This window comes from Ambystoma mexicanum, chromosome 3q (genome assembly GCF_040938575.1).
Source record: "Ambystoma mexicanum isolate Mex_15411 chromosome 3q, UKY_AmexF1_1, whole genome shotgun sequence".
Classification (NCBI taxonomy): Eukaryota; Metazoa; Chordata; class Amphibia; order Caudata; family Ambystomatidae; genus Ambystoma; species Ambystoma mexicanum.
In genome coordinates, this window is record NC_090926.1 from 312,791,312 (window position 1) to 312,900,432 (window position 109,121).

The 109,121-nt window shown below is 45.3% G+C and overlaps 1 protein-coding gene across 1 annotated transcript; it reads right to left on the bottom strand.

The window, feature by feature from the left end:
* Nucleotides 1–2,873: 2,873 nt before the first annotated feature.
* On the bottom strand, nucleotides 2,874–67,781 carry SPMIP11 (sperm microtubule inner protein 11). Its single transcript, XM_069653858.1, has 4 exons — nucleotides 66,735–67,781; nucleotides 29,556–29,759; nucleotides 29,048–29,192; nucleotides 2,874–3,040 (listed from the first exon to the last, which is right to left on the bottom strand). The coding sequence occupies exons 1-4, from the start codon at nucleotides 66,817–66,819 to the stop codon at nucleotides 2,992–2,994; spliced, it is 483 nt and encodes a 160-aa protein (XP_069509959.1). The 5' UTR covers nucleotides 66,820–67,781; the 3' UTR covers nucleotides 2,874–2,991.
* Between the last annotated feature and the right edge of the window lie 41,340 nt (nucleotides 67,782–109,121).

A 109,121-nucleotide genomic window follows, 5' to 3' on the forward strand; every position in this document is an offset into this window, starting at 1 on the left:
GCCGGACAGGTCTGACCCTGCCGGGCACAGCAGTCACGGAAGCAACGGTGCCGGTGCTTCTGTGTCCCCAACTCCAATAGAGTCCTATGGGAATGGGGACTTATATTTTACCGGTGCCTGACTTTCTGGGCCCCTGGGGTTGTAATCTCCCAGAGGCACCGGGAGGTCAGGCACCAGTAAATATTTACGGGTCTGGCAGCAACCCGCCGGTAGCACCGGCAGGGTTACCGCCGGACCCGCAATGGGGCCCATTCATTGTGTGTGTGACAAACTGAAATGTTGTAGTTCTGCTTAAATTACTGTTGCACATAATGTGACTAGCTGTTCTGTCATTAAAACCTGCATTGCTGCTGCCCATCATGTGCCTGTTCTGGGTGAGAGAGAAATGTGCCCTGATGCCCTACAAAACCCACTGTGGTGACTGTAACATACCTTGAAAGAATGTTCAAAACCGCTTTAAGTGTGAATTGGACAGCCAAGCCCGCCACTCCTTTAAAATGACCTTCTCTATGAGGGAGGATTATTTAAAAGCTTGCACTGATGCCGGACGAGTTCTACATGTGTGAGAAGCCTGGATTGCTGAGGCCCATGCTGGCCCTGTTATATGAAGATTGATCTGCTCCACCTGCCACTTTACCAGTTATGTGTGTAACAAGCTCGTGCTGGATGAGTTCTACATGTGAGAAACCTGGATTGCTGAGGCCAATGTGTTCTATGAAGATTGATCTGCTGCACCTGCAACGTTACCTGTTATTTGTGAAGGAAACTTGCATTGATGTTGGATGTGTTCCACATGTGTGAGAAACCTTGATTGCGGAGGCACATGCAGTGCCTATTCTATACTTCACACTGGAAGATTGAGCTGCTCCGCCTGCAACTTTATCTGTCATTTGTGATGGAAGCTTGCTCTGCTTACCATACCGTAACTGTTCTGTGTGTAAGGGACCCTTTTCTATGATAACCCGTTCTCTACAAAGGAGGTTGCACTTACATAGCTTGTTTTATGTTCCATTCGTAAGTGTCCGTAAAACGTATACCCACTTAGCCAATTGTTATACAATTATACCATGAAATCAACCATTATGCCCATTATTTTCATACATTTTCATGGATCTGAAACCCATCAAAAGCTCTGGGAAGAAGCGAGTCGAGTCTTGCTCACTCACTCATTCGATTTACACCTCCATCTTTTTACAAGTCCACAAGTTGTCACTTCCTTTCCTATGATAAAAATGGTTATCCTTATTTCAAATATCCACAAGTTTCCTTGCGAGTAGGGCCGTATAACGCACCAGTGGCTGACAAAGAAAAATATTGAGCCCCAGCACTTCTAACTGTACAAATTAAGCACTTCAGGAAATACAACTTTCAACACGATAAAAGAAGTGGTACTTAGAACTGGAACTAACAAGGCTCATCTTTGCTAGGTAAATGCTTCAGATTGCTGCTAGCACAGATAAGCTCTTATAATGGCTGCACTGAAAACAATCCAAACAAAGGAGGAGGGCCTGGCTCGACTGACGGCAGCATAGGAGGGGGAACTCAAGAAGCCTTTATCACAAACAGAATGGAAGGTAACACTGAGAAAAACATCGAAAGAGGGTTGAGTGACCCTAATGTGAGGCTTACGCAGCAAAAACCATCTTCAAGATATAATGGACTCTATATGAGATGTATAAAGTAGGCACTAGTCCCAAGAACTACTGCTGGTACTGTGCGTGTCATTCTTCACCCAACGATTCCCCTAAAGTAAGACTTCTGCACGTTCTGTGGAACTGCAATATCAGAGAATATTGGTTTCGCAGAGAATCAACCGAGTTGCTCAATCAGAACTGCTGTTACATTGGCAACACTTGAATCTACATCCTCCTTTTGTACAGAGGAACACAAGTCTGAAATAGACATTGAGGCCCATGACCTATGCTTAACAGGTATTTTTGGGACATTGGAAAACTCGGCATAAAGTGTAGAGAATTATAATTGGTTATAACGTGGTTAATACCAAAGAGGTTTCTAAGCACAGACCCGGTATTCGAACCTGTGTTGCTTTGCGTCGTCTTGCTTCCAAGACGAGCATGTTGTCACTGAGCTTTACTACCGGAGCCAATTGAGCCATTTTTTTAAAAAATATATATTTAAATGCCTCTCTTGGAAAAGCGATCAGTACTAAGGGAGAATTAAAAGGAAAATTGGATTAGACTGTCCCGCTTGCTGTAGCACTACAGAGAATTATATTTTGCATACATGATACTACTAAGTTACAAAAGGTGTGTGGTTGCTTCCTTCATGCTATTTTTCACTTTCTTTTTCATGCCAGCCTCTTAGCCCCACCCACTTTTTTGTCCAGCGAGTTCACATCTGTCTGCCTGTCTTGCGTGTCCTGCAACCCCATATTTCTGTCTCGGGTATTGCAGTTATACAATTATTTTGATCATATGGCTATTGGGTGATTAATGTTGGCTCTAGTGATAACAGGCATAGTTTACACTGACTGCTTCCCTATGTTGAGGTTTGTATAACACAATGTTAATAAGAACACAAACATGGTTTCGTTCATCTCTCTCTCTGTCTCTCTCTGTCTCTCTCTCTATATATATATATTTTTTTTATTTATTTCTTGTAAAACATTTTTTAGAAGTGTTGCAGTTGGGTATCCTGCTTCATCATCTGAAAAAGAACTAAATATGATCAAGCGACCCACGGTTGGGAACAATCATTACAGGTATTTCACATTTCCATGAGCCCTCCAGCAATGACACCAGGTACTGTGCTTATTGCGAGCGTCACTCCTTGACTAGTCTATGAACACGCTTTCTTGCAGGGGCATATTATAACCCCTATAGCACTGTGGAAGGCAGCAGGCAGCTTTCACATTTTGTTTGTGGTAAAACCGGAGATGATTTTATTAAGCAAAATCTGAAGCTATAGAGCTAGGAACGGAATGCGAAAGCCATCAAACACTGATCTCGGGTATGCGGGCCAGGAGAGCAGTCAGAACAGGCTGAAGGTTCGGTCAACCTTCGTCATCTGATCCACGAACCTGCAAGAAAAAGAATGGGTTACAAGGTGTTGAAAACTTGCGCCATCAAGCACCATCTCTACCCTCCCTCCTTGCTCTGCACCCTTCCATTGTTCAGACCGTGCTCAGAGTACAACAATGCGAGGTTCACTGGCACATCTTACATTTATACGATGTTTATTTATGTGTCTGCCTTCTATTGGTTATGAAGTAAGAAAAAGAATAGCAAGCTGTACAGATCTATACATACACACACACACAAGGATGCATGTAAACCCCAATTTGGGTACAGCTTGGACAAATAAAACTTGTTTCAATTCAAAATATAGCTATATCATTTCAATTTAGAGGTACATGTATTAGCTTACTATTTTATACTAGAACATTTTTATACATCTTTGCTATTGAATTTAGCATATTCTATTAATACCTCTGTTACAAAGGCAATTGATTCACTCTATAATAGAGTTAATGTTTAGTTAATATATTGCAAACCAACTGCTAAACTCCTGAAAGTCTTAACGACAAGCAGGCACGTGGCAATTATCACTGCAATATGCTGTTCGGCATAGAGGCGAAACAGTTGATAATGTCATCTTTAATTCATATCACAATCTTGTGTGTGAAGTAAAGTGCAACCACACAAGTGGTAAATAACTCAACGAAATCCATCTTTAAATGACAGCAAAATGAAATGTTTCGCTACTCCTGCAGCTTTCTCATGGTTACAAAGATCTCCATCAAACAAAAGAAAAGGGATTGCCTTATATACAATGTTGCATACATCCTACTCAAATACTACAATTACCATAATGACTGTCTTTTTATAGAGCCAGTAAAATAAAAAGTGCAAATAAATGCAAACATAAAGTGGCAATATAACCCATCGTAAATACAGTATTAAAAGTACCATTTGAAATGGAACATTAAAAAAAATAAAGTCAATATTCTTCACAAACAATTGACTATGAGCATACAGTCTATGCCTTGGTGGAACTTATGTTACAAACCACATAATTCGTATAACATACTGCTAACCGATATTCCCCCGGGTCGGTGGTGCTGAGCGTGGGGTTGGAGGATCTCCTGGGGAGGGAAGACCCCATTGACAGTAGTGACCAGCTTGGGAGAACAAATATCCCTTTCCCCCTCCCACAAAACCCATCCTTCTCTACATTATCTGAAATCCCCATGTACTGGTTTAATAGATCCCAGGTAAACAACTGGGATATTGAAGAGGCCACAAGTAATGATTACGAACACGAATGACAGTATGCGCTCTAGCCTTTAAAAGGACCCAATTGGCTCGCTGTCATTCAAAGGCAGAGAAGGAACTGCAGGATGACGTATTCGCTCTTGGTCTGGTGCAGACCACGAGAGGCTTCAGGTACGCAGAGGGCAGCCAGAGGGAGAACAACATGATGTCCCAGAGAGAATGGCACTCGCAGAAGGCTTGCAGCATGTCAAGCAAACTGGAGTGAAGGAAGGCTGTTTGCCGGTAACTGGAACTGCGAGAGTGTAGGGAGACTGACGCCAAACAGCAGAAGAAGCACACAGAAGGTTGCCAAAGACCCTGGGCGTCCCACAAGCAACCAGAAAGGGACAGCCCAGACCCTACAGGTACCAGGGTGGCTTATACCAGGTTTGGGGAGATCCAGAGGAGGCTGGAGGCAAGACATACAAGAACCCAAAGAGGCACAATAATTACACAAAAGGGTTCTGGGACACATGGTGGGAACTTTGCACATTTAAGCAGCACCCACAGACCTTGGCAGGAGAGTGAACGAAAGGCTGTGGCTTGAAGAAAGAGAGAGATCTGGGAAGCTAACCAAGTATAGGGGATCTGGGACCCATATGAAGTACAAATACCCAAAACCATAATACCAATGAATGTGAAGCTTGCATATTCAAGGAACACTCCGAGACCTTGGCAGGAAAGTAAACCAGGGCTGTGGGTGAATGAGAAGGTTGTGTACTCTACTTGGCAGGAGAGTAGACCATGGAGAAAAGGAGCCAAGCCCTTGGGTTTTGTGGAACTTTCACTTGTTTTCATATACTGGAAAGACTCTGGGGAAAGGGAATCTACCCCTCGAGTCTTGTGGAACCTTTGCTTTATTTTACTACACCTTTTGTAACTTTTATCTTTGAGCTACAAGGTCAGGCTGCGGGTCAGCGGTCAAAGGACATTTACCCTTGCACATTATATTGAGTTTAGCCTGTGAAGGATAGGTTAGGATTTGAACACAGGGCGGCAAAGTTTACTTTGGACATTCTGACAAAGACAGTTTCATTAGCTAGTTTTGTTGACGCTGGGAAACCCCTCTAAGAGATAGGGCTAGTTAGGTTATCCTCAAATTTCCCCCATTTTTGGTTGTTAATAAAATTGTTTGCCAATCAACATGCCACCATTGTGTCCGTCTCTTACTCCTCGACAGTCACAGGGTACGTTTGTTTTCCAGCTGTCACATAATTAATTCTCGATTACCCTTACGACAGAGTTGCACAACCTTACTGAGTCCCACCCATGTTATAATGTTGCTATTCCTATCATGAGATTCAAAAATATTGAGTGCTCTGTGCGGTGTCTCCCTAGCTAGTCCCTGGGAATCTGTCATCCAGGTGGCCAGGACACAGCCATCGCTATTGCACCCAGTTCCTGGGGGTGGACCAGTGAGGGAGGATCACCTGGAGGAGCCAGGGGGTCCTGTGGCGTGGGACACTGACAGGTGAGACTGGGTATCCCCCTTCTTTCAACACCTTTTTCCCCATCCTACCACATAGGATATTCCAAAACACTGCCTCCTCCCCTTTCCGACACCAACACTTTTGCACAACACGAAAGACATTGGACTAACACCAGAGCCGTTTACCTGACATGTCCCAATACACGGGTCAGGCAAAGTTAGGCAATTGACTAGAATTACACACACTTGACAGCCCTTTCCCTTCCCCACGGGGATAAAAGGTGGAGCACAATAGCATAGGGCAAGCAAGGCAGACTGCACGACGTGAGAGCTAACTCAGCAATGCAGTTCAAGAGGAGGAGGAGAAAGATGGCGCATACCGAGAGGGTGACAAGAAGAAGTGACCTTGCCCTCTCCGACCAAGGATCCTGAAACCTCAGCAGAAGGAATCATAAGGCCGCGAACAATAGCCAGCGTGTGTTGCAGCAGATGTCAACGGTACACAAGACCCTCCTCTGCTGATTACCAAGCCTGGGAGAGACGCTTGCCTATGTGGTACCAACCTTGACGCCAAAGAGAAAGAAAGCCAAGCGGTTCATCACAGCTGGTGAGTTGAGGGGAGAGTCGATAAGAAACAGAACTGTGTTGAATGAAAAGTAGCCAACAGCTCATTTGAACTTTCAAAGGCTTAAAGAAGCTATTGATGAAAAAGGGGGGGGAACCAGCAACAGAGGACTCCGGCACTATGTGGGTGCTCACACTGGAAACTGTGGGCAATTACCCAATGGTAGAAACTACTGTAACCAGAGGGCCTTGCGAAAAGGTCAAAGTGTTCATACAGGGGTCTTGTAAAATCCTTTGTACAGTCGAAAGTCTTTGACCAACAGATGATTGTGAAGCTAAGGGAAATTAATCGCGCTTGGTGAAATTAGCACATGAGCAGTGTGTTGCAAAGGTTGGCAAGAGTGAACTTGGCGGAGGGATGCTAACAAGAAGGGGCGAAGCCTGAAGTCCCATGAACAGTGTGTTGACAGGAGTGAACCCGACCGAGGGATGACCACAGTGAATTGTTTGAAAAGACATTAAGATTTGTGAATGCAAGAAGTATTCTAAGACCAGGGGAAGTGAATTATCCTCCTTGTCATTTGGGTCCAAGCCCGACCTAGGGAGATCCAAGGGGTGAAAAGTCATCACCCAAAGTCCATTTGGAAAGGAACTCTTTGTTGTTGAAAACATTTAGCCCTCGAAAGCAAGAGACTTTTTATTGAAAAGATACTTAACCATCGAATAACCTGATAGCTGGTACAGAACTGTCAGCTTGTGCTGGGAAAGCGCATTCCGTGCTCAAAACATGGGGGTGGGAGACCCCTGGCAATAACATCCTGACTTATTATTTGTGAACACTTCTTTTTTTATTGAAACCCCTATCCCACACTCTTTCTGTAAGTAGGTGTAAGGATTTGGTAATAGGTTTTTGCCAAATCCTTTTTTTTTTGTATAGGCCTTTTACTCTGACAAGCTGCCACTAAAAGTGCATTATTTTTCATTTGATGGTCGAAGCTTGCTCCAATCTTAGATTTAGGTTAGGCATTTTCCACCCTGCATTTAAAGTTTAATAAATGTTAGGTTATGTTATTGGAATTTATAGAGAGCACAGTCACCCGAAGGTATCATGGCGCTGGAAAAGAGAGAATCGGAGATCCATAAGCCACCAGGCTGCAAATCTAAAACAGATGGGTTTTCAAAGCCTTTTTAAATGCTAGATGGTTTGACAGGTTTTTCAGTGTCCAAGGGAGGTCATTACATAGCTGGGCAGCAGCCAATGAAAAGGCCCGGTCTCCAATGAGAGAGCGGCAGAATGAGGGAATGCACAGCAAGCCCGCCGAGGAGGATTGTAGTGACCGAGCAGGGAGATAGCGGGTGAATTTAGCAAGCAGGTATTCAGCCCCTTGATTGTGCAAAGCACGATGCACCAAGCAAAGTGCCTTAAACCTAATACGCTGTGAAACAGGACACCAATGCAGAAATCGCAAAACAGGTGAAATATGCGCCCCATACGGAAAGCCCGTGGCCACCCGGGCGGCCCGATTCAGCAGGCGCTGAAGCCGCTGGGCTATACCCTTAGGCTGAGCCAGGTATAATGCATTGCAATAGTCCAGACGACTCAGCACCAAGGCTGCCACCACTGGTGAATGCATGTTCAGAGTAACAAAAAGGTAGCACCCTTCTTAGAAGCTTGAGATGGAAACGGCTCGCTTGAAAGACCGCCAATACCTGTCCCTCCATAAAAAGGGGAAGCAGAAATGAGCACAACCAAATCCTTTACCTTGATCACTGGGACCGGGAGAGGACCACGTGAAGACGGCTAAAAAGAAGAAACCCAAAGTGAGGGGTCAGGAGGAGACCCCACTACCAACAACTCTGTCTTGTCTCCATTAAGCTTCAGCCAATTATGGTTCATCCAGACTCCCAAGGCAGACACGCACCGATGCAAGCACAACGACAACTCAGCCCGATCCTGATCCAAGCAGATGAGGATCTGAGTGTCGTTGGCATAAGAGTAGCACCTGTTGCCGAAGGAGCGGATGAGACACACAAGAGGCCAAATGAAGATGTTAAAAAGAATAGGAGACAAGGCGGAGCCCTGCGGAACCCCACATCACAGAACAGATACAACACCGAGAGGAAAAGGAGAGAGTGACAGAAATTGAGTTTGATCGGCCAGGAAAGAAGTGAACCAGGTGAGCACTTGACCTGAAAGGCCAAGCGGGCTAGCAGAGTGGGGTGGTCAACAGTGGCAAAAGCTGCCGAAAGGTCCAATAGGATCAGGGCACCAACCCCACCTGCATCGACCAACCTAGCCATATCATCCTGGACCGAGACTAACACACTTTCTGTACCCCGGCCAGGCCTAAAGCCTGACTGAGCAGGGTCAAACAGTGTAAAGATCCCATAAAAAGAGGACAGCAGTGGGGAAACCAGAGCCTCCAGAAGCTTCAGTAAAAACAAAAAAACCCCAAAAAAAGGTATTAGTGAAATAGGACGGTAACTGGATGGCAGAGTGGGATCCAGAGAAGGTTTCTTCAAAAGTGGAATCACAGTAGCGACATTGAGCTCCGGAGGAAAACAACCCATCTAACAAGAAGCATTAACTGCTGCCGTGATCTCACTCAATAACTCAAAGGAGATCTCCTTCATTGCAGCAAGAGGGATGACATCAGGTGGAGCCCCTGACTTGATGTGTTGAATAGCCGTAGATCTCTGTTTTGATAAATCAAGGAAAGGAAGACCAACCCTCAAACAATCAAGTCTCTGAGAACAGGTGTTTCAGGGGCAGAGGAAGATGTAGTAGCCAATGCAATGTTAGCGCGAATAGTCTCAATTTTCGAGAAAAAAACAGAGACAATGAGTCACAGAGTGCCTGGGAAGGGCTCACAGAGGGCACCGATTTAGCTGATGATGAAAGATTTCACCATGGCAAAAAGAGCTTTAGGCTGACATAACGATGACTCAATTTTGTGGACAAAATAGGTTTTCTTTGCAGCAACAATAGCCACAGCATAGGCTGTGGCACAAAGTTTTTACTGATTTCTGAGGCCAGGGTCATAGGCTATCCGCCACTTGTGCTCCTCTTGTCTGAGATTGAGGAGGGTCAGTTTGAGATGGGAAGAAGACTTGGAAGGGCACAGCTACGCTACACCATGGTGCAAGTGGTAGCATGGAGAGCAGACGAAAAGCTTACAAGGCGCAGGAAGGCTGGCCTCCTGACCCTCAAGGAGGCCTATGTCAAGATGGGTATGGTAAATAACCAGTCTCGCCGGATGGCGTGACTACACGGAAACCACTGTGGGCATGGGGCCCATTAACTGATGCCAAGACCAGATGTACTGGTACTTGTACTTTTACGGATGGTGCAATTGTGAAGGGCGCAGTGACCCCTGCAACTGCCCCAAATGTATGTCTGCCATGTTAGGTGTTCAGTTGGGTCCAGACACTATGGGAAAGAGGGTATCTGCAATATCAGCCAATGTGATTGTCCATATCTGTGAATCTGCCCTTTTCAGACATGAACTTCCTGAAATCATAACTTTGATCCCATCCAGCAGCATCTGAGTTTCAAGCTACACACCAGATTACTGTGCTCTGGTGGATAGCATGCAATGTCAGCCTTCAACCTGAATGCCCCGATTGGTTTCCTACATTGATAGGATTGACCAGTTTTGAGGAGACTGCTACTAATAAAAAATAATTAACTAAAGATGTTTTTGAAGTTATTAATATCATGGTTAATGCAGATCTGATTCCTCGTTTATAAAAAGAGCAAATAAACTGCCGAAAAATAATTGGTACAAATTCTCATACTCCTGGACAGCACCACCCCAGTAGCTCTTGCATATTGGCCATGAATTACAATTAGGTCTTGCTAATGTAAAGGTTGGAGACCCCTGCTCTAAAAAAATGACAGGTGTTAGTTTCGGAAAAAAGTTGTGGTCAAGTATTTAGGCCACGATTTGACGAGCGAGGGTGTCGGCCCAAAGAAAAGAACCTTTAGATAGAATGAAGTGTGTGGAGGAGCCCAAAAACATAATAGAGTTGAGGTCATTTATGGGACTGATTGAGTTTTATCAGGAATTTTGCACACACATTGTATGGGATGAGAGGACCTTCAAAGAACGGAGCGGAAAGTGGAATGACCAGGGTGCGGATGAGTTTAAAAGGATAAGGAAAGAGATTTATCTCACAATTCCCTTGGGGCAGTTTGACACTAAGAAAAGATCCATAATCGCATTAGATGCAAGTGACATAGGGCTGGGAGCGGTGTTGTCACAGAGAGGGATTGATGGGGAAGAGGTAATAATTGCTCATACTTCCAGGCTACTAAAGGGAGCTTACCTTGAGAAAAGATCAAACCATTCGAGGTGTAAATCACGTAAAATAGTGGGGTAGTTGGCAAAAATGCAGCACCACCGTTTCAACATTGTAGTGGTGTCAGTGAAAGGAAATACATTGCCTGGTTGTCTGTTGAGGCTAGTGGAGAATAAGGAACCAGAGGAAGAAAATAGTGAACAGGTGTTTGTCACATATGATGGTGTCATTGGAAGGCGAGAGTGGTTAGAGGCAATGGGGATGTGGAAATGCTAGTAGTTTTGGGAGGATGGCCTACGAAAGGGGTGCTAGTCAGGGAGCAGAGAAGTATGTTAGAGATTCAAGGAGAGCCAAGTGGATTTTGTATTGAGCGGGGTGAGTAATCGTACCACACAGCATTAGGTCAACATTAATAGATATTGCACATTGTGATGAATCGCAGAATTTTGTCATTTCCTTGTGATGCTAGGGAGGTGAGCCCGCTACGCGATACCCTGCCTAAGAATAGAGGCCAGCGGGACATCACCGGGAAACACTCCCTTTATGATAAGGTCTAACTCACGCAAAATCCTGACTTAATCAATCCTGTTAACAGAAGACGGGAAGAAACACTACATCTGCTACTGTGAAGTGCCATATGAGAAAAAGTACCTGTCGGGTACTGTTACGGAGAAAATAAATGAAAAAATAATGAGCACCAGTCCAACACAGCAGAAAGACTGACGCTACACAGGTGAAGCCCCAGCGCAACATCATAAGCATTGAAGGAGGAGTCTCTGGGGAAAGAAGCCTGTGAAGTTCAAAGCCGCGGTGGCAGCGGAACAAGCAAAGCTGAGAATGCAACACAGCTTCCTGTGAGCAAGGAAGGTTTACACCTAATGGTGCCCAAACTGCACCAAAGGGGAGCAAGGCCAGGGGAAACCAATCAAGCAAGTTCGTGCCAGCCATTAAGAAGAGACGTCCAGACTGAACAAGCTGAAAGAGCATTGGGGAACGCTCCTCAGGCAAAAAAGCCAAACACGAGCTGACGCCACCGAGAGCATCAAGGAGAGAGGAAGAGCATACCGAAATTGATGTCGTGGCCCAGAGAGAAGTCTGTGAGATGGACTACTGACCCAGTGAAGCAGTCCCAAGACGACTGGGAAGAGCAGGAGACCGGGAGGGCGAGGTATCGAGTAGGATACTCATACTCGTCTCAGTAAGATGCGAAGTAACCAGGAGAGCGAGATTCACTACTGGGCCCATCGTATTCAAAAAGCCAATAAAACTAATTGTGCTTTCCAAGTCGTCTCTTGCGCACTTGTGTTGTGCTAAAAGACACATGCTCTACCGCCTTGGTTTTTGCATGCGTTAGCTGCCATCCAGATGAAAGTAAACGTTAATTTTAATAGGTTTTCTTTGAGTGGGCAGGTGCAGGTTTGGGTTGTTAAAACAGTGAAGAACTTTCTTCAATCGATGTTCTCTCTGGAGGTAGTACACCTCAAACAGGAAGGGCCCCTAGATACTTAGGCAGGGGGTCTTTAATCAGAACGAGAATAGCCTGTGCGGTTCATACTGTGCACTAGGTTTGGTCGTTCTCTAGCCGACCGGTTTCTGTGGGACAAAATTGGTGGGCCACATTTATCAGGGCTTTGCAAGGCATCTGAGTGTGTGCTTGCTGTGAATCATGTCTGGCAGCACTGTCTGCATATCTTCGAAGCCTCTCCCTGTGAGGGTGACAGGAGGGAGGGGAGAGAGATGGAGCAGTGGTAAATATCTATTGCAAAACCTAAGGGTTATCTCAGAACACTGCATTACTATATCAAGACAGAGGGGAGAAGGCTTACCCGCTCCGTGTGGTCTGGTAACTCTGCACGGGGGGTGAGACGGCCCGGAACCTGGGGGCCAAAAGACAATAATTACTGTCAGTTGTGATGCATGAGTGCATCATATCGGAAAAGCGACAAGCAGCAAAACATTTGCTATATATTTTAACCAAATTGGGTGTTTCTCCTGTATGGAGCTGCACGCACGCGGCGTTACCGCTGGAGGTTTAGCAATTGTACACCAAAGGGCACCCTAAGTCTACACGCTGAGCCGTGTGTCTGCCTCTTGGACACCAGGCTATGGGGGAGTGGCTGTCCCAGGTAATGCAAAAGGTGGTCGCTTACCTTGGAGCGGTTGTCTCTGACTGCATTACGGGCTGTGCGCGAGAGGTCTGCTTCTCAGCGGGCCGCGTTCGCAAACTGTTTACGTTTCCATGGTGTGCCGCGCGGTCACGTGGGCCTGACTCCAACATGGCCGGCCCATATGGAGGAGGCGGCGGCCATCGCGGAGTCAGGCACCGCGCGCCGCGGGTCCCAGGAAGATAGGGTGACCACGACAATGAGTCAATGGGTCGGGTGGGTACATTGTCAGTACTATGGGTGGGGTGGATGTTAAAATAACCGAAACTGCATGGAATTACATTGCATTAATGCACACTCACAATGAAAGGCGAATTTTGATGCACTGTGGAAGTGAGGTTGAAGGAGGGTGTGGAATGCAAACAGTGGGGCAAGGGACGGAAGATTAGAAGTAGGACAACAATTGTATCCCAGACACCGAAGGGAGTGTGGTAAGATCTTGCCTTGGATATCCTTGGTCCTGTGGATGGGAGATTTGTGTTGGTCGTTCTATTTTTCTAGATATGTGAAGGTAGTGAGAGGTAACGACACAATGGGCGATACAGTTCATGGAGGAAGGGTTTCATTGAGAGGGGTATTCAGGGAGGGTTTTGATGGATAATGGACACCAGTTTGGGAGTCAAGAGATGTTGGGGTTTGGGAAAGTGTGGCATTAAACACAAGAGAACTGCCCTCTATCATCCAGAGGCAAATGATGTATTGGAACGTGTGAACCGTTTGATGGATGCTGCGAGAGTGGCGGGTGCATGTGTAGTAGGGAGGAAAGAGGCTGTTTTGGGATGAGTGTGGGCGTTAAGATAGTCGCACCATGCTGTTCCATTTGGGTTGATGAGGGGGGTGGAAGGCATATATTAGGGTATGTTCACCATTGATGGGGAGATCATCGTAAAGAATGCATGATGGGGGAAAGGTGAAGAGGGAAACGGAGAAGAGAAAAATTAAGGCGAAAGAAAGGAAGGATGAGGGGAAGGCTGTGGAAGGTTTGGTTGCGATGGAAGGGGTTGTGAAAAGGGAAGGGTGGCACTATTCAGGGAACCAGTGAGGGTTTAGGTTGGTGTCCAGAGGGTTGGTAGAAAGGGGGAATTGTGGAACATGAATAGAATTGTGAAGATTAATATAACAAATGGTGTGTGGCAGTGAAAGAGGGGAGGTGCGTTGGGATGTTAACTGTGAAATACTATACAGACTGTGGAAGCTTGGCTGAGGATTCCAATCTTGGTGGTTGATGGAGAAGGAGAAGGCAATTAGAAAGGCTGCCATTTATAGTGCATTAACTCTTGTGAAGAAGCAATAAACTTAACAATATTCAACGTATACCTTGCAGTGTCTTCACTACAGAAGGCTTTTTAAGACCCAGTTTGATTAACATGGGCAGTTATTATTTCAATCTTAGGATCAGGACTTTGATTAACATGCACTGTAAATTCGTTCCCAAAGATGACTAATTGTGCCCCAATGCGTGAACCCGCACTTGACCGTTTCCAATACAAAATAGGTGCAAACTAGCATTTTATTTGGGCACTCTTCTTTCAAGGACTGGTAGAGGGGGTGGGGTGGAGCCTAGCAGACAGAAGATAGACAGTCTTCCCAGTGCAACTGTAGTACCTGGGGAAGTCGAGGGGCAGCTGCTGCGGGCTTTTGCAGAATTATGTGGTTCCTGCACAAGGGCTCTCTAGATCTCGCAGAATCCTTAGATTGCCTGGAGGAACTGTTTTTGCAGGGGAATCTGTACCGGGTGCTGCTGCAGCACAGACTTTACCATGGAAATGAAACATAGTGGCTCGATGGGCAATCAGCCCAAAAGGCACAACAGAGGCGAGAAGGGAAGAGCTCTTCACCTCAGAGCCTGTACGGAGGTGAGAGTATCCCATAGTGCTTGTAATTATGTTGAAACGTTGGTAGAATGACAGGCGCTCGGAGACCAAACTTCTATGTTGGTGATGGGGCAGCTTCTGGAACCTTATTTTGCCCAGTAGGAGACTGAAGCCTGGCTGCTCCAGGAAAGGTAGCCATACCCTGGACAGAGTGCAGGGCAGATAAGGAGTGGCAAGATCCCCCAAATGACATCATTTGGCTGTGTACTATTGGGCAATGATCATGTTGGAACAAAAGGGGAAAATCATTTTTAAAAGTGCTTTTATTACCCCTGGTACTTGCTCCACAAGGCGCACAACTAATGAGTTGCAATCACCGACTCCTGAAGAAGGCATGCAGGAGATCTTGTCTGGCATTGGATCTTTGCACCAGAAGGTAAAGAGGAACTATCAACTACAGCTATAGAAACCCACTTACAGTATACAAAAGGCATTGCAGAGTGATACTGGGCAACTAGGGACCACCTATTAAGTGCAGAGATACAAAAGGTGCCTCGCAAGGCTAGTTTGCAGGATCTGGTGGGGATGAGGTATAGCATGGAGGATACAGTGGAGAGGATTGACAATCTTTGGCATGCCATAAGATCTGAGTCCTGGGGTCCTTATGCCAACCCCTAGGGCAAGCTGCATATTGCTCACCACACCTTGTTTTACTATGAAGTGGTGTAATTGTCAGGCAGCACTCTGGTTGACATGAAGCAAGTAACCCATCTGAAAATCAGGGTGGGTGCTTTCTCCGGCGGTCCACAGGTAATTCAGTGAGAACAATCCTTCAAATACCCAGCGATTGAGAGGTGCTTCCGACTCGTGAATCAAGCTATTGGAACTGGAAACATGGTGGATACTCTTGAAGTGGCTTGCAGAGATGGAGAAGAAGGCATCAAAGTAGAGTCTACCTAATCCTGAGTGGTCTATCAGATCAAAACGATTCCTTCTCCGACCCAGATGTGGCTGGTGGCATTCTGATGAGACAGAGAGCTTGAAGCTTCGGAAAGGAATGATCCACCATAAGGCCCATGTACAAGTAAATAATGTTCTCCTGGATGTAGAATCGAATTGCTGATCAGTAATAAAGTGGGGAGAAGGTTGTTTTCCCCCAGAGATGGCTGGGATAGTGTTATTACTGTTCTAGGAGTGGATTTTTTTTGTTTTTGGGGCTTTTTCTCCTCTCCCTTCCTCCCTCCCACCTTTAGGTTCATTTATTTATTTATTACATTTATAAAGCGCACAAGCAGCCCAAAGGCATCATGGCACCGTTACAAGTAGGCTTACTTGGCTGCATGAGAAAAGAAAAAAAAGAAATGGTGGGGAAGAAAGCAGGGCAACAGACATGGAGACAGCCTGACTGAAGTATGTGGTTACAGTAAACCTGCTAACAGTAAGGTAACACAGTGTTAAAGACAATGGGGTAGCGAAGTGGGATGGAGGGAAACTAGTAGGTGCCGATGTCTCAGAAGGCAGGATGGAGAGAGTCTGTAAGGGAGGAGGCTAGGCCGAAGATTAGTGTGGGAAGGAATGGGTTTAATTGAACAGCATGATATGATATGATATATGATATGGCTTTTATAACGTGCCCATACACAAGTGTTTCAGGGCGCGACGAGGCAAGGGAGGGCAGAAAGTGGGAAACAGACAACGATCCTACTAGGCCAGGTGTCATTCAGATCGCGCAAGTGCATGGGTAGGGAGAAAGGGCAAGTGCCAGGGAGAAGGGAGAAGGGAAAAAATGCAATGTAAGGGATAGAAGAATAAATAGATAAATAAAAGCGGCCAGATAGTGGCAAGTGCAGGGTAAGAGCAGAATAAGTGCTGGTGGGGGACTGTAGGGATACAGAAAACAGTCCCCAGGTGCAATGGGTTGCCAGGGGGGCAGGGCAGGTGTGCAAAAGCAGGGCCTGGCCTGAACCCAAGATCAGAAAGGGTGGCCAGATGACCAGTGCAGTTTCAGCCAGGAGTTTCAGCAGGGGAGAGAGGCAGAGAAAGCAGAAGCAAAGAGGAAGGTTTTGATGTGTTTCCGGAACAGGAGATGGTTCTCCTCAAGTTTCAAGTAGGCAAGAAGGCTGTTCCAGAGGGAGGCCCCTGCTGAAGAGAGAGCTTGACCACCCACTCGTTGCTTAGAGAAGCGACTGACCCTGAGGGAGTTGGAGGCAGATGAGCGAAGAGCCCGAGAAGGAAGGTATTTGGGAAGAGAGAGTTGAAGGTATTGCGACCCCTAGTTTATAGTGTTCTCCGAAAGGTCATCTGTGAGGACTCATCCCTGAGGGTGTTTGGTAAGGCATTCCATAGTTTTGGAGCGATGTACGGAAAAAGCTGGCGCCGCCTGCTTTGGCCCTTTTTATTGTGGGGATGCACAGCTGGTTGGTGTGACAAGCTTGCTTAGGTCTGGAGGAGGTAACTCTGACAATTTTCTCAGCCAGGTAAGGGGGGCTGTGAGCACCAGGCACTTATGAGTTAAGGCTAGCGTCTTAAAGGTAATCCTTTCTTTGATAGGGAGCCAATGGGCCGTGCGCCCGGCATGCGAGATGTGATCTCTTTTTGGGATGTTTAATGCGGCTCTGAGAGCATTGTTTAGAATGACTTGAAGGTTGTTTAAATGTTTTGCACCCAACTCCTCTCTTGGCTTTGTTCTTCCTCTTTAGCCTGAGGCTTTCTCCCCTTCCTTTCCTCCTTTACTCTTACATCCCTGTATCATTAATGATGCACAGCGGGTGGACGGGTTCTTATTGAAGTGGAGAGTTTTACTTTGAAATTGTGCACAAGCGATGCTGGTTGTGAAGGAGTTTACAAGTTTACTTATTGCACAATGAACAGATTTTTTTTTTAAAAGGGCGTTTGAAAAGAATTCTATGAGAAGGTTGTCCAGGGCGGCAGAATGCTTCATTTTTCTTTAAGCAACAAAAAGGTGTCCAGATTACACAAGGAAATAAGATGTACACGTGCTGTATATCACTTCCAATTATATACTCTCTTCTTCCCTTCGAACATACATTATTTCCCCTTCCTCCCCACTTTAACAAGGCTCATGTCAATGTTTTATGAGATGTACTAATTTAATTAACTATGGGTGCCCTAAATTCGCAAAGATCTTGCTCTAATACTTACCTGTTGACATCCATGCGCTTCCAACTTTGGAGTCCATCCATTAATGAACCACAAATAGGTCTGATTTCATATTGGACTTTTGTGCCTACAATGTAAATGTTTGCAAATGTTGAAGAAGAGTTCCACCATTTTGTGGTAGCATTGTTCGGTCCTTCAGATTCTGCGGCATCTGCCTTGCCCTTTTGTCAATCCAGGTTTCCCAGAAGAACATTTGTCCCTCTATTGTAAAGTTAAAATTCTTCCCAAATGTCAAACGTATCAGCCGCCAGGAAGCCTCCTGCTCTTTTACATACTTTGCACCACACTGCCACTCTTACTCTGCAGATGTAGCTGCTCGGAACACTTAACACAGTTCAATGTCAAGTAAGGTTTGAAGGGAAGGTTTTCATATACTGTCCTGATCGGTCTCGTCTACCTCGCTGTGGAATCTCCCAAGAGTAGCCACTCTTGCGGATGACACATAAATGCCATGTTGGGCACTATAGGCCTTGTGAGCACACCAGAGTGTTGCCCTTTTGCAAGGTTTCAAAGTGTTTTGATTTCCTTTTGCAAGATGAAGCCCATCAAAAGGTTATTTTCCGGTACAATCTTTGCCGAAATGGTTAACGCATCATGCACAGCAGATGATGTAATTGTTGGAGTGAGATTAGAGTCTCTTTCACATCTTGCTCAATGTTACCAAATATCTCCCCCAATTGGAACTACAAAAATGGTACTACGTTGCATTTGGGGTTGATTTTTAATTTATATTTTCTCCCTTTGTAATACTCGGATCTCAGTTTTATTTCAAAAGACCCCTGAATAGGCCAGTTTGTTGTATTTCAGAATTGTGGATTATTATTTGGTTGCTGTGTTACTCAAAATTATATATGCTATGAAGGAAGGCAAAAACAACCAGGATGTTTTCCACTCACAAGTTTCCGGTGTCGTCCTAGAAAATAGGGGCGGGGGGGGGGGGGGGAGAAGGTTTGAGTTGACAGTTCTGTCACCGAGAACCCAGAGGCCAAAAACACACCCTTGTCTTATAACCCATCTGGCTGCTCATGCATCCCTTTCCACACCAAGCTGCACACCCTGGACCAGCTGAGCACTGCATTGGACTACTGCAATTGCAGCAAAATTACATTTCTTTGATAAAGGAGACCAATTGGAACATTCTATTTAACAGTATTTACTTTTGCCTATTAGGTGGCGGTGTACGCACCACCTAGCTGAAACTATTGCCATGGGAAATGTAGATAGGGAAGAGTTGGGATGTGAGGAGTGAAACAGCCCGTGGGCTTTGTTTAATGCTTTAATCAGCCCACTGACTTCCCATGTCCATCCCTATGGGCATTCCAACCCACTACTGAGTGTTAAGACACCGCACCGTTAAAGAGGCCCTTTTAATTACTTGAACCTCTTGAAAACAGTTAGTAGGGTATGAACAAAGCCCATTGGTACAACTGTGTAGGCCAAAAATGTACTAACCTAGAATGAACGCAATTGTGCATTATGTATATTGAATTGTGTATATGTTTTTTTATATGTTTTATGAAATAATGTGGGTAGGCAACTTGAAAAATTATAATTTTTTTCAATTAAACATGTCTTTTGAATAAGTAACAGGTTTGATCCTTAATCGGAGTGTTCTGGCTATCTGGAGTGACAATAACTAGTACTCTGTTGGTATGTGTTTTGCGTGGATCTGACTATTAGTCATATAAAGAAACAGGAGCAGGAGGTAGCCTCTGGTTCACTCTTTTTGTTTAATAGACAAGTATGTTATATACCACAGGTCCCTCGGAAACAAAAGATTTACAAGGTACGACCTATATTCATAAGTTGTAGAATCTGTACATTACATCCCCTAGAAAAAAATCATCACCAGCAGAATATAAACATTTAATGCCATCATCGCCAGTCCTATGCAAGAAGGTTATGTAGTATGTATAATAAAGAAATACACAACTTTGGCTACATTCACCATGGTTATGAGAGTACGCCCGAGGTTTCATTTGGAAAGGGCAGAGCACAGGCCTCCTGATGCGTCCCTGCACCCTCTTACATGCACGTCGGCTGCCATTAAACTTGCTGTATTTAGCAAGTACTCCTGGGCTCCACACCAGCATCTCCTCCGCCACCATTCATCCTTCTTCACCATCCACAACTCACCTCCCTCCACTCCAAATCACAGCTTCCCTTCCTACCTTTTTTCCTGCTTCTCATCCTCCCAAAAATGCTCTGTGGTGTATTAGGGAAATTGTGAGGGCCAAGGGAGCACAATCTGCAGCCCGGGTGCAGTGCCTCTCATAACCCACTTCTGAACCCCACCCTCTTCCCCTACAGTGGCATCCAGCAATGCAGCCAATGTCCCCACTCTCAGGAGGGGAGAGGAGCAGCAGCAAGGTGCATCCCCCAGTGACAGGGTAATGGGTATGACCCAGTTAACAGCGATGGGGAACTTTAAAGGCAATGTGACTGGAGCCATGCATGCATATTGGTGCCACTCTCTGAAACAAAACCCATCAACCACTGTCCTAGCCAGGTCCCTCTTCTTTTTCTGAGAATACGAAGACCAGCAAGCGTCCAAGCCATCTGAATCCTGGCATGAATCACAGATTACCAGATGCTGTACCAAGTGGAAGAAAACACAAACTACAATTGGCACAAAGCACTGGAGCCCAACTGACGGAATTCAGCCGGGAGCAGGATTAAAGGATTTGGTACCAAAACGAGATTTCCCATTCCCAAGATATATAAAAGCACCAAATAACCACCCCACCCACCCCCAAAAGGACCACAAGGGAGAAGTGGGACAGAAGAAGAACAGAAATGGCATGCAGGGAGACAAGGGAGATCCAGAACACTACCCCCAAACCCATTTTAAAGAAAATAAAAATCACCCAGGAGAAGAGAAAATCCCAGAACAAGCAATCCGGCTGAGCACATGGTTGGCTACATTTGAGAAAATAAATAATGAAGAAAGGTACAGATAAGATACCTGCTCTGGTTCTGGGATAAATATGTGATTGCTTAGCAGCTATTGCGATGCAGCATGCAATGCACCGAAGACTAATGTGGAAATGAGTTGAACACTATTGCATACCAATGCGCATAGGATATGTAGAACCTTTAAACAGAAATTTCAAATGAAACAAAATGCAAGTAGTTTAAAATGATAACTGCTTAAACCTTGTATTTTAAATTTCTGTTTAAAGGTTAAACATATGCTAATCACATTGGTATGCAATTGTGTTTAACCGTACGTTAAAATGGAGACTGAAAAAGGGGCACGGCTAAAAGGCTTGTTGAATACTTCACGGAGAGGTCCCATCCCCAAAGGGTGCATCTCAGCTGTAGATTGGACAAGGGGAACAGCTGATGCGGGGAACCAATGGGAGTCGAGGGGAACTCATAAACAGAAAAGGCAGGGCTATAAAAAGCCAACAGTTCCAGTTGAGAGCGAAAGGTGTATGGGTGAGGTCGGGAGCATACCAGGTGGACCAAAAGCCCAGCGAGGAGAAGGTATTGAAGGAGACTGTTGGGAGTGCTTTGTGAGAGTGAAGGTAAGGGGGTGGGTTGAGAGGGTGGTACCAATTGAGTTGTTAGTGACTGATTTGAAGGCTGAGAGTAGAAAGGGGGAATGTTAAGAGTAGGTGTGAGAAAGGTTTTTTTTGTGAGAGATGCAAGATAAGAGGGTAGGGTAGAGTAGAGTAGAGGCAGGAGAGGAGTAAGATCAGAAGAGAAAAAAGATGAGAAAGAAAAGAGAAAACAGTAAGAGAAGATAAGTGAGAGAGACAACTGCACTAACCAGTTCCGTCCCTAGGAGGTCCTTGAAGGAGAGAGCCAGAAGAGGCTACAACTTTTAGGCCACACTCAGGTAAGGGAGAGGCCTAGATAGTAGGGGTACCCTGGCTGTAATCAACCAATTGTGTGATACCACCGTGGTAGAACAGTGGATCTGGGTTACAGAGGTGGGAGCCCACTACAAGGTTTAGGAAAGAGTGCAGGGAACACCCCTAGTCTGACAGCCCCAATTGCCTTGAGTACAAAGTTCCTTAATAGTAAAAATCAGTTGTTGCGAGGGTCATGGAGTGCTTTGTCACACCACACACAGGCAAACACTCAAAAGAAATACACACACACAGTACACCCACAAGCACTCAAATCAGCAGCATTAAAAACAGATACGTTTCTGCAAAAAAGACACAAAAACAACAATCCAAACAAGTATCTAATACTACTTCACGGGCAAACAAAACCCCAGATACTTTGTCAAAGTCTAGATAGATAGACATATGTTCACAGCAAAGCACAGGACACAGTCAAACTTTAGCCCTTGGCCACAGGGCAAATGTGGTTAAATGTTGTCCAGTTCTAGAGGTGGGGGGCGGGGGGGAGAAAGGGCAATCCATGGGCTAGAAAAGGGGAGAAACCCATGAAAAGAGAACAAGACCATATTTTGTCTCGGGAGGATAGCTCAGTGGCAACATGCTCGCCTTGGAATAAAGACGACATGCAGCAACACAGGTTCGATCCCCGGGTCTGCGCTTAGAAACCCCTGGGTATTAAGTGCGTTATAAATAACCTATAATATCATAAGTCAACGAGTGAGGGACACCAAAGTAGATCGAAAAAGTGAGCTCAAGGTCCAGGTGATGGAGAGCTTCTACACCAGCCTTTGGATGAAGGTCTGCAGGCAAAGCCCCCAGAAAACAAAAATAGTGCCAGCAATTAAATAGGAGATCAAAGACACAAAGTGAAGACATGCCAGAGGCCAATGGAAAGGATTAAGGGACATAGAGGCCCACTGAAGCCAAGAAATCAGCTACTCTGCAGGTCACGGTCAATGCCCATGTGTTAGGGCCACGTACATAATCCCAAGCAACGGAAAATACCTTGTGCGTGCCACCCTCCACCACCTCACTTATGTTGCCCCATAAAAAAAACCTTGAAAGTACCAGACTTTTGGCCACCCTGGGTCTGGGAGCAGTGTCACTGCTGACAGCGAGCTTGTCATGGTGGTAACTCGAATGCCTAAAAAGATCTGTAACTTGCAGTGGAAATATGTACCAGAAATGATATTTATTTTTTCCATAGTAAAATCAATGGTAAAGGTGCTGCTGTCCATTGCTCAGCATCTCCTTGCATGTTAGCCCTTTTATATCTGGGCATGACACAACTAAACTCAGATGGCGTCCTGGCAAGCTTCAAATCAAAAGATGTTGGGTCTGCCAGATTTCATTCAGGACCCCCCCTCCCAATCAGGTGCTTGAAGAGTTCCATACTACTCCATTAAGCCAAGCCAGCCTTAGCTGGGGCAAAGGGACAGGGCAGCCCGAGGAATGAGCCTCGGGCTGTCAGAGGTGCATTGCTTTGGAAAACAATGGATGCATTGGGGGGGGGCAGAGCCTGAGGCCTCGCATGTGCATTGGATTGGATTTATTTTCTCATGTATATGCTTTGCTCTGCAAAATAATGTTCTGGTGTAGCCCTAAGAACAGTACATCCAATACCTGTGTTTGTACAAGGGCACAAAGGACTACAAGGACAGGTTTCAGTATAGCACATAACGTTTGGTGGCATAACCCATTCACTACAAGATGCTGCCCTACAAGAGATGGCCTCACACTTCCATTTGTTTATGAGGGTACATGCTTGGGAAGAAAAATATGAATCTACCAGAGTTCTTTTTCACTTTTTAGACTCTTTCTAAGGGGGCGCTGGGGGAGGGCATGCTTCACGTTTGTTTAACCGTTTCACTTCAGAATATGTATCCAGGTCTGTATATTGTAGCAATTGTAAGACATAGAATTGTGTCATGTAGCTTCCTTGCACAACTGGTAGGCAATAACAATCGGATCAGTTTAAAGAGAAATGTGCTGCCACTTTGCAAAGGATCCTTCAGACAGAAAATGTAAAATCAGTAAATTATTACGATCTTCTTCCCTGCATTTGCCACGATTGTCACAGGACAGACACAGGGGAGCAAGAGCATGCGTTCCTGCCACCAGGCTGCTTCTGCAGCATGAAGGGGGTCAACCTAGTTGGTAACAATCAGTGCTGATAAGATTTAAGTGGGAGCATTTTACGCCTTTTTTTTTTAAAGTTGGGAGTAAAGTGATTTTTTAGGGGGTAAAAATGTTAGTCAAACTCCCAATAGGAGTATTTTTATAAAAAATGTTACCTGAAAAACGGAAATGTTTTTGTAATAATTATTCCTTTACACCTAGTTATTCATACACATTAAAAGATACAGGTGATTCCAAGATGGCCGCCGACATCAGATAGACATGTCAGCAGCCGCTCCTGAGCCCACATCCAAATGATAGCAGAACCGCCACCCCCGGAACTCTGAAAGTTGGTGCGGAGACGAGAGGAAAGGAGAGCAGGGCCCCCAGTGAGCAAAAGGCGGCGAGACGGCAGTATACTGCGGTGGAGGACAATAGGAGAGGACACTACGCGACCCAGGCGGAAGATCACGGGCAAGGTTTATAGTGATAATATCGAAAACAAAAATGTCAAAAGTCATAATCGAGAAAAAAAAAATTCGAAAACAAAAATGTCGAATTTTTTTTTATTACGTTTTTTATTCGAAATGGGGGGGGGGGTCCCCCCAACCCCCCCCCCCCCTTTTTTTATTCCCGGACCCCCAAAAAAATATATAAATAAAAAAATTAAAAAGTCAACTTTTTTTGAGACATTATTGACTCGATATTTTGACTGCACACCCACGGGCAAGCTAAGGCAATACAATATCACAACTCACAGTGGGGAAGGAAGGATCCAGCCTGAGGTCTGTCGGCGCAAAGGGCACGTCACAGCTGGACCGGAGCGAGATCCAACCAGGGGACAGCAAGAACACTGCGCCAAGTGGCTGAAGGCAGAGGAAGTTCCTGGCCGGCACCACCAAGGCCGCAGCTGAGCGGGAGGCAGCAACATGAGTTGAACAGACCCGGCAAAAGGGGACGGCGCCCAGGCCTGACTCAGCATTAGAGGTAGGAGCCAGGCAGCATTTCCCCCCCCCCCCCCGCTCGCCCTCAGGGAAGGACTGAAGGAGACAGTCCGGGTGCACAACCCCACCCAAACTAGCACAGGCAACACCCGAGGGCAGTGGACGTGGCGGGGGGGGGGGTGGTCGACCTGGGGCTAGGAGTCAACAGCAGAGGCTTCTATCATGCCCTGATGCCCCCTGTCGGCCCACGCCACAGGCACTTTAGTTGGACTGGAAGCAGCCCGGACAGAGGAACCAGGGAATGTGGCCTGTGCAAGGAGGCAACGAGGAAGGACTAAATCATAGGAAGGCGGTGAGGGAGTGCAACCGGATATCTCCTGGGAGCAAGGCAGTACCAGGGCGGCCCCATAGGCTGTTTAAAAAACAAAGCTGCGGCCGGAAAGGCAGGAAGCGGGGCTCCTAAGGGCATAATAGACCCTGGCATCAGAGGCAACCCACCAACACAGTGCAAGGATAAAGCGGACAGCCCTAGATCCCACAGAAGGGGCAACAGGACGAAACCTAGGGAGTGACCCCCACCGTCAGAAACCAGAAGCACCCCTCAGAAAAGTGGTGGGGGGCAATAAATAATAAGGGCTGCGAAAGGTGAGACGCAGACTTCAGTGCCCTGCCCAAAATAGCAACAGCAAGGTGAGCACATGACAAGAACGACTGACAAAGATGGCGTCCACATCAAAAGTAAAGGTCTCCAAGCAGACTAACAGCGGGGGACACCACAGGAACTCTACCCACCCCGTGGGCCCCAATGGAAGCAAGGGACTCTGCTAGGAACACCCCAGCGCCACTGGACTCCAGACAGGTCTTCCACAATTACATGTCACTCCAGACGACCCTCACTAAGGCATTTCACAAACAGTTCCAGTTAATTCACACGGGCCTCAATACGGCCCTGGTGGAGCCTCCAGGAGGTAGGAAGAGACACAACAGCAAATACGGAGGCGAGTGAAAAACTGAGTGTTGCAACTCAAAACTTAGAAATGCAAATGGAAGACATGGAAAACAGACCGAGAAGGATCAATATAAGGATCAAACTGCTGCCGGAAATCAGTTGAGGACAGAGACCTGAAGGGGGTGGTACAAAAGATCTGCAAACTTGCTAGAGAGAGCTGATGCTGAAACAATTGAGTTGGACCGGATTCACAGGGCAGACAGGCTAGTGCGGGGTCCCAACACAAGACCGTGGGACATACTGGCAGCATTTAATAGATACGGTCAAAAAGAAGCAGTCTTACGAGCGGCAAGGGAGCAGAAACCAATACTGCACAACGGCCATCAGATTTCCCTATACCAAGACTTTGCAGCTAACGCCCTCCACAAGAGGTGGCTTATGGGCCCCATAGTTAAAGACCTGGCTAAGCAGGGCATAAAGGTACAAATGGACCTTCCCGTTCGGGCTAGTGTTTGAATGGGAGGGGGGGCACAAAGGCAGATCTTGTCTCCACAGGAGGGGGCTGACATTCTACACCTGGATATGGACAACCAAGAGGGGCAGGGAGCTTACACCTCCCAACCGGAGATTCGCGCAAGGCTCAGGCCATGGGAATGGGCAACAGCAGGACAGAGGCACAGAAGGAGGGCAACATTGCAAGGCCCCCACCCGAAGCAAGGAGGGAAGACCAAAGGAGGAGCTGCAGTGGATGGATACAGGGGCAAGGCAAGCCAGCAAGAAGCATCAAAGAAAGTGGGTGGTGGACAAAGGAGTGAACGCAGACAGAGGACCACAGTAGGACAATTCATCTTGGAGTCAATAAGGGCGGGTCAGTGAGATTGAGCCCAATGCTGGGTGGCAGGGGGGGCATCCCAAAGTTGGGGGATGGGATGGAGGGGAGGGGCGAGGAAGAGGGGGGTAAGGGATAGAGAGGGTTTAGAGAATTAAAGGGGAAGGATCCTTGGGTAGGGCGGAGGAGGTCGACAGTGTGGGATGGGGGAGTATGCGATAAGGGAATACCAAAAAGGACTGGATGGGGAGAAATACAGTTTACCATACAGGAGGGGAGGCAGGAGAAAGGAAGATTTACGAAAGCTAGCTCATTTTCAAATGGTCTACACATAATGTGAGAGGGCTGAATACCCCTCTCAAGAGAAATGTATTAGAACGTCAGGGCCAAATGTTCTGGCAATACAGGAGACCCACCTCCTGAAATAGGATCAGACTAGGCTAAAATTGCAGGGTTTTTCCCCAGATATTTTACGCATCTGGAACATCAAAGTCAAGGGGGGGTCGCCATGGTGATTAGGAATAGTGTAGAGTTCCTAAATGTGCTGGAAGGATTTGCAAAGGGACAAATTGCCCTGATGGGGGATCTCAACCTAGCATGGCAAAGGGAACAGGACAAATCGGGGAGAGGGGGCATAAGCAGATGGAGCAGTAGCATCCGCCGCCCTACAGGAAATGTTTCAGAGTCTGGGGCTACGGGACATATGGAGGGTCCTGAAAGGGGAAGAGGAGGGCTTCACGTTCTTGTCAAGCATTCATGGAACACAACACAGTCTCGAATAGATTATATATGGTTAACGGCTGGGCTGCTGGGGGTAGTAGTGGAGGTAGAAGTGGGACCCCTGGGAATAGCCGACCACAAGGTGGTTAACGATGTCAATGCATCTACGAGGCCACTCACCGGGGGTGTGGCAAGGGAGGGTCCCGGGGGAATTGATGCGAGACCCGGCCATAAGGAAGGACCTGGAGGGGAAGATACAGGCCTTTTTTTAGCATAAGAACCGACACAAGGGAAAACACCCGGTGGGACGCATTTAAGGCCACGCTAAGGGGGGGGAACTTATAGCAGCAAAAGCACAGAGGGAAAGACAACTGAAAGCCCTCGAGACTCGACGAGGAGGTGGAGGAAGCGAGAAGACAGGCAGGGGAGGCCACCTCTAAGAAGGTGTTAAGGACGAGCAGCGGGACAATTAGGTGTCCTTAGAACCAAGAGAGCTAAAGGAGCATTATTGTTTGTCCGACAAAGGTTCTACACAAAGGCCAATAAGGTATCTATGATAAGTGCCCTGTAAATAATAACCATGCCCGACCAGTGGCCCCCCCACGCCTCGCATACACACAATCACATGGATTGTGTACATTTGAGGCACTGGGGTGCATGACATTTCTTTAATGGGCATCTATGATAGATGCCTGGTAACAAATAACATGCCTGCACCCTGTGCCCCGCAATGCTCAATCTCATGGATTGTGTGCGTGTGAGGTGCTGGGGGACCCAGGGTAGAGCCATGGAATTTTTTTATTGGGCATCTATGCCCAGTAAAAGAAAATCTATGGCTGTCCTCTGGGACCCTATGGCCCTGTACACCATCTGCCCCCCGCCCCCAGGCCCACCAGTGACTCACACCCACAAAATGACATTCATAATGAATGTAATTATGTGTGAGTGTGAGGGGCTGGCACAATAGGGGGCAAGCATTGAAATGTAGGGGCACAGCCAGGATGCAAATGTTTTTATACTAGCACATATTATGGACAAGGGCATCATGAAACCGTTTGAGAAATGTTCCTGTGCACTGTTGGTAACTTGCATCTATTGGAATTTTACATTAGTTATCTGACAAAACCAATTGCAAACGGTTTGGCTTTTTAGCCATTTTTTCAAAAAAGTGTTCTGTAAACCCATTTTTTAAAGTTTTTCTCCTCCGATCGGCCCTTGAGAGGTTTGGGCTCCCTCACTACGCTCGGTCGATAGGGCATATATTGGGGAAATATTTACGCCCCTCCACTTAAACAATTCACCAGCCACAACTGCCGAGATGTTTCCTAACTTTACATTTATGTGTGGGGAGAAGAGTATTTTCTCAGGCTCCTTCCTTTGCCCTTGTCTCTCTGCCATGAAGCCACTGTGTTTAGGAATTCAACAATAGTATCCTTAATTTCGAGGGCTTGCATTCGGTTCGGTCTCCATCGCTCATCCCAATTGTATAAACCTTAAAACATCCTCTTTGCAAATTCCTGTTCCTGTTTTCATCATCTAGAACAGAGGTCTGCAACCCGCGTCTCGCCAGATATGCTGGACAGGCCTCTCATGATACTGCACGATTGCCTATTCTGGCTACGATCGATAGGAGTTGCAGTCCAAATCATATAAAGAGCCAATGATTGCATACAACCTGGTTACAACATCCATTTGTCTCTGCATTCTATCCATTGCCTGTCGCGCACCAAAAACGCCTCAACTTGCAGACCCTCCTAAATCAGACCATGCATCTTTGCCGTGGGGTTTTATTTATTCATTTATTAAACACACCCCTTATTTTAGCCCAGAACGATGTGATTTGGAGAGATGGGGCCATTCCAAGCATCTGAGCCCAACCTTCGCAATTCAACTCAGACTCACTTGGTCATGGGGCTGCTGATCATCGGATGGTGTGGGGTTCTGATCCAGGGGTCGACCATCTCTGCCCGGACACCAGGCTCCTGAGGCATCCACCACCCGAAGCCCTGACTTGCAGTCAGTGGTACTCTATATAATTGGTTTGGTGCTGGAAAATAAAGAGCATTTTATGGTGTCAGTTTCAATCGCTGCCAAAGTGGCAAACATACAAAAACGTGGGTCTCACTGTGGCTTTTTAAGAAATCTTTTAATACCAACGTATTCATTTTCATATTTCTCCTTCTAAAAGTATCCATTTTCGAATGTACATTTAATGCAAAATCAACAGGTTGTCACATCTATGTAGGCTTCAGAACAGTCACTGAGATGTGACAACGTGTTGATTTTGCATTATATGTACATTCGAAAATGGATGCTTTTAGAGGGGGAAATATGAAACGAAATACATCTGGGAGGATGGTCATTCTGCACAATACCAATAACTTTGCTTGCATGCATTGCTTGTACATACAGTGCTTAATCCAACCGCGCATCTTTGCCTCCTGGAACTTCTCGAAGCTGCCGTGTGCCGGGGCGCGGTGTATCCATGGCCCTGGCTCAGGAAGCATAAGGCACATTTCACGGCATTCTTGACGCTCAGGGGGGTCTAACACACTCGGCCGTTTACAGATTGGTGGCAGGTACGAGGGACTTGCAGCTTTCCTTTCACACATTTCTAAAAGAAAAGATGCAGTTAGACCAAGCCTGACTGGACAAAGACAGTTTAGCAAGAAAAAAGTGCATTTGTCTCCAAGGGCGAGTTTCTATGACGCTGTGGAACCAGCAAGCCAACTGTGGAAGAAAAATGCAGATACCTACAAATGGTTGCCTCAAAGAATGTTGATGGGAAATGTAACTCAAAGCGGTTCTAAATGGAAGTGAAGTATACGGATTTGAGAAATACTAGGCCTCTATATTCAGTACTAGGCCCCATTTAGCTTAGAGAAAGACAATTTTTATTTATATCCGTCCAGTAAGAATGGAGAGATGAATTTGGCAACTAATATGGCTTTCATGACCTGCTGGGACATGGCCTTTAACGGACCACCAGCCCGAGCTAAAACAGGCTCAAGCAAAGCGAGGGTCTCAGTTCCGGCTTGGGCCATTCATTAAAGGCCATATTCAACTGATTGGCAGGGCATGAAAGCCATTCACACCCCAGGGTTCGTCCGGGGTGCAAATGGCTTTCACAATTTTTCATCTGGAGATCCACACTGCCTGCGCAGCCAAACTCCTGATGACATTTTTTTTTAAAAGATGTCCGCTGCCATATGGAAAAGGGATGTAGTCCCACGTCTATGTTGGTAGCCAGACGGGAGGAGCGCTGGGACCAGAGCGCAATGCTCCGGTGCCGCACATAAGTGGAGAGGAGCAACAGGCAGAGGCTGTTGCCTCCCCACACTAAAAAAAAAAAAAAACCAGGCACCACCCGGGGAAGGGCCATGGGTGGCTGGGACAGGGGGCAGGGATTGATTGTGTACTCTTGCCCACTGTTCCAACCACCTGATTGGCTGAGTGCCCTTCCTTGGATATGAATGCTGTATTCACTGATACTGCTTGTATTTTCCTGGCTTAGCGAAGTGCCACTGCCAAACATATACTCGTGTCTCAAACGAAAATTATATATATATATATATATATATATATATATATATATATATATATATATTTTTTTTTTTTTTTTTTTTTTTTACTTTTGTTTATTGGCAGGAAGGTAAGACAGGTACAGTATATATTCCACAGAAATATACAGGAGCCTCACAATCACATTTAGGCATTGTATCATACATTTTGAACAGTGCAACCTGGGAGGTCGGGGGGGAGGACCAATTACCCGTAGGAGCATGCAGAGCTCGGTGTCTATAGTGCGTCAGGCGAATCTGGTGGGAGAGTGGAGCTCCACTCGACTCCATCCCGGTTTAGATAGCTACAGAATTCAGTCCACACGTTCCTGGGGCGAGATGCCACGGGGAGGGAACAGATGAATTCTTCTTCACACATCTGTACCCAAGTAAGGGATTTCAGCCACATCTGGAGGGTGGGGGGGAGAGCGGCGCTTCCAGCATTGTAATATACATCTTTTAGCAACAATGGTACTCACATTTAAAAATGTAGACTTTTTTTTGTATTTCCATCGGACCATATTCCGAACAACAGGGCTAGTGGGTCAAGGTCCACAGGGGACCCAATTATGTCTGAGAGCGCCTTCGTCACTTGCATCCAAAACACACTTAGTGCAGCGCAAGACCAGAACATATGTATGTGATCTGCTTCTTCAGATTTACACTTTGGGCAAATGTGTATCGAGGTACGTGTGAATTTCGTTACTCTACAAGATGTGTAATAAAGTCTATTGAGGAGTTTATATTGTATGCACCGGAATTTAGCGTTAAGTGAAACTTTGCGCGTATGTGCGCACATTTTATTCAAGATCCCTTCTATGATTTCCAGTTCCAGCTCCTTAGCCCATACCTCCCGTGGTTTGGGGGATGCAACACCCGATTTCCCCACCTGTATATATACAAAAAGGATATTATGCCCCTGCTACCAGCAGAATTTGCTATGTACTGGAGTTCGGGTGAGTCTGGGGGCTTGTCTGGGTAGGAGGGCCACATTTCACGGATGCCGCTCTTAGCCTAAAGTATTGCAATAACTCTATCCGTGAGTTAGAATGATCGGGCTGCCAAGTCTGGGGGGGAGGGGGTGAAATAAATTTACCATCCGGGTATAGATCCGTCAGTGCACGAGAGCCCAGGTTCTACCAGTGTCAGGATATGTTGGTCGTATGTGGGGGAGAGCCCGGGGAAGCGCCATATGGGGAGCCATTTGTAGTATGGACGTTACTCATGTTGCGGGTCCAACTTGCTGTTCCATGCCCCGATCATAGCAGCTACTGGGTCTGCAGGGGCGTCCGTTTGGAACGTACGGTGTAGTAATAGGGTCATATTAGTCCCATCACCTGCCAATTTCTCAAGTTTGACGTGTGGGGGTGGATTCGAGTGTGCGTACCAGTGAGTGGCATGTTGGGCCTGCACCGCGATCCAGTATAGTGTTAGGTCTAGGGCTGTAAAACCCCCTTTTTCGTAGGGTAGGGTCATGTGTTGCCACCTCTTGCGGACTGCCTCGGAATGCCAGAGGAATTGGGCACATGCCACATGGAGCCTCTTAAAATATTGTCTCCCGGGCCACACTGGTACGTTAGCAAAGATATAAAGGAGCTTGGGGACTGCAATCATTTTTATTAGGGACAGTCTGCCCGCAAGAGACAGTGGAAGGTTGCGCCATCTAGTGATTTTGGATTCGATAAGCTGTGCCTTTGCCTCGTAGTTCTCTGCCAGTAGGGAGGACTTGGTGAGTGACACTTGGACCCAGAGGTACCTGATCCCACCCGGGGACCAGCGTAGGGGAAATTCGCATGACGGTTGCTTAGTTGCTGCAGTAAGCGGAAATATTTCTGATTTGGAATAGTTGATGGTGAAGCCAGAGAATGTGCCAAGGGTTTCTGACATATAACAATACATCATCCGCCTACAGTGAAATAATTTCCGGCATGTCATGTGGGCGGACGCCCTTGCGGGTGTGTCGGTCCCTGACGTGGTCCGCCATGGGTTCAATGGCAAGAGCAAAAAGAATGGGGGAAAATGGACATCCCTGCCGGGTGCCCCTGTGTAGTGAAAAGGGAGAAGACATAAGGGAGTTAACTAGCACCCTGGCCATTGGTCCTCAAACGAAAATTCTTTCAAACTAATGATGTTAAAGCATGCGAGTCTTATTTGTTTGAAGGTTGAACATTGGTATGGGTCATTTCTTCAACACCGGGGAAGCGAGTATGGCTGTCTAGGTGTGCGTGGCTCCAAATAGAAGACGATTGTGCTAATTGGGAGGGCTGAAATCCTGCTTCGTGAAGTCACAGAATCTGCCATTCATTGTATTAAACTCAATGTACTGAAAACCTATAAAAGTTGCAGATAAAAGCTGCAGGGTAACAGTCTTGGATTGCTTGGGGATGGTGTGCAGTCTGTTCATTTCTAAATTCACCCCCAAAGTGCTCCTATCAAAGATTTACTGAACTAACCTCATCTGTGATTAGATTCCTGTGTCTTCTGCGCCACAGCTAAAGTTTCCGTTCCCAAAATGTTGCATCTTTTAGTCTGTCTCCGATTTGTAGAACAATTCATCAAAGAAGAGTATGCATTGCAAGGTTAAGGTTAAACACCCCATAAACGACATTACCGGAATCTCAGTAGTTTTTTGCACTCCAACCTGGAAGATTTCGATAGCAAACACAGAGGCATATTACTGCTATCTGCAAGTTGGGAAAGTGAAAGAGACACTGTTGGGCAGCTCTCTGGAATGAATGAAAAGATCGGATAGGGTCAGTCACATTAGATTAATGCTTGCGAGAGGCCCGTACATCTGGATCTGGGGCAGAGAAAGCTGCACATCTGCATCAACTCTTAATCTGCTTCATGTTGTGCCAGTTTAGCCTGTACTAGAAACAGAGCGAGTTACGGGTTTGTCACATCTCTAAAAGGCCAGTTTAGTGATGGCAGACTCAGTCCAACGTACGTTGGTGTCTTTGGAAGGCTAATGGAGGTGGGCCATGAGCAATCTCATGTTAAGGTCTTGCCCTGGAGAGGGTGGTATGGTGGGGACATTTTTAGAAACATATCAAGAGGATGTCTATAAACGGGCAGGGAGTCGTGGGCAATTTTATTTCCCCAATCAAAGCTTGCAAGGGCAGGCTATTAGCAAAATTTCAGGCAGAGCAGTCACAGGCCATGCCAACGTCTATGGAAGGTGTGTGGAGCTGTATCAGGCTTTCACAAGACATTCTATTTGGGAGGTTGTTGAGGGCAAGTTGCCATCAGCTACAGGTCCAGTGGTCTCTAAAAGGCTGGTCACATTAAAAAGACTGGTGCTGCCAAAAGGCTGGTGGGTAACAGAGTAATGTCAGTCATTTGTATTTATTTTAATTGTAAAGCGCTCCTGGCCCTGAGGCATCTGGGCGCATGTCATACAGCATATAAAGTTACACAGGGTATACACACAGTATACAATCATTTACATAGGTTACAGCACAAAGTCAGGCAATACATAGTATTGAATAAGGCACGTACAAGAATAACAGTAGCAGCAAGTGGCAAAGCCAAGGGAGAAAAGTAGGATTGCGTTATAAGCAGGAGATAAGAAGAAGGGAGTGTGGAAAGAAGAGTCCTCTAGTGAACCCCGACAGGGATAGCTAAACTTATGAGTACTGTCCAGCAAGATCAAGTTCCTGAAGCCAACGTTTAGTGTTGCTCTTAAATAGTTGGAAGGACGGTTCAGATCTTAGGGAGGAAGGAAGCGCGTTCCAGAGCTTGGCCGCCAGAACAGGGAAGCTGGAGCCTCCGGATTTTTGGAGCTTAAATCTCGGGATGGACCTGGTGGGAGCTCGAGCTGCTCTTAGTGGCCTTGTGGAAGTGTGTGGAGAGAGTCTATTGGTGAGGTATGCTGGTGCAAGATTCGCCCATGCTTTGTGTGTTAAAGCAAGTGTTTTAAGGGAGATTCTGTGTTCGACGAGCAACCAATGAAGGTTAAGTCTTGTGTCCGATATGTGGAGCTTCTTCGGAATGTTGAGTGCCACCCTGATGGCATTGTTTTGTGTTACTTGGAGTTTATTGATATTCTGTGGCTGGTCCCTAGATAGAGGGCATTGCAATAATCAATTTTAGCCATGACTAGGGTTCTAGCAAGAGTAATGCAGTTGGATGCCATAAGGAAGGGCCTGCAAGCAGTGATTAGTTTACAAGTGTATGCCGACGCTGCTACCACCGAGTTAGTTTGTCTGATGAAAGAATGTGGCATCAAGGTAGATACCAAGGTTTTTCGTATTATTAGTGACCTTGATAGTGTATTGTGCCCTTGACTCTTGGAGGCCTAGGTACACTAGGGTTGGGGGGGGGGGGGGTCAAACCCACTTCAGGATGGTTTTTCTTCGCGGCTGATGGGGCTAGGACAGAATCGGTCACAAGGCCGAGTCAGTTCAGGGAAACACCCCTCAAAAGCTTGCGAAACTAATGCCATTAATGGGGTGATAGGGCTAGGCCTGAATGCGCCAGGCATTAGAACTGCGTTTCCAAGAGTCCAGGGGGCTCTATGCACTTTAAGAGATTATGTGTTATAGTAAGGTTATTAATCTCATAAAAATCATTTTTTTTTTAAAACTTAGATTTTATTGGTTTTGCAAGGTACAACAAGTACATACTTTGAAGATTATATGAATAAACATACAGCAGAAAAAAACAGAACATTGATGTATAAGTGATTTGAAAATATAATACCTGTTCCGCTTAACCCCAAGTTTCCCACCCCCCTCTCAAAAATATTGTCACTGGTAGTCAGCACTTTCAACATTCGTTAGTCAGAGCGCTACACAAGAAGATCTATTGCAGTTCAGGCAGGCACAAGGTAATAGCAAATTTAGTCCAAACAACAGCGTCGATGTGGATGCGGTAGGTTTGCTGCTGTTAAGTGACTCGAGCCTCCCCCACGTCTTAAGGTAAATCAACATATTTGAGGCGGAATTCAGTCCAGGCTATATCTATTGACGAACGGTCTCCATGAAGGGAGGCTGTCAAGCTGTCCATGCGGTATATATTTCTGGCTACGGCGATCCACTCAGGTTTTTTCAGGAGGGATTCTCTCTTCCAGGAGGTGGCTAGACAAGCTTATGCCGCCAAAAGTAGGCCATTGACCATTTTCGGAAGTTGGAAGATCTCGTCTTCTCGTTCCTCCATACCAAACACCACCATTAAAGGGGTCCTCTCTCTGGGTACACCATCTAGTTCCTTAATCCAACTAAGGACTTCATCCCAGAATGCTTGGGCGGCAGTACAGTCCCACCACATATGCCAGTAATTGGCCTTCACCCCACATCTACAGCAACATTTGGGTCCGCACCCTGGTACATTTTTGCAAGCCTGACGAGGTCATACTGACACCTGTTGAGTAATTTGATACCGTGAAATTTGTATTGGCACGCAATGGATACCTTTGCGGTCCTGCTGCACATCCATGACCAGATTTTGGGAGGTAGGCTTCATCGTATGTCAGTCTCCGACTTGTTTTTCAAGGTTTCTGCAGAGGAGTTGTTAACTTCTAATAAAGCAATGTACATGGTTCCTATTACGCCGCTACTGGCCGTCCCTGTGTCCAATATCTTCTCAAACAGGGCAAGTTCTCTTTGTAGCTTATCTTTCCATCTCGTCTGTCATAATTCCCTTCAGTTGCAAATACGGGAGAACTGGGAGAGGGCTCAGGCCTAGTGCCTCTTCAAGCTCTTGTATGGTCAAAAAGTTCCCTTCTTTCCATAATTGACCAGCCCTCTCCAACCCTGCTTCATACCATGTCTGAAAGCGCTCTGGTTCTGGGATGGCACCGCGTATGCCTGGGCCCCATATGTGCCCCAATGGTGATGGCCACGTTCTAATCCCTTCCATCCCCTTACCTTTTCTCCATACATTCCATAGCGTTCCCAATATGGAATGTTCCCGTATCCTTCGGAGGAGCTTGGGTCTGGGTGCCCAAAGCCACTCTCCTATAGTCGTGGGTCGCAGATGATGATTATCTAAGTCCACCCAGTGCAGATCTTTCCTTTTGTCTGAAGTGCATGATTAGGATTCGCAGTTGAGTGGCCTTGTAGTATAGTTGTATGTTCGGAAGTGCAACACCCCCAACATCCTTGCACAGCCAGAGAGGAGCGTAGGGAATTCTAGGTTTTTTTATTCAACCATAGAAATGTCAGCATCGATTTTTTAAATTGCTGTGAAGAACAAGTTCAGAATGGAAATAGGGAGCTTCTGGAATAAATACAGGAGTTCGGGGAGGACCACCATCTTGAAGGTGTTGAGTCGGCCCAACCACGAAATTGTAAGCTTGTCCCATCTTTTGAGGGCGAGGTCAATCGTAGTGAGTAGGGGGGGGGGATTAGCATTGTATAGATCTCCAAGGTTGCGTGTGACATTGATGCCCAGGTATCGGAGAGTTGTCAGTCTAATTTTCATACCTAGGGGCCTAAACCTCGTTACTGTAGCGTCCTTGCTTTTGTCTAAGGGAAGAATAGTCGATTTCTCTGTTTATTTTAAGACCTGCTAGCCGAACGTAAGCTTTTATCGTTTCCATTACTGCTGGGATTGACGTTAAGGGACCCGTAACATGCAAGAGTATGTTATCTGCATAAAAGCCTAGTTTGTACATTTGTTCTCCAATCGTGATTCCTTGTACCGACTCGTTCCGTCTCAGCTTCTGAGCAAGTGGTTCTAGCGAGAGGGCAAAGAGTATGGAGGACAGCAGGCAGCCCTTGTCCGGCCCCCCTCTTCAGCTCAAACCATCTTGAATAGCCTCTGTTGACTGCTACTCTGGTTTTGGGAGCGGTGTATATTGATTTGATTCCCCGACGAAGTTTCGGGCCAAGACCTATGTTCACCAAGACTGTCCAAAAAGTTCCATGCTACCCTTTCAAATGCTTTCTCCGCATCCAGCAAGAGGACTGCCGGGTCTCCGTCCTTGGTCTGTGCTTGGTGAATCAGGTGGAGTGTCTTCCTCATTGTGTCAGCGCCTTGTCGGCCCATAATGAAACCCACCTGGTCGGGTTGGATCAATTTGGGTAGGTGTTTCTCCAGCCTTTCAGCAATGACTCTGGTGTAGATCTTAGTGTCAATATTCAGGAGTGATATTGGACGGTAAGAACTGCATTTTTTGGGGTTTCTGCCCAATTTCGGTATGACTGTCAGCAAAGCTTGAGCAAACTAGGGGGAGGTGCCACACCCGTTTCCAGTATGTTGTTGAATAGTGATGTTAGAAGTGGAGCAAGGAGTGTGGAGAAGGTCTTGTAAAATTCTGGGGTATAGCTGTCGTCTCCAGGAGCCTTACCCAATTTTAGACACTGAATGGCATGCTTTACTTCATCTGCTGTGATTGGGGCCATTAGGGCTTCAGACTCCGTGACGGAAAGTGACAGGATGAGTGATTCCATAATGTATGCATCTATGTTTTGGGTGGATGACTTCTGTGTGTTCGAGTAGAGGTCCTCATAAAAAGGTGGCAAATGCCTTTTATCTCTTGAGGGGTGTTGACTGTTTCTGAATCATGATCAGGTCCCGATCTCTATTTCTTTGACCCATCTGTCAGCTCTCTGCTTGCGTAGTCGTGCTGCTAGGATGGTGTCAGCTTGGTTTCCCTTTTCGTAGAATTTCTGTTTGAGAAATTGCAGATTGCGCACTATCTTCCCTTCCTCAAGTTCCTTCAACTCGTCCCTAAAGCTTCTCGCCTCTGCAAGGTAGTTCTGTCTCTGTGTGGGTGTTGATTAAGAGAGTTCCTCTGCTTTCTTTATCTTGTGCCTGAGGTTTGTTTTAATCAGGGATCTTTCCCTTTTCTTACAAGCTCCTTCTCTGATGAGGAATAAAAATAATTTCAAAAAAATACATTTTAAAAAAGGAATTGTAACAGTGCGCTACTTGGAAAAACAGAAAAATGCAGGAGTGTGAATTTCTGAGTAGAATTGACAGGGTGCTGGATGGAAAAAGAGGAAGAAATAGCCCACTTCAAAGAGGCCGGGCGGTGAGTATGTAGCTGGGAGCTTGCCCACTCAGCCGCAGGGGGCCATAAGGGAACAGCACTTTTAGATGGGGGTCCTCTTCCAGCAGAAACTAGAGTAGAGATCTGTGGGTCCTATTTCAGCTGAATAGGAAATTTGTCTGTCACAGGACCGCCTACTGGGGGTTGGCTTACAAGTATACATACCTGAGCATGTGGGAACTCCACCCTCACTGCTGTTTTCTAAGAGCAGGGGGTTGTTTCATGAGTCACAATTTGCAGAAATGACATTCTTCACCGAGATGTAGCACTGTTTGAGAACATACAACTACAACTGTACTCTGATGTCAGTCCAGGCATACAGAGGCAGCATAAACAATTTCAAACGGTTAAAAACATCTTTGAGGAAATCTATTTACTTTTCAATGGCGCATCCCTTGAAATTACCAAGAGTTACCAATGGAAAGTCTTTGTTCTATAATCAGCAATACAATATGTGGAGTCACTCCCTAAACCCTGGACCTCTCCTTAAGAATCATCACAGATGGAAAGCAGAGATCAAACCCAATTCGGTTATATTTTATTATTCTCCAATTAAGATGATCTACATCTCCTTGCTTAGGATTTGTGAACGGATACATTACTTGACGTTTGTTCTCATGTCTAGGTCGTAGTACATAATGCAAAGATGTAAAAGCTTGTTCGATACACGCCAAAGATGGTTTTCAATTCTTACAAGTGTATTAATGTATGGTTGGGTCCAGCAGTTGTAACCCATAACGAATGTCCACTGACAGTTTCAATAGGATTATTTTACACAAACAGTTTGAGTGGGTTAGTATGGGTGGGGGAAGGTACTTAAAGTTACAACATTATGAACGGCACAGTGGCCTTATATATGCAGTGTGTTCAGAAGGGTAGCACCTTATCGTGGTCAGCACAGGAATGCGTGCACTCGCCTGAAAATTAAAGTACCATTTTTTTTTAATGGATTTAATAGTTAGATGTTGCTTCTCAAAAAATGTGTCAACCTTGAAAGGAAGGGGATAGAGCCATTTTAAGAAAATGAGGAATGTTTTATCCTCCCCCCGGGCCCCATCACCACAACAATGCTAATGGGTTGCGCCTACAGAAAAAATGAATGCTTTCAAGAAAACCATTTGATGCCTTCTTCTCAGGGTAACACCGCCAAGACTTGGGGTTAAAATATGCTCCATTCTATGCCCTTGGGGAAGCCATACAATATGTTGCAATTTACTCCAATAGGAGTGTTTTTGTGGATCCCGAAAGGCAATTTATTTATTTATTTGAATTTATAAAGCGCCCAGTGGCCCTCGGGCATCGTGGCACTGTTATAGAATATGCAACTAATACAAGATGGCAGATATGACAGAAGCAGTGATACAAAATAACAAGGATAATACATAGGCAGTAATATATGTTACTGACAGTTGATGTTCCCTGGTTACAGAGGAACAGTGTAGGATACTGTACATTTTGGGAGTGGTCTAGTTTAATAGCTTTGTTTTTAGCACCTTTCTGAAAACTGTGGGATTCTTCGTTTCTTAAACTGAGTGGAAGCGCGTTCCAGGCTTTTGGGGCTAGTACTTCAAAGCTGGTGCCGCCCGCTTTGGCTCCGTTGAATGCTGGTACTGAGAGTAGGTGAGAGTATTGGTCACGTTTTGGTCAGTAGGCCCGGAGCCTGGTGTATTCTTTCTGCTAGGTATGCTGGGGCGGTCTGGGCGAGGCATTTGTGTGCGATCGTGAGAGCCTTGAATGTTCTTTGATAGGGAGCCAGTGGGCCTCTTTTCTCGCATGGGAGATGTGCTCTCTCCCGGGGATGCTGAGGGCGGCTCTCAGGGCGCCGTTTTGTGCAATTTGCAATATGTTAATGTTATTTGATGAAGTGCCTACGAGCAGGATGTTACAGTAATCAAGTTTTGCGCCAATTGTGACTCTAGCGATGTTAAGACAGTTATTTGATGATAGGTGAGGTTTGACTGCGTTTATGATTTTTGTTTAAGTGCAGCTGAAGATGAGATGGCGCTGACTTGCCTGTCCATTGATAAGGTGGAGTCCAGATATACAACAAGGTGGATCGAGGTCCTCTATAATTCCCCAATGGTGAGAGTGAAAACGGGAAGAACGGTATCAGCAGCCTGGGAAATACAAAGGGGAACGAGACAGGGGTGTCCGCTATCGCCCATGCTGTACATACTGGGCCTGGAACTGATTGCATTGTACTTCAGGCAGCAGCTTTTCGACGCTGGTATCAAGGTGGGCACTGTACACCACATAATATCTCTATACGCAGACGATGTCCTCCTTTACCTAAGCACTCCGAGGTTAACGCACCGACGGCACTGGAGGTACTAGATAATTACGCGAAGTACTCGGGGATCCGATTCAGCAGAAGGAAGTCCTCTGCCTTCTCCCTGGCGGGCCTTCGCAACATTCCAGAAAGCAAACTTCCAGTGATAGGAATAGGTTGGCAACTGGTCAAGTTCCGTTATCTGGGGATCAACGTAAGCCATAACCCGCTACTCACGCACGAACACAACACTGAGGTCGCCATCATGAGTCTTCGACGCTCTATAAAATTCTGGTCCAAGCTCCCATTGGCCATGGTGGGCAGGGCAGCGATAGTCAAGATGATCGTACTCCCCCGATTCCTATATTTCTTCGTGAACATTTGCCATTACGTTCGACCGCCCTTCTTCAAGAAGCTGGAGGCTATCATCAGGGATTTCCTTTGGGGCCCCCACAGGCACAAACTGTCACTATCTGTTCTCTCACTGCCACATAAAGAGGGTGGAATAAAGCTGCCGGATCTCCAGTTATACTACCTGGCCGCCCAGCTGAGTCACATAACGAAATGGCTCTCAGACGAATCTTCGGCTGAGACGGAACTACTGAGGCAATCCTCGAACAATGTGATCCCCAAGGAGACCCTGTGGCATCCTACACGGCAATCCCTGGTCACCTCACAACTGATTGACCTGGGAAGGAAGATATGGGCCAGGTCCTGCTACATCAGGAGAGTACAACACCCATATTCTCCGGATAACCCCATCTTAGCAGACACCTGCCGAACGGATGCAGACCTCTCCACGGCAAGGAGGTGGGAAGAAGCCGGCATATACACGTGGGGCGACATGTACGATGAAGGGGAATTCAGGGACTTTGAATCTCTTAAGGCCGCCGAAGGAATACCCCCGGGCCAGTTCCTCTGGTACCACCGCCTTAAACAGACTGCCAAGAAACAGTGGACCGGCTGGCCGGAGGAACCCTCCCCTGACCCTCTACTTCAAGAAATGCATGACCTCTCGGATGGCTGGAGACCAGTCTCCAGGCTCTACAGCAGACTATGCGACAAACCTAACCCTAAAGGCAAAGATCTGAGAGCGAAATGGGAAGCAGACTTTGGGACCCCGATCACGGATAAAGAATGGGAGAGAGCGCTAGTAGTTCCCAAAAAAGTGTCCAGGAATACCAGATTCGGTCAGATTCAACTGAACGTCCTGTACAGGACATACATGACCCCTCATAGGGTCGCCTCCTTCAATAAGACATCCTCCCCTGCATGCCCATGGTGTGGGAACGATAAAGCGGACATGATCCACATGTTCTGGACTTGCACTAAGGCGATGACACTATGGTCCAAAGCCAAACAGACTTGCATGGACGCTGGAATGACGAGGTACAAATGGACCCCCGGCGAGTGCCTCCTGGGGAATTACCCCAGACCTAGCAAGTCCAAGCATGCTGTCAGACTAATGGACATCTCATGCATCCTGGCTAAGAGAACAATTGCAATGGCCTGGAAGTTGCCGTCGGGCCCCAGGCATGAACGGTGGCTCAAAGAACTCGAGAGATGGACAGTAGCAGAAACCAGGGCCTGGCAAGAAGGAATCACGTCAAGCGGCGAAGCCGAATGCGGCACCCTGGAATCATGGAAGGCCCTCCTCAGAGACATACGCTTCAGCGCCGACTACAAACCCCCCTGAAATCTCGCAGCATCATACTGACACTATCCCCTGATGCCAGCACTGGAGGGACAGCCCTCATATGCGACCCCCCCTGCATCCTGAAACTCTGGGTCGCAGGCCCTAACCCATCCATCCACTGTAAGTTCGCTGTAGCATGAAGACTATTGTTGATTTGTTTGTTCCCTCCCCCTCCCCTGTTCCCCTTGCACCGCCCCCTCCTTTGTTTGAACCACCGTTTGATTTCTCGTTGTATTGCACGTTTTTTTTTCCACCAAAATCAATAAAATACGTTTTAAAAAAAAAAAAAAAAAAAAAAAAAGGGTTTTCACTGCAGTAGAGGCTGTGATAACAGTGTTCTCAATACTGAAGGAATTGTATTTGATGTCTATTTTTTTTAGGGATTCTTTTAGGCCAGTAGAATTTCTGTTTTTTCTCCATTCAGGCAGCGGCCATCGGCTGCCATCCAGGCCTGGATGCGTGCATATGCCTTCTGGAGGGTGTTGAGGTCCTGTTCGTAGTTCCTCGGTAGGGGGGGAAGAATGTGTGTGTCATCGGCATAGTTAATAAACGCTATGCCGAATTCTTCTAGGTCGCTGAACAGGGGGGAATGGTGAAAAGATTGTAGAGAGTAGGGGAGGTACATGATCCTTGTGGCAATCCGCACTCAATGGGGCAAGGGGAAGCCAAGGCCTGGTCTGAGAAGACCCTCATAGCTCGGCCCTCCAGGAAGGAGGTGATCCAGGTGGTAGCTTCTTGGGAGAAGTGAGCCGTGTCAGTGAGATGTTTACACAGGATCTTGTGGTCAACCAAATCAAAGGCCGCCAAGAGATTCAAGAGTAGGAGGAGTGAGGATTTGCCTTTGTCCATGGCTTCAAGTAATTGGTTCTTGAGGTCCAGTAGGGCTGATTCTGTGCCGTGACGAGGGCGGAAACCAGATTGTCTTTTGCCTAGGATGGTGTGCGTTTGCAGGTAGGATTGAATTTGTAAGTAGGCGGCCTTGTCCAGAATTTTCAACAGGAATGGCACAGTGGTAATTGGGCGGTAGTTGTTAGGGGAGTCAGGGTCAAGGGTGGGTTTCTTTAAGAGTGGCCGAACCAAAGCTTCCTTAAGGGCGAGCGGGACAGTGATGTTGGCGAAGGAGGCATTGATGAAGCTAGTGACAAATGGGGCCTGGGCTGTTGCACATTCCTTGACTAGGTTGGCTGGGCATATGTCCCCTTTACATAGCGATGGTTTGGTGCGCTTCATGATCAATTGGACTTCGGGGATGGTAACTTCCCTGAATGCAAAGGGTGTGGGTTTGTTTGGGTCATGTGGAGAGTCTGCGACCGGTGTGTTGGCCGAGGGCTTAGGTGTATGTGGAGATTGGTTTGGGCAGTTTGTCAAATTGAGTCTTAATTTTGTTCTGGAGTGTTTGTATTTTGTTTAACATGGTGTGTTGAATGTTGTTACACCAGGTTTCGTTTTTCACAGTAGTTTGTGTGGAGGTTGGGGGGATAGTCAGCTCATAGATGGCAAATAACTCTTTGGATTGGGAGTTAGCCTTCTCAACTCTGGAGTTGTAAGTGGCGACTTTGGCTTTAGAGATGACCTGCTTGTACTGTTTAGCTACTGTAAGGTAGGTCTCCTTTGTGGTAGAGGAAGGGTTTGTTTGCCATGTGGTTAGTACTGCTCTTTTAACGGTTCGGAGATCCAGGAGTTCTTGTGTGAACCAGGAGCTTGCATGAAGTATATGCTTGGCTTTTTTTTCTTTTCAAGTGGGGCTATAACATCTAGTACCTCTTTGAGAGTGGTATTGTAAATGTCTACCAGCTCTGTGGGGTTGTTGGAAGTGAGATGGGCAAGTGCTGATGTTTCAAGAAGAGGAAGCATTCTTTCAAATGTAAGTATTTTCTTTTACCTAGCCATAGTGGCTGGCGCCGGTGGGTTTGGGATCCCTCCTGTTTTTGCAGGTATGAAGAAAGTGCAGTAAATGATGGACGGTCCATGGGCGCGGGGTGTTAGAGCTGATGTCGGCTGCACAATTGTGGTCTGCAATCCAGTCTAATATATGACGTTTGGTGTGGGTTGGGTCGTTGACTAGTTGGGTGAAACCTAGGTCATGGAGCGCTTTAGCGAGGGCTTTGCCTTTCTCGTCTTTGGGGTCTTTGAAACCCAGGATGAGGTCCCCTAAAAGAATGGCTCGTGTGTTCGTTTTGAGGTGGTCTCCTAAAATATGGGTGATGTTAGATTGGAAGTCGGGAGTAGTGCCTGGAGGCCGGTAGACACCATGTATTGTTATGGTGTCGTTTGGGGAGGGAGATATTTGAACTGATAGCATGTCAAAGTTGTCAGCCTCAGCGGTTATTAATTGCCTGGCGTTTTAAGAGTTTCCCTGAGAATTAGGGCGACCCCTCCCCCTTTACTAGAGGTTCTGTCTTGGCAGAGGATAATGTAGCCTGGTGGTAAGGTTTGGCAGATGGCTTGACCGGAGGCTTCATGTAGCCAAGTCTCGGTGATGGCTAGGATGTCTAAGTTCAAATCAGTAATGAATCTCTATAGTGTGCGCTGGTAGTGAGCGTGCATTGATAAGTGCACATTGGAGTTGTGTTTTCTGATAGTTCTCTGATTTGGTTTTTGAGGGGATGCTAATCGGAGTGGCAGATTTACTGAGAGTTATTGGCATTGGGGTGGGCGTCGGTGAGGTTTGCTTTAATGGGTGTGCTTTATGCATGGCTGAGAGGCGGGTAGATCGGGAGCCTAGCTTTAGATTTCTAAGGTGGAGAGACATGGGGTAAGAGTTAGCTTGTGTACTGTGGTGTGGGTTAGGTACAGTGGTGGTGCGGTTCAGCGTGGGGGCTGGGAAGACATGTATAGTTTTTAAGGTAGGTGTGCCTGTGGCTAGTGCTGGTAGGAATGGTGTTGGTGGTACATTGTGGGAGTGTGGATGACATGTTTCAGAGGGGTGCTACTGAATGGTCGGGGGCACTTCAGTCAATTATTATAAGTTGTGTTTGAATGGGCTGGCAGTTTTACAATCATGGGTAGTATGCAATTCAAAGTGGGCAGCATACAAGTGTGCAGCATATATTACAAACAGGCAGTTTACAAAAAAAGAAAGTGGGCAATAGGCAGCTCACAGAGGCAGTACACAATTCAATATGGCAGCAGTTTAGAAAAGGTGGGCAGTGGGAATTTCAAAAGTGGTCAGCACACAGTTCAAGATGGGCAGCATAGAAGTGGGCAACAAATATTTCAAACAGGCAGCAATTTTTAAAGAAGGTGGGCAATAGACAGCTTGGAGAGGGCAACACAATTCAAAAAGGGCAACAGTTTAGGAATGGTGCAGAGTGGGCACTTCAAAAGTGGGCAGTGTAAGTTTCAGAATGTGCAGCGCACAAGTGGGCGACATATATTTCAAAACAGGCAGTAATTTTAAAGATGGGCAGCAAATATTCCAAACAGGCAGACATTTTTAAGAAGGTGGGCAATAGGCAGCTCGGAGAGGGCAACACACAATTCAAAAAGGGCAGCAGTTGAGGAACGGTGCAGAGTAGGCACTTCAAAAGTGGGCAGTGTACATTTGAACACGTGCAGCGTACAAGTGGGTGACATGTATTTCAAAACAGGCAGCAATTTTCAAAGAAAGGCCATAGTCAATTCAGAGAGAGCAGCACACAGTTCAAAGGGAGCAGCAGTTTGGAAGAGGGGCAGTGGGCACCTCAAAGGTGGGCAGAATATAAGTAGGCAGCTGGTGGACACAATACATTTCGGAGCGGGCAGCAGATATTTAGTTGGCATTTCGCAGTGGGAAGCACACAGTTGAAAATCTGAACATGCATTTCACAGTGGGCAACCCCGGATCAATGGAAGGCAGTGGGCATTGCAGGAAGTGGTAACCATAAATGATACTCCAAGCATCTATAGGGGGGCATCAGCCTATGTGATAGTAGTTGTAGCGAGCAATTGTATTTTCAATGTGGGCCTTTAGGCAGGAGAGATGATCAGTTCTTGGAAAGCGGCCGTGTGTGGATCGTACGGCTGGCTTGCTGGTTATAGGGGAGGCAAACAGTGCTGTACAGTTAATGGTGAGTTGGAGAAGGTTGCGGTCAGGTGGGCATCTAAGCCTTGTTGGTATAGGTGATTGATGTTATGGGGGTAGCGGAGATAAGCAGGGTTGGCTCGTCACATGGCATTATGAGATTAGCAGTATTAAAGTAACAGACAGACATTGGCAAAGATACAAGACAGAAAGCAAACCTTTGCTGTGAGGAGTTCTAATCGTGTAAGTCCAAGCAGTACCTCTAAGGGCGTTCAGAAGCCGTAGTAGTTGACTGAATATGCAGAGTAAATAATGTACCTTTTAGAAATATATGGAATGTTCACTAGGCGTGCCACGCCTTCCAGGAGCCAACAAGGGATAACAGAGCCTTTTCCTGGCCTTCTCCGGGCTGCCGGCTTTCCGCCTGCTGGCGGAAGTTGTGCAATTAAGTACACTACACGTTGCTTAGCAACGAGGCTGCTTCCAAGCCTCGTTATGATCCCGTGCAGCGCCCGACATTTTCTTTTACTTTTCAATGCAGGGAAATGTTGGAAATCAGATGTTTAAGCCTCTGGCTGAGCAGAGGGGCAGGTAGGAGCGTGCTGAGGGGTTCAGGGCAGCAGTGTGATACTGGGGCAAGGCAGGGCAGATGCTGGGGCAGGGCAGATCTCACCACGATGGATTTGTCTGCTGGTCCAGTTTTCATGCGAGGCCGAATTGATGCCTTGTCCTCTGTAGGTGTGGATGTACTGGCAGTTGGAGTTGGTGGGGGCTCCTGCCCTCTCCACCTCGCTGGTGACTATGATGGGCTCAGAGGCTAACAGAGCCTTTTCCTGGCCTTCTCCGGGCCACCGGCTTTCTGCCCGCCGACGGAAGTTGTGCAATTAAGTACACTACACGTTAAAGGCGCTCACTCCCCACATCACAAATAAAACTCAGAATAATGGACACATCCCAGTAGGGAATGAGACCAAGAGATTGGTTGTGTGAGGCAACACCGTTTATATAAGATTCAGCATCCAGAGAACTCTGCTGCTTTGAGAGCGCTCAAACAATACATTTTAAAGGGTTACAGCGTCATCTGTGACGATTTCTATACAGTCTACAAGTTATATTTTGATTGGTCAAGGAAGGGGTGAGAGTATAGTGCTATAAGGGCCTGCTCCACGAGATTGGATTGGCTGATGGCTTGGCGGGAGGTTGGACATCACATGGTTCATCTGGGATGGTCCGTGCAAGGTCAAGGTTGGGTCAGGTCTGGAGAGGAGGCTGGTTCTGGCTAACTGAACTACACACTTCTAAAACATACAGTAAATAATGATCATTAGTACAACATTGATGTTTTACGAGAGGCCTTTAAATTGTACACGTGTGTTTGCATTATCTTGCTTTAGATCCCTGGCAAGGTGAATGGTGTGGGGGTCCTGTCCTCCAGGTAACATGTGGGGGGCGGGATTGATAGCGGTCAGGTCTGGCACATCAGAACGGGAGGAGGTGGAGTGACACATGTTAGTTTAGGACAGACTATACTGTGGCAGGAGTCTGGTTTTATTGGGGGCACTCTAGGGTGGTCAGCAAGGAAGGGTCACACTTCTGTTACATCAAACGAATAGCTTTGGAGAGGCAGAGGGATGAACAGGCAGTCATTTTCTGACAGTGGGGGTGGGAGGTGCAGGAGCAGGTTTGTTGAGATAGATGGGCCACAAGTCATGATTCGGCCCGGTCACACACAGGACAGTGATCTCTTGGCCACAGAAGGGCAAGGAAGGCATCCCTCCACTAGTGCAAGAGCAGGTGGTCCCTTTCGCATAGAATGTATGGGAGGGGGGCTAAACCGACCCCCCTCCTTCCTTACACAATACATGTGTGATATTGATGCCTATAGAGTTCAGAGCATAAAGGTGCATTGGCCAAGTATAGACAAGCTTGCATTTCTTTTTTTTAAAGGGAGCACATGTACATTGCACAGCTGGAGACTATTACTATTTGGTTCAGGGATTTGAACGTAGTTTAGGACAGAGAAAGAGATAGCTCTCATGTATCAGTTAGGCCAATGACGAGGCCCGCACAAACCAGGCACCTTATGAAATTCCATTACCTGGTAGACATGTAGAGGTTCTTTTTAACACAGACTCTATGGAGTTCACACACTACTCCAGAGTCCATGATTCTGCTTCATCGATTCTGCTTCATCTATCAACTGTCGCGACCAGTGAGGTTATATCCTGGATTGGTGATTGCACCATATTCGTAAGTTGTCAGATTATACTCTGTTAGATCCAGTGTTTAGACACGATATCGCAACAGCTTTTGGCAAATACTCCAAGTGTACTGAACCACTTCTATGTTAGGGGAAGTATTTAAAATACATATAAGGAATTTGCCTTTCAAAAGAGATGGGTATACTTCAATATATAATATCGGTGATCTGCAACCTTCGGCTCTCCAAATGTTTTGGACTAAAACTCCAATTAGAGCCAACCAGCAAAGACAACGAGGGGTCAAAGGAGTCATACAATGTTAAAAAGGTATTTGTGCTGTGCAACATCACCAATGAAATTGGTCCCCAGGCGGATCTGCAAAGAAGGTGGGTTGGGGGTGGTTATTAGGGTGGAGAGGGAGTAGGAAATTCAGAGAGTGGTGTCCTGTAGCTTGGGTGCAAATATGGGCTCGATGCAAGACCTTGTGTGCTGTTGGTGTGGCTTATGTGTTGAGTGTTTGTTGGGATGTGGTGAAGTGCATGCGGTTTGCTGTGCGAGAGTGTGGTTGTGTGGGTTTTTGGTGAGAAAAGTATGCAGAGGTTTGAGCAATTGGGTTATTTACAATCTCTGGTTCCCTTGCTGTCTATTCCTTGTCGGTGATACCTTACTGCCAGTGTTTACTTTGCAGGCCTAGATATTATTGACATATCATTCATCCCCTTTTATCTTGATCTCTACCTGCTCGTTCGGTGGTATGATTCTCGCTGTCTATCTTTCAATTGTCTGTTTACTTTGCACGCCAAGATATCATTGGTTTTTAGGTGAGATAGGTATGTAGAAGATTGAGCTAAGGGGTTAGTGAGTTATTTACAATCGCCGGTTACCTTCAAGGAAGGTAACCGACCATTCCTGGTCAGTGATCCATTGCTGTCTGTGTTTACTTTGCAGGTCACAATATTATTTACATATCATCCTTCCCCTTCCATCCTGATCCCTCTGTGCTCGTTCTTTGGTACGATTCTAGCTTTCTGTCTTTCAAATGCCTGCCAAGATATTTCTGTCTTTCTTTGCAAGCCAAGATATTATTTACATATCATCCTTCACCTTCCATGCTAATCTGTCCCTGGTCATTATTGATAAGATTCTCAATGTCCCTCTATCTGTTGTTAGGATATTGCATTGTATTGGGTTATTTATATAGCGCTATTTCCCCGGTCAGAACACCGTTGGTGAACGTAGTCCATGTGCGGGAAAATTCTAAAAGGTTTAGCTTAAGAGATGCATGTGTGCATTTTGCCGGTCTAGGGCTTGGGTGGCTGGCTAGGCTCAACTAAGCATCCCAAAAGAGGCCAGGCACGTGGCTGGGCGCTGTTAGGGGTTTGGAATAGATTGCTACTGCTGAGAGAGTCGATGTGTGACCAGCTATACTGAGATAGTTTCAATTTGTAGTCGCTGTATGCTAGTGGCGGAGGTGTTGAGGTACGTCAGGTGTTTCAGTCTGCAAGGCTATATGCGATCCTAAACCGGAGGAGCGTAAACATACCAGCATTCTACGGTGCATGGATCGTTGGCCGTGCTTGGGCCCACACTGGTGGTATGAGGTATACGTATCATAGGCTTCAAATATTTTTGGCTGGAGCGATTTTTGTCTAGTGTAGCAGTGTCTTAACAAAAACAAAACAAAAAAAAGTCACAGATTGCAGACTCACGAGTATGCCATCCAAACTGAAGACTGACACCAGGAATGATGATGTCACTAAAAACCAATAATTGAGAGCACTGATACATTAGTTATATTCTCAGAGGTTGCCAGTCATTTGGTCGAAATCAATTGGTCGACTGGACAACTGGTCGAATCAATTTGGTCGAAAACCAAATGGTCGAATTTTTTTTTTTTTTTTTTTTTACCCCTTTTTTTTTTTTTTTTGGGGGGGTCCCCCCCCCAACCCCCTTTTTTTTCTTTCTTTTTTTTTTTTTAACACGAAAACCCACAAAACACATATATAAATAAAAAAAAAAAAATTCGACCATTTGGTTTTCGACCAAATGACGTCGACCAAATTGCAGTCGACCAGTTTGTAGTCGACCAAATGACTGGACACCATTCTCAGACATAGCAGATTCAGAGATTAAGTATACAGACATATGTGTTATTGCTAAACGTTATGGAGAAAACAAAAACCGCTGTCCGAGTTTAACAAGACAGCAAAGTTAAGTATATATGCTATGTGGGAAGAAGGCAACAGGGTCAGAGACCCCATTGGAATAATTGCTGTGTTTGCACAATTTTATACACCTCCAAAATGTACTTTGCCATCACAGAGCTCTCTGCTTATTTGGACAGGGTGAAAGTACCTTCTGTAGAAAATGCAATTTCTTTAGACCGAGATGATCCACGAACTCTTCATGAGATTCACAAAGCCATTGCTGAAATGGCAGCAATAAAATTGTCCGGATGGCCCGTGGGCCAGATTTTATAAGGTGAATTTCAACATACTGGCACTATATATTTGGAGGCAATACTGTAAAGGATTTGAGATGGGTAGTGACACTCCCACACGTAACACGGCAAATATACTACTGTTGAAGCCAAATAAGGTGCCCCCAACATTTGTGGATCATATCACCCATTTTCCATGTTAAACATTGTTAATGTTAGGGTATTTATTGAGTGCGGACCTAGCGCCGGGAAGTAACGGAGCGCTTTACAATTCTACGGGGAAGAACACAGTGAGGGAAAGCAGAGAAAAGGGGAGCTTGGAGCTAACCAGGGAGAACCAAAAGAGGCCCTGGAAATAATGTTCAAAGTGGTCCCATATTACATATTTTAAGCAAGCCCAACCCTTTTCCTGTGGGAAAATTTGGAAATGCCACACCACAGAGGCCCACTGTGCAGAGGCCTACCGGGAAATCTCCAGAGTTCCCTATAGGCCAGTCCAGCTCTGGAGCTAGCGGGGGTGGGCGATTGGCAGCAAGCGACCTACACGGGACCAGGGTAAGAGACAATGGGGAGCAGATCACAGAGTCTCAGGTAGGGTGGGGGAGTGAAGGGTGAGTGGACCTTCAAGCCATTCCTTGAAGAGGAAGGTCTTGAGCGCTTTCATGAACTGTAACAGTAATGGGGCAAGTAAAATGTAGTAATATAGTTGCAGTGTGCTGTATAAAGACTCTTAATATTTCAGGGACTGTTTGATATTTTTGAAGAACTACTCGTATTTTTAAAAGGACTGTTGAATGTTACAAACTAGTTACGCAGCTTCTTAGCGATAGCTTATAGTGTCTTGTCAGTTCCTCCTTTTATAACAAAAGTTCGACCTACTGGTGCACTAGGAGAAAGGAAATATCTAAATACAAGCTAAGGGAACCGTACACCAGCATTTCATTGTCCAATTGTCCTTGTGTGTTTTTGAAGTTCTTATAACCTAGTGGTTCTTGCCTAATAAGCTGCCCCCAACATTTGTGGATCATATCACCCATTTTCCATGTTAAACATTGTTAATGTTAGGGTATTTATTGAGTGCGGACCTGGCGCCGGGAAGTAACGGAGCGCTTTACAATTCTACGGGGAAGAACACAGTGAGGAAAAGCAGAGAAAAGGGGAGCTTGGAGCTAACCAGGGATGGACTGAGAACCAAAGGGAAGCCCTGGGCCGCCGGAGCAGCCAGGTGAAGAAAAGCCCTGGGCCGCCGGAGCAGCCAGGTGAAGAAAAGCCCTGGGCCGCCGGAGCAGCCAGGTGAAGAAAAGCACATGGCCAAAGGAGCAGCAAGGTGAAGGAAAGACCTGGGCCGCCGGAGCAGCCCAAGTGGAAAGATGTCCTGGCCCTCTCAGTCATCGTGGCCCGGGTGAAGATGAGGGCTGCGTCATGCAGGCCAGAGCCTGTGGAGTGTGCGGCCCGCCTCCTGCATCCCTCTGACACACAGATGAGGGGGCAAGGCCTTGAGTGTGCAGTGGTTGATGACCGGAATATCCCCATGGCAACGGGGACGCAGACTGTAGAAGAAAGGGCACTGGGGCTGCAGCGGTGATCCAGTGCACATGGCCACCCATAAAGATGGCCACCCATAAAGGTAGCCACCGGCTGCGGCGGTGATCGCAGGCTGTCCCCCAGTGCATGGGGCCATCCAGAAGAGGTACACAGGCCACAGGAGCAGCAGTGAGTGTGGTGGGCCACCACCCAGGGTTGGAGGCTGCCTAACAGTTTACAGGTGCGGGGCTGCTCCAGAAGCACAGGCAGGGCTAAAATGGCTCCTGTTTTCATCTGGGGGCAGACCACCATGCCCCAACAGAGACAGCCCCAAAGACCAAAAATGTACTGAGAAGGGGTGGCTGACTGCAGCAGTTACCCCTATGTAATATAGTAAATGTGTTTTATATGTTTTAGTTTGTGTCTATTTAAACATATACTCAGTGCTCGAGATAAGATTTGGAGGTGGGAGTATTGTACTCCCTATTTTTTAAAGTTGAGAGTAAAATGATTTTTTTGTTTTTTATTATATGATGATTTAGTTTATTTATAAACTTTATCATTTTCTTTGTGATCTGTAAATGATAAGAGCTGATGATTTAGAATGAATCTCATGGTAATCTTTTCTTCAGTTCCAAAATGGTGCTTAGGAAAAGAGTGATTGTATAGGTGTATTTATTGTCCTGTCCACTAAGTAGGGCGGCCCATCTTTCTTGAGTGTTCATTTGTTGTTCTGAGAGTTGGAAGAACGCTCCAAAAATTGTTTGCGTTGGGAAGAAAGTGCTTGGCATTCCATAACAAGATGGAATATGGTTTCTGGGATTGCTTGATCCTTGCAGAATCGACAGTAGTTGTTTGTGACGTCGATCTGTCTTGTTGTTGATAGGTATGAGTTTGTAGGTAGAATGTTCAGACGCACTCTTAAGAATGTTGTTCTAATGCTCTGATCTGGGAAAATTTGAAGGTATTGTGGTAGTTCATGAATTTTCCTGTTGTCTTTTGTGCATTGGAGATTCTGTTTGTAGACCTTCTTTTGAATAGTTTTTATCCAGTCGTTCTGCAGAACTTTTATTTTTGCATGTTGTGGGCGAAGAGTTAGCAGTTCTTCTGTGATGTCTTCATTTTCCATTTCCTTCCTCATTGACTGTTTCCATTTTTGTAATACCGTGTTGTTGAAGGGATTAGCTTGGGCTCGCAGGATTTGGATAGCTGGGGTTTTCTGGTCAGTAAGTATTTTCCGGGAAATAGCAAGTCTTTTCCATAGTACAATGGATTCAATTGACTGCGTTGCCATTTCATATCGAATTCTTGGCATAGGATATGACTGTGGTAAGTGGAGAATTTTACGCCAGAAAATTGTTTCAAATTTCATCCAGTTTATTCAGCATTGCTTCTGTTCCATATGTTAGTATCGGGATGTACTTCTGTCTGTAGTAGGCAATGATGGGTTTAAATGAAAACTGGCCGTATTTCCTGTGAAGTATACATCCTTGTCTTGCTAGGGTTTGTGCGGTTTGTTTGATTTTGTCAATCCATTGTTCCTCCGATTTTGATTGGTTAATTAGGACACCAAGCTTTTTAAAAGTTGTCACATTTTCTATTTGGTTCCCGTTGATATTGAAGGTCGATTGATATGGTTTTTTTTGTGAATGATTTGGCCAAGGTCATTGTCTTTGTTTTTCCGATGTTGATCGTTAGTTCATTTTTGTCCATATAGCTACTCCGAGCTGTCAGAGATGCTTGTAATCTAGTGGGTGTTTTGTCCAACAAAACAATGTCATCTGCATATGCCATCGCAGGAACTGGTGTAGAGTTTATTTTTGGTGAATTAGTTTTGTTGGATCTTAGATGTTCCTCAATGTCCGCCGTGAACAGGTTGTAAACAGTTGCTGCCAAGGGGCAGCCTTGCTTTAGGCCATTTGCTGTTGAAATTGCATTGGTGGTGGCTCCTTGTTTTGATAATCACACTTTTATGGTGGTTTCTGAGTAGAGGAGAATGATTGGCTCAAGGATATTCGGTGGACAGTTCCATGCTCTGAGTTTTGACCATAGTTTATGGCGTGAAATTGCATCGAAGGCCATCTTTAAATCGATGAATGCTGCGTGTATTGTAGTGAGAGAATGGACGGCTTCATGCTTTATTAGTTGGAGTAATATGAGATTAAGATTTGTTCCGACATTCGCAGTAAAACCCGTTTGCCTGACCGAGAATTTGTTGTTTTCGAGTGCCCATGCAGTTAGTTGTTTCTGAAGTATTGAGGCGAATAGCTTCCCAAGCGGGTCTAGTAAGGCAATTGGACGGAAGTTGTGTGTGTCTTCTCTTGGTCCTTGCTTATGAATTGGAGCAATTATTGCCGACCTCCAAATAGTATTCGGTTGAGTGCGTTTACCAAAGTTGTGATATGGCACATGAAGTTCGCCGAGGTGGACGGGTCTTGCTTGATGACAGCATTAGAAAGTCCATCAGGACCAGGCGCTCTAGACATGTTCAGGTTTTTGATGAGCTGCATGAAGTCTTCAAATTCTGCATTTACATATCATTTCAGTTCGTTAGTGGGCGTTTGATTTTGAGGTTGCGTTTTTCACGCTCCGTAAATGGTCGAAAAATGCGTGATCCAGGTTTCCTGCGGAAGGTTAGCTGTTAGTTTGTGCTGTTTTTGGAGGTTGTCGTTGAGCAAATTCCAGACCTCTCTCGTATTGTGCGTCTTGTATAGTTTCATTATGTTTTCTGCATATGCTTGTTGGAGGATCTTTTGTTGCGATTTTCTCCAATTTGCATATTTCTGTTTCAAATTTTTGATCCGTTTCCTGTTTTCTGCAGATGTTGTTTTCTTTAGATGTCGTATTGATCGATTTAGGCATTTTTTCCTATCAGCTATTTCTTGGTTGTATGTGTGGGGATGAAACATGTGTGGGCGGTTTTTGAGAGTTTGCCGGAAAGGGTGTAAAATCCACTCATAGTTGAGTTTCTCGGAATCTGTTAGAATGGCATAATGGAGTTTCTTCGATAAGTTTGCCATGGCTGGTTGTGGAATCCTTAGTCTTGATGTTGTGCTGTCGAGTTCCACAGAGACTGTTGATACTGGTTGCCTTTGCTGAGTTGTTGGCCGGGAGTGAACACCAAGTTGATTATGATCACTTTTGTCAGTTATCGTTTGTGCGATTGTGACAGATTCATGTGGGTTGTATGATAGAAATATGTAATCAATGATTGCATTTGATGATCCTCTAGTCCAGGTTGGCGTGTAAGCTGCAGAGTTGTTCCTTGCATGGTTCGGAAGGACGAGATTGCGAGTTGTAATTTCATTCATCCAGTTGCTTGCTTTCAAAGAGAGATGTGGTTGAGTTTGGAGAGATCCATTTTGGTTGTATAGCTTGATATTCAGATCTCCACAGATTATTATTTATGGTAGCTGATTGTTTGTCACGGCCTTGTCGATTGCCAGGAACACACCGTCTATGAATGCTTCCGTTGATATTGCTGCAGGGTTCCAATACAAGTTTAAGATTATAACTGTTGTGTCATTTATTTTTTCACTGTTTGAGTGTATCTTGGTACACATTAGTTTTGTTCGTTGGATCCATGGATTGATGTTTTCAGAGCTCATTACTGTGCAGTAGGGGTTTATCTTGATTAGGGTGAGGAGCCCTGATGCCGGTCTTCCTTGATTTTTGACAATAGCAGGGTTGAGAAAGGTGAGGAAGCCATCACATGCCGGAGATTCGCTGAGCCAAGTTTCCTGGAGGCATATGATTTGGTATTGTTCTAGGTCTTTGGACGGATTTGTGAAGAGATGTAAGTTTCCTCTGGTTTTCCACGAGCAAAGTGACCACGTGTATCCCAGGTTCATTGATTGTTATGAGCGGGAGATCGTTGAGTCTTCTAAAGATGCAGTTTCTGTGAAAGAAGTTTCTGAATTATAGGTTCTTCGGATCGGTCGTTCATCTGTGTGTGATTTTTGTGTTTGTGATGATTGACTCCACTTTCTGTCAGCTCCGGTGTGGTCGGCAGCGGAGTTGGTCGTTTGTGGTCTTGGTTGATGTTGCCAGTCTCTGTCTGAAGTGACTCTGTATATTAGGTATTCTTGTGGTGGTAGCAGCCCAACAGATGAAACCAAGTTTTTGTAGCTGGGCACGACTTTATAAGATCAGTTCCTGGATGTCAAGATGATTGTTAGGGAGTAATAATGCAAGTCCAATTCCCAATGAGAGTATTTTATAAGCGGGTAAAAATGTTTCAACTGAAAAACAGAAATATTTAATTGTGTGCACCTAGTTATTCATACACGTTAAAAGATACATGTTTACTTCTTACAATCAAGCAGTTAAAATATTCGTTTTTTCCTGTGGTACTACGTGTACTTCTGGTCAAAACATTTCGATGGAGCTGTGAGGGTGAAAGCAGGGGTGTAAAATTCTACATGTCTGTTTCCTTTTTTTTGTTGGGAGTTTTTATACTCCCTATTTTAATTTTTTGGGACTATGTGCTATTTTTAGGGAGTAAAAGTGCCGATGCGCCCCTAACCTGCAGGGCTGCGAATACTTCAGTACATGTTTATAGTGATCGTTATGTAGTATAGTAGTTATGGGAGAGGGTGAACATTAATGTTAAATAGGGAATGTATAAAGTATAAGCATGGTCCCTTGTACATAAGGAAAGGAAGAAGGGATTATGTATACCCTGGCGTGAGACAGGTAAGGTAAGTGGTGACCTAACGAGGCCGCGTAAGGGGTGTGACCCTCCACTGTGGCCATCATTGGGCCTCCCGCTGCAGAATGTGTGGTGCCAGTGTAGGTCCGGGGGTCTGTTCCCTCAATCCCACGCAATGGGTCTTCCTCTGACTCCTACAAGGACGGGCGGACTGACAGAGCAGATCTCTTTTAAAAGAACTTGTGACAGGAGAATATAAGGGATTAGTGCTAGGAAAGTTTATTTATAAAAAGCATAATAACTTTCTAATTAAAGAGGTCTCCCCATGGGGTCCCAAAATAAATAAATAAATAAATAAAAAAGAAATAAAAAAATTTTAAAAAATCACATTGGTGTTCGTGTCCCATTGGAATAAGACAAGGACTCGAGGTGTGGCCCATCTCCTGTTTAAAAGCGTTTTTATTTGCAGGTGCAACGCCCCTCCCTATGCAGCTGGCCTGCGGGTGGGGGTGATTTGGTTCCATGGTGACCCTCTCGGGCCTGGTGTGAGGGAGATGTACAGTCACCCCTGGATCGGCCGGAAAAAAGGGGCTACATCAATAACAAAGTAGATTACCAGATCTCAGAGTACAATACAATATGAGGAAACGTTGGCCTGAAAACCCCAACCCGCATTGAAAAATAAATAAAAACGTATACAGCAAAATTATTGAAACAATCATTTCGCCTGAGATGTGCGTGGGTAGAATTTCTAGAACATATACCCAGTTACAAGCGCGTAGATCAACCATAACATGCCCAGAATTGTACAGATGGATGGAAGACCTCCAAATATAGCCGGTTAAATAGCACAGAAGGTAGAGCACTCGCTTTGACATCTGTGCAGAGCCTACTGACGAAGGTGCAAATCCCGGCAGGGCCACACTCAGCCTTTCATCCTTCTGAGGTTGATAAATGAGCACCACACACCGTGGGTAATAAAAAGCAGCGCTCAGATGCCTGAAGGTTCATAGCGCTATATAAATGCAAAATTATAAAATTATTATAGCTTGAGTAGGAGCAATGGGCAAACATCTGCTGACCAGAATGCACTCCTTGGCCTCAAACTCTGCTTAGTACACTACAAATACAGGTTGTTACACCCAGATTTCGACATACCACTCTCTGGCATCGTTGGCGGTTACAGCCACGGTTGCGAGTTCATACCACCAACATGGAGCCTCAAGCTCAGAGGAGCGGTCTAGTGGCTCGTGAGAAGGACGAGAGCGAGACTCCTCCCCCCACTCCGGAAGTACGATATGAACGAGAGTTTCCAGGAGTACTGCGCGTTGCTACGATTCATTACAGCTCCGCTCCGTGAGTTGTTGAAACTGCGATACGCGCCTCGCATTGATTTCAATTCAGTGTAGCCTTTCTTTCTTTACTTTACTCTGCTTACATTCCCTGCAGGACTTTCCACCATTTCACCCCTATTCTGTCCGACCCGGCAGCCCCACTCTGCTCAGCTTTACGGATGAAATCCTCAGCAGTCTTATTTCACTTAGGTCGATCTCGTCTCGACACTACACTCAAACTCCCAAGACTCAACACGCGATCTCTGCATTCTGGTATATCCAACAGGTAGGGATCTAAGCATTCAGGCTTCTGCTCCCCTTCACTTCACTTCTTACAAATCCTTATTCAAACACTTCCTTTCCTTTAACTTATATCAGATCGGACAACATCCCCAGCCAACAGAGACTCTCCATAACACTCTTTGGGATCCTCCCACAGGTACTTCTCACTCATTCAACTTTGGGTAACCATCAGACGAAGGGTGCTACAGGTAGATAATTCTATCCATTCTATTCCCACAGAAGAGTCTCACCGATTAAACACCAAGCCAATTCATCGCAACTCCATCTTGTTAGACTTCCTACTCCAGTCGTGAAGGATCGACGAGAACCACCTACAGAACAACATCCACAACTGGGTGTTTTCCCTCTAAGAGGGTTTCCCGGAGAACCCCTTTATGGCACATGTGTTAGAAGGTTGGGGAAGGGGCCTACGGTAAACTTTCACTCCTTCGGAGATACCGAAGACAAGGTAGGACTTTTCCATTGTTACCTGCAAAGTGCTTCTGAATCGTGTTGGCAGTCGTTACAGATAGCAGCGACTGAAAAAGGTTACGTGTTCAAATTAACTTTAACAGGCATTTCAGCTGGTAACAATGGAACAACAGATACAGCAATTAGTCGCAGCGATGCAGAATATGTCTGCTGAGGTGTAATTATTGAAACAGGAGAACGCCACTCTTAAACAACAGGTAGGGCGTTCCGCTCAGAGTTCGGAGGTACCCCCGGGCCTGTACCAGGAGGGCGCTTTGACGGCAATCCACATGCGGTGAAAGAGTTCTTAGAATCTTGTACGGTCCAATTTTCATTCAAGGCGGCCTTCTTCCCCACTGATAGGGACAAAGTAGGGCACATGATTGCCCAAATGACAGGTGCCGCTCTGGCATGGGCCACCCCATTAGTCACCAACAACAATCCAATCCTTGATTCATACCCTGCCTTTTGTAATAGTATCCGAAGCATGTTCAGCCGACAGGAAGTAGTAGAGGCCTCTCAAGAGAAACTTTTAGATTTAAAACAGGGTAGTCAGGATATACTTACTTATATAACGGCGTTCAAAAGAATGGCTGCAGACACCTCTTGGGCCGATGACACCCTAATGACTGTTTAGACGTGGTCTGTCAGAAGACTTAAAGGATGAAGTGTCCCGCGTTTCGAGACCTACAAACCTCGCAGAATACATTGCCTTGGTTATGCAATTGGATTACCGTCTTCAAGAGAGGAACAGAGAAAGACGAAAGGGAAAAGGGCCTCGAGCTCATGTAGAGGTATTTACCTCCCCTAATTCAGGCCCTTCAGATTAACCCATGCAATTAGGTACAGCTAGAGGTCCATTAACCCCCGAAGAACGAGCCCGAAGAAGAACACCAGGCTTGTGCATGTACTGTGGGTCTAATAGCCATACTATTAGGGAATGTACTCTGATCCCTCCCAGGAAACCGGGGCAGGGAAACGCCAGTACCCGACCGTAAAAGGGACGACGGCATTGGGTCCTTCCACTACACATAGTCCCTCTTCTTACATATCCGGTGGGTTTTCCGCCCATTCGTCAGAGAGCATCATGATCAGTTTGAAAATCTCTTTAAGTAAGGAAGTGCTGTTCCAGGATAATGTTCCTGCCCTCATTGATAGTGGTGCCGCAGGAAATGTCATAGATGATACCTGGGCACACTCTCATAACATTCCTCGTACCTCCAAAAAGATGGCCATACCTGTGGAGAGCGTGGACGGGAGTCCGCTCACGTCAGGACCCATTAAGGATCAAACCTTTCCTTTGTTAATGGTGGTTGCTTCACATCAAGAGAATTAAGAGTTTGACATAATCAAGACAGCCCACTACCCAATCATCTTAGGGTTGCCCTGGTTAAGACACCATAATCCCTACATTAACTGGGCAGCAGGCACACTTTTTTTGGGGTCCGAACGATGCGTACAACATCACCAAATGGTAAACACCGCCAAGGTAGAGCAGATTCCAGATACCGGGATCTCGACTACTGTAGTCAACGATATCTCTTCCTTGACACCAGAATACGAACGGTTTCGGCCCGTATTTTCTCACCCAGAGTTTTCAGAACTCCTGCCTCACAGAAGGGATGATTGTGCCATAGACTTGGCCCCAGACACACCCCTTCCTTTTGGCAGAATGTATATTCTGTCTGCAAGAGAGAAGGAAGTTTTGAAGGAGTACCTACACACCCATCTTAAGAATGGATTCATTACGGAATCCACATCCCCGGCAGCCGCCTCTCTTTTTTTCATTCCGAAAAAAGACACATCAGAACTTCGCCCTTGCATAGACTTCAGAGGGTTGAACAAGATAACCATCCCGGACAAATATCCAATGCCCCTTATCCCAGACATACTGGAAGCGGTGCAAGGGGCCAAATTCTACACCAAATTGGACCTAAGGGGGGCGTATCATCTGATTCGCATCAAAGCTGGCGACGAGTGGAAAACGGCGTTCAGAACACCATTTGGCCATTTCCAGTATAAGGTCATGCCCTTTGGACTTATGAACGCTCTGGCAGTTTTCCAAAGGTTTATGGACCACATCTTTTCAGATATTAGTCTTCATTATGTTATTGTTTATTTAGATGACATTTTAGTTTTTTCTTCCTCTTTGAAAGAACATCAGTCCCAAGTGAAGGAGGTCCTAAACAGATTGCAGGAAAACCATCTGTATTGCAAACTAGAAAAATGTGCGTTCCATAAGACCACCATAGCATTTTTGGGATATATTCTCTCCCAAGAAGGGATTGCTATGGATCCTGCGAAAGTTTTCGCCATTACGGAATGGCCTCCTCCTCGTTCTATGAAGGAGATACAAAGATTCCTGGGTTTTGCCAATTTTTATAGGCATTTCATTCCACACTTCTCCTCTTATACCAAACCCATTACTCAATTGCTAAAAAAGGCACCCCATATCTTTGGAACTCCGAGATGCAGGAAGCATTTGACCACCTGAAGACTCTCTTTACCCAGGCTCCGATACTGAAAGTCCCAGATCAACAACATCCTTTTATTGTAGAATCTGATGCCTCAAAATATGCCCTGAGAGCGGTTCTACTTCAATCGGACAGTCATAACATCGAAAGACCCGTAGCCTTCCTATCCAAAACCCTTTCACCCGCAGAAATCAATTATACCGTCTTAGAAAAAGAACTTCTAGCCATCAAGCGGGCTTTTGAGGAATGGCAGCATCTCCTTTTGGGAGCATGATACCCTATCGAAGTAAGAACTGATCACCACAACCTTCGTTCCCTTCAGTATGTGCAAACCTGCAACAGCCGACAAGCACGATGGGCACTTTTTTCTCACCCTATCAAATCAAATTCTCCTTCATCCCGGGAAGTACAAATCTCCGGGCCGACGCTTTATCCCGCAAAGACCCTATGGGGAAGATCCCCTTCCGAGCAGAACCTATGTTTCCAAAGGCTGTTTTTGTCCCAGTAGTCCATCACTTTTTGCAGACACTGGAGGACAAGACTAAGGATCTGCTGACAGCAGAACCAGAACATGGTCTCATTAGGGGATAGACAAGCAGTCGAGGACTCCTATTCAAAGGGGAACAAGTGTACGTCCCGGATATAACTCCCCAAAAAGAAGTATTGAGACTTTGTCACGATTCACTAGCAGCTGGTCACTGAGGAATCGTCAAGGTTCAAAGGCATTTTTGGTGGCCTTCGGTCCGTACTGATGTACGGGATTATATTGCATCATGCATGATATGCCTTCAGACTAAATCTCCCCGGATACCACCCATGGGAGAATTGGTCGCGACCCCGATTCCGGAGAGACCATGGCAAATCATTTCAACAGATTTTATAGTGGATTTACCGAGATCGGAAAATTGTACCGCTATCATGGTTACCATAGATACATTGACTAAAATGGCTCATTTTATACCCTTGCCTGCAGTTCCTTCAGCGGCCCAGATGGCTCACATATTTTTGGAACGCATTTTTTCTCTACATGGCCTTCCGGATACTATTATTTCGGACAGGGGTCCACAGTATACTTCCAGATATTGGAAACAACTTGGCTCCCTTCTAGGGATATCCTGAGCTTTGAGCTCTGGGTTCCACCCGCAGACCAATGGTCAGACAGAGCGCCTCAACCAGACGCTCAAAGGATAGCTTAGGTGTTATGTCTCCTCTGCACAGGACAATTGGAAGCGTCAACTGCCGTTGGCCGAATTTTCTTATAATAATGCGGCACATTTGGCCATCAAAGCAAGTCCATTTTTTCTGCACCTATGGCTTTCATCCTACGGTTTTTCCAGTTGCCACATCACCAGGCGCACAATTCCCTGCTCTAGAGAGATTGGTAGAAGCCATCCAACAAGGACATCGGACTGCTCACCTGGCTCTTCAAGAAAACCAAACTCGCAGTAAAATTCAAGCAGATAAACATCGCTCTCCAACGCCCCAATTCCAGATTGGTGGACAGGTCTGGTTGCAAGCAAATTTCTACCTAGAAGGCTTGTCCCGTCCAAACTGTCTCCCAGATATTTTGGACCATTTTCCATAGTGGCTAAACGGGGTCCTGTGGCCTATACCTTGCAGTTGCCCAGATCCTGGAGCCGTATTCATCCGACTTTTCATGTCTCCCAATTGAAGCCGGACGTACGGAACCACTTTCATCGAACAGCGGTATCCGCCCCTCCGCCGGTGATGACAGATGCGGGTCCCAAATACGAGATCTCAGGTATCTGTGACTCTCAGTATCATCGTGGTGTCCTACAATACCTGGTGGACTGGAAGGGTTATTCTCCTTCTGAAAGGTCATGGGAGCCGGCTTCGGCCGTTCATGCTTCCCGATTGGTTCGCTCCTTTCATCTTTTTCATCCTGGCAAACCTGGTTTCGCTTCTCTGGGGAGGGGGTATACTGTTACACCCAGATTTTGACATACCACTCTCTGGCATCGTTGGCGGTTACAGCCGCGGTTGCGAGTTCATACCACCAACATGGAGCCTCAAGCTCAGAGGAGCGGTCTAGTGGCTCGTGAGAAGGACGAGAGCGAGACTCCTCCCCACCACTCCGGAAGTACGATATGAACGAGAGTTTCCAGGAGTACTACGCGTTGCTACGATTCATTATAGCTCCGCTCCGTGAGTTATTGAAACTGCGATACGCGCCTCTCATTGATTTCAATTCAGTGTAGCCTTTCTTTCTTTACTTTACTCTGCTTACATTCCCTGCAGGTATTTCCACCATTTCACCCCTATTCTGTCCGACTCGGCAGCCCCACTCTGCTCAGCTTTACGGACGAAATCCTCAGCAGTCTTATTTCACTTAGGTCGATCTCGTCTCGACACTACACTCAAACTCCCAAGACTCAACACGCGATCTCTGCATTCTGGCATATCCAACAGGTAGGGATCTAAGCATTCAGGCTTCTGCTCCCCTTCACTTCACTTCACTTCTTACAAAACCTTATTCAAACACTTCCTTTCCTTTAACTTATATCAGATCGGACAACATCCCCAGCCAGCAGAGACTCTCCATAACACTCTTTGGGATCCTCCCACAGGTACTTCTCACTCATTCAACTTTGGGTAACCATCAGACGAAGGGTGCTACAGGTAGATAATTCTATCCATTCTATTCCCACAGAAGAGTCTCACCGATTAAACCCCAAGCCAATTCATTGCAACTCCATCTTGTTAGACTTCCTACTCCAGTCGTGAGGGATCGACGAGAACCACCTACAGAACAACATCCACAACCAGGTTTTTTCCCTCTAAGAGGGTTTCCCGGAGAACCCCTTTCTGGCACCTGTGTTAGAAGGCTGGGGAAGGGGCCTCCGGTAAACTTTCACTCCTTCGGAGATACCGAAGACAAGGTAGGACTTTTCCATTGTTACCTGCAAAGTGCTTCTGAATTGTGTTGGCAGTCGTTACACAGGTATAGATTGTATTTTACACCTGCCAAGTTACATTCATTGGAGCCAACTAGGTCTATCAAATTCTTCCTTTGTAAGACTCACTGTGCGGGTTTCCACCAATTGGCATTGTCATGCCGTCAAATTTTTGAGTGGTTACTAAGTGTTTGAGGGAAATTGTGAATTATATGGTCTCTATGTCAATGATGGGATGTCTATTAAGGTGCCTTATGGATGTTAAACAACTGAATACAGAATGTGCCTGACTGGCTTGGTTTGTTGCAAAAAGGTGGTTATCAATGCACGGCACGCAAACTCCCTTCCCCAACCTCCCCAAACAAGAGGACTGGTTCACAGACATGATCAGGATCATTGAACTTGAAAAAGATGTACGCATTCTGTACAACCTGCAAAGTAAATGCATCTATGCACCCTTTTGCATGTACCTGTAGTACATGTGACCGGAGGATACCTCTGTGGAAGGTGATAAGACCCACACGTGTTATACTAATTGTATATCGGCCTACTTTCAGGAATCCACTGTTACACTGAGATTGTGCTTCTAATGCTCTTTGGTTAGTTATTGCGTTACTGTATAGGAAGCTCTATGTTGTCATTCAAATATTACTGCTATACTACGGTTTTGTTGATGCTCTTATGGAAAACGCAGCTTAAAGATAACACTGAAAAGTCAATAAAAATAGTTTAAAAAAGAAAAAACAAACATCAATGTTGCTTGTGGTCCCGCCACAATAGTGAAAGGAGAAGATGGGCACTCTAAATTAGGGAAATATTTAACCCACAATCTCTTTTAGCTACTTCTATAGACAACATTCCCAACGTTGTTATGGGTATCCCACAATGCAATATATATATCAAATAATGCTCACCAACCAGGGGTACAAGGAGATAGAGAGTGGAATTGTAGTTTGTATTACACATGACTAATAACAGTAACAATAGGAGACTTAATATTTGAAGCAAAATGAATATATAGGTTCAGTGTGAGAAAAGAGTCTAGTAGTAGAGAGCCGGACAGGCAGCAGTTCTAAGAGTAGATACATTGTAATTTGCACTATCCCCACAAAAAGAACATTATACTATTAAAATGAGTAAGTTAATAACTAGGGATTCTTACAAGTCGCATCAAATTCTACGATGTGGGGTCCAGCAGTATACTTGGCACAAAGTCGCAATGGATCAAGAGAGCTTTGTAGAAGATCTGACGGGTCTTTTACAGAATCTATCCGAACATGCCACCGTGGGCTCTTCCCCCGTGAGGGTGTAACGATGCCTGCTACTGTACTGGACATACAATCAAGGCAATCCTGGACTACCAGGAAGGCCTAGACATTTCACCACTAAATTACATGGCCTTTTTTCTCTTGCTTTACTCGCCCAGAAAGGAGGGATGAGAAGGGGGAGGGGTTTGGAGTGGGGGAGGGGTATGGAGTGGTGACGGCATTTAGGTACCAATTCTCATCGTCTCCTCTTCCTCAACATTTGTCACTCAAGAAGTGCCTAGCGCCACCGGTGACCCCACACACAGAACAATCCCGCCACACGCGTGCTACTATAGAACACTCCGCTGTGAATCAACCAGATCACCAGGAACGTTTCACCTTCAGATTTAGGGCGATCGTTATCCCATTCCCAGCACACCTCTGTACAGTTCCTCCACTGATCTGCCCTCCATGCCCCCCCCCCCCCCCAATACAGAACTACCACCATCTGTAAGGTCAGTCTCACCTGGAGTTGGGGCAGCATTCAAGTTCAGTCTCCTGGCCTGGAAAGGTTCTTGGTATCCGATACTGGTTAGTCCAAAGAAAGCCATTGTGATTGAAGTGGAAGAGGTGACTTTAAATCGCAATCGGTTTGGGAGGTTATCACTGGCTCGCTGATGCTTCTTCTTTGCAATAGGACCGGGACTCCTGCAGGCGGATTTTTTAGGGCTAGTCTTGCTGCTGGAGTAGAGGAAGGGTCGGGGGGTAGGGCTTAGTGATTGCTGTTAGTGCGGGGACGGTGCTTGAATTGTGTATGTTGGAATCTCCTGGTGGTGGGCTGGGAGACTAGTTCTTTAGCGTCGGTTTGTGGTGTATGTGTGTCACTGCGTGGGGATTGAAATGTGAGTATTTATATCCCGCTTGTTGTTGGCGAGGTGAAAGGCTCTCAATCAGTTTAGGGGTTGCGGGGGTGGGGGGGCGATTGTTGGTGAGCAAGCCGCCCTCTATCCCTGGGGCCGAGCGAGTCCCGTTCTGCTACCAGGCTGGATGGCTCCTGTCTGCGATCATTGTTACTAGCTCTTCTTCAATCTTAGGCGGTGTCTAACTTTCTGAAGGTGTAATGAGAAGGCCCTTGCGCGGGTGTGCTTTCTGTGGAGGAAGCTGGCAAGGACGCCGAGAGGGTCTCCTAAAGTCTGGTGGTGTTGAGGCAGTGCGTTCAGTAAAACAGTGAGAATAAGGTCCTCTTGCTATTTCCGCAGCCCTACTATAAAGTGAATTCGAATTTTTGTGATCTTGATTACTTTTGCTTTGCGATTTTGTCGTGGGGTAGGTAGTCCGGCGTGTTTGTTGCCGAAGAAGTCTGTGCTTGGAGATGAGGGGAAGGCGATTTTTTCCTATAACGGAAGTCTCTTACACTGGGTTGACTTTCTTTCCAGGCGAGGGGGTCTCTTGCTACGAGGGACTGTCTTGTTGGTGCTCCCGGAACCAATGTTGTTTAAGTGTACGAGGCGAGCTCTCGTAGCTTGGAAGTGGCAAACAAACAGCGCTTCAGAACAGTGCAAGGCTGAGGTTTACAGCTGTTTCTATAGCAACTAGAAGACTCGTGTGGCGTGGACGAAGAAAGAGGACTAGTTGTTGGTTACCATCTTGGATTGGGAAGCGATTTATGTCTTTTAACCACTCCACTTCGGTTTATATAGGGATTACTTACCGTAATGTGCATTACTCCTGGTAATGTTCTCCTCGCCACAGTACTTACTGTTTTAGGCATGTGCCTCCACGCCCAGGACCCTTCCTCTATTTTTCTTTCTTTTCTTGTCCTGCCCTTTTTACTGCATCATATATATATATATATATATATATATATATATATATATATATATATATTATTATGGTTCTACATGCGCCTCTAGTTCCATGCCTGCTTTTGTAAAGGACCCAGACATTGCCAGTAGGATAGGCGAGCGTGATGTGCCGTAGGTACTGTGAGGAGGAAGAGGGGGACTAGGAGTAATGTGGATTACCAGTAAGAAATCCATAGATGACCCCGTGTCCCTCTTCTTCCTCCCACTACTTATTCTTTGATGCGCACACACAGAATGTTACAGATGGCAGGGGCAATAACTACACAGACTGCAATGTACTACAGACGCCCTTCTTTATTTTCCATCACCACCAGTGTCAGTAACCACCCACCAGGACACCTGTGCAAGAATGCATAACTCTCAACCTTTTCTGTATCATGGGCCGGTGAAAACAGACTATTTCATTTTCGGCAGACGAGCCCCAATTCAAGTAAATGGACGGTTAAGAAATGTGACAGGGGAGAGAACTGATTTCATGGTGCATACTTGTCTACATTATGTATCACTTTGGAGGGAGGTTGTCTCAGAAATCGGGAGAATCAAATTCTCCCATTGGATTTTTTATTATTTTAGGAAGGGGAAACGAAACATTTGCAATATTTTCAATTGAAAAGTCAGGACCCTCCCACCAAAATTGGGAGTGTTGGCATGTATGATGGCGGGTGGCACCCGCCAATGGGGAGTGGAGAGGTATACAATGGATACATCTTTACGTGTGTTCAGACAGTAATGCCTAACAAATGTGTTCGGATCAGCCCAAGTAGCTGCTCTTCAAAGGTCCGGGATAGAAACCCACAGGCCACCGCCCAGGAAGCTGCAATACCCCTTGTGGAACGACTCAGAATGCCCTCAGGTAAAGGTACCCACGCTACCTTATAGAGCTCAGTGATGTTATGTTAAGTATATTTATATAGGGCACGTTCGCCCAGGGGCATCATGGTGCTGAAGAGGCAAGGAATATTACCGGGTAGCAGTTAGAAAAGCAAGGTTTTTAATTTTCAACGAAAGGCGAAGTGATCGGTGGTGTCACGCAAGGGAAGGGGTAGGTTATTCCATGCCTAGGTAAGTAGGGAGTGAACTTTGTTTGCAGATATTCTGCTCCCACACCATAAAAGGCTTGATGCACTATGCACATGGACTTGAACCAAATCTGATGGGCAACGGGGAGCCAGTGTATTTGTCTCAGCAGAGGAGTCATATGGGCTCCAAAAGGCAGACAATGATAGATCTAGCAGAAGCATTCTGAAGCAACTGCAAACGACCAGTAAGATATTCTGGTTGCACCAGGTATAATGAGCTGCAGTAGTCTAGTACACTAAGGACCAGGGCAGCTACTACTGGCGTCTGACTAGCTGTAGGAATAAAAGGGAGGACCTTCCGAAGGACCCAGAGTTTAAAATGGCCGGATTTACAGACTTCGCTAACCTGCTCATCCATGGTCAGAGTAGCAGAGAACCGCACTCCAAGGTTCCTGATTGACAGGACAGGAGTAGGGAGGGGGCCCAACGAAGTAGGCCAGAAGTCAGCCATCCAGAACAGTTGGGGAGTCGAGGTACCTACAATCAGGACCTCAGTTTTACTGCCGTTTAACTTAAGCTAGTTCAGTGCCATCCAAGTTCCTCCAGGCCTTTTTTTAGCCTACTGGCTGTTTCGGATTTTGTCAGGTTCAGAAGGACCAGAATCTGGGTATCGGCCGCATATGAATAGAAGCGGAATCCATGAGATTCAATGAGGAGCAGGAGATATCTTACGTAAATATTGAATAGGATAGGAGATAGTGCTGAATCCTGAGGAACTCCACAGAAAAGGTGAGCAGGGGTCGAGCGAAAAGGGGGAAGGGAGACTGATTGTGAAAGATCAGTAAGGAAAGCTCTGAACCAGTTGAGGACTTGGCCAGAGATTCCGGCTTCAGAGAGCCGTGACATAAGAAGAGAATGGTCAGCGGTGTCGAAAGAAGCTGACGGGTCTAATGGCAAGACTGCTCCGACACCGCCCTGGTCGACAAGGCACAGCAGGTCCTCCATCACTGAGTTTAGAACGGATTCAGTGCCTCTGCCTGGCCGGAAACCGGATTCAAATGGGTTGAGAAATTGGGAGGATTCCAGGAACGTAGATAACATGGGGGATTACCAGTGCCTCTAAAACCTTCATTAGAAATGGCAGAAGTGAGATGGGGTGATAAGAGCAACATTGGTTCCTTGGGTAACTCGATGAAGAGAGAAAAGTAGCTACACTACACTAGGGCTACTAACACAATCCGAGACTCTGAATCCCTTATCTTTGTAAGGACCTTGGCCAACAAGTCTAGGAGGGAAAGGCGTAAACCAGTTCCTAAGGCTGTCATGGCATCTGTCCCTATAACCCCTAACTCCTGATATCTCAAAGAATATGGGACTCTTTGTGTCTGCAGGGAGGCAAGCATATATATCCACGGCATCTCAAAGCCCCTGCAAATGTTGTCAAACTCAGGGATTGGGTTTTCGTGAGGAGGATGGGAAAAGCAAGCTTAATCAATCTGCCTTGACGTTGTCCACCACCCGATGTGTGTTGCTCTGAGGCTCAACAGGTTTTGTTCTGCTCACACCCTGTTATCTTCCTTTACCTGATTTAAAGACCTGGGTCCTGATCCCCCCTGGTGATTTACATAGGCCATTGCAGTACTGTAATCTTTACCAACACCGGCCTTCCTAGGAGATAAGGGGCAAACACCAGCAGAGCCCTGCAGATTGCTTAGAGTTCACTCCAATTCGAGGACCTGTGACACCCAGTTCCTCTCACCCATCATGAACATTAAGAGACCCCATCCCATTCTGCTGTCATCTGTAATAAGAGTGGTCTCCAAAGGTCAGTCCAAGGGAAACCCCTACAGCACATTTTGACTGTCCACCCACCATAAGAGCCTGTTCTTTATGGGGGCAGACATCTGTATCTACTTTTGAAGTTTCCTGATTGAGGGTCCCAATGATCCAATAGGTATGAAATGAGGGGCCTCAGGTGGAGCCTTGCCCATAGCCATGGGACTACAAAAGCACATGCTTCCATATGTTCTTTTAGTCAGAACAGTCGCCTCACCAGTATCCATTCGTCATCCAGCATGGATGATAACAATGCTTACAGCTGGCTGGCCCTGTCCTCTGGGAGTAGTTCTCAGCTCATTGCAGTCCAGAATGTGGCCTCAATACATTGGAGCTCTTTTGATGGTGCATCACCCTTTCTCAACTCTCATGCTGGACTTCCTTTACATCTTGAACTCATGGTGGCCCTGAATCATGCTGTTCCATCTTCATCTTGTATCCTAGCTTGCACCATTATGTGTTACTACTGACTTCTGCAATTGTATTTGCTCACCTCTCTTGCTTTTCCACTCTTTTTGACTGCTTACTCTCTGTTCTCTCCTCCCCTCCCCTCTCCCTTTTCCCATCTCCTCCGCTCCTCCCCTTACTTTCTTCTATGCACTTACTCTATCAGAATTGTCCCTGGACCTACTATGATAGCAACATTGTCTGTCGCTCCCCTATCCCCTTACTGTTGCACCCCCTCCCTCCAGCACTATCTAAAACATTGTCAGGCCTAGTACGATAGTGACTTGTTTTGTTCCTCCCCTCCCTTTCTGCACCACTCTCCCTCACCTTTTGTTTTCCTTCGGCTCTATCAGAAATGTCGTCTGGCCTAGTACGGTAGTCGCCTGTCTGTTTCCATTTCCTTCCCACTCTCCCCCTCCCTTCCTTATCTATGTCTTAGCACTTACACTATCTGAAATGTCGTCAGGCCGAGTATGATAGTTAATTTCACATCCTTACTGTTCATGGCCTGTAAGAATGTTGTCGTATTTTCCCTTGTTCCCTTCCTTGCCTTGAAGCGCTTTGAAACACATTGTGTATAGGCGCTATATAAATAAATGATCATATCATATCATGGGACCAGAATCGACTTATTCCAGTTGATTAATAGACCTAATTACTGTAACACTTTGCACAGGTCCTTCTTCTGTCCTTCCAACCATTTATTGTAGGATCCCTTTCAGCAAGTTGCCCAGGTAGGGGAAGACATCTATCCCTTTCTTGTGCAAACATGCCACCACCGGAATCCATTTTTTAAATATAACTATCGATTGCACACTCTCTTTAAACTTTATTTTATATCTCACCTCATATAAAGATTCTGGTCATGTAAGAAAAGAAATGTCCCAGGTTACTGGACCCTCTTCTACATGTGATGGTCATTTGCATTTGAATTAAAAAACACTTAACTTTTTCAAACAAGCATATTACACACCGATCAATCAATGGGGAAAAGCCACAGTAAATATCCCACGGCATACTAAAGAACCAAAAGGGGGACAGTTGCATTACGACCAAAGACAATAAACATAGCATACTAAGATAGAAACACTAGGACGAATCATCAAGAGGACCATGACCTTAACTACTACCTTCCCCAACAGCCTAAGGACAAAATCTAGAGAGGGAAAGGAAGCACTGCACCACGAGCCCCAATGAAGTGGGTGAGAAACAGAATGTTTTATCACTACACACTGTCCACCAATACACAGCAGGAAGCACAATGCCCCACCACACTGTAGTGATACACGAAATTGCAACCTTGCCAATCAGGGCTTTAGATGACAGCATTGGCCGCTGAAAGCCAATAGTGTATTCAAAGTATGTGCTAAAAATGCTGACAGTAGTCTGTTGTAGCACTTCCATTATGCAGTAGTGAGCTACAAGGAATATGCAGGCCTAGTATGAGATAGGTCAAATTAAACATTGTTGATAGACAGGCAGGGAGGGCCCCTAGCCATGTAGCTAATAGGTTTTTGGAGTGTTTGGAACATCATGGCACCTATATAGCGCTTAGATAGCCAGTCTTAAGCGCTATAAACACTAAGCTATGAGTGCATGCCTTTTAGAGCTTGCAGATGGGGTTAATACATCCCTGCTTCCCTTAGAATATTCAGCCTCACTAACGTTAGCCCTGGCCCCAAGCTAATCTTCCTTTTCTCTGGGAAGGTACTGATAAGACATTCCTCAGCCAGCGCAGATGGGAACAAGGGAGGGGGTAGGAGCGAGCAGGGAGCATCTCAGAGAGAGCTGGGTTTTTTCCATGAGCCAGTTGCACAGGGAAAGTTCTGGAACTGTGCGTCATGGTGACTGACAGCAAGAAGTTATAAAATATCCATGCACACATGGATCAGGGGGAGATCGCCTGTGGACTTGATTCGTGCAGAAACAGGTGCCCGGCATTGGCTCATACGGTGTCCTTCAGCATTGTCCTCTGAGCGGGGCTTGTTTACAGCTAGCTTATGAGGGCCCAAGGTCTCCCCAGTGCTGATTAAAGGGACGTAAGACTGTGTTTCTCTATGTTTCTCTATATTTCTCTATGTTTCTCTATGTTTATCTAAGTTCCATGTTTCACTATATTTTGCATTGCTCTAAGTGTTATGCTTTGTAATATTCTGTAACTTGAATCCCAAATGTATATGAAATTCACTGCTTAGAATAAATATGCTAAAGCTTTGAGGGTGTCATTTGTCACTAGCATGAGATCACTGCTCAGCACAATAGAACCTGTATTTTGGGCTGAATTGGGTATTTTTGCTCTCAAAGGGCTGGCCCCGAGGAAGATTTTGCCCAATATCAAGACATTTGGTGGCAGCTTTGTGGGATTGTGAAGAGCAGTGCCATGCTGACATGACAAATGGTGTGAGAGAACACAGTGTAGAGTGGGGAGCAGGCTGTCGCATTTCCTTGATGGTCTCACTGCAGCTCTGAGACTTCAAAAGGCAGCAATGTTGTGTCGGCTTGCCGTGGCCGATAGCTTGTGTGGTTAAGACTCCCTTCATGGGATTGGTGCCAGGGAGTACAAGGCAATAAACGAGCGGGAAATGGCTTTGTTTAAAGCACTCCGATGAATGGTTAAGAAAGATGTATGCTCAATTAGAAAAGAATACTATCATGTGGTTTCCCAAGTTTAAAGTTGTAATTTGGAATGCATAGTGAGACGGAGTTCTCATCTCTATTCTGTCATGAGGGCAGGAAAAAAAAAAAATAATAATTGCAGGGATTTGACATGCAAATTGTGAATAGTGATTTAACCATTGACTCAGCCCCAGTGTGCTAGCGAGTGGGGGCTGTAATGTTCGGAGGCGAAGGTTCGTTTTTTTTTTTGATGTATGCTTTTGAAGGGTTGGCATTCCTGAATAATGAGGAAGGGGAATGAGCCATGCTTAGGAGAATGAGTAACATCTGTGCTGAGAGCCTAAAGAGTTTTTTTTCTTTCTTTTGGCAACTGTAAAATTCCATGTGCTAATGGTGGCAAATTCTGTTTAAAGGAAACACACTAAAATGGTTATATTGCATTTTAGGCTGTGCCATGCTTTTATTGGGTGAGAGACTCACTTAAAAGGAAAGTGAGTGAATGTTATTTGGATTTTCGATTTTTGTGTACTGATTTGAAATTGCAGAACCAGCTTGCAATGGTTGGGGGGAAAAACAATTTATATTTTTCTAAATTGCCCCTGGAGTATTTTTGACTGTCCCCATGCTATGCCATGGATTTGTGCTGTTGCCTCAAAAGTGATGTATGCTTTGAAAATAGTGACCTGTTGACTGTGATACATGGGGAAAAATGTTGTTGACACATTAAACAGCCCACAAGCAATAGAGTGTGGGTTGTTCTTGCAGGAAAAAAAAACGTGCAGGGAGCTGCACTAAATATGGCATTTTTATTTTTTAAATGCACTGAACTGAGTGGTTATAGTTTGGCAATGGTACAACAGAATGAAACATCTGTGTGTGATAAGATAGCACAAAGATTTAATGGGTTGTGAGTTCTCTTGAAAGATCGCACATTACAAGAAAAAAAAAGACGCTTTGACATTTTGCAAAATTACATGGAGTAGAAAAATGACAAGAAAAGTGCCGCTTTTGAAAAACAAGAGTCTTGCTGTATGTGCAGAGCTTGTGCCTTGAAGCTGTCTTGGGCGAGGTGCGTGAAGGCAAACAAAAGCAGAAACAGTACAAGAAAGAGTTAATTTGGATGAACTGTCTAAAACGAGTGAAGCCGCCACAGTATAAGAGTTATAGGCAAAAGAGATAAGCTGCGTGCTAATGGCGCTGCCAGGTGCACACGAAAGATAAACATGCCTGCATTCCTGAGGAAGGGGGAGCAAAAACAGAGAGCTGTTCAAAAAGTAAAGAATTTGCCCAGTAAACTGTGGTACGGAGCAAAGGCTTCATGCAGGATGGCAGACGGGCACATCACATCTGAACATTTACCTATGCATCTGTAAATGGGCCAAGAAAAGACAGCTGCCCATTCCAACAGACATTACTGTGCAAACCGCATTCCCATGTGATGTGAAGTGAAGTAAAGCGCTATTGCTGGGCAAGCTGCATTCCAATGCTCCATGTGATGTGAACTGAAGTAAAGCGCTGTGCACTGGAGAAGAAACCTCTAGGCGCTTTGAGAAGAGAAAATACACATCTGGCAAACTGCAAGCTACATTGCCAGGGATGGAGTAACTGACAAAGACATTATGGCCTTCCAGATGGAAGCAAAACTGACAAAAGTGCTTAGCCGTTTTGCAAGAGACAACATGCAGAGCGGGGCTTTGAAGTACAACATGAACACTGCACATTAGCCATGATCCAGAAGCCACACGGCTTAGTGCAAGAATGAATGATTTGTTGAAGCAACAAAAAAAACGGACTCAGACTATCGCACTCAAAGGAGTGGTTCAAAAACAGCAAACGCCCTTTGAAAAAAAAAAATGACAAGTGAAAAAACCAGAGGCTTGAAAAGACACTGCTAAGAAAAGAAAGATAAATACTGAAAGACTTTACCTTTGAAAAATGGAGTGATGCCAGCAGGGCAACCTAAACCAAGATCATGGGACACTGGAAGCAAGTTGGCGCCTGGCATTGGTGATCGCTTTGGTGAAAAAGAAAAGCATTGTGCGACCTGGGTACTTACTATATGGCTTTGTAAAAGCACAGATCAGTCTGAGGTACCATTGACCAGCTATGATTGCATTGCACAAATGAGTTTGTGATTAGGCAGTTACACCCCGTATGGTTGAGTGTAAATAAGCCCCCAGAAACATGCAGAAAGGTGATAAATAATTGCAGTAGCAATGACAAAGTGTGTAGTTACCTGATGAGACTTTTTGAAGATGGGGGTGGTATTATGGGAAGGGGTGGATAACGCTGATATTGAAGTTTTGATGACATCCTAACATTTCTGTTTGTATTTTGCCTAGGCAAAGCACGACAAGACATTTCATAATATAGGAAGATAATGTGCAGTTTGTGGGTGACACTGATCAAAGAAGGGTCAGACGCATTCTCAGAGAAAGCGAGCCACTGCGACATGCTATTTCAACTTTAACGTGCCCTGCACCGCACTCAATGCTGTAACCTGCGAATAGTGTCCAACAGAGTAATAACTTTGCTGAACTGGCACGATGCAGACTTGGCTAATTATCAAGTATTTGATGCTACACATTTAAATGACATGTTTTGCCCTTTCTTGTTTAAAGGACTATGGACAATGAATTGTGGACTGTAACATCAGGCACCACATACAGCTGTGTGACACAGCAATTGAATGCTAACACATTGAAAAATGGTTTTTAAATGCACTGTTGAGATGAATCTGAAAAAACCAAATGGTTTTACTCTTCCAACTGAATGGCTTTAACCAGAGATGTTTTGTTTTTTGAAAAAAAAAAATATTCTACATTGCACGTAGGCAGGAGAATGATTTATGAACTGTTGGGGCAGCAGAATTATGCAAGCAGGAGCGTAATTAATTTTGAGATAAGATGAGTGCGCACATCAAAGTCACCTGTGCGTAGGTTAAGATTCTTAATTGAAGTAATGCTGCCAAGTGTATGAGCTATAATTTGAAATGGTAATCTTTGAAACACTGGATACTTTTACAGCCAGCTTAAGGCAGGTAAATGAAACCATGACTGACTTGATGTTATATTTTATGACACAGAGTGTGACACGGTTTTTTGTTAAACCAACCAGTTTCATGTTTTTGTGGGGACAGCTGTCTCCAGCACACTAATGCAAAGAGTCACCTTTTGATTGTAAACATTTGGAATAATTCTTTGGAAAAGCGCTGCAAATGAGTATCCACATGGAATTGCTAGAGTACTGGCCTGGCACATTGTCAGGCATCTTTTGTCACTGAATGGATACCATTTGTTTAATTTGTCTAATGTGATGTTTTTCTGACCAAGAACTGCAGCGAGTGTTCTCGCCAAGATTTAATGAACTATAACTTGACTAAATGAATTTTTTCCATGGTGTGATGAAACAGCCACTGCCGGATAGTAGTATGGTGTTTGTGGCTAAAGTTAATATTGTATATGGTAGATATCCCACTTGAAGAAGGGTATTCTCCAAGTCACAGAAGGTAGACACTGTGAACCTGTTAGATTTTCCAGTAGTAAGACAACATGTAAATTGTAGACTGGTAATGCACACCTTCATTATTACAGTGCTACACTTAGACATAGATTTATCATGAGGCAATGTTTCCTTAGTACTACCAAGCTGCTACAAATGGAGTCCATTTCTATGGCCCATCACTAGAGTGCGCGTAGCTAGGGAGCTAGATTCATTAATTGCAGGTGCTTTATATGCTTGTGACATAGAAACTGTGCACAATAAGCTAGCCACTATGGGTTCTGATGCCAGCTCTGCTATAGAACTTCTGGCCTAGTGGGGCCCATTGATATGCCCAGCACTGCTACAAGTATTGACAGCCAATTGAAGATGACAGAATTTTAGACATGTAGACATTTTTGTCTGCCATAGGGCAGGTCAACAAGACTGCTAAATACACACAATGCATTGTATGGCAAACATTGTTAAATCAGCAGGTGTTGGCTTTTTACTGGGTGGGGGCGACCATCCTCCACACACTGGCACGCAGAGCTACAGTTACCAGCATACATATGGATTGAATTGCTTGCTTTTGATTGCATGAATAACACATGCCATGCTTTGATGTAAATTAGTAGAATTGTTTTTATTTAGACAACCTGGTGCCCATGGGTTCACCTTGTTCAAGAAATTAGATGGTTTCTGGTTGGGTTCCACCTACCTGGGGGAAGTGTCTAGTCACACAGCCCATAGTCACGCTTGAATGCCCTGGGATCAGGGGGAGGGTAGGCCCTTAGGGTGAAAGGCTGCCAGGTTTTAGAATTGGTAACCATACATAAATGCAATAGTGCATTGTAGATTAGACTACACTGGATTGCCTTGACATTTTAACTGCATGCTGCTTTTTAACTGACAATCAGTTATACAAAATTGATTTAGGTATTTTTGTGTAGGCCAGGTTTTGGCTAGAGTAAATGTCCATGTTCACTTTGTGTAGGTATTTTTGTGTAGGCCAGGTTTTGGCAAGGGTATATGTCACTGTTCACTTTGTGTACATTTTTGTTTAGGTAGTGTTTTACCTTGCATGCCACGCTAACTAACCGCTAGAAGATAGTTTGCTTAAACCTCTTGCAAAGCCCCTAGGTCTTTATCACTGCACTAAATACTATGTTGATAGGTATTAGTCAGCATTTGTCGCACAAACGTTGAATAGGGGTGGAATGTAGTGATACACGAAATTGCAACCTTGCCAATCAGGGCTTTAGATGACAGCATTGGCCGCTGAAAGCCAATAGTGTATTCAAAGTATGTGCTAAAAATGCTGACAGTAGTCTGTTGTAGCACTTCCATTATGCAGTAGTGAGCTACAAGGAATATGCAGGCCTAGTATGAGATAGGTCAAATTAAACATTGTTGATAGACAGGCAGGGAGGGCCCCTAGCCATGTAGCTAATAGGTTTTTGGAGTGTTTGGAACATCATGGCACCTATATAGCGCTTAGATAGCCAGTCTTAAGCGCTATAAACACTAAGCTATGAGTGCATGCCTTTTAGAGCTTGCAGATGGGGTTAATACATCCCTGCTTCCCTTAGAATATTCAGCCTCACTAACGTTAGCCCTGGCCCCAAGCTAATCTTCCTTTTCTCTGGGAAGGTACTGATAAGACATTCCTCAGCCAGCGCAGATGGGAACAAGGGAGGGGGTAGGAGCGAGCAGGGAGCATCTCAGAGAGAGCTGGGTTTTTTCCATGAGCCAGTTGCACAGGGAAAGTTCTGGAACTGTGCGTCATGGTGACTGACAGCAAGAAGTTATAAAATATCCATGCACACATGGATCAGGGGGAGATCGCCTGTGGACTTGATTCGTGCAGAAACAGGTGCCCGGCATTGGCTCATACGGTGTCCTTCAGCATTGTCCTCTGAGCGGGGCTTGTTTACAGCTAGCTTATGAGGGCCCAAGGTCTCCCCAGTGCTGATTAAAGGGACGTAAGACTGTGTTTCTCTATGTTTCTCTATATTTCTCTATGTTTCTCTATGTTTATCTAAGTTCCATGTTTCACTATATTTTGCATTGCTCTAAGTGTTATGCTTTGTAATATTCTGTAACTTGAATCCCAAATGTATATGAAATTCACTGCTTAGAATAAATATGCTAAAGCTTTGAGGGTGTCATTTGTCACTAGCATGAGATCACTGCTCAGCACAATAGAACCTGTATTTTGGGCTGAATTGGGTATTTTTGCTCTCAAAGGGCTGGCCCCGAGGAAGATTTTGCCCAATATCAAGACACACACAAAACTACAACTAAACAATAGTCCCAAGGATGTTCACCCCACGGAAACCAAAGAACCAGTCAGGACAGAAGGATACGAACGACCAAATACACAAGCTGACCAAGACGGATCCACTAGGACATCACATCAACACGACTCTGACCATGAACCATTCAAAGCCTTAACCGACCAGGGTCACACTAGATAATCGGAGAATAGATATTACCTACCAAGTCCCACACCTGAAGATTAGGTTCAGACGCACCTACCAATCCAAACTATACTCAATGGGATACAATTGGATCAGCGCAACACCACCAAAGCGAGTCGGCCCACGAGGAACCAGCAACAACTCAACCCACAGGTATACAACTCTAACGGAACCATAAGTACCTGAATCAGGATACAGACCCCACTAACCCAACCCTCAATCTTTTGCATACTTAAAACCCACACAAAACCACACAACCATCTCTCTCCCAGCAATCTGCACGCACTTTTCCACACCGCATGAACAACACCTAAACGTCACCCACAGCACTCGAGGCCTCGCCCGATCCGATACTAGCACCAAAGCCCAGCATTCGGTGTATACCGAGCTGAAGCTGCCAACAGCACACCACTTCTCCCACTCTCCTTCTCCACTCTTCCCGACTAACCCTACCCGCCCTTCCTGTTTGCAGATCCCCCAGAGCGCCTGAGGACCAATTCCGTTGGTGACGGTGCGCTATACAAGTACCGATAACATAACATAACATATTATCTCTATGTTGTCCATCCATTCATTGAATTTCCATACAATTTATTTTAATTGTGATTTGGTTTTATTTCAACAAACCTTTCACGTATAAAAATACATATGACAAAAAGTAATTGGTATTTAAATATATACAATAGTTCCCAAGGGAGGAAAAAGAAGTACAGTCTAATAACATAAACATTAAAATCTTTGTAGGGTGACTTGATCAAATTAATTTGCCAGTACATGCAAACATTTTGAACCTTTTGGATGTCCTCAGGTGGCTACAAAAAAAATCACATTTTAAATGTTAGAAGTCAACTGAAAGAAAGGACCACCATTTAAATTGCTATATTAGATAGAATTAATACAAAACAATATATTCATTTTCTCTATTGCAACTATACCTAATGAAAAAAAGACCTCAAAGTTAAACAATGATAACCATCACTTCCTTATACAAAAATAATTAGCTGCATGCAATATTACAACTGAACCTAATATACATACTCATTTTCTATGTTACGTGAAAGTATATTGCTACACCTCACTAACTAGGTTTCCACCTCTCGAGATTCCACCAAAAGTCCCACTTAAAAGACTGCTGTAACATAAAACTTGTAAAGATCATCACTTTCAGTCCTTACCTGTATCTTTTTACATCAGGTCATAGTCCGTGTACAATGGACCGCGTTTTGGCATTGATCTTCATTATAACCCCAGTTTCATTATGTTGTATTTACCATGCTTTCTGCTAGAAATAAAAAGAAAGGACTAATTGCGACGATATCTCCCTGAGTGTCATCTCTAAACATATCCCTATCAATCAAGTGTACACATACATGTTGTAACCACTTCTACAAATAGAGAAAATCACAAAATTCTGCCTGTGACAGAAAGATTATTTACTATACTGCTGTTACTGAATACAATGAATATCAGAGCAATGTTGGGTAGTGCATTTTAAATATGTCTTAACATCTTTGTTGCAAACATCAAGTGTCTATGGTGCTCTTTGTCCAGATTAAGCTTAAAGGAAGCAACGTACTCTCCAAGTCTCATTCATTCCATCTGGCAAAATGCTTTGCAGTTTATGTATTCAAAATGCTTCTTTTTGTAAAAGTAATTTTTCTCGACCCCCCTCCTTGTGGGTGTCTTGGAATGATCCTTCCTTGTAACACCTTTTCCCCACCTACCCCGTAGGATGTGCAGAAGTTCTACCCCCTCCCCTTTCCAACAGAAACACTTTCTTACACTATAAAAGAGAATGGACTAACACCAGGGCCGTTTACCTGACATGTCCCAACACAAGGGTTAGGCAGAGTCAGGCAATTAACAATAACTACACACATGACGGCCCTTTCCCTTCCCCACAGGGATAAAAGGTGGAGCACGAGAGCACACTTTGAGGAAGGCAAAACGCACGAGAAGGTTCCAGGACGGCAGTTCAAGAGGAGGAGAAAGGTGGGGAGACCAGAAAGGACAACAAGGAGAGAAGTGTCCTGGCCCTTTTCGACCCAGACCCGCGAAGCCTCTGTGAAAGGAATTATAAGACTACGAACTGCAGCTAGCGTGTGGTGTATCAGATGTCAGCATTGCACGGGGCCCTCCCACACTGATAACCAAGGCAGAGAGAGGCGCTTGCTACCGTTGTACCGTCCCTGACTCCAGAGACAAGAAACGCCAAGGAGTTCAGCACAGTCGGTGAGTCGGAGGGAGGGCCGATAGTAGACCGAACTGGGTTGAGGGAAAGTTGCAAACAGCAACATGATATGAATTGAAAGAACTTATGAACAAAGTACTTGTGTGTTACTGAACTTTTAAAGCCAAGGGAAAGACCAGCTGCCGAGTGGTCCGGCACCACGTGGTCCACTTTTTTTTAAACTACAGATACCAGAAGGCCCTAGGAAGAGCCTGATGTACGAGGTCAAAGTGGTCATACAAGGGTCGAATAAAACCCCTTGTACAATCGAAAGTCTTTGACACGCTGAGGGATGCCTACGAATTAGGGTGATCAGCAAGACCCTGAGAACATTGTGAGACCAGAAGTATGTGAATTGGTGATTGCCAGGGGCATGGAAAGGCTAGTAGCTGGCGCAGGGTGGGGTGGTAGGATGTTCAGATAAGGTAGCAGGGTAAAATGTGTTTTTGGCGCAAACCCCGATTTCCTTATTGATTTGCTGCAGAGATCTGCGTTCTACACTCCACAAAATGGAGGATTGGGAGCTAGCCTAGACCAAGATGGGGGGAATGGTACAGGAGTAGTTGCAAAATAGAATATTGAGAGCAGTTTTGAAGCTGTCAACATTTTAAACTGCCTTTAATCAATTTTCTTTGAGAAGACAAGAACAGTTTGAGTGAGCTCCGGTTTTGAGGCCTAATCCAGTATTCAACAATGACATGAATATAAGAATCAGTTGGAAAGACAGCTGCAGAACAATTTACTATTGGGAGCGAAGCGATTTAGAGAATAAGTTATAGAATATTAGAACTTTAGAATGCATATACAGTTATAATATAGTACGTGGAAATCTCCTTCGTTTTGTAATACCGGAGAAACTTTTGAAGTCCATATGTCCATTCCGATTGAAAGAAGATGGTCAAAACATTACTTTCATTATATAAAAAGGCCAAAGACTTTGGTGCAATGTTCTTTCCACATATTTTATAACGTTCATCCACAGCGTTCAGGAGTTTAGCACAGTGTTTAAACTCTGACTTGCTCGGACGCCCATACGCGCTGCCAAAGGCGAGGTTTTCACTTTTGGAGCAGGGCACGCAAGCGTCCCTCACAGGCTTTAGTCACGCTCATAGTTGCGGCACTCAGCAGCTGGCAAGATGATCTTTTGCGCATATATGGGAGAAAAGAATTCAAGTGAAAAGACACTTACCTGTTCTTCAATATCCAATTGACCTCCTGCTGACCGAAAGAGTTTCATGTCTTGTGAAGCGGGAACTCAAGCAGTTAAGTGGTGCCGGCCATTTTGGAAGGAATGCTGGGAATTGTAGTTTTAAGGGTGTGCACCTGATAGAAAGAAAAGATAAATAGTTTACATGGAAAGTAAAGCAAGAGGTTCATTTTAAAAGCAATTTCAACTAAAAAGACTTGCAATTCAGTTAATTCAATTTAAAGGTTTGTCAAGCAGAAACATGTTAAAAAGGTGAACTCATCTAAGTTTCTTCAGTAGAAGCTATTGTAAGTCTGTGAACAGTTCAGTTTTGCCTAGACTTGGATTTTTTCTACAAGTGGTTTGAACTAATTGAAAAGGAATTTTAAAGTCAGTGAAATGTAAGTCGCTACCCTTAAAGCGAACTTTAGACTCAATCTAATAGTACCTCTCAGCTTGGGGCAGATGTTACACAGCTAATTGGGGAGAGGAGGTAGAATTATTTATTCTTGATTCAGTTGTATTATATGTTCTAATGTTTGATTCCCGTGCAGGGTGCAGAGCCAAGTAGTCAGAAGAGCTCCTGTGTTGTTTGTTATTTTCTCTGATTCCCCTTGACCTCTCTGGCTAGTCTGAACTGCATTGTGAATACATTCAGTGGTGCCCAGAACAGTCAGGGGGGACTGTGGGGTCCAGCAGCTCCCACGGATGGGCAAGTTCCCGGATCTTGACAGTATGAAAGACCCAAGGTGAAATATCCATCTGAGCTGACATGGATCCCACAGGTTTCTCTCTGGCTGCTTTGGGGAGGTTCTTCAGGAGTTATGACAGGAATTAAAGGCTGTTAGGAGCGAGAATCTAACCTTAAGTCAAAAGATAAACAGTTTAGGTGTTAAGATAAATACTCTTCAGATTCAAGGTAATCCTTTATCAGTTTATATGATGGGGGAATGGGAACCTCCAGATCTTTCTCAGGAAGAAGGTTCCAGTAAGGATGGGGTAGCTAGAAGCAGGGAATGTCATGCACCTATTCCGTTGTCAGCCCCAGAACGTTTTGGAGGGGACCCAAGAAAATTTGTAGTGTTTGTGACACAATGTGAGTTGCATTTCATGTGCAAACAAGAAGATTTTTCCGCTGGGGGCGCTAAAGTGGATTTTATTTTGTCTTATCTGTCTGGGGACGCCGCTGCTTGGTCAGTTTTATTGGAAAGAGGAGAATAGGACCCATAGGCACACCCTAGTAACAGGAGTGGTAAATTTGAGAAGATGGGGTAGGTTTCAAGTTTGTTAGGAAACTAAGTAAAAAGAGGTAAGAGGTGCAGAGGAGAGAAAGGCAACCTTGACACCTAGGTTGCACAAATAATAGGACAAAAATAAGTTCCCAACATAGGAACTTACGTCCCCTGCACACTATCTAGTATCTGGATGACCAGACCAACATTTATAGAAAGAGTAGTAAAGTAACTCTATGAAATAAAGTCTTAATAAAGGACGTGTTGGTATGAAAAAAATACAAATTCTTAAAAAAGGACAACATTCAATCGTTTAAGGTCACAAGAAACAATCTTCATTATTTATTCTTGATAGTGCAGCTGTGGTAGGCCCAACGCGTTTCGAGTGAAACAGACACTCTTCATCAGGGGCAAAAACAATGATTCTAGGAAAAAATATGCACAATATTTAGTATAGAATAATGTATAAATCCAAGTGAAAACTTTTTACCAAATGTCTTTTCTGACTCGACAAAGCAAGTGGTCCCATGATTTTGTACAGTAATTAAAACCCTAGAACATTCAACATGTATGACATGTATAAAAAAGACTGAACTGAGTTCTGTTATGCTCTACTTTTTCAGATAAAGGGTTCCTTGCATACATGAATGACTGGGTTTCCTGTCACAGTCCCCGTCCAGTCCCCCTTTTTTATATAAAACATACAAGGTTAGATTTTTCTCTTTCCCCCTTTTTTTTCTTCATGCTTTTGTGACTTATCTGTTTTGTGATCCACATTAACACTATATTATTTATTATCTAAACAATTAATGTCTGTTTTTTCCAAAATATATGAATAAGTATTTACTTGTTGTCAGTTACTCTTCTGTATCCAGCAAATCTCATACATGTTGAATGTTCTAGGGTTTTAATTACTGTACAAAATCATGGGACCACTTGCTTTGTCGAGTCAGAAAAGACATTTGGTAAAAAGTTTTCACTTGGATTTATACATTATTCTATACTAAATATTGTGCATATTTTTTCCTAGAATCATTGTTTTTGCCCCTGATGAAGAGTGTCTGTTTCACTCGAAACGCGTTGGGCCTACCACAGCTGCACTATCAAGAATAAATAATGAAGATTGTTTCTTGTGACCTTAAACGATTGAATGTTGTCCTTTTTTAAGAATTTGTATTTTTTTCATACCAACACGTCCTTTATTAAGACTTTATTTCATAGAGTTACTTTACTACTCTTTCTATAAATGTTGGTCTGGTCATCCAGATACTAGATAGTGTGCAGGGGACGTAAGTTCCTATGTTGGGAACTTATTTTTGTCCTGGTCAGTTTTATTGGTCAGTCAAAAGAGTCCTCTTTTGGTTAATTTGGAAGGTTTTCTCAAGGAATTTGGCAAGATGTTTGACAGGCGCAAGGTGTCCCAAGAAGTAGACAGAGAATAACCTGAGTTAAGACAAGGGAGTAAAGAATTGGTGAATTATATTACACAATTCAAGTCTTTGGTTTTGGAGACAAAGTGGACAGAAGACAAGAGGCCAACATTATTTTTACAGAGGCCTTAGGGAAGACTTGAAAGATGTGTTGGCCTCAGTAGTTGAGTAGCCTACATCTTGTGGTGATTTGATTTCTTTGATTATGCAGTTGGACTTTAGGTTGAATGAACGTAGAAGTGAGCGGAGGAGAGGAGTGCAGGACAGTAGGCCAAATGTTCAATTTGAGAGAGTTAATGGTGATCAGGTGAACAGAGAATTAAAATTTTCAGTGGGTAATAAAGACGTTTTTTTCGAAACCTAGGGGACCTCTAACCAAGGAGGAGCACGAAAAAAGAGCCAGAGAAGGGTTGTGTTTGTAATGTGAAAGATCTGGACACCTGTTGAAGGATTGCCCTTGAATTATTCACAAAAAATCCTTGCCAGTCTCTGGCACTCAGTTGGTGGCAAATTCTATGCAGGTGACTGTTCCCCACATCTCTGCGAATGTATCATTATTTCTAGCCCGGAAGGTGAAGGAGAGAGGACCAGCAATGTTGGATTCTGGGTCCATTGGGAATTTTCTGGGCTGGGAATTGGCAAAATCTTTGGGAATTCCATTTGGCAGAAAGTAAATCCTGAGTTAGGCAAGTAGTACATGGGTCGTAACTCTCCTCTGGACAAATCACACACGAGACAGTACCGTTATGGATGGAGGTAGAAGGAGGTCATGGTGAGGAGTTGGTGTGGGAACTAATTAATGCCCCACAGTTGTTGTTGATTATGGGAATGCCTTGGCTCACATTGCACAATAGATTGGGAAAAAAGATTAGTGAGTTTCAACTCGTGTTTTAGTGCCTCGCGTTGTGTATTCAGTAAGGTTAAGTTACCATCAGAACAGGAGCTGGGAGAGTTAGAAGGCAGTAGTGAGGCGTTTTGGTTAGCAGAGGGGGGTAGTTCTACGGCAAGTATTGGGGAAATTATTGGACAGTTACCTAGGTGTTACGATGAGTTTGGGAGTGTTTTTGATTAAAAAGAGGTGGGGGAATTGCCACCTCACCGATCATATGACTGTAAAATCGATTTGGAAGATGGTGCTCCCATTCCTTGCAGTTGAATTTATGCCCTGACCGAAAGAGAAAATGAACATTTATAAAAATTATCTGGAAGAGAATCTAACTAAGGGGTTTATAAGACCCTATTAGTCTCCTGCTGCGTCTCCTCTTTTCTTTGTTCCTAAGAAGGATAAGACATTGAAGACTTGACTACCACCCTCTTAATTGCAACACTATTAAGAACCGGTATCCACTCCCCCTGATTTCGGTAATATTAGATCAAATCCAGGGATCAACCATCTTCACGAAGTTGGACTTGAGGGGAGCTTATCATTTTATCAGAGTTTGTGAGGGGGATGAGTGGAAGACCGCGTTCAAGACTAGGTTTGGCCTCTTTAAATATTTGGTTATGCCTTTTGGGTTGTACAATGGCCCGGTCACCTTTCAGTTTTTGATAAATTAAGTTCTACAGGAATTTGTGGACATTTTTGTGATTGTCTACATAGATAACATCTTGATTTATTCTGCGGAAGATACCTTACATCAGGAACACATGAAGATGGTCCTATGAAACTCAGGGAGCATAATTTGTTCACCTTGTTGGAAAAATCACAGTTTAACACTGACAAGGTGGAATTTTCAGGATTTGTCATATCGGCTCTGGGGTTGGAAATGGACTCCCGTAAAATAAAAGCAATCCGTGATTGGCCTTCTCCCAATTCAGTAAACGACATACAAAGTTTTTTAGGATTTGCCCATTTTTGTCAGCGCTTTATCAAGGATTTATAATTCAAGGTCTCCCTGATTACCAGTTTACTTAAAAAGGGGGTAACATTTCTGTGGTCAACTGATGCTGAAAAGACTTTCCAGGATTTGATGTTGCACTTTAGTTCAGAATCCATTTTACTTCATCCAGATCCAACACAGCCTTTCTTTGTTGAAGTGTATGCTTCTAATGTGGCGGTAGGGGCAGTCCTTTTGCAGAGGCACAAGGAGGCAGGACAACTGCATCCGGTGGCCTACTTTTTTGAAAAAATTGGCCCCTGCAGAAATCAACTACACCATTACAGATCGTGAGTTATTAGCTTTTAAAGCGGCCTTCCAGGAATGGAGACATTACCTGTTGGGGGCTCATCATACAGTCACGGTCCTTACAGACCATCGTAATCTCTTCTTTCTGAAATCAGCCAAGACTTTAACGCCTCAGCAACATCGTTGGTCTCTGTTCTTTGCCAAGTTTGATTTTATAATTACCTTTAAACCTGGTAAGCAGAATGGAAAAGCAGATGCACTCACATCAGTTTCTTGGAAGTTCGAGATGTGAAGAAGATAAGAATGCACCTTTGATAGCACCTAAACTATTTGCGGTTGGGATTACTTTTGAGAAAATAGATTTTGAGGACAAGGTTAAGCAACTATTGAACGAAGAGTGGGTCCGGGAGATCCCATACAATGTATTCAAAATGATTTGCCTTTGGTAGCTGGTCACCTTTATCTGCCTGGTGAGGAAATACAAAGTGCTGCACTTAAGGAGTGTCATGATTCTGTACTTGCAGGACATCCTGGTTACCGTAAAACCTTGGATTGGTTAGAAGACAATTTTGGTGGGAAGGCATGAGAGCTAATGTACTGTACCTAATTATGTTAAAATATGTGAAGTCTGTGCGCAGGCTAAAGGGGTTCATGGAAAACCTGCAGGGTGCTTGAACACATTACCTGTTCCTTCTCACCCATGGCATACTATCTCATTTGATTTTTTAGTAGAATTACCTATAGATCAAGGATGTACTTAAATCTTGGTGGTGGTGGATCATTTGACTAAGGCTGCTCATTTTATTTCCTTAAAGGGGACGATTAATGCAGTTAGTTTAGTAAAAGCATTCCTGCAGGGAGTAGTAACGCTATATGGCTTACCAACCCAAGTTATCTATGACAGAGGATCTTAGTTTGTGTCAAAATTCTGGGGGGAATTTTGCAAGGAGTTGGGGATGGAAGTGAGTTTGTCGTCATCTTATCACCCTCAGACTAATGGTCTTATTGAAAGAGTGAATCAAGATTTAGAGAAGATTTTAAGGTGTTTTTTACAATCAGAAAGCTGTTGGGTAGATTTAGTTTGGCTGGCTGAATTCTGAATTCTGCTACAATAATGTCACTAAGGACTCTATCAAAAATACACCGTTGATTTCTGAGAAAGGAATCATCTCTTGAGAGTTCTTGTCCAGAGGTGGGGGAGAGACTGCTGGTCATGAGAAGTATTTTGAGCGAGCTAGGACTGCACTTCTGTGTAGTAAGGATAGTATGAGGAAATGTGCAGATCGACATATGAAGTAGAGTCATTTGTATCAAGTGGGTAATCGGTTTGGCTTTCTACTTGGAATCTGAAATTAAAGGGAACAGATACATTTAGTTCAAGATTCATTGGTCCATTTGAAATTGAAAAAGTCTTAAATCCAGTTGTTGTGAAACTTAAGCTCCCTAGGGAATTGAAAGTTCATAACTCCTTTCATGTGAGTTTGTTAAAACCAGTTGTGGACGGAACACGTTTAACTGGGAAACCAACCCCGATTATTACTGAATCTGAGGAGGAGGAATTCAAAGTCAAAAATATTCTGGGCTCACATAGGGTGAGAGGAAGGTTACAATACTTGATTGACTGGAAGGGTTTTGGTCCGGAGGAGAGGTCCTGAGAGGCTGCTGAGGATGTTCCTGCCCCTCTGTTGGTTACTACTTTCCATCAAAGGTTTCCTTTGAAATCCGGCCCTGGGACAGGTCCTTGCAGGAGGGGTACTGTCAGGGGCAAGGAAAAGCTAGTAGCTGGCCCAGGGTGGGGAGGTAGGATGTTCATACAAGGTAGCAGAGTAAAATGTGTTTTTGGTGCAAACCCTGATTTCCTTAATGATTTGCTGCAGAGATCTGTTGTCTACACTCCACAGAATGGAGGGTTGGGAGCTAGCCCAGACCAAGATTGGGGGTGGAGGGAATGGTACAGGAGTAGTTCCAAAATAGAATCTTGAAAGCAGTTTTTAAGCAGTCATCATTTTAAACTGCCGTTCATCGATTTTCTTTAAGCAAATAATAACAGTTTGAGTGAGCTCCAGTTTTGAGGCCTAATCCAGTATTGAACAACTTGAATATAAGAATCAGTTGGAGAGAGAGCTGCAGAACTATTTACTGGTGGGAGCCCACCAATTTAGAGAATACGTTATAGAATATTTGAAAATTAGAATGCTTATACATTTATAATATAGTACGTGGAAATCTCCTTAGTTTTGTAATACCTCCCACGGATGGGCAAGTTCCGGATCTTGACCGTGATAAAGAAAAGTGAATTGCGTAGCTGGCAAATGTGAACCCTGCTGAGGGATGCCTGCAAGGGGGCTGAAGCACAATAATCCAGTGAACATTGTGTTGACAAGTATGAAACCGAAAGGTTGTTTAGAAAGACATTGAGACTCATGAATAATACAGGTGAAAATATTTGGAATGAAAGGACGTAGTGAACCCGGCAGACGGAGTCTAATATTCAAGAAGGATCATAGCCTGGTTGAGTGGGATCCAGGGGTGAAGAGTCATCACCCAACGTAAAAGATTATAGTAAGGAACTTTGGTTTTTTGTTATTTTTGACACATCAGGCCCTTGGAGGCAAGAGACCTTTTATAAAAAGATACTTGACCGCCGAAGGTCCTCATATCGCTGAAAGGCACTGTATCCTCGTGCTGGAGAAGCCCATGAGTGTGCTGTGCTCAGGAGTCCTGCCTTGTCCAATGCTAAAAACAAGGGGAAGGAAGACCCCGGCTATAACATCCTGACGTATCATTTTGTGAACACTTCTTTCTTTTTCTTATGAAAATCATCCGACACTATTTTGTAACTTAGTGGTAAGGATTGCCAATAGGTTTTGACAAGACGCCACTAGGACTGCCTTGTTATTATTTGATGGTCGTAGCTTGCTCCCATCTTTGATTTAGGTTTAGATTAGGCGTTTGTCTCGCCCATTTTTACAGTTTAATAAACACCCTTGAACTGTGATCACTTGAGTCTGTTTTTACTGTTGCCACCATGAGTTCCTTGCATCTGATGTCAGGAGTGGGATATGATTCAACTGATAAAAACAGAGACCCATGCTGATAATAGTTGTACCACCAGAAGGAGGAAAACCAAATCGTTGAAATCCTTCACTTTGACCGTGTATCCACACTAAAAGAGGTGTTCTCCCAACTTCAAACCCCAACTGGCCAACAAGATTTGTTCTTTAAAACTCAGGTATTTTTGGACACCCTTCCTCTCTCACATTATAATATTCAGCAGTGGGATCGAGTAGTACTAAGAGTTTGACCCGTCTTTACCTTTATTAGGTCTAGTGCTCTGAACCCCCACCCCCAAACCTTTTTTTTTTGTACTCGGTTGTCATCTGTTGCAGGACCATCAGGGTTAGAAGTCAGCCAACAAAAGTCCCTTCCTTTGGCAGACTCAGAATCAGAAGTGGCAGAAGACTTTGATATCTTATCCGACGGAGTCGAGACTTGTTCCTATTCCGATTCCAAACCATCCACAGAATGAACCCTTACACCCCCGGGAGAAATGGTAAATCTAGCCAATGTCATTGCCCAGTTGGCGGACCATCAGATGTAGGCCAAAGCTAGACTCCAAGAAAATCTGGCTAAACTGATCGAATTGCAGGCCACACCATTATTGCCATGGGGGTATTTCAGCCATATCTTGAAGGCGAAGACTTAGGGATTTCTTTTTCTGAAATTTGAGTGCCTAGTGGAACAACTGCGATGGGAAGAGTACCTGAAATTATGCTAGTTGGGACCTTTATTGAAAGGAGAACTGCAAACCTCCTATCAACTCCTTAATCTTTCACAGGGTGCCACATTTCTATCCATTAAGGAGGGCCTGTTAAAAAGAGCGGGGCAAACCTGCAATTTTTAAAGGCAGAAATTGAGGGCTAAAAGGTTAAACCCAGGAGAAACCCCCTTGGAAATGAGTGAACGTGAGAAAAAACACAGTGGCCCCGTGGATCAATAACAAATCGCTAGAAGGATTGACAGCGATGTTAACCATGGAACAATTGACTAATTAATTACCCCCGTTTTTGCAGAAAGACGTTCTACAGTTAAATCAACCTAACTTAGCCACGGTCATTGAGACTGCACAAAATCACTCTGATGCAGCTAACAATTCCACTCAGCCCATCGGTGGGAGGAACGGAAGGATCATAAACCTATCCACCGACCTCAACCACATGGAATAGATAAACCAGGGGGCCGTATAGAACTAAAGAAGGGAGGACACGAGACAAACGAGAAACTAAGAAAACGGATCACAAAACCAAGGGTTAAAGTAGAAGGGAGGAAATAAAAGGAAGTAGACCACCTCTTCCTGTCTGTTTTGTAGAGAAACCGTACATGTAGCTAGGAACTGTCCAAAGAATCTTAGGGATGAACCTATGGAAATAGGTCATTTAAAATGGGAAGAATGCGACAAACCAGAAGAAGAGCTAGAGACCTTTAGAATCTGTTTATGTCAAGCCTCCACTAACATTATATACGAAAAGGCCTGGGTAAATGGGAGACAAGTAAGGGCCTTAATTGATTCTGGTAGTGAGCAAACTGCTATACATGCCGATTTGGTCACAACAAAGGACTTTGAAAATGTGGCCCTAGTTAGGCTTACCTGTGTACATGGGGATAATGAGGTATACCCCAAGATACCTGTACACATTAACATCTGGGATGAATCCTGTGAAATATCAACCGTCATAATCCCTGGGCTCCCCGAGGAAGTTATTATGGGGCGAGATTTCCCTATCTTTTCTACTCTCCTACAGGAAACTCCACCTCCACTTGGAGACTTTCAACCCCAGAGCTGTTGGCAAACAGACTACTACTCCCAAAACTCTCCCATATGGGATTGGGAGAATTCCGAGCCATAGAAGAGCTGAGACAACCCTTAAAAAACAATTTGTAGGCTACTGTGGCAAAAATGATAAGATCATTGCACCTCTACCGACACCTGTCACAACGAATCAGTGGAATATGCGAGAGTTCTTAGACATCTCTCATCCCTGTTCTCTCCCAGGATTTAACAAAGCACAACCTGGACAAAGAACAGGGATATTCACCTCGCATAGGGGAAGGGTACGTGAGAAAGCTGAAGGTGTCTCACTGACTAGGCCACGGGGATCTGTCATCCAGGTGGCCAGGACACGGCCATCGCTATTGGATCCAGTTCTTGGGGGTGGACCAGTGAGGGAGGATCACCCGGATGAGGTGTACTCAGGGAGTGGAAGTGGGGCACTGACGGGTGAGACGCAGTATCCCTCTTCTTATACCTATTCCCCATCCTACCCCGTAGGATACTCAAACACGCTATCCCTAACCCCCTTTTCTGACACAAACACTTTCACCCATCACCAAAGACGAGAGACAAACACCAAAGCCATTTACCTGACATGTCTCAATGCCAGGGTCAGGCAAAGTTAGGCAATTGACCAGAATCACACACACCTGACAGCCCTTTCCCTTCCTGAAAGGGATAAAAGGTGAAGCACGAGAGCACAATACGAGCACGGCAGACCGCAGTTCAAGAGGAGGAGAAAGATGGCCCAAACTGATAGTGTGACAAGGGGAGAAGCAACCTTGCCCTTTCCAGCCAGGCCTGTGAAACCTCCACAGTAGGAAAAGTTAGACCACGTACAATAGCCAGTGTGTGTTGCAGCAGATGGCAACAGTACACAAGGCCCTCGTCTGCTGATAACCAAGCCGAGGGGAGATGCTTTGATTTGAGAGGGGAAAGACAGCTACAGGGGAGTCAGGCAACACGAAGGTGCTTTCATGAGGAACTCTGGGTGAATACCCTATGGTTGAAACTGCCTTTAACAGAAGGCCTTGGGAACGGCGCAAGAGACTTGGGTTGAAGTGGTCATACAGGGGTCTAGCAAAATTCTCTGTAGAGTCGAATGTCTTTGACCGGCAAGTGAAGGTGGAGCTAAGGGAAGCAAATCCTGCATCATGAAGTTGGCAAGGGTGACCCCGATGGAGTGGTGCAGATAAAGAAGGGGCAAAGACAAAAGTCTTGATGAACAGTGTGTTGACAGGAGTGAACACGGCCGAGGGATGTCCACAGTGAACTGTATAAAAAGACATTAAGATTTGTGAAATAGATGTCACAGATGAGATTGTGTTGAAAGCCTTAGTGAACCCGGCGGAGGGAGGCTAACAAGCAAAAAGGGTCTGAGCCCCGAAAAGGGGGGGGGGGCTGCAGGGGTGTAAAGGCATCATCCTAAGTGCAAGCAGAAAGGAACTTTTCTTTATTATTTTTGGAACACATCAGATCCTCAGAGGCAAAAGACTTTTTGTAGAAAAGAGACTTAACCATAGAAGGCCCTGATAGCTTGTGCTGGCAAAGCGCAAGCATGTACATGACTCCATTTCCTCTTCGCTCTCTTACCTTGGCTGGCTTCCCTTTCAGTCCCAACTTAAATTTCACTTCCTTTGTCTCGTTTTTAAATTTCTTCATGATCTTGCTCCCCCCTCACCTATCTTTCCTCTCTCCTTTCTTTCTATACTCCCTTCCGCTCTCTCTGTTCAGCTGATCTCTTCCTACTACTGTTCCTCCCTTCCCTTGTGCCTCTTCTCTTTTCTGTTTCTTTCAACTCCTTTCCCCTCTACCTCTCTCTACCCGCTCCATTACTTCCTACTCCTCCTTCTGCACCTCCTTGAAATCTCTTCTCCTTTCCCCGTCCTGACTTTCCTCCTGACTTCCCTTCCTCCTCTCTCTAACCTCCCTCTTACACTTCCTCTACTCCCCTTGAAACCTCATCTTATCCCCCCCTTAATCCCCTTATCTCTCCCCCTACTCCTCCCTCCTTCAATCCTTTTTAACCTAGGTAAATTGTTCTACATAGCATTTTTAATGCTTGTCTCATGTTTGTAATTATACTTTTAGTTATCATGTTCTATGTATTCTTGTTATAATGTAAAGCGCTTTGGCGTAAAGCACTATATAAACTTAATAAATACAAATGTACTGTGCTCTAGAGTGCTACCTTGTCCCATGCTCAAAACGTGGGGAAGGGAGACCACGACTACCGCATCCTGACTTATTATTTGTTAACACTTCTTTCTTTCCTGTGATCCTCATTCCACAGTCATTGGGCCTCATTACGAGTGTGCTGGTGCGGTCCGTTGTAACCGGACCGGCACACTCCGAGTTCTGTGGGTGGGTGCTGTCCCGCCCGCCAGGTCAGACCTGGCAGGCAGGACGACACCTGCCCACAGGCTTTGATGGAATCACCGGCACTGTTATGCACAGTGCCGGTGCTTCCATCCTCCACATTCCCATTGAGTCCTAAAGGACTCCTAAATGACTCAAATGGGAATGGGAAGTAACAATTGCCGCCGCCTGACTTACTGGACAGCCAGAGCTGTAATGCCCTGGTTATTCCGGCAAGTCAAGCGGCGGTAAATCATCACAAGTCAGACGGCAGCCTGTCGGTTTTACTGGCACGGCTACTGACGGACTCGTAATGAGGCCCATTGTTTTTAGCGTATGGATTGGAAATAGTTTTTTCTTAGTATAGGCCCTTTTATTTGACAAGACGGCAATAGGACTGCCTTATTGTTATTTGATGGTGTTAGCTTGCTCCCATCTTAGATTTAGGTTTAGAATTGGTGTTTTCCTAACCCATATATACAGTTTAATAAACACCCTTGAACTGTGATCACTTGTGTCTGTCTTTACTGTTGCCACCATGAGTTCCTAACAGTGTGTGCCTGTGTGGAGAATGCAGTGTCAGTGAATACAAGAGAAAGTGTATGGGTGAATGAAGAAGAATGGGATTGTGTGTGTTTGAATGTTCTGGGTGGCTGAGTGCCTGTGTGGAGAATGCAGTTTGAGTGGATGTGAGAAAAGGTTTATGGGTGAGTGAATAGTAAGTGAATGAGTAGGGATATGATAGTGTGTGTTTGAATGTTCTGGGTGGGTACGTGCCTGTGTAGATAATGTGTTTGAGTGGATGTGAGAGAAGGTGTATGAGTGAATGACTGGTGGGTGAATGAGTATGAATGTTGGCTATCTTGTAATATTAAGTGGGAACAATATTTTATTATGCATGTCCTGCTACACCCATTCTAACAGAATAGCTGGGGTCACATCCAATTGGCTCTCTTTTGTGGGAACAATAATCGACAATGCTTGTTTTGTCACATGAATTCAAATTTCATGCATCTGTAACATAACAATGAGGATCTGCTTGTTAGAGTTTAATGTATATCTGATTGACTATACTTGCAATGCACTTAAAGTGTCTTTCTATATGATATTTTTTTTGCAGTCCATTTAGGCTCATGAAGAAGAGGATTTGTCCTCGAAATGCCTCAGCCATTGATACTGGAATTACAGATAGTTTTGCCTGAACATTTTACAGCATTAAAATTGCAAATTTTAACTAGAGTACTTGTCAACATATTTGATTGAATATATGGTTTGAAGAATTTTATGGTTTAAAAACACTGAATTGAATTCTTAACTGTCTTTGACAGTATTAGATAGTGTGCAGGGGACGGGAGGGTTCTACCTTCGGACCCCCTTTCCTTGTTTAATGTTCTGGGTGGGTGCCAGTGTGAGAGAAGGTATATGGGTGAGTGACTGTTGGGTGAATGGGTATGAATGTGATTTTGTGAGAGAATGTTCTGGGTGGGTGCATGCCTGTGTGGTAAATGTAGTGTGAATAAATGTGAGGGGAGATGTATGGGTGAGTGACCAGTGGGTGAAAGGGGATGTGTGTGTGTGTGTGTGTGTGTGTGTATGTGTGTGTATGTGTAAGGCCTTGGGAGATTGGCGATCACTAGAGCATTTTTGACACATCTTTTATTGACTTTGCATGTTTTACTGGTATTTTCGGACAAAACCAAGTTCATGTGTGTCATTACCCAACTAGACTGGCATTTTGGTGCAGCCAGTCTTGCCATTGCTTCCTGTGGCATGACATTTATTACTCAGCATCTTTGCTAAAGCAAGCGTGATAAGGAGTATTACCTCGCTAGACTGAGGTTTTGGTGTAGCGGCCTGTATATTTCTTACTGTAGCATGAAGTTTATTTTTTTTTTTTAACTTTGATTTTTATCAACTTTTTCCTTAATGTATAGCACCAAAAAACCAATCACAAATGCTACTCCATTTTTCGCTCCACCCACAACCCCGATATTCTTAAACCTACACAGTACAGGTCGTCTGGAGGAGCGCCTTCTACAAGACGGGTTGTCGGGACTGAACAGTGTCATCACCCCAGTGCAGGTTAAAATTGCACATTCATGATGTCTGTCAGGGACCAACTCATAGTTCGAGCCCTTTCACTGGGCCAGACCCCAAAAGGGGGTGGCTGCTGTGCTCCAGGTTTAGGGGAAACTGTGCTATTTCAAAACTTCCATAAAAAGAGGCAAATCCCAGACTTACAGACCAGGTTTACTACTTCTCCATTTCAGAATGAACGTACCCCAGCCCTGGTGAAACAATCCCACACAGTCATTAACTATTGCTGTCAGTTTTTCAATAATAAATATGTCCCATAGCTTATTCATCCTATCCGCTTTCATCAGTATGGTCGTGCTCTTCCATTTTTGGGCTATCGCCAATCCCTCCACTCTCAGCATGGCCTCCCACATTCTGAGAAATCAGTATTCCTCCCTATCCCTCCACCCGGATAGCCAGCAATATTTGTAGAGGATCTAGGCTGAGAGTTATCCCTACTATTTCCTTTATCCAGCTGAGGACCTCAGACCAGTATACCTGAATTCTTGGCCATGCCCGCCATATGTGAAACGGGGAACCCAGTTGACCACATGCGCTAGGGCAGAGTGGCGACACTACACCATACATTTTAGAGAGTTTCAGGGGAGCCAAGTGCCAGCAGTGGAGCATTTTAAAGTTGTGCTCTGTCGCAGAGGTGAAGAGATTACCATGGAACATACCCTGTAAACTTTCCCCCAAGTGTCTTCCGAAATGTCTGTCCCAGTCTGCGTGGCCCAATACTCCTTGTAATTTTTTCTCTCTGTTGTGTCCGCTGTCACCATTACCCTGTATCGTTCTGATAGTATCCCTTTCCTAGAGCTCACACCATTGATGGTTTGCTTGAAGGTTGTAAGGGGGCACAACAGCTTGGTACTCCATCTGGCATCTGCCAATATACCTTTGAACCACAGGTATTCAAACACGCTCAGAACCTCTACCCCAGCATTTCTGCCACCATCTCATAATCCTTAAATAGTCCCTCTGAAAAGAGTTGTCCCACCCTCTCAAGACCTCTGTCGGACCATGCATGTGTGTGTTGGAAACCACGTCTAATCAAATCCAAAGGCACCCCCCAAACTGAGCTTATCGGTGACGGCCAGGAAGAAAGCTGATAGTTAGGACCCCTCTTCCACAAGGACCAAAACACTCCCAGGAAAGGGTGGATCTTTACCATGTCAGGGATTGCATAATAGGTCTCTGACTTCCTTAGGGTGGGTGAATAAGTCTCCCAAATACATCCAATAAGTGCCCAAGTCACCTCTCATATCTTCTAAAAGTATATGCAATTGGGCCACCTAATAATAGCGCTGAAAGTCTGGGAACCCAAATCCCCCAAAATATCTAGGTAGCGTTGGGGTCGTTCTCTTGATCCTGGGTCACATCCCCTGCCAGACAAATTTGGTCACCATGGCATGTAGGCATTTGAAAAAGGTCTCTGGGAGTGACGTCAGGAGGAAAGTAAACAAATACAACAAACGTGGCAGGATGTTCATCTTAATAGAGGTCATTCTACCATACCGCAAGAGAGTAAGGGGCACCCAGCGGGAGCAGTCAGATCTTATCGCTTCTGTCAAAGGAGCATAGTTGACATCCGTCAACCAGTTCAGATTCCTTGGTAAGAATATTCCCAAGGTGGTAGGCCTATTCATTAAGACTCTCATCCCTCTAATGGTCTTCAATTCCAGAATGTTAGAGTTCGAGAGATGGAGTGGCATGACACTGGATTTCCCCACGTTTATTTTGAAGCCCGAGAAGTGACCGATGGGGTCTATCTGCACGAGGAGCATGGGAAGGGAGAGATGGACATCGACTAGATAGTACAAAATGTCATCCGTGAACGTGGACAACTTAAAATTATCTTCCCCACATTGGATCCCCATGATACCTGGAATTTCCCTATTTGCAATTGCCAATGGTTCCATTGCCAGGGCACGGGTGAGATGGGACAGCTCTGTCTAGTGGCTCTTGTTAAGTGGAAAGGAGCCAATAGTACACCATTCACCGATACCTTGGACGTGGGATCTCTAAACAAGGCCAAAATCCACTGGCCAAAGTTGTGGCTAGGCCCCATTTTTTGCAACACCTTCCCCATATAGCTCCACTCCACCTGGTCGAATGCCTTTTCCGAGTCGATGGATAACAGGCATGCATCCAAATCACGCTCCTGTGCAAAGTGCATTAAATCAAGCATCTTTTGAATATTATCAGACCCTTGACGCCTTGAGATAAACCCCACCTGGTCCACATGTACAAGCGTTGGCATTACTCGCCTGAGTCTGTTTCCCAACACTTTTGCTAAAATGTTTACATCCGTGTTTAACAGGGAGATTGGTCGGTATGATTGACAGAGGGCTGGGTCCTTCTCCTCTTTGGGAATCACTACTATAAGCTCCCCAAACAAAGAGTCTGGGAGCACCCCAGTCTCCAATGCATGATTAAACATTCTAGCCATGAACAGCGCTAGGGTGGAGTAGAATGTCTTAAAGAAGCGTACCATAAAGCCATTGTCGCCTGAAGTGGTTCCCCCTTTCATTTTCCCTATGGTTCGGATTACTTCATCCTCGGTCACTGGGGCTTCTAGTGCGCCCGCCTTCTCTAACATTATACTCAGGATGGGTAAACAATATAGAAATCAGTCAATATGTGTTCTGTCTCCCCTGTATTCAATCGAGTACAAGTGTTCATAATATTTACAGAATTCCTCTGCTATGCAGCCGTCATAATAGACCATTTTATCCCCTTCCGTTCGTATAGCCGCCACCCTTTTTGCCTTCCTTTGCCCCTGTGGCTTTCAGGCCAGTATATTGTCTGCCCATTCCCCCTTTTCCATGTATTTCTCTTTAAGGACCATACATTTTGTTTCCGGCTGGTGTAGTAGTAAGGACCTCAATGGGGCTTTGTATTGTCTAAGTTTCTCCGAAACCCCCAATGACATCTGTGTGTTCGGCATCCCCCCTGGTCTAAAGGCCTCTATTTTCCCCCTCAGCTCCAACTCCTTTTTAGCATGTTCCCTCCTCCTATGTGCCCCCAGTCTTATAAGTTCACCCAAATCGTTGCCTTCAAGGCCTCCCACATAAACAGCACCCCCACTTCCCCATTATCATTGATGTGGAAGAATTATTTTATAGTCAATAAGAGTCCCTGGGCCAGCTCTCTGTCCTTTAGTAAGAGGTTGTTCCATATCCACCTACCCCTACATCCCTCCCTCAACCAGTCCGCTATATCAACTCTAACTAAGTTGTGGGCCAACCATGGTATGGGCTCTGTGGTTGATTTCGTAACCTTACTTTTTACACCGAGCTCCAGGAGAATGTGGTCTATTCTCAAAAATGTGTCATTAACCTCTGAATAATATGTGAACGGCGGCTCGCCTCCCCCACGTGGACCAGAGAATCCACCACCCCCAGTTCTTTGTTAATTTGCTGAAAATGCTTGGATTGTCTTAACTGGGCTTGGGACACCCTCAGGGGATTCAATCTTTTTGTGTCCGTCATCGGGACAAGGACAATGTTAAAGTCGCCCCCCACAACTAGCAGACCTTCAATGAATAACTGGAGGTTCCCTTTTACTGAGTCCCAAAACAGATCTTGACCCTCATTTGTACAGTATACCGACCCCACTGTTACTTTGTTCCATCTTATCACAACTTTAATAACAATGAAACCTTGTAGGCCACAACAATCACCACCGCCTTCTTTTTAGATGATCCTGATGCACGATAGACTGGATCTACTGACCTCGCTTTCCAAGACAGCTCCCTGCCTTTCTGCAATTGGGTGTCTTGTAGAAACATAAGGTCCAATTTCAGTCGGTTACATTCTCGGACTGTTATGGCTCTTTTAAACAGGGATTTTAAGCCCTGCACATTCAGTGAGCCCATCTTAAGGGAGATGCCTAGCTCAGTCATTTGACCCCTTCCAAAACCTCATAATACCTCCTCCGTTGTGTCTACTCATCCTCAAGCCCATAGGTGCTGCTTCCTTCACCGATGTACCCCTTCCCCACGCAACTATACAGAGTGCCAAACAAAGTGAACTTCATTGTACCCCCAATAAGAACATAAACAACAAAAACCACAACCCCCCCTGCCATCAGCCCTGTGATGTTGCCCATCGCATTGCTGAGCCAGACCACCAACCACCCCCAACCCACCATGCTTATTATCTCCAGTATTGCCCTCTCTGAGCCCCCCGATGCCCCCCCTGCAACATATGAACCCCCCAATTCCCCTATGTCACTTCCACGTTAAACACCACTCCCGCCCTTTGACCCGACCACCCAGGACCAGGCCGCCTCCTGAGCTACCCAGGGGTGTCTTCTCAGCAGCACCCATTCCTCAGCACCTCTTGTGGCTACACCCCACTAGGAGTTAACCAATAATTGCACACCCACACCAAAAGGAGAATCACTTATTGAGATCATAGAACCTCCCAGCACTCTGTATCAGGCCAGTGCGGCTGACAACTGAGCCAGTTTCTTGAACTTGCAAAGATCTCGGATTCGCTGTCTGTTCCTAGGTCCCCTCCTTTCTCGAGACTGCACAACTCTCCCCATCTGAGGGTTGGGCTGTGGTCCTTGCAGCGTCTACCCAAGCAGTTCATGGGAGACCCTGCTGATGTCATCTTCCATGATCAGTCTATATTTGGAACCCTCGTATTCAAATGCCAGGGCGACTGGGAAGCACCATTTATACCGCACTCCATTGGAGTTAAGCCATTTAGTTAGGGGAGCACAGAGCCTGCGTCTGGTCAATGTAAACAAAGAGAGATCCTGGAAAATGGTGATTTGTGCTGACCCCCACTCCACTGGGCCCACGTTCCTGGCCATGTCTAGGATTGGCATTTTCTGAGTAGTAATGGAATCTGGCTAATAAGAACGTGGGCCGCGGGCTCCCCCTCCTACTTTGTGTGCCCTATCGATGGTGAGTTCTGTGGTGTTGTCCTCATTGAATATCTACATAATAACTTTGTTTATTGCTCTGATGATGTCCCTCTGTGTTTCACCCTCTCTCTCCGGAAATCCAAAGAATCTTAGATTATTCTGCATGTCCATTTGGGTTTCCAGAATCTCGACTGAGGTCTGGTTGGCCTCGAGCCTCTGGAGTCTGTCATCCATGTTGTCAACTTTCTTATTGAGGCCGTCCAATCTGCGACCAATGTCGGTGCGGAAGCCCCTTATTTCTTCCAACAAGACTTCCATGTCTTTTTTCATTGACATACCGTCATCCGCCATTGTTGGGTTTGAGGTGGCTTCTGTCTCTTCGGTAGGCCGGGACGTTGTAACAAATTGATACTTCTGGAGAGTTGACTTCCAATTCATGGGACAATGGATGGAGGATTTAGCTGGCCAGAGTACATACAGGGAGATTCAAACATGTGGGGACCTGGCTCCCTGCGATTCTTATAGCTTACAACACTGATTCCCAGGATCCGATCAAGGATAACCTCCAGAAGCCACTCCAAGGAGGACCCCTCAAGACATGTAACCACAGTCCCCACCGGCAGAAACACTGAAGTGCAGAGATAGCCCTACACCACTCACAGTTTGTCAGGAGTGCAGAGGGTCAATTCACCCAGGGGGCAGCTGAAGAAGGAGTCCACCATCAGCCGAGATCTCGAGTGCACGGCCCGGGCGCCCACCGCTATCAGAATCGCTCTGCCTCAAGACCACCCTTTGTAGCAATTGGGAGGAGAGCCCCCGCTGCACTGTCAATCTGACTCACCGGACCACTACCAAAGTTAGCTGGGACACCACAGGTGGGTCTTAGCGCCCCTCCACATATGTTTCTGGTGGTCTTACCCCTCCTACTCCGGAGTCAATAGCATCTCTCTGGGCGGATCTCTGCCACGCAATTATGGACCCTCCGGCACCCGTCACGTGGAGTCCATGGAGGTACTGCGTCCTGCGCTGAAGAAAACAGTTGAGGCTCATCCAGGGACTGCCGCTCAAAGATCTTGCCACCCCCTCCAGCACAGAGGCCTGTCCCATCCCGACTGCACAGATGAAAGCGATGGGGAGGTGTGGGGTGTCAAGCCTTCAGCAATTACAGGGCTGCCTAGGCTCTGTCCGCCTCCCTCCACCTTGGAGTGGTGGTACGATAGGCCCCGGAACACGATCACAGGATGTGAGCAATCTCTGTTGCGGTGTGACCACTGTTAATCTCCCCGCCCACTCGCCTTCAGCACTGCAGTTTAACTTGATCACCATGTGGAGCTTCCAGGCAGGTCGGAGAGCGTGTCCTCTCTGCTGTAAAGCCACTCAACCTTTACTTCATTGTCTTCGAACCTAGAAGCCCGAAGTGTTGACCACATGTGCCGCAAGGGCTCTGCATCCTGGGGCGGTCACTTGGTCTGCAGCTCAGGCGCTTTCTGGGGGTGGGGGGGCTCAGAACCTGTTTAGCAAGCATGATAAGCGTTCTTATGGGTCAAGACTGGCTTACATTGGAACCAGTTTGGAATTTATTTAAATTTTCACATGTCACTTTTAATGGCCAAACCAACAGGAGCATGTTTGTCCATAGGAGTACTGAAATATATTGGCAGAGACAGCTTTGTGCCTATTGCCAGTATGATCTATAAAAAACATCTCAAAGCGAACATGAGTATGTTCGTATATGGGACTCCTAGCGTACGTTGGTAGTGCCAGCATGGAAATGTATGGGAACACCCAGCATAAAAATGCTTTTCATACTGGCATATATTGCAAGGACCGGCATGACAAGGCATTGAGAAATGCGCCTGTGCACTTTTGGTGACTTGCATCAATTGTACCTTTTTTCATGAGTTACCCTACACTCTACAAAACAGATTGCAAACTGTCTGGCCTTTTACCCAAATTTTCACAGAAAGTGTGCTGTGTAATGCACCATTTTAACCCATTATTGAAAACATTTTCTCAAGGGAAGAGGAAGAATCCCCCTGAGCCCCACCAACCCATTTTCGTTAGTTTGGGCTCCCTCGCTTGCTACACTTGGTCGTAATATTGTGGAAATTATTTACACCCTCCAGTAAAACAATTCACCAGCCACCACTCATGACTGCTATGTTTGGGGCGTAACCACAAAAGTGATGGGTGGAAGGTTTTGAATGAATCTGAACCACTGGCATTCCTCTGGACAACCTTCCACACCACCGTTGTTTAGCCCGTGTGCGCCATTGCAAAAGGGGTCCAACCATATGCAAATCAGTCAGTTACTGCCACCAATGGTAGCAGCCCAGCCCGAACTGCTTGGCCAGGTCCCCTCTGCACGGAAACACAAGCAACCACAGACATGTTTCGGCCTTGTTGGGCCGCTTGGTTCCCTATGGCGCAGGCACCGCCCCCTTCTTTCTACGCTAGGTGTAACATTTAAGCTTTGATTTCATGCCCATGTAACCTGATATATGTGGGCAAAACTACAAGAGAAGTCTGACACAGGATATCAGAACACAGATCATGTATCAGGAATAGGGTAACCGACAAACCCCTGGTGGACCACTATGTCAAACGTGGACATACAGATAAAGATCTTAAGTGGTTTGTACTATAGGTAATAAAACCCCAAGCACATGGCGGAGATATAGGCACTCTCCTCCACAAAATCGAACAGAGATGGATTATTTCCCTAGATACAGTATGGCAAGGGTTGAATGTATCTGTGGAATGGAATAAGTTGATACGCGTGCACTAACGGAAGGACACAGTTCATGAATTGAATACGAGACACCATGATGACATTTCTTCCACACTGGGCCATGTGAGATCTGTGTGTGCCTGGTCTAGGAATAGATACTGTGGCAGGATGACTGCCGAAGGGGGAATTACATCGAGGTGCTTGAGATGACTGACAGAGGAGATGAGGTATTGGAAGGGAGCAGGTGCATCTTCCGTGGGTGATAACGAAGATAGCACCAGATTAAGAGAGACAGATGACATTTTGTGTCACAGCCCAACATCTCACTGTCACATATACTGATGATTTATGTATACCCCAACGAATAGATGGAATACTGAGTAATTGCCTTTGCTGACAACAGCCATGTAAAAATCAGGCACTTTAGAAAATCTGTAAATCTGAATTGGACCGAGGCTGTAGACATAGCTACATTCCATGAGGGCACGCGTGGATATACGATACTACGTATCCCAGCCTGCACTAAAGCAGGACCTAATGGGCTAGGTGGCTGAATCACTGATTACATTTGTGAAATCTGTGATTCCTGGCCTGACAATGAGCTAAATATAAAGTTTTGATTTGACCTTTGATTATGACTGTTGAGAATTCTTTGGATATGGGTGCTGTGTTTTTCGTATGCAGTCAGTATCCCACTGTGGCTGTTTGACATAGGGCTATCCCAGACCTCTCTCTATGCCCATGCTGGAAGAATATTTCCCTGGCTATAGTAGGCGAACACGATACGCCCGGGTCAGTAAGCCATCAGACCAGCTTGAACGCAGCGACAAAATGAGTAAAAGTAAGTGCGGCAGAGGTTTAAAATCTTACTGTGTCACCTTATACACTGATAGATACACGTAAAGGTTATTCATGTTAGGAGACTCACTGACGAGAATTACATTGAACTGGGAAACCCGCTTATGAGAGTCACATTGAGTTTGGATATGAGTGCTCCGGCGAGAACAGCTTTGGTTCTACAGGGTTTTACTGTTTGAAAACACCCGACATTGTCCTGAATAATAGAAGAACCTGAGATGTGGTGAACGATACGAATGCCAAGATAGAAATGAAGGTCTTGTTTTTAAATCAGGGTTGTGTGATATGTTGCGGCATCGTGGGGGGTCCACCTGGCGGTATGATAGCTGCCCCAGATGAGAGCACAAGGAGATGCATGTTGGGCACATTGAGGCAAATGTTATGAAAGTGGAAAAGATAGGAGCGGCTGATTATATCTCCGCTTTTTTATGTTTACACTATAGCCTGGGACACGTGAATTAAATCAGAATTTCACTACTTGTCTCACAACCTGAGGATAAAGATCCCTCCTCAGCATCCCCCCTGCCCCGTGGCCGGGACAGCCATTTGATGACCATGGCACAACAGAGTAAGAATACCTGGCGATATATTGGTTATAAACAGCAATTGTTTACTAGTCCAAGAAAGTGTCGAACCTGCCCACAGTAGATAGGAGGCAGGAGTTATGTTATCAATACTGCTGATTGGTTAGAATAAGTATAAGGAGTGGCAGGTTTCCTCTCCCTCTGCCTTTGTCGAACAGGCTCTCCTGAAAGCTTATTAAGTCACTGGAGCACTGAGGATTGGATCCACCCGTTTGCACTACCCCCATTATTTGAGTTGGAGGTGAGTGTAAATCTATGTAATTATGCAAGAATTACATGCCCAATTTATTTGTGTGTCTGTGTAAAAGAAATGAGCATGGTTAGAACTAAAGTGGTAATGAGGTGTTACTGTTTCATTTTATTGCTATTGGGCCTCATCGCGAGTCCGGCGGTAACCGAGCCGGAAAAACCGGCAGGTTACCGCCACACTCGTATTACCATTCCGCCTCTGTGATTCCCGGAATCACCAGGGCATTACGACCCCGGTGACCCGGGAATTCCGGAGCTGGAATTGTTTAAGTCCCCATTCCCATGGAGCCCCATAGGACTCCATGGGGATGGGGACAATGGAAACACTAGTTCCGTCTATGACAGAGCCGGTGTTTCCATGTTCGCCTGCAGGCAGATGGTGTTAAAACCGCCAGGTCAGACCTGGCGGGAGTGACACCTCCCGCCTGCAGGACTCTTAATCAGCCAGTCCAGAAAGAATGGTGGCAGCGGTTTTACCACCACCGTTCTTTCCTGACCGTCAGGGTCGTAATGAGGCCTGATGTCTCCCACTCCATATATCTAAGGGTGAGGCACCATTTGTGCCCCACTGATGTCCTGAAGAAGGTTGGAAAAATAGAGGGCGAGATCAGAAGCCCAAAGAAGCCAACTGAAACACAAGTCGACGAGTTCAATCTCTTGTAGAATAGAGATTTACATGTGTATTAGAAAAAGGTGTCAAGAGGTAGTTGGAAAGATTTTGGTTAGATGGTTAGACATAATATGTAACCGAGAGGAAATGTATAATGATCAATGCTATGTATGACTGAGTAAGTGTGAATGTGTGATGGAGTGAAATGAATGGAGTCAGATTTACATTTAAATAGAAATATGTAATGGATTTTTATGCAAATACAGTATCACCAATTTGGGTCTCATAATCTGAAATACATTTATATTTTTGTGTAAGATTTAGTGAGTAAGCCTCTTTCCATCCTCAGTGCTATGGTCCATGTTTTATATATATTTGATTCTTACCTTGAGGACCAGTAGCATTACAGATACCCTTTATTTTGTATATTGTTAGAGCTAGCCCATCCTCAACTGACGGCAGCTCATCAAGGAGAGGGTAAAAACCAGAGTGAGGTAATACCCAGATTCTACGGGCCCGGAGTTTTCGCTGATGTCATGAACCATGTATTGGCATGTGGCCTTTGCCAAAAGACAGAAGCAACCCCATTCCCGAGAGCCCCCTTACAACCGTTACTCATTATCAAGGTCCCTTTCTCTAGAATAGCAATGGACATAGTCGGTTCACTTAAAACCTCTAAGCTGGGAAACCAATTTATTTTACTGATAGTTGACTATGCCACCCAATAACCCAAAAGCCTTGCCCCTACACAATTACTGTGATAAATCTGAGGATGTCATCCTTTTTACCCTATGGGGCCACTTTTCCCATGGAGCCAGAGCGGTGCATCCACAATACAATAGTCCCTGCTTCAATACACTCAACCCCTTCTCCAATCCTAATTCCTCCTTCCCCTCTCTAGATAGAGCCAATGGGCCTCCATACCGGGTTCCAGTACCGGGTTCTGTGAATGAGGAATTACCAGGTCATTCCGACCTTGGAGGACCCGGTAATTCCTCATGCACAGAACCATCCCCCATTCCCATTTAAGCCCCCACAGGACTCAATGGGGATGGAGCTAATAACGGGCCCGTTAATAACGGGCCGTTAATTAGCTGCTTGGTCCCCTCGCGGGACCTGGAAAGGACGTCTGGTTTTACCAGACGTCTGTTCCGGGTCCCGCTAGGGGACCTCGTAATCAGGCATCCCGTAATGAACGGTGCCGGTCCTGTACCGGCACCCTTCATTACAGGAGCGCCTGCCTCGTAATGAGGCCTAATGTGTTTTGTTGTCAAATCAGTCAACCTAACATACATGACAAGACTGAAAGACCAGAAAGTACAAATTATCATGCATATAGTGTTGAGCAGGTACTGTGACGAAGATGAACAGGAGTCCAAGGAGCACTCTTGAGATGCAGAGTGAGTGGTCAAGCTTCTCAACGCAAGTGACTGGCGCAAAGCAGTGTAAAAGTCCCATGCAGGGGTTTGAAAGAAGCTCATCTGAAATGCGGAGGACGGAGAGCGATCCTCTGAGGAGGAACAGCAGGAGCTGTGCACAGGAGCAGCTGATGTGAGACGCAAGGGAAGCCATAACCGGGGAAAAGGGAGAACTCGAATGTGGTCTGCGACGAAAGGACTACTCGGGTTGCTGCCAAGTGAATCCTCTGAGCGCCCCAGGAACCAGCGAATCAAGAGAGAAAGAACATGCAGCAGGGAGGAGTGAGAAGACTGTAAAGCCACTGCAGATACCGCAGGATATCCAAATGCTACTTGTGCCTCGAGAAGGAATGCAGCTGCACAGTAA

Coding starts and splice junctions, on each gene's coding strand:
- SPMIP11 (XM_069653858.1), bottom strand. CDS start 66,819: ATGGCTTTCTTTGGACTAACCAGTATCGGATACCAAGAACCTTTCCAG. Junction 29,760..66,734: donor GAATGCTGCCCCAACTCCAG/GTGAGACTGACC, acceptor CTTTTCTTTTAG/AAATGTGTGAAAGGAAAGCT. Junction 29,193..29,555: donor GCGCGGTTGGATTAAGCACT/GTATGTACAAGC, acceptor TTTATTTTCCAG/CACCAAACCAATTATATAGA.